A 138,358-nucleotide genomic window follows, 5' to 3' on the forward strand; every position below is an offset into this window, starting at 1 on the left:
AATTAAAGAGAAATAAATCTTCAGATCTAGCAATAGAAATTTCTAAGACCTATTTGGAAGGTGTGTTTAGAATATCAGATAATGGAGAGATGTTAGAGAAAGAAAGTGAACTGTAAAGAGTTCCTGTGTCACAGTCCTCACATGATCTTCATCCCAGGAGCTCTGGGGAAATCACTGGATTAGAGCATCGTCCTGATACGCACGGTTGCAGGTTTGACCCCAGGTCAGGGCATATGCAAAGATTAGCCAATGAGGGCATGAATAAATAGAATAACAAGTTAATATTTCTCTCTCTTCCTCCCTTTCTCTCCAAAATCAATCAATAGACAAAAAATGTTTTAAGCTAAAGACTCTAATATCCACACACCTCTACCTGAATTTGTTGGTGTGGACACTGAAATGGCTTTTTGTTTGTTTCTTTTGTTTTTAGCGAAAGAGCCAGAGACAGAGAGAGGGACAGATAGGAACAGACAGACAGGAAGGGAGAAAGATGAGAAGCATCAATTCTTCGTGAGGCACCTTAGTTGTTCATTGATTGCTTTCTCATATGTGCCTTGGTTGGGGGGGGGGGGCTACAGCAGACCAAGCGACCCCTTCCTCAAGCCAACGACCTTGGGCTCAAGCTGGTGAGCCTTGCTTAAACCAGATGAGCCTGCACTCAAGCTGGTGACCTCAGGGTTTTGAACCTGGGTCCTCTGTATCCCAGTCCAATGCTCTATCCACTGTGCCACCACCTGGTCAGGCTGAAATGGCTTTTAATGACCATGCCTATGAGGTTGCAGAAGAAATGGCTGACACCTTCAAAGAACTTCAAAGAAAGGTTTCAAATTGAAATTCAGACGAACCAGTCTCACATGAGCCATTCAAATTTTTGGAGCCACCTTCAACTAGAGTATTGGCTGTGCTCAGGGAGGCTGGGACTGAAATGGGACATGAAGAGTGAGCCAAGTAAAAAACTGTTAGGTCGCTGGGTAAAGGAAAAGGTGTGATACAGTTTTCTATTTTCTTGATAAATGATAGTTTTCTCTATGCTTGATAAATAGTCATTGGCTGGCAGACCTTTCTATGCTATGCCTGACCCAAGAAATTCTAAACAGTCCAACTCTTATGACATGCTCGTGAGGGGAGAAGGGATTCTGTCAGGTCCTCAGCTGCCGAGAGAGGACGTCGCCCCGTGGGATTGGTCTGAAGAGCTGAGGCACACATCGACTCCTTCTGTGTGGAGCGAGTGACTGTGCTGTTTTGGGGTTGCACAGTATTCGGCAGACCTCAGCGTTCCCCGTGATCCCAAACGACTCACTCCTCAAAGAAGGCCATGCTTTCCATTTTTTTCCAGTTCTCTGCTATTATTCAGGCACTTAGGGACTTAAAATATGCAGCAGGATAAATGTCTTCTCTAAAGTGCCACAGTTTCTTTCGGGTTAATTCAGGATAGGCTACTTTGAAAGAAAAGATGTTTATAACTTTGGACATGCTGCAGTAGGGAATGGTTGAACACTTGCATGAAAAATTCATGTGATGACGTTAAAAATTCATACTGCGTGGCTACAACAAATGTTAACAATTTTAAAGAGTTAAGATTGTGAACTTTTTTCTTCTCTATAGCATAATGGCTACAATGTTAATGTACAAAAATATTTGAGCTTATTTTTGTTCATTCTGACATTGAGATAAGAACAGTTTTAGGGAAGTGTCTAAGATTTTAATGATTGTATAATTGGCATATTATAAAAATTAGGCAGGAAGTATTAATTCTTAAGAGCCGTGCCTAGAAATCATGTAAAGTGAGTGACAGTATTCATCAGAAAATATGCAATGTAATATTGGATTAAATTGTTAAACTCTAAAACTGAATTCCAATAAAATTTTTAAGCTAAAACAATTTAAAAAATAAAATAAAATGAGGTCCACAAGCGCCACCTGGTGGCAGCACGGTCTCATTAACGCGGTCGCACTCACCCGTAGTTCCTGCTCTGACCTGGTGTGTTCCTCACCTTCCTTCTAATTTAATCTACTTAAACAACTGGGTGTCCTCACACCCCCCACACAGCATGCACCCCATCCTGCTGGGAGTTGCCCCGCCAGGTGATCAGCAGACAGCCTCCAGGGAGCACCCGGCTTTCTGCTTGGGGAATCCTCAGCCCAGCCTGCACTAGCCCGCCCATCACACCCTGAGTGGGGGGCATCTCTCCATGCTGGGTTTAAATGGCGACAGGGGCTCAGTGGCAAGTGGGGTTTCCTTCTGCAGGGATTTCTTCCCCCTGGAGAGACAAGCGCAATTCAGGGAATTTGCCTTTTGAATGTGTCACGGCTGGTCTACACGGCCCTGCCATGGATGTTCCGACTCTGCCTCTCTCTGCAAGAGGACCAAATAGTGGAGCCAAGGTCGCCCAGCACTCTCCAACCCGGTCTTAGGGAACCACAGCCCGCTCAGGACCTCAGCTGCTACCGCCTGGGGGAGAAGAGAGGTTGCCTGCCTGGTCTTTGGGGACAGACCAGACCAGTAATAGACACAAGGCTTTGTCTTACACTGGGCTGCTGCAGTGGCCCAGCAGGATGATGACATGAGCCACCCCAATTCTCCAGGTCTCTGGGGCAAAGAGGACAGTCGCCCCAGGCACAGAGACATTGTCCCCTGGGCCAGGGGGCTTTACCCTGGTACTATGGTAAGGTTAGGGTACACTTTCACCCAGAGACCCCACTGTGCTCACCAGGGAACCCCACCATGACATCAGGACTGACCAAAAGGAAACAGCAGCAGAGACCCTGCCCCTGGCCCCATGGTCTCTTCCCACACCCAGCAGCCTCCTCCACCCTGGCAATGACAGGCCTTGGTTCACAACTTCTCGCAGAGGCTCTGTGGACGGGCTCCACCTTGGTCAGTGATGCAGGCCCCCCTCCCCCAGAGCCCCAGGTTTGGCGGTGGGGCCCAGGAAATGAAACATCAACGCCTGCAGGGAGGGGCTGGCTAGGAAACACAGCTCCCCGCCGGCCCCCCAGAAGCAGGGGTCCTGGGCCCGAGGGTAGCTGCCAATTCTGGGCCAGGGTCTGAGGGTGGAGCTCAGGGGTTGACGCAAGTTCTCCTTCTTGTAGTCAGAGGAGACACCCACTCCCTGCTCTTCCCTGGGATCATTCTCACGTCCCAGCAGCTAGGGAGAAGGAAGGAACTGCGGACCCCCTTCCACTGTCTCTCCCAGCTGACCCAGACCCTGCCCTAGGGCAGGGGTGGGGCCTAAGGGGTTCAGCTTACAGGGGAGGGACAGGAGGAAGCACTTCTGTGTGCTCTGATAGGTATCAGGCTCACAGCCTGGCTGGCCCCCATGACCCCTGTGGACTTGGCAAAGGCACTGCCATTCACTGGGCCTCAGTTTTTTCACCTTCCTCACTAGGCCAGCTGTGCGCCCACCAGCAGCCTCTGCCCAAACCCACCTTTCACTGCCTCTGAGTCTCTGGATGGGCACAGGGCTCCCTTGGGGCAGGGGTGTCCTTGAGTCGTGGCCAAACACCCCCCTCTGTTGTAACTTCAAGGTACCCCACAAACAACAGTCTAATCATGCCTAGCATACACAGCTTAATTTTTTTAAAATCTACTTTAGAAAGGCAATGTTCCCGTTTATAAAAATGAAAACAGGCCCTGGCTGCTTGGCTCAGTGGTAGAGCATTGGCCCAGCGTATAGAAGTCCCGGGTTCGATTCTCAGCCAGGTCACACAGGAGAAGTGCCCATCTGCTTCTCCACCCCTCCCCCTCTCCTTCCTCTCTATCTCCCTCTTCCCCTCCCGCAACCTAAGGCTCCATTGGAGCAAAGTTGGCCCAGGTGCTGGGGACGGCTCCATGGCCTCTGCCTCAGGCACTAGAATGGTTCCAGTTACAACAGAGCAACACCCCAAATGGGCAGAGCATCACCCCCTGGTGGGCAAGCCGGGTGGATCCCAGTCGGGCGCATGCGGACTCTGTCTGACTGCCTTCCCGCTTCTAAGTTCGGAAAAAATACAAAAAAAAAAAAAGAAAACATAGGGAACAGCAATCTAGATCGAGACTCAGACCTCTTACCCTTCACAAAGTAAACTCAAAACGTGTCCCACACCTAAATGTCAGATGTAAAAATGGGAAAGTCCTACAAGACAACATAGGAGAAACTCTAGACCTCGGGCTTTCGACACGGCACCAAAAGCACAATACGAAAGAAAAATGTGCGATTTGGACTTTGTTAGAACTTTAAATCTCTGCTCTGTAAAAAAAAAAAAAGAAAGAAAGTAAAAGAAAAAAGCTATTAAGAGAATAAAAAGACAAGCCACAGACTGGGAGAAAATATTTGCAAAACTCACAGTTGATATGAAGGACGTGTATCCAGATCACCCTCCGAAGGCCTCTGTGTCTGTCTCCCTCGGCTTTTCTTTCCCAGGGCTGCTGCGATGGCACCAAGGGCCCACCCGGATCATCCGGGATGACCTCACTTCAAGAACTTTAACTTAATCATATCTGCAAAGACCTTTTTCTCAGATCAGGTCCCATTCTCCAGTTGCAGGGTCAGGATCTGGACACAGCTTTGAGAGCCATTATCTGGTCACACGGTCAGCATGAGACAGGGTCAGCATCGAGGAGGACGTGACAGTGGCAGACACAGGGGAGGCCAGGAGGCGGCGGCCACCGCGGGCTGAGTTTGATTCGGTGACGTTTGGAAAGGCACTGTGCTGAGTGGCAGGGGAGACCCCAGGGAGACAGAGAGTCTGAGGGCGCCGCTGCCTGTGTGCTCACGAGCCTCGTGGTGCTTGCCGAGAGGCTGCAGCAAAGGTCGATGTTGTTTCTACTCCTTTTGGACGCCAGCCCCCTTCCTCCCATGTGTTTCCTCTACATGCGACGTGGTACCTGGGCAGAGGTCTTGAGGGCGAGGGTCCACTTAGAAAACCTTCACTGAAGAGCCACAAAAACTGAGGGGATGCGGGTGAGCTCCAGCCCCAAGGCTGGTCTGCAGGGAGCACTCGGACACGGGCCATGGGCAGGACCCGCTGGGATAGGGCTCCCTCCACCAGCAGAGAAGGCAGGAGCTGACGGGCTCATGGGCCAGAGCACAGAAGGCCCGATAGGTTGGACCCCAGCTGCTGACCCAGGGTGCCTGGGGAGGTGCAGCCAACCCTACATGTCTGTCCACCTGTGAGATTTCACGCCCTCCCTGGCCTGTCCCCACAGCGTCCTCCTGCTTCCCACGGCTCGGCCAGCAGAGGGCAAAAGGGTATTGAGGAAAGAGGCCAGGTCAGATCTGGACCACAGCCCCAGGCCGTGCGCCAGTCTCCACCGCCATGTCCACGGTGACAGTAAGGATGGGGGCTTCAACGGGACTCCCCTGCTCTGAGGCCTTAGTGATGAAGAGAGCTCATACTCTGATACAGGTCAGTATCCAGAGCATGGTCCCTCTCTCCTGATCTCATAGGCCCAGGGAGCCGGGAGAGCTGCAGTTTCCACCACAGAGGACAAAACAGACCCAGACAGGCTGGAGCAGCAGAGCAGGGTGTGAAAACTGTGACCTGGCCTGGCCCCCCGGGGGGGGGGACAGGCTGACTGACACTGGCAAGGGTTCTGGGCTGAGCACACGGTGACCAGCTCCCGAAACAGAGGTCACAGGGACACATGTCCACCCAGTTGCACCCCTATTTCAGAGGAGTCCCCAGGAGCCTCTGCAGCCATGTCCACAGCCCAAGGGCATGACTGCACGCTGGGGCCCATTCTAGAGCTCAGACTGGGACCAGTCCCATGAGCTCGGTCATCAGTCCCGGGTCACAGGCAGGAAAGTCACATTCTTCCCTTCCGTGTTTCCAGTGGATTCTGGAACTCCGAATGTGTGAACTCATCACTCTGAGACCCAGCAGTGGGCCCTGAAATGTGCCACTCACGTAGTGGGCGTTCTGCCTTGTGACGGTGTCCCTGCACAGACTGTCACCCCAGGCAGAAAGCAGGGGCTCACTGGAAAGGTTTCCCAGGAGAAGGCAGAGAGCTGAGCTGACACAAGCCAAAGACGAAGGCCCGGCTTCCCAGGCTGGCGCGGGTGGGGTGCGTGGGGCCCTCCCCTGGGGTGCCTCAAAGTCATCAGATCAATCCAGCTGACACCTCTCCCAGGAGATGAGAAGACTCACATTGTCCAGGAAACTTTGAAGTACAAAGACCCTTTTTAAATATACAGAATTCCTCAGTTACTGGGACAAATGGAGGAAGATTTGACATTTATCACGCATAATTTAAATTCAAATCGGCTCCCAATAAAGGGAAATTACAAGAAAGTCTGAACTGCATGCCTTTGACTCTGATCCTTTTGCTGACATCGGGGTTCAAACTGCTTTACATCTGCCTTGATTTTTATAATTCAGAGGACAAGCCATATTGTACCGTGAAGCTAATATTGTATCTTTTGAAAAAAAAAAGTTACCCACATCCGGGCATTATTCATTAAAAAAAAAAAAAAAAAAAAAAACGTAAAATGAGCAAGTGTTTTTCTCACTTTTAAGTTACTGATTTAAAAGAAACATTGAATCACTGGCGGTGTTCCAAAACAGAGAAGTGCACAGGTGTGGGTGAAGATGGCATTTAGAGAAGAGTTCCTCTAGACCCCGGCTATTCACGGACACAGGTGGGGGCCTGGTCATCTGCAAGTCCACAACCTCGCTCTGCGGCTCCCAACATGCCCAGGGCAGAGAAGCCCACAGCATTTCTGTGCAGGACCACAGAGGGGAGCCTGAGACTGAGGGGCACCTGGCACTCTTCAGAGGAAACCTGATATGTTCTGAAGATTTTCTAAATCACACTGGGGGGGGGGGGACTGAGAGCCTCCCATGGAGAGTTCTAGCAGGATGATGGCCACTGGCCAAAGGACCATGGCTGCTCTTATACCTGTGTGGGCAATCACTGCCTTGCAAACTGGGTCAGGGGCTCACAGCTCCACACACAACCCCTCCTGCCCCTCCACACCCAGCTGCCTGCACTGAGCTGTGCCCGGAGCTAAAATGAAAGCCCTTCCCCCCACCCCACAACACAGTGCAGGAGTGGATACAGAAGGGAGGGAGAAAGGATCCTGGGAAGGGGTGTAGCTGGTTCAGTTTATGGGCCACGGCATAAGGGTGTATTTCTGGCAAGGCGGGTATAGTTTGGGCAGAACAAGCACTGGGTTCTACCCACAGCTTACCCAAACCGTCGGGTGACGGGGGTTGGTCTGGGGTGTCCTCTTCCCTTGTTTCGTGTGTTATAACACCTGGGTCACAGCCTTGAGGTTACACCTGAACTTAAATGGGCTTTGGGTTTTTGTTTGTATGTTTTTGTGGCAGAGACAAGAGTCAGAGAGAGAGGCAGATAGGGACAGAGAGACAGAAGGGAGAAAGATGAGAAACATCAATTCTTTGTTACGGCTCCTTAGTTGTTCATTAATTGATTTCTCATATGTGCCTTGATGGGGGGGGGGGGGCTACAGCAGACCAAGTGACCTGCTTGCTCAAGCCAGCAACCTTGGGCTCAAGCTGGTGAGCCTTGTTCAAACCAGATGAGCCTGTGCTCAAGTTGGCGACCTCGGGGTCTCGAACCTGGGTCCTCCACATCCCAATCTGAGGCTCTATCCACTGTGCCACCGCCTGGTCAGGCAAATGAGCTTTGTTTCTGAGTGACTGTGAAGACTTGGGCCAGTTACTTAGTATCTCTAAGCCCGTTTCCTCATCTGAACAGGTATAAATGGTTGGGTTTCCATGGAAAGCACTTGGGGCTGTTCCAGACTCTCAGAGAACATTCGTCCATGGTGCCGCTGAGAGTAGACTGACCCTCATGCTTGGACCTGCAAGCCATCAGGAGGTGCCCTCTGCTGTTAGATGCGTACTCAACGTGGTTACCGCATTGGTGCGTCAACAGACATAAATGACTGAACCCACTGGCTGGATGCAGACAGCACAGACTGCACGAGGGACAGACAAGTCTGTTTATCTGCACTACACACTTGACTCATCTCCTCCTGCTGTCCGCAGAGTCCCCACAACATAATGGCTTCAGACCACACCCAGCCACTATAGCTCACAGTTCCAGGGATCGAACTGGCTCAGGATGGCTCAGCTGGCCTGATCCAGGCTGAAATCACACTACTCCTCAGCAGGGCTCTATGGCTTTCTGGAGACTCTGGGAACAAGTCTACGGCAAGCTCTTGGCCGAATTCAGTTCCAGGTGGTTTGCTGTTGGACTGCGGTCCCATTTCTGGCTGGCCTCCACTCTGAGAGGCTATGGGCATCCCTTCCCATGCCGACCCTCCAGCAACAGCAGGTCACGTTCCTCACACACTGGCCATGAGTAGAGCTGGAGAAAACCAGTGTTTTTTAAATGCTTGTGTGATTAGACTGGCGCACACAGATAATCCTGGATAATCTCCCTGTGTCTGTCATCTTAATTTATCTGCGAAGTCCCTCTGGCCACATCGCGTACCGCCCTTCTGTTTTTTACCTTCCTTCCTCCTGTGGATGAAAAAGGGGCCACACACTAAACCTGACATGCTCTGGAGAGGCTTCCACGGAGTCCTGACAAACTACTCAGAGACCTGAACCACACAGGATGGTCTGAAATGAAAAGTTTCTAACTAAAGGTTCTTGGCAGGTAGTCATGTCCTAGGGCTGTACTTTTCCCTAACAAAGGTCAATGTTGACCTTAACTGCGCCTCCTTTCGCATCTATAACAAATACCTGATAACTGGACCTTTGAAATGTGAGAGGAATCTTTTCCAGGCCCCTGAGGGCACATCCACTCGTTTAGAGCCGAGACCACAAACCCCCTCATTAGTTATCCTGCTCATTGTTGACTGTCAACAATCCTATGCTTGCTTCCCTTAAAGAAGCATGTGTCTATCTGGTTTTTTTATCCAATCCAGAGGCTTCCCCACTTTGCTTTCTCCCACCTCCTTAATCAATCACCAATGGATTCCATCTAACCCCCTTACTCCTTCCGCTTTGATTCTGATGTATCAAGTAAGTGGTCAAACTGCTCTTTTCCAGAGCATTTTCTCAATCTCTTGAGATTTTGCTTCCCCAGCAATTGTGGTCAGCTTGGCTCTAATAAACTCATAAAATTCTTACAGGTTCAAACGTTTCTAACGTTGACAGTCCCCCTTTCTTCATCACTTGGAGAATTAATTCAGAAACCCAGTCCTTTCTTTCAGGAGTAAAGAGAAAAGACAGGATTGAAGTTGAACTCCAGCAGTGAGGACACAGCAGGTTATACCAAGAGTCAGGGATGTTTAGAGTGATGAATACATGAATCTACCAAAACTCCCAAACTGCCCTTTTGCTGTTCTGCTTGGCTATCTGACCCCACCCTTACTGGACTATCGCCCCTGAAACAGAAAAGTTCTAAGAAGTTGGTCAGCCACCCCGAGGAGAAGCGTTCCAAGAAGCCGATATCGTAGGACTGCAGAAGGAAGCATACCAGAACTGCTGATGCAACACACACTTGCTCAAAGCTCTCCCTTAACCCTATACAAAATTTGCCTCAAAATCTGGGTGCACTTCTCCTGGAGGAGTGCCCCAGCAGGTCTTTCTCCTCTAATAAAGCCTGCACACCTGGTGTTCGAGTGCCGTCTCATTCTTACATGGAGCAGCTTTATTCAGTCACTAAAACCGGAAAGTAATCACAGCTCTTCAGTAGGTGACTGGACAGCTCCACAGTGGTTCATCCAAATGCTGGGGAGGAAAAATCATCCTCCAGGCTTCTCGGTTCTTCCAGCTGGACTGATAACCAGAATAACACGAGACAGGTTAGCAGGAGAAAAAGAAATTAAAGGTTAATAACAGGTATACCCCCTGGTACACGTGGGAGAGACCCAGAACACCGAGTTACTTGCCGAAATGGCAAGAGCCATCACCTTCAGTACCTCTTGCAGTTAATGACAAACACATTAGGGTGCAGAGTCGTGGGCGACAGGAGGGTACCAGCGAGAGCCCAGGAAACAAGGTGCTATGCCGATGAACCCACGTACCCCTCGTGTTCCATTACCGGAAAGGTAGTGATAGTGGGCATTATTTGTATCTCACTGCTCAAGGTCACTGCGGAGGTCTGCTTTCCCACACCCGTCTGCCTCCTGAGGGTCCATGTTATCACAGGGGTGCACAGACTTAGTCCCTGCTGCAGATACCGGCATGACGACGGGAGCTAGTCAAAAAAAAGTGATGCGAGTTTTCGGAAAATTTCCAAAGAACTGAATTTCGAAAATTTCAACCTCCGGCATAAATAGGTTAAGACGGAGCCCTCCCTTCCAAAGGGTAGCCCCCCCCCCCTCTAGTAGGTATTCAGAGCTTCTCCCAGGTCGGCCACTTCTTTTTTTTTTTTTTATTTCAGAGACAGAGCGAGAGTCAGAGAGAGGGATAGACAGGGACAGACAGACAGGAACGGAAAGATGAGAAGCATCAATCATCAGTTTTTCGTTGCAACGCCTTAGTTGATTGCTTTCTCATATGTGCCTTGACCGTGGGCCTTCAGCAGACCGAGTAACCCCTTGCTCGAGTCAGCGACCCTGGGTCCAAGCTGGCGAGCTTTTTGCTCAAGCCAGTTGAGCCCGCGCTCAAGCCGGCGACCTCGGGGTCTCGAACCTGGGTCCTTCCGCGTCCCAGCCCGACAGGTCAGCCACCTCTTAAAATTAACCAGACTAACATGATCAAGGTCCCAACGCGGCCTCCTTGGCGGTGGCAAACTCTGGTCTCCCTTCACAGACTATGGAATTATTTTTTTTTAATCAAGCCATGACAAGGTACGGAGGAACCTTCGGTGCGTATTACCAAGCGAAGGCAGCAAACCACGAGACACGCAGGAAAAGGTGAACCACAGAGAGACAAGGAAAGAGTTGGGTGGTGGGCTGGGCCAGGCCCAGGGGCGTGGTCGGGACGGAGTAGGCGGGGCCGGGTCGGGAAAGGGCGGGGAGAGGCGGCGGCGGCGGGCGGAGCGCGGGTTCCAGGCAGTGAGAACGCACATGTCCCGTCCGACACATAAGATCAGACAGGTGCGCACCCTGTCTCCGGACGTGGGGTCCGCGCGACGACTCAGACCTAGCTGCCCTGTCGCACCTGAAAGACTAGGCACATGGGGCATTTTAAATGTAGATAAGCCAAAGAGGTCTTTCCCTTGTTGAGATCTAGAGGGAGGCAGGGCACTATTCTCGTGAATAAAGTACTTCTGTTCGCCCGAGTCCACACGCACGCGCCCACGGCCGCGGGTCAGCGGGACCGCAGCCGTCCGCTCACACCGCGCCCGCCACAGCCGCCGCCCCCGCGCGACCTCCCAGCCCGGGCTCTGTCCGCGGCCCTGGCCCCTCTGCCCTCCCCCGGGGCTCACCGGCCCGCTCCAGGCCGCCCACTACGGTGACCACGCTCCCGTGGTCACCCCTCGTCACAGCAGTGGTCGCGGCGCCGGCTCAGGTGTGGCGCCCTGGCCCGGACGCTCCGCCCATCCCCTCGGAGCGCGCTTCCATTGGCTGCTCCGTCGAAGGACCGTACTCCCATTGGCCAGGGAGTTGGCTGGGGCGGGGCCACCGGCAGCCCTCCCGGCACGGCGAGAGTCGGTCCGGTGGCTGGTCTTCAGGAAAGTGCGGGACCCGGTGCTCACACCCCGTCGGCCGTGTGGTCCCCAGGCCGCCCTGAAGCGTACACTTTGGGGTCACGGGAGCCGCAAGAGGGCAGTCGCGCAAGCGTAGTCGGCGCAGCTCGGTTGACCCCGCGGCCGCAGGCCCCGCCCCGCTCACGGAAGCTCCCGGCGGCACCGCCCCTGCCCGCGGCCGCGGAGGAGGCGGAGGGGATGACGTCATTGAGCAGGGCGACTGGCATTGGGCGCCATTTTGAAAAGGGAGAAAAAAAATCCCTCCCCGGCTGTGACGGCGGCGGCCGCGGTGGCGGCCTGGCTGAGGTGCTGGGGCGGGAGCTGCGCGGCGGCCGCTTTCTTCGTCCGCCGCCGCCTCAGCGCCCGCCCGCCGGCCCGCGCGCGCCCGCCGGCCGGCCGGCTATGGCAGGTGAGGACCCGCGCGGGCGGGGACCGGGGCGCGGGGCGTGTGCGGGGCCGGGCGGGGCCTGACGCGCCTCTGTGTCCGCAGGAGCCGGAGGCGGCGGCTGCCCTGCGGGCGGCAACGACGTGCAGTGGTGCTTCTCGCAGGTCAAGGGGGCCATCGACGAGGACGTGGCGGAAGGTAAGGCCGCGCCCTCCGCGCCCCTCCCCGCGCGAGACCCCCGGGACCCGACGCAGCGGCCGCCCCGGAGCGTGTGCGCTGCTCGCGGGCGGCGCGGAGGCCAAGGTCAGGCGGCCACCGGCTGCTTCGGCGGGCTTGGATTCAGCGCAGAGACCGGGCCGGGCGGGCGGGGCGGACGGAGGTCGGGACGCACGCGGTCTCATCCCCGCGGGTCGGGGCCGGCTCGGAACTACGGTGTCAGCCGCTCTCCGGCGACGTCTTGCAAAGCTCCTAACCCGGAGCTGGTCGGTCCTCCCCGTGACCCCACCCCTGACTGAGCCGGGGGCGAGGTTGCCGGGCCGCCACGCGGCGGGCTGCCCGTCGGACGCGCGCGAGCCAGAGCAGGCGCACGTGGTGGCCGCCGGGCGCGCACGGGAGACCGCCGTGCTCCTGCCCAGGGGCCAGCAGGTGGGCGCCCGGCCTCGCGCCCTGCGCACCCGGATCCACGCGCCCTGCCCGCCCGCCTGGCGGGGCCGCAGCTGTCGGCTCCTCCTTGGGAGGCTCGTGGTGCGGTTGCTGGCCTGCGATGGGAACTGGGCGACTCTGTAACCGCAGTGGTTTCCTGGTCTCTTTCTCTTTTTTTAGGATGCGCTCCTTTTTTTCATTTTGCCTGTGCCAAGCGGGTGACAATCCGGCCCACGCGAAATTCCTGCCAGCGGCAAAGCAAAGCGTGTGTGTTTAGGGGCAGGGGGTGGAGGGGCTTGCTGCCTCTCCCTTTCTGTAGAGAAGTTGTTTTTCCCAAGCTGTTTGGGTTGAAATGATGTCTTTTAAAGCACAATGTGACAGTTTGACAGGACGCTGTCCTTTGCAAAATCTTGACAGAACATTTTGTTCTCAGAGTTAAACTGATAGGATAGCTTTGCATGTTTAAGTGAAATTTTGGACATCTCTAAAAGGGTTGGTCTTTTGGGTTTTCTGTCTTTGTGATAGCAAGGTCTGTGGTGATCACCAGCGTGTTATTTGATTGTGGGATGTGTTCAAGCTTTCTGTCTGAGTCCGCACTTGCTGTGGCCTTAGAGGTGGCAGTTATGACCCTTCACTGTTTGTCTTACAGTTGTGACAGTTTCGTATGGTTGTGTTACTACGGTAGAAGTCGTCAAGAGGGAGGAGGGTGCAGCCACTGAGGGTCAAGAGGACCGTGGAGGAGCCGGTGGTGCCACCGGGCAGCCTCGAGGAAGAAGTGCCCAAGTGTGGCGCACACGGACCACTTACGGGAGGTGCTGGGCCCTGGTGCCTTGAGTAGTGAGTGTGTTCCTGAAGGCTGTGTTCTGGTCTGAGCTCTGTCTGAAGAGCCACTGCTGCCCTTGGGCTGCCGCTTCTCAAGTGTGGCTGACCGGGAGGCTGGTCCTCTCTGCACTGGGGTAGGGAGGCACCAGTGTGCGTGAAGCGGTGCAGCCTGACTTTGTAGGTAAGGTGTGTGTGCCAGGGAGACCGGCTTTTTATTCCCTTTTATGTTTAAAACTAATCATTTTGGGAGGCTTGACTCGTAACTCCTGAAGGAAGTGTTGTGTGGCATAAAATTTGAAGCCTTTTAAGAGTGGGGTCTTGCTTACTGATCAGGTCAGCCATAGCACCACCAAGGCTGTCCTGTCTGCCCACACCGAGGAGTAGGGCCGGCTCAGGAGGAAGTTAGTGACCATCCTCCTGGTGGCTGGATGCAGGAGTCATGGTCACTGGTGAGTTGCCTCTCCCCCTACAACAAGCTAGCTGTAGTTGTAGTCATCACCCCCAAAAGGGCAGTAGGTGAGCCTTTATGCCTAGATGAGCAATAGTCAAAAATCTTAAAACCAGGAGGAGGCTTCCAGAAGGAACTGAGAGGTTGTTAGCTTGTACCTCCAAATAGTTAAGTTCCAAATGGTGATCACTTTTTGGAAATTGTTCAATGTGTGGATTTTTCATGTTGACGCTTACTCTCCATCACCCAGCCCCTCCTCCCTTTCCTTGGACAACCGTTCCCTTTCGCTGGGTCAGCATTTATGCAGATGTCACATGGTATTATGATCCTTCTCTTTCAGCAGAGTGTGAGTTTCTCAAGCTTGAAGGCTGGGTGGCCCAAACTACCACCCAGCTCCTTGTAAAGGACCCAGCTAGGAGGTAATGACAGCTCACAGTTGTTGAGCGTGACCTTCCAGAGACTGCTCCCAGTTACCTGTGTTCATTGATTCCATCCTTACACAACTCAAGGAGGGAGGAGCTATTTATTGTTGTTCGGAGTTTTAGATGCAGAAGCCATGGCACAGAGGCCAGATGCTCTGGTCAACAGGCTGACTGGCTCCAGGGCCCATGCATGCTGTGCTGCTTCAGTGGCCATTTGTGGCCACTACTGCTAAAATTCCCACCATGGGATGTGGCCACTGAGGGGGGGGGGGGGTCGAGGTTGCTCTGTCCTTCTGAAGCTCAGGAGCTCACCACAGGGAATTGTGGGGAATTCCCTGGAAGGGGAGTCTCTGTCCAGATTCTGTGAGGCCAGTAGCAGGGGTTCAAGAATGGCCAGGCTAGAGTGTTTGAAGAAGGGCTACCATGCAGGCAGAAGTCGCTGAAACACTTGAGTGCCAGGCAAATGACGCAGGAACTCTGCTGCCAGGTGACTTTGTTGTGACGTCGCTGCCTTCTTGTAGGGAGCTTGGGGTCCACTGCCTTTGCACATGGGGCCCTTTCTGGATAAACAGTGGTGGGGGAGCTGGAGGGGACTCTGTAATGAATTGTTACCTGATTTCATGTGGCTTTTTGTAGAGTTTAATAGTGGCTGGTTCCTTTCGTCTCAGAATTTGTAGTTTTAAATCTCTTGGTGTTATTGTATTTGATGATTTTGTTTTAATCAGTATCTTAATCCATGATCTGATCTATTGCATTGAATTAGACAATCTTTTTCTGGAAAAATAATACTAAAGAAAACTAAGCGTTTATCTGCTTAACTCAAGCTTAAATCTGGGATGTTATATAAATAATCCGGGTATCTGAGTAATCCAGTAGGGCCCGCCTTTCTAAAGCGAAAGGGTAGCAAAACCTAAGGGCACTTGGGCGTCAGCACTAAGAAATTACTGTGTTTCATTGAATATACAATTCATCTGATTTCACAGAGGTTAAAATGTGGGAAAATGTGCCCCTTAGAAGCAATGAAATATGGTAGTTGTGAAAACTTTTCAGATATAGTCATCATTTTTAGAGTAGAGTGATTGATTTTTTTTTTTCTGTATATAATGACATTTAGTATTAGTGGCTTTTTTTTTTTTTTTTTTTAAATCACTATGGGACAACGTGTCTGGTTATTTGAATTATTTCCAATCTGATGTCTACATTTCATTATAGAATTCCCATTTACTTAACATTTATAATTTATGCCATTGAAAAGGCCTTCAGGAAAGCATGTTCTATGGAAAATGATCTGGTAACATTCTTGCAGTTGAATTTAGGAGTTTTGTGAGGAGAGTCTGACTTTGGAATTATCAAGTATATTGATTAATGCATTGAACATATTGATTAATGTTATTGAACACAGGTTCATTGTAATGTCTCTGAAATCAAGCTATGTGTTCAGGAAACTGGACTGAACTTAGTTATATAGTCAGATATAAGCTTACAAGATTATGGTAGTATTAAATCCTATTCGTTGATTTTTTTTTATTACTTATCAAAGTCTGTTGTTTTACTGGGAAGTTCTGGGTTTGATGTGTGTCTGCCATTTATCAGGTCTGAAGGCCCTTTTCTAACTTCAGCATCAGGTTTTTGTTAATATTAAACAATGTGCAGTGCCTCTGTAACCCGGAAATTGTTGCAGCTATACTTAAATGTAAAAAGAACAGTTTCTTGTTTTGTCCTGACCCCTTTCCAGTCTCTCCGCTCACCCCGAACCTTTCACATGGCACATGATTTCTGGTTTCTTCCATTATTTTTCAGTGATCCTTCCCATCTCCTGAATGCTGCTCGTACTTCTTTGCCAACTGAGAATATTCTTTGCCTTCTGTCTATCCTACTTTCTGAATCCATCTCAGATTCCACTGTCTTTGTGAATCACGGCTTAGCCGCTCTTGATCCTGTATTGTGTGTTACAGCCTGACCTTCCCTTGCACTCAGCATACCAGGTGTTGAGCTGTTGGCTCTGCCCTGCTTGCTGGTCCTCACTTCTGTCCTGAGGGTTAGGCCTATCTCTTCAACTTGATTGATAATCGGATGTGTAAAGGCGTTTGGTACAAAGCCTATTTCAGGCCTCTTACTAGCTTTCTGTTAACTTGCCTGGTTACTTACCTTCTCTTTCCTCGTCTGTAAAACAGATGCTGTTCCCTGTGACTGTTACAGGGTTGTTAGGGATTGCAAGGGAACGCCCTGCCAGATGGGCAGCACAGTACCTGGTAACTGTTAAAAGCTGGTGTTTGGGATGAGCTTACGGCTGAGTTCATCATAAAAGGTCTGTGGTGCAGAGGACTGTGGGTGTAGATTGTTAGAACAGAGAAACCCAGCTCCTGACTCAGGAAGACCTCTGCTTAGACTGCCTGACGAGCACAGGGGTCAATGCAACTTTCTGAGAGGCGGGCGTGTGGAGAGAGCGTGATAGAGGTGCCCAGCAGAGACTTGCGTGAAAAGTGGGGCTGTGTGTAGGAGGAGGGGGAAGGAAAGGGGAGAAAAATGTTCCGTGGAGGGTCCTGGAGGAAAGATTGGGGAGAGTGTGGTGCATTCTGGGAAACCAGAGTACCTGGCAGGGGCAGGTTGGCGGGTCCAGAGGGCGATGAAGGAAAACCTTGAATACCGTGCTGAGGACTTGAATTGAGCTCTAGCATGATTGTGATAATAAGCCTTTAAGATGTTAAGCAGAGAAGTGACATTGACTTGACATTTTTTAGGAAGGTCACTCTGGCCTTTGAAGAATGGATAGCAATGGAGTAAGAACAGAGGCGGAAATGCCAGCCTACTCTAAATCTGAGGTTTGCCAGCTTGTTTGTAAAGGGCAAATAGTACCTATTGTATAGATTTTGTAGACCAGGCTGTCTCTGTTGCAACGATTAATCCCAACTCTGCCTTTGCAGCAGGAAAGCAGCCCAAGACCCCACTTGGAACGGTGTGGTGGAGGACCAGCACCACTGTTAACAGTACAGCGGGGTCAGGCCTGTCCTGTGCTAAACCAGGGGTTCTCAGAGCCGTGGCTGCAGGAGGCCCGAGAGCTGATGTTCTCATGGGTCATATCTATCAATGAATCGATACCAAAACTTGGCTAGTTACAGAATTATAAGTTGAAAATTATTTTTACCAGAATTTTGAGGGTGGTGAGTATTCCTACCATTTTCCTGCATCTCATGTGATGCCAGCTGATTCCTTCCTTCAGTGACATGGTTGTCTTTTCTGGAGAATTTGGGTTTTTTTAATTGTGAGACAGAGAGACAGACTCCCACATGCGCCCCGACCAGGATCCATCTGGCAAGCCCCCTACAGGGTGATACTCTGCCCATCTGGGGCCGCTGTTCCATTGCTCAGCAACTGAGCTATTTTAGCACCTGAGGTGAAGCTATGGAGCCATCCTCAGTGCCCAGGCCAACTATCTCAAACCATTTGAGCTATGACTGCAGAAGGGGAAGAGAGAGAGAGAAAAGGGGGAGGGGTGGAGAAGCAGATGGTCACTACTGTGTGCCCTGACTGAGAATCAAACCCAGGACTTCCATACACCGGGCTGATACTCTGCAGCTGAGCCAACCAGCCTGGGCCTCTGGAGAATCCTTGGTGTTCTGGATTTCAGAGTGCTGCACTCGACTGGGTCTGGTCTTCAGCCAGACGTGGCTTAGAACTCATGTGCTGCCAACTGGGAACTCCTGTCTCACTCCTTTGATGGTTTTCTCCTTTCATTGTTGTGTCCCTGGAGCTTGGTGACTGGTGATGGGCCCCTCACCCAACCCTCTGATTAGCTCTTACTCCCTGTTGTTCACCTCTTTTGTCTTTTTGCTTACTCTTAGAAAGAAATCTGTGGAAGTTCTTTTTTTGTTTGTTTGTTTTGTGTCAGGAAGGGAGAGAGACAAGAAGCATCAATTCTTCCTTGCGGCTCCTTTGTCTCTTTAGTTGTTCAGTGATTGCTCTCTCATATGTGCCTTGACCAGGGAGCTACAGCAGACCAAGTGACCCCTTGCTCAAGCTGGCAACCTCAGAGTTTTGAACCCAGGTCCTCCGCATCCCAGTCTGATACTCGATCCACTGCGCTACCACCTGGTCAAGCTGGAGAGTTTTGTTTTGTTTATGTTTTGGGGTTTTTTTGTTTTCATTTTTGGGGTTTTGGGGGGGGTGTATTTTTCTGAAGTGAGAAGTGGGGAGACAGTCAGACAGACTCCCACATGCACCCGACCGGGATCCACCCAGCATGCCCACCAAGGGGCGTGTCCATATGGGCATTGCTCTGTTGCAACCAGAGCCATTCTAGCACCTGAGGCAGAGGCCATGGAGCCATCCTCAGCGCCTGGGCCAACTTTGCTCCAATTGAGCCTTGGCTGCGGGAGGGGAAGAGAGAGACAGAGAGGAAGGAGAGGGGGAGGGGTGGAGAAGCAGATGGGTGCTTCTCCTGTGTGCCCTGGCCGAGAATCGAACCCAGGACTTCCACACACCAGGCCCACACTCTACCACTGTGCCAACTGGCCAGGGCTAGGCTGGAGTTTTTTATGATTATTATTTTACATTTGAATTTCAAAGAGCACTTCTTTGTTGTTTTTCCTTTCTCATAGCTCGCTGCTGGTTTTAGGGACCCCACTGGGTATAGTGCACCATCTCTGGTCCTCTCTGCCAGGCAGCTGGCTTCACAGGCTGTGGTGAGACCCCCTGGTTAATACTGGGTGTGCTTGGCCCTGGCTGGTTGGCTCAGCGGTAGAGCGTCGGCCTGGTGTGCGGGGGACCCGGGTTCGATTCCCGGCTGGGGCACATAGGAGAGGCGCCCATTTGCTTCTTCACCCCCTCCCCCTCCTTCCTCTCTGTCTCTCTCTTCCCCTCCCACAGCCGAGGCTCCATTGGAGCAAGGATGGCCTGGGCGCTGGGGATGGCTCCTTGGCCTCTGCCCCAGGCGCTGGAGTGGCTCTGGTCGCGGAGGAGGGCCGCCCCAGATGGGCAGAGCGTTGCCCCCTGGTGGGCGTGCCGGGTGGATCCCGGTCGGGCGCATGCGGGAGTCTTGTCTGACTGTCGCTCCCCGTTTCCAGCTTCGGAAAAATACAAAAAAAAAAAAATACTGGGTGTGCTTTGCTGGCAGTGTGACCAGTGTTACTAGGGGTTAGCTCCCTAGGGGCGTGAATTATCATTTGTTTGACATTTTACTGACACTGTCCTCTTTCCTCCAAGTTCCTCCTTTGTTTTGGGTCTCTTACACCTGTGCGACTCTGAGCTGAGGCTCCTGTTTCAGTGGAGCCGTTGGGCCCGCAGCACTTTTGTGTGCAGGTGGGCTTTTCAGCTGGAGGCTCTGACGCCCTCTCCCAGGCTTGATCGTTTTGGAGAGGAATCTTGGGGGTGGAGGGAACAGTTCACTCCTGGAGGACAGCATCTGGGACACGGGCATGCGTGGGAGAAGCTGTCGGATGGACGGGCTGGGAGCCCAGCAGCTCTGCTCAGACATGCAGTCCTGTCCGTGTTGAGACTTGGGTCAGTCCCCACTCCACCTCCTTGATGTGGATGGGAGGGAGAAGAGAGGAGCATCTGAGCAGCCACCACACCGGCTCAGGTCTGAGGTGGGTGCTTAGGGGCTGCTGAGCATGCTCCGTGAACGTAGTACGTCCTCACAGCAGAGTGCCTCCGCGCAGCTGCCTGCCCATCGCCCGGGAGCCTCACTCTGGCCCTGCGACCAGGCTCTGACGCTCAGACAGGAAGCGGCAGAAGCGAGTCCTCGTGGGTGCGCGGGAGTGTCCGAGCGCCCAGCATGTGCCCTCATCAGGGTCGGCCCATGCTGTCAGCGCCGGTCTGGTTTGTAAGGGAGCATTCGTCAGGTTACATCCATGCTGGTAATTCTAATTTCATTGACTTTGTAATTTTGTTAGTATTTAGTTTACGTATTTATTTTGACATTAGAGCAATTCTAAATTCAAAGTGTATTTTTTTTAAACTTTATTTATTTATTTATATTTTACAGAGACAGTGAGTCAGAGAGGGATAGACAGGGACAGACAGACAGGAACAGAGAGAGATGAGAAGCATCAATCATTCGTTTTTTGTTGTGTGTTGCAACATCTTAGTTGTTCATTGATTGCTTTCTCATATGTGCCTGGACCGCGGGCCTTCAGCAGACCGAGTAACCTCTTGCTGGAGCCAGTGACCTTGGGTTCAAGCTGGTGGGCTTTTGCTCAAACCAGATGAGCCTGCGCTCAAGCTGGCGACCTCGGGGTCTCAAACCTGGGTCCTCTGCATCCCAGTCCAACGCTCTGTCCACTGCGCCACCGCCTGGTCAGGCTCAAAGTGTATTTCTAATTTTAGGTTTATACCTATTTACGTACCTTAATGAGAATAATTTCTCACCACTGATAGTGATGAGAAACTCATGGGAGTTCTTTTTTAAAAATTCAGTCCATTTTAATTAAGTTTAAAAATCACTGGCAACTAGAATACCATTAATTATATAATATGGTATACCCCCTGGGTGTAAGTAATATAGATTTAGTATCTTTTAGTCCAATACAGAATTTGTTTCATTTAAGCAAACTGTGTTGAGTAATTTAGTTTAAAAACTGACACTTCTTTCTAACAAGAAGAAGCTTAAATCTTTTCCCAAGTTTAACTGAAGATTTATTTTTAAAATAATAAAGAAATCCCAGGCAGTAAAATTCAGTATCTTTTTATAAGTCGGTTAGCAATGCCAATGCGATAAGAAATCATAATTTTTTTAATTGATTTTGAGAGGTGAGGGAAGCAGGAAGCATCAACTCATAGTATAGCCTGGACCAGGTAAGCCCAGGGTTTCGAACCGGCGACCCAGCATTCCAGGCCAACACTTTATCCACTGCACCATCACAGGTCAGGCGAAATCATAGTTCTTTTTTTTTTCTTTACAGAAACAGAGTCAGAGAAAGGGATAGACAGGGACAGACAGACAGGAACGGAGAGATGAGAAGCATCAATCATTTAGTTTTTTATTGCGCATTGCAACACCTTAGTTGTTCATTGATTGCTTTCTCACATGTGTCTTGACTGCAGGCCCTCAGCAGACCGAGTAACCCCCTGCTCGAGCCAGCGACCTTGGGTCCAAGCTGGTGAGCTTTTGCTCAAACCAGATGAGCCCGCGCTCGAGCTGGCGACCTCGGGGTCTCGAACCCCGGTCCTCCGCATCCCAGTCCGACGCTCTATCCACTGCGCCATTGCCTGGTCAGGCTCATAATTCTTTAATGAGAATGTTTGTGAATACTTTTTGAAGTTATATATTGTGGCTACTTTGAGGGGTTCTTCAAGTAGTTTCAACGTTGGGGTCTGTTTCCAATTAGTGAAGACGTTTATGACAGCGAGTTCAGTTATTTCTCTAAGTACCCCAACGTCAGTGGCCCTCTGACCCGGCCGGTTACTCTCATTTGCTGGTGGACATGCCCTTCGTGCTGATGCTCCAGTAGTGGGCACGCTTTGAAGTGAACCAGCCCTTCCTCGGAGCAGAGAGATGGGTTTTCTGGGGCAGTTGACAAAGGTTGATTCTGGTGGTGGCCATAGAACCAGCAAATGCAGGCCCTTGGGAGACCACACCCACAGGTAGTCATTGTTCAGTCAGCACTCAGGCCAGAATTCCAGAGAAAACTTCTCTCCAGAGCCCGAGGGGGCACATTTCTTGGTGCAGTGTCCCTCACAAATTCAGATTCATTCCCTCTAACTAAAATGTTAGCCTTGGGACAGCTAAGGACTTTTCCAGCACTTGACTTTATCCTCTGTACCTGTGGGCCTCACCCCTCAGGAGTGATGTCCAGGATCTTTGTGTTGATAGTGTCAGAAGTCTCAGGCACCTGACCAGCAGTGTCTTGCTAAGTAATGATGCCATCACTCTCCGTGGCATGACTTTATCCATTATCTAGACAGTGGACAGAACTTGTACTGTCTATCCCATAACAATCAGATTTATTTTAAAAGTTAGAATTAGGCATGCATTACAAATCAGGCAATAGTCTCCTAGGACCAGCATTTTTATTTTCAATTTTAATTTTCTAAATTTCTTCCCTAAATCCTTGTATTAAGACAACCCAATCTAGATGAATTCTGGTGCACAAGGGACCAGGCACTACATCACCTAAGCAAACCCGTAAATCAATATGTGCTCATTGGCTCCGGGCTTCAGAACCAATAAGTGGCTGCTTGATAATAACAAGTTTCCCATGAATATTTGACTTTATGCAGGGAGAAAGTTTTATACGTGTTTATCTTTCTTTTGACTCTTTTTATTGATTTTTGGTATTCATTGTAGCTTCTCTCATAATCATAACCTGGAAATTGCTTCTGTATTTTATTGACAGCTGACATCATCTCAACTGTTGAATTTAATTACTCTGGAGACCTTCTTGCAACAGGAGACAAGGGCGGCAGAGTTGTTATTTTTCAGCGGGAGCAAGAGGTCAGTAATTTACAGTCCACGAACCCGATGAATCAGTCAGCCCCTCTCCTGCCATGTAGAGGAGAGGGGCACAGCTGTTTTCTCAGTCTGCAGTAGTGCCTGCAGAATCTTTCCAGAATAATCTCCAGGCGGTCTGATCATCCAGCCCTGACCAGTCCCCACGTCCTCATCTTTAGGGGAGGAGGACAGTCCTTGCAGTCCTTGCCTGCCCACAGGTTGTCACGGTGCCACGAGGACGAAATGAAGGAGGCAGGTGGTGGGTTTCTGTGTTTGCTTGTTCTCGTCCTGTCACTCATTAGAGGGGCTGTCCGTGAAATCACTCCACAAGCCCCAGCCTGTGGCCCTGCCATGCGGGTGCTGCTGGGGGACTGGGCAGGGTGAGGGGGGTGTCTCTCTGTCTCCCAGTCCTTGAGGCTTTGCTGTTGGTGCAGGAAGGGAAGGTGTCCTCAAAAGAGGGGCGGGAGGGGGCACAGGTGAGTCTCACTCCTGAGCGCAGGTTGTAGGTAATGTCCCTTCCTGGGGGAGAGAAACCCTTGTTTTAGGTTGTGCATAAAAGGGGTGGGAATGAGCTGGGCCTTGACCCCCACTTTACTTCTGGGGTCACAGAGTCCCCAAGAGCACCATGGAAGGAACAAGGTAGTGACCCCCATGCAGGTCCTGGTGGGCCTGGGTCTCTTTGGCAGAGCATCTTATTTCTGGGCAGATCAGTGGGCAGTGACTTCTTCATCTCCAAATTCTAGTCTCTAAAATTTTGTGGTAAAACTTTGGTAAACAGGCTAGCAAGCCCTGTTCTCTTCCATGGAGGTCTGCGTGACAATGCATGCCACCAGAGAGGGGCACCAAGGTGCGTCTGGGGGATGGCCCTGGCTTCCTGTGGAAGTGGACAGTTGCTGGGGTAATGGGGAGAGATGTACAGAGTGCCAACATCATAAAATACATCTCTTGTCGCTGTGGTTTTTTCTGTGGCCTTGTACAGCTAAAATTTTCTTTAAATCCCAATTGTTTGATTTAGGATGGTGAGAATTCTCTTGTGAATATATGATGCTTCATCTTTCTGAAGCTTCACAGACAATTTGATAAGTGTACAGTTTTGCATTCTAATCCCAGAGGGGGACTGTCAACGCAGTGCTGCAGAAAAGGCACGGACGTGGACAGGGAGGTGCAGTTTGGTGTCATTTCCCCGGTGGCGAGTCAGCTCTTACATTTCAGAGCTCACCCGTAGCTCCTTAACACTTGCCATTTTAATGATGTCCTCATAGAAATTGATTTTTTCTTGTTTTTTAGGTCATTGGTAAACCTGAAAAATAACTAGCTTTGAATATGAAGAGATGGCAATAAAACTCCAGCATCTTATTAATAGATGTGTTGGGTGTTATGGTTTTGGGACCTATCACCTTGTGTTAAGATGTATCAAATCATTGCTAGATCAACCTGACCAATTGCAATTTGATAAACCCTGGGCAGCTGGTTCCCCACCTCCTTTGTATTCTGGTTAACATACGAAGAGTTTCCATATTCCATCTGCTTTTACCCCGTTTTAGTGGTTGCTGCGTGTCTTCCTTGCTGTGGACCTGACTTTTTCACTGAGGAGTGAAGTGTAAACCTAGTCCGTTCTTACCCACAGTCAGACACAGTTGAGACTGTGGTGCCTGCAGAATGAAGCTGCCCCCAGCAAACTGCAGACCCCGGGACAGGCCGGCGGGGGAAGGCCCAGCTGCCCTGGAGCACTGGGACTCCGCAGAGCATAGAGGGCACAGAGCATAGAGGGTGGCTGCTAAGTCCCGGAAGGGCCAGGTGCAGGGGACAGGTACTGTGACACAGTCGTGTGGCTTTGAGCTCTTCCCCTTTGCAGCAGCAGAGCCCTCTGTCCAGCGAACCCCACCTCACATGTCAACTCTGCCGTTTGCAGAGCTCCTGGTCACGGCTCTTCAGCCCCTGCTCTCTGGGAGCCCTTTGTGTGGGTGCCTCCGAGGTCCGTGAGCCCGCGGCAAGGAGCTGCCCGCCTGGTAGTCCCTCCTCTGCAGACCTCGGGCTCTGCTCACGCCTGCTGGGAACCGGGCCCCACTGAGCCCCTTCCTGTCACTTTGGGGCCTGTGTGGGGCGGGGTGGCCAGGCAGGACAGGCAGCACTCACACACTTGTGTTCTGCTCTTTCTCCTGGTGGGTTGGTGTCTCCAGTCTCAGGACTGCATGAGTTTGTAGATTTTTCTTTTTAATACTTCGGTTTCTCTTGTCTCGTTTGCAAGACCTCTGGAGGCTGCGTTTCTGTTGGAGAGGGTGGGGTGGTGCGGGGGCGCACGGCACGGCCCCCAGCTCAGCAGGTGCTCAGGGCACTGGCCCCCCAGCTTCACGGGTGCTCAGGGCTGTGCGACTGGCCTCCCAGGTCCACTGGTGCTGAGGGCAGTGCGACAGGCCTCCCAGGTCCACCGCTGAACCGGACGATTTTGAGGCACACACAACACACAGCAGCAGTCAGCGCACCAGCCACACTGGGCAGCTTTGGGAGACGTTTTCTAAGGATATGTGACCTTAATTCAGAAATGCAAAGTATCTCGATACATAAAGGCTCATCTAATTTTCCAATCACAGTTAGCATGCAATGTTATATCGGTTTCAGGTGTACAACATAGTGATTCGATATTTAGATACCTGAAAACATAAGATTTTAGGTACTCATTAAAGAACAAGAACTAACAAAATACTGGTGTTGATTTTTAATTATAAAATATTTAGTATTTTATAGAAAATGTCATTTGGATACACGTGAACCCACCACCAGGTTTTGTTTGTTGACAACAGGAGAGGACGGCCCTGGGCGGGCAGAGGGAGCCCACAGTGCCCGCCCATCTCCCTCCTGGTTTCCACGGAAGACTTATCCCACCCCCGCAGCGCTGGCCCTGGTCATGACGACGGCATGCATCTCCCCAAGTGTGGCTCTCTGCTCCTACTGCAGCACACAGAACTGATTTTGTGTTAAAGATTTCGCACGCGAGTCTCACCATGGTCTCGAGTACACGTAGGGATTTCCGCTCCGCTCCTCTGGTAGCTGCTGGGTGGGGCTCCTGCGCCCGGCCGTGAACAGCCTGTGCGGGCTGCTGCCCAGGTAGCGGCAGACTCCACAGGACCAGGGTGCAAGCGTGTTGCTTCTGTGGGTCCTGCTCTCGGGTGCTTCCCTCCGTTCCGGGGGGTGGGTGGGACAGCCAGGCCAGGACAAGGACACGCAAAGGGGCCTGCTGTGCTGGAACCCGGAGCCCAGGCCGGAGGGAGGAGAGGCTGCTCTTCTTTCTGACTGGATCACTAAGGAGGCTGGTTTTCATGTCATCTGTTGGACATTTTTTTTGACCCAGGATTTTTTTTTTTTAACTTTTAAAAATGTGTGTGGTCATTTGATGTTCACATTGGTAGGACGAACATTTCCCTGCACTGTGCTTGTTCATTAAAACAGATTCCTGTTTCCTTGCAGAATAAAAGCCGCCCTCATTCTAGGGGAGAATATAATGTTTACAGTACCTTTCAAAGTCATGAACCAGAGTTTGACTATTTGAAAAGTCTAGAAATTGAGGAGAAAATTAATAAAATTAGGTGGTTACCACAACAGAATGCTGCTCATTTTCTACTCTCTACAAATGGTAAGAGCTTTGTTTCTAATAGTTGTTTGATTTAGGTTTTTATTTTAATTTTCTGTGTGTTGGTTCTTTTTTATTTTAACCCATTTGAGAAGTTATTTCAGCTTTAAACTTTGGGGGAGGGTAATTATTAGCTAGGAAGCAAGTAATTAGTTGAAAACTGAAAGAGTGCAAACACATACTTCCTCTCCCCCCTCTCCTTTCTTCCCCCTTCTTCTCTCTCCCTCTCCCTCCCTCCCCCTCCCTCCCCTCATCTCCCTCCTTCCCCCACCCTCACCTCACCCCATCCCCTTCCCTCACCTCCCTCCCCTCCCTCCCCCACCCTCACCTCCCCCTTTACCTCACCCCATCCCCCTCCCTCATCTCCCTCACCTCACCTCCCTCCTTCCCCCACCCTCACCTCACCGCGTCCCCCTCCCTCACCTCCCTCACCTCCCTCCCTCACCTCACCCCACCCTCACCTCCCCCTTCACCTCACCCTGCCCCCCCCTTCCCCAGCACCACATACTTATAAAAGGAAAAGATGTGCCCATTGTTCCCTCCCCGTTTCCTGTTCTGACAGCTGTGCTTATGTAGGGAACGAGTGTTCATCCACAACTGGAAGTAACAGTTTTCTAGTAAAATGCCCCAATAATAGTGGTGCCTGATACAATTTTCCTTTTAACGTGGAGAATGGGGTTTTTATTTTCAGATAAAACTATTAAATTATGGAAAATAAGTGAACGGGATAAAAGAGCAGAAGGCTATAACCTGAAAGATGAAGACGGACGGCTTCGCGACCCCTTTAGGGTCACAGCGCTGCGGGTACACCCCTTCCCTCTCCTGTGTCAGTGCTGCCTGTAGACGGGAGTGATGCCGCTTGCTTGAGCTGCTGTCTGCCTTCTTGGTTCAGAAGTCCCATGTAATGACACACTCGTTGTTGTCCTTATACGTGTTAGAGACTGGTATGATACGTGTTAGATTCTTTCTGTTTGCATAAGAGCAAAGGTCACACGTTATCTTCGACACACCGAAGGAAAGACTCTGATTTAATTCCACAGCAGAAATTTTTCTAAATGTATCCGCCACCTTTCACTGCACAGGTTCAGCAGCCTGTGTGGAGGGCTGGCGGCCAGGAGGAATTCAGAGTCCCCTGCGGTGACAGGCACAGGTTGCGAGCTGAAAGAGGAGCTGCCGCTAGCAGGGCGCATTGCCGGCTGGCCGGCCGTTTCTGTTGGATTCCTCAGAGTGGACGGAGGCCGGTCTTGGGTGTCCCATGCTCGCCTGACAGCCCACGAGCACTGGTGCTATTTTCAGTTGTTGATTTTCCCTCCCTCTTTGGGCTCCTAGATACAGTGTGAAGTGGCTGCATTTCATCACTTCTAATACCTCAGTTTTTTCACGTTTTTAACACTTGTGAAGTAGAGTAAAACTTAAAATCTTAGTGTCTTGTAATTGGCCTGGGGACATACTCCCCGAATAGTGTCTTCAGCCTGACAAGATGTGATAGAGATGAAACACGGGTGTCGAGCCAGGCACACCTCGTGCGACACCAGGTGGCCACAGGAAACTCGCAGCCAGTGGTGAAGAGGGTCCCCGACAAAACTGCCTCCTGTGTTTGACAGCGTGTTCAGTTGTTGGTCGGGTGCAGGCTGGCCAGGGCACACATGCAGACTGGTAGCTAAGGCACTACAGAGAGGGACCCTGTCACGGACTCTCCCCACAAGCCCCAGTGGCCGTGACACTGGGCAATGTGTCTGCAATGCCATTCCTCAGCTCCCCACACGGGGTGCACACGGGCGCACAGGACGGAGTCCCAGCCGCCAGCAAGCGGTGCCCCAGCAGTTAGGAAAATGGGGGTGTGCGCAGGGGAGCGTGGCCGAGGATATGTGGGGGGGGGGGGGACGACAGTCATAAGACCTCTTAGGTCGGTAGTGTCACTGTCTCAGGGTGGGGGAAGAAGGCTGTGTGATGTGCTCAGGTCAAGTTTGTAGGACCCTAATTTGAACCAGGATGATTTGCAGTGCCCATGCTGCTGCACCTGTGCCATGGCTCCCCGATACTGCACAGTCCCCACTAGTGATGGTAACACGGGTCACAGTTACCCGTAGAAGCCACTTACACTCATGTGAGGGGAGTGGGGTGGCCCTGCCACTGCACTCTCCTCCCAACCTGTCCCCAGCCCTGCTGTCACCTGAGCACACTCCCTCTCTCAGAACCCAAGTTCCTCCTGACCACGGCCACTCGCCACACGTGACTCCCACAGGCCTGTTCTTGGGAAAACTTATTAGGTCCAATCTTCATTTTTTTCAAAGCTGCTTTTATGAATGTGGCCTGGATAAAACTGGCAGAATTGACGGCTGGTGATGTGGGTGAGAAAAGAGCAGTTTCTGCCTAAGCTGCTCTTATGAGGGGTCACAGGCCGGGTAACAGTGTGACTTACCCGTGAGCTCGGGTCTGGGTTTGAGTTCCTAATTACCTCTAAAGGTTCAGTGAGAGACAGTGACAGACTCCTAGGTTGTCTAAACTTCACTGGGTAAGAGTGAAAACGGTTGCTCTTGAATTTTCTTCTCCTCTAAATTATTTTAGTGTCAGAAAAGGGGTTAAATTAGAGGAAGGCGTCTTCTCCTGTAAGTATTCAGTTGTCTTGTGTTCTGATTATTAGAGACATGTGTTGGAGGGTGTGCCAGGCTGTCCCCAACCACATAGGACTGACACTTCCTGCTTTGAGAAAGCAGGTGTGGGCCCTGGCCAGTTGGCTCAGTGGTAGAGCGTTGGCCTGGCATGCAGAAGTCCCGGGTTTGATTCCCGGCCAGGGCACACAGGAGAAGCACCCATCTGCTTCTCTACACCTCCCCATCTCCTTCCTCTCTGTCTCTTTCTTCCCCAGACGCTGGGGATGGCTCCTTGGCCTCTGCCCCAGGCGCTGGAGTGGCTCTGGTCGCAACAGAGCGACGCCCCCTGGTGGGCGTGCCGGGTGGATTCCTGTCGGGCACATGCGGGAGTCTGTCTGACTGTCTCTCCCCGTTTCCAGCTTCAGAAAAATACATAAAAAAAAAAAACAGGTGTATGGTCAGCACTTACTGAAATGAGGGACGTCCTTCTGTGCATATTTTCCCCAAGAATTTTAGCCAAAGAAGACTAAATTAAGAGGTTTCCTTTTTATCTTTTTAGTCTTTCCTTTTGGTTTTGAATTACAAAAATATACTATAAAGATATACCATCATTTTTGGTTCCCCCCCCCCTTTTTTTTAGTAAGAGGAGGGGAGATAGTGAGACAAGACTCCCAAATGGGCCCCGACCGGGATCCTCCTGGCAGCCTCCATCTGGAGCTGATACTTGAATCAACAGAGCCATCCTCAGTGCCTGGGAATGACGCTGGAACCAGTCAAGCCACTGGCTGAGAGGGAAGAGAGAGAAAAGGGGGAGAGGGAGGGGAAGAGAAGCGGATGGTCACTTCTCATATGTGCCCTGACCAGGGACCGAACCCAGGATGTCTGAACACTGAGCCGACACTATCCACTGAACCAACTGGCCAGGGCCCTTTTTGTTTCAATTTTAAAGCTCGCTTCCTGCTAGAGATGTCAGTGATGTTGGGCCTTTTTTCTGTTGTCACGTGTGGACACTGTCACCCACAGTTGTGCCCTTCCTCTTGTCCTTCACTTGGTGTGCTCCACTCTGCTGTTTCCACTTTGGTATGGCTGGCCTGTTCCCAGGAAAGCCTTCCCTGACCTCGATGCTCATCACAGAGATGGGGTTTCTGAGCCCCCTTCTAAAACCTTCTACTAAAGTGTAACACCCACAACAGACATCCCTTCCCTGTAAGTGAGCAGCCCCATGACCACACAGTGCAGCCAGGGCCACGCTGAGAAAGGCACCTCCTCACACCACGGGCCCTGCCGGGCGCTCCTCCAGCCCTGTGCCTCCACGGCTCTTGTGTGTGTGTGTGTGTGGTGAGCAGCAGGCCACTGGTGGGGGGAGAAGGCCCTGCCAGGACAGTGGGCAGGGAGGAAATTTCCCCCTGCGGGAAATTTCAACACCGTGCAGTCAGGCAGCTCGTGGCCACAGGGACAGACAGGACAGTGAAGCCACAGCATTAGGCATCAGAACCTTGGAAGCAGTAGATTTAGGTGCCAGTTCAATCTTTTCTTCCACAAGAAAGTGCCATCCTTGGCAGTGGCAGCCAGGGGGAGCCGTTTGAGCCAGACAACCTCTGTAGCCTGCTTCCTGGCTCTGTCGCTGGTGTGGGCTTTACCTGCACTAAACTGTCACTTAGCTGTGAATGGAGATGTGTCCCTTTTGTCATCTGCTGTGTGCTCTGATTATATGCTGCTGTGACCTTGTGTTGAATCCCTGTTTCCTTCCACTTTTAGGTCCCAATATTGAAGCCCATGGACCTCATGGTAGAAGCAAGCCCACGAAGAATTTATGCAAATGCCCACACATACCACATAAATTCTATTTCTGTAAACAGCGATCATGAAACGTATCTTTCTGCAGATGACCTGAGAATTAATCTGTGGCACTTAGAGATCACAGATAGAAGCTTTAGTATCCTTCACGGGCGGGGCTCACACTCTCCTCGGCTTGGTCTTCAACGGGGTCTCAGTGCTCCCCCCCCCCCCACACACACACACACAGCCTGGGAGCCTGGGACGGAAGTTCTCTGTGGTTTCAAGTGTTCCTAAAAACACAACTGCCTTCCACCTTTGGGGGAAATTTCCTCTTTGATGAGCATGAACTCACGTCCATTGCCTTCCTGGCTGATTTGGGGCAGTTTTAAGTAGTAGTTATTTGAAAGTTCAACATAAGAATTCTCTTTTAGAAGATGAGCTATTTAAGGAATCATAGTAAAAAATTCATCTTTTAAGTGATATATGCTACTGTTACTTTTAGGGTGAAAATCTGAATATTACTGGCTATTCACATTTTAAAAGTTACTGATTTTTGCAAAAGATGAGAGCCCTATGAGTTGCACACATCAAGTGGCTTTGGTTGGATCTCTACACATTTTGGAGTGCTGTCCAGCTGGCCAGAGTCGTCTCGAGGACGCCTCTGCTGAGGCTTAGCGCTGCCCGGCCGTGACTCACACAGCTCCCGTGAAATGAAGTGTGCATGACTTTATAAGTGCTAGCCTCTCACACTTTTCATTAGTTGTCCTTTACTTGGTCTGCTTATTCACGTGGTTACCTAGTGTATGCGACTGTCTGATGCTCAGTGCTGAGGTCTCTGTGGAGCCGCTGTTGGCCGAGGCTGGGCTCAGCGCCCCCTGCCCGCCTGCCCGCCCAGGGCAGGACAGACGGCGTGTCTGACTCCCCATGTTCTCTCTCCAGGTTGGTAAAGCTCCACTGTGTATTTATGCCCATGCTCCTCTTTCTCTGTGTTCTCCTTAGGTCCTTAGGTTTTTAATAATTCTTCTGAGTAGAACTGAAATAACACAGAGGAGGAAGGTTCTGCCCTAGTCCGCCCTCCATTGGTGCTCATTGTAAGTAGTTTGACGTCCACCTTCCAAGCTTCTCACGCTTCTGTGAGCAAGTTTGTGTTTTTTTAAACACCAAGCTCATCCTCTACACGGTGAGAGTGAAGTTCCAGCATCAGGAGGGTCAGGAGGCATTCAGCTCGGTCTCTCTGAGCCTCCTCTTCCTCTGAAATTGAGACGCTAGAATGTGCCTCTTGGGGTTCCTGTGAGAACAGAGACTGGGTGCAGAGCCTCAGGACAGTGCCTGGTGGGCGCAGTGCCGCTGCCATTACCTCGTTCTCTCTTCATGTGTGGCCATCTTTCCGTGCCAGCAGGAGCACGGATTTACCTCGGGACTCGTACACACATTCCTGTTTTATGTATCGCTCTGGAGCCGTTGATCTCTATTAATACTCATGTTTGAGAGTATTTTTTCACTGTCCTTTGTCATTATTTTTCTCCTGTTAGAAGCTTACATTCTTCTTTAATGATCTGTGAGAACTGATAACATCAAGAGTTTGTTAAGCAGTCATAGCTTTCATTGTCCCCCTCCCAGTGACATTATGAAACAAATACTTTCTCAGACCTGCTTGTATCTACGAACACTTTAAAAATACCTTGGTTTGCTCCCATGATGGAGACGGGCTGATGCTGCTGCTCCCATGCTCAGTCCCCGGGGCCTGTGGCTCTGCGTCTTCTGCGCTCTGACAGCCACCCTGGGCTCTTCAGTGCCCACTGTCCCCTCAGTGTGCTCTGGCTTCCTGTTCCTGCTGAGCTGTCACGTGTGGGACACTGCTCTCTGCTCTCAGCACTGGCTCCTTCTCCGGCCTGACCACTGCCGCCCTGGGCCTGCACTCTGCACTGCACGCCCTGCATGGGGGCCCACTGCTGCAGCCCACGGGGTCGCTGCCTCAGTCTGTCCACGCCTTGAGCTGTGGTGTCACCTTGGTTTCAGCTTTTTTGTCTCTGAAGCTCCATCGTGACCCAGAGCCAGTTTCTTCTCTTGTTTCTACACTCGGCAGCCGACAGAGACCCCGGGGGGAGGCAGTGTCAGGCGCTGGGGAAGTAGAGTCTGCTGGAGTTTGGGAACACCCCCGTGTGTGGTACAGGTCAAGCAGGGGTTTGTGCAGGTGGGTGCTTGCTCGCTGTCCTTGTTCGTGTCACTTAGCCGGTGTGGTCTGTGTGAAGGCTACAGGCCACATCCCCAGCAAGGGGGAGGGCAAGTGTGTGTCCAGCCTGGGAGACCGTTCCCCTAGTTGGGTGATTGCATCCGGGTCGGAGTGTCCGGGATACATGTATGTCATCGCCTCACTCACGGCTAATCCTGTAACTTCCCTGCGGGTACTTGTGCTTCCTTACTTGGCTGTGGACTGACTGAACCCACCCACACTCAGCCTTAACCGCGCTTCCAGACATCGTGGACATCAAGCCCGCGAACATGGAGGAGCTGACGGAGGTGATCACCGCGGCTGAGTTCCACCCGCACCAGTGCAACGTGCTCGTGCACAGCAGCAGCAAAGGGACCGTGCGGCTCTGTGACATGCGCTCCTCCGCCCTGTGTGACCAGCACGCCAAGTGTAAGTGCCCCCTCAGCGGTGGCTCACTTGTATCCCATGTCCAGGGGCCCAGGGCTTGCTTCTCGTGCCTGCATACCCAACATGTGCCACCTTGGTCCTGGGCCACTGCCAGGAGTGATGCACCGTTAAGGTCCCTCTTCCTGTAGATATTCGTGGTGGGGCCCCTACAAGGTCGCTCTGCCGGGGTCTTGGTGTGTCATCACAGGGCTCCGGGCTGTGCAGCCAAGAGCTATCTGGGCTGGGCCACCAGAACATACTGGCCCAGGACCTTTCCTGGCTGTCAAGGAGCTGGACTGGACTGGCAGCCAGTCCCTCGGAAAAGTCTAGCACTTTAATACCAAATCTTCATGTTGCTGCTAGGTGAGTAAAATTGTGGTTTCATTTTATTTTTGCCCATAAAGAATAGCCTGACGTTATAGAAAGTCAGTGTGCGTGCCATGGGGGTGACGCGTGTTGTGGTGAGGACACTTGCTGGCAAGTCCGAAGTGCACCCCAGTGAAACGTCCTGTCAAAGGTAGTGCCTTGATGTCCACCTCCTGACCCTGTCCTTCAGTGCGGCCCGTCCCCGTCCATCTGGAGTGTCTCCCGCATGGAGCACCCGCACCATCAGTGCCCACGTCAGTATTCCATTCAGTCACGTTTCTGTCTCATCCTCTTTTTTGAGGCTAACGTGTGTTTTAGAATTCTGTGCTCCATGTAGAATTCTTGCAGTGAAGAGGTAGTCTTAGAATACCTGCCCTCTTATCTGCCAGGTAACACTCTTGAATGGTTTTAGATTCCAAGAGTTGTTTTATTTGTCAGCAAAGGAATTTGAATAAATTGCTACCATCTTGCTTAAAGTTAACTTTAGATGCAGAGCCAGCAAGCCCACAGGTTCCTATATTTAAAAAAGAAAAGAAAAACTAAAGCAGCTTAAAAATGAAAGGCCGTGCAGACCTCCTTGCCCCAAACTGACTGAGCTGAAGGCAGGGCGGTGCAGCCCCAGACGCACAGGTGGAGGGCGGGGACCGGCCCCTGGGAGCAGAGCGGGAGGCAGAGCGGTCTGCCCCGGAAGATGAGGCTCTTCCTGAAAGCAGTGGTCCCCTGCGTCACAGTTCATGGTGACCAGTGAGTAGTGGAGACAAGCCTTGCCGAAAGTGGGCCGTGTTCATTGTGGAAACCTGGACCACGGCGTGCCCAGGTGGAGGCCATGGTCACTCCGCGGACCTGGGAGCACTTGCTCAGTAGCCCCGAAGCCAGGGCTGTGTTCTCATGGGATGATAGGGGCGGGGCAAGGCTGGACATGTGTGCCCAGGCCTGCTGCCACGAAGACACACAGACATCTGCGCAGTGACAGCCTCCAGTCAGCGCAGGGTCCTTGTCCAGGACACAGATCAGCATGTCCTGGGGAGCTTGTTCAGGTAGCAGTTCAGGCCTCACCCAGAGATGCTGGTCGTGAGTCCGGGTGTGGTCAGGGCTGTTCTGCTGCTTCCCTTGCCACTCGGCATTGGAGTGTCCTGTCTAAATGTCTGAGCACAGAGGGCAAAGACGAGTCGGGGTCTGGGGACCGGAAGTGTGCCCCCTGGAGTGTCAGGGAGGGCCGGTCCTGCTGGGGCTGCAGTACGACATGTGCAATTTCTAAACAGAAGCTAAAACGTTGTTTTTCAGTTTTTGAAGAACCTGAAGATCCCAGCAGTAGATCCTTTTTCTCAGAAATCATTTCCTCCATCTCTGACGTGAAGTTCAGTCATAGTGGTCGGTACATGATGACCCGAGACTACCTGTCAGTGAAGGTCTGGGATCTCAACATGGAGAGCCGGCCCGTGGAGACCCACCAGGTGAGGCCACTGCGAGGGGACTCCCCACACCTCGCACCTGGCGCTTTCTAATCGTCCTGTGATCTCATTAAGGTCCACGAGTACCTTCGAAGCAAGCTGTGTTCTCTGTACGAAAACGACTGCATCTTCGACAAGTTTGAGTGCTGCTGGAATGGTCCAGACAGGTAAGCCTGCGTCGAGACTGACCGCCACACAGGCCGGTCTCCCTCGGGTCACCTTGGGTTTGATATGTGGCGTCCAGAAGTAGAAGGGCCAGGGTGAGCTGTGTGGAGGACACTGGCAGACCTGGCTCTGTGGGCTGTGTGTGGTGACAGTCTCATGGGGAGAAGGTTTGTGTGAGCCCACTGCTCCCCGTGGTCCTCATCCCTTCTTTATTTACGCGGTAAGCACAGTGCTGTGGGCTGTGTGTGTGGTGACAGTCTCACGGGGAGAAGGTCTGTGTGAGCCCACTGCTCCCCGTGGTCCTCATCCCTTATTTACGCAGTAAGCACAGTACAGGTTCGTGTTGTTCCTTCAGTGCTTATTTTTTATTTCAAGATGAGTGAAGAGGAAGGCAGTAAGAGGCCCCTTACTAGTAGGTGTGAGGATGGCCAGCTCAGTTTTCCTTTTCTTTTGTTTAGAAGCCCAGGGGAGACCTGTAGAGCTGCTGGCTGTCACTATGGGAGGAGACGGGGGGGGGGGGGGAGCCTGGGTGAAACCCTGACTGGACTGGGGACACGAGTCCGACGCCTCGGTAGTGTGTGTTCTGCGCGTCCTGCTGAGTGCGTCTTTACTATTAGAAACGTCTGTCCTGGCGGTGGCAGCACGTGATCTTGCATCATCTTTATTAGAACTTCATGTCACTAGTGCTCCTATTGTAAGGGACCTGCGGACACTCTGAAAACCCTCGGCACAAACAGCAGGAATGCGGCTGTGGCCATGCACGTCTCCTCATGTACACAGTGGAACTCACGAGGAAGGGGTCTTACAGGGGCCAGAAGTGGAGAGGGAGCCAGGCCCCGCTGCCTCAGCTCCTGTAGACCGGAGTGGACAGGCACGTGGGCCCACGTGGGCAGGGCGCGGAAACTAGGGCCTCCTAGCTTACGGGAAGAGCATCTGCTGGTTTCCAGAGGAGTTTGAGGCCTGGGAGTGGGGTGGGTGAGATGCTGACATCTGTGGCCAGCCTGTCCTCTGTCCGCAGTATGGTCGGGACAGAGTGAGACAGTCTGGGTGTCTGCAGGAGCTGACCGGCTACAGGTCTGGTTTCCTCTTAGTGGCCGTGGGTGCTGGCTGAGGACATGAGACACCAAGGTCAAGACAGGGCTGTTCCTCACGGCACAGCAACAAGCATGAGCTTTGTGGTGGCCTCGGTTCCCCAGTCCCACGGGCGTGACCCGAGGGCCAGGCAGGTGTCATGCAGGCAGTGGGCCTGCACTTGGTCCACTGCAGACACCAGCCTGAGGAGCGGGCCACGAGGAGAGCCCTCATGAATCATTCTTGGGCTCGGGGTTTCCCAGGCTGCAGTTGGTGCACGGGAGCTCACAGGTGGAAACACCAGGCTGCCGCAGTAAGTCAGTGGATGACAGAACTGTGCTCCACGCATGCAGATACTCAAAATCAGACGTTACAGAATACAAACTAACCAGAGTATTCACAGATTAAAGGAACCAAACTTGAACAAGGTACCACAGACTAAAACAATCTAGGAGATATGGACAGGGATCCAATAGAGCTCCTAGAAATGACCAGTGCAGTCGTTGAGGCTCGGACAGTGCTGAGCACGGACAGCAGACTGCACAAGTACACGGTGGGAGACCCTGACGTTTAGACATGGAGAACAGTGAGCGTCTAAGAACACATGATTTCAGAATGCTGTATACACACACACAAGGTAGTGCACGCCGATTCTAGTGCTTGTACACAGGACACAGTGGGGTTCAAATGTCAGCAGTGGTTTGTGGGAACATGGCTATTCTTTATGCTTTTTGGTATATCTGAATTAATGCAAAATCCATTTAAATCACCTGTCCCCTGAACACCCCCTGCCCGTTTGCCTGGCAGCCTCTGTGGAGGGCAGAGGAAGTGGGGAAGCCCTGTCCCTGGGCCCCTCGGCCCTCAGCCGTCTAGAGGGTGACAGCCGCTGCCAGGAGTCCACTGACGCCATGTCTGGCGGTGTTCCCACAGCAAAGCAAGCACAGCCGCTGGGAGTGATTTTTCTCCTGAGTCTTTTTTTCTGGTGTGAAGCTTTAGACAAGGTTAATCAGACACTCAACCATTTGCCCATGGCTGGGAACAGCCTTGAGCTGTGGAAAAGAAACACCAGGCTTCCATCTCCTGGTGCCATGAAGACAGCCGCTCCCATGCCGTGACGAGACAGGAGGCCGCGGTGTCGGAGGAGGGAGCCCGGGCGACGTGGCCGAGGTCCTGGCCTTGTCCTTCCCACCAGGAGAAACCAGACCAGTGTCATCTGAGCAGATCTCCGGAGCTGGACTCATTCTGAAGCCAGGGTCGTCATTTGGCCCTTTTTCTCACTTTTCTAGAAAAGACCAGAAGGCTTTACCAGTGTGATAGAAATGTGTCATGATGACAGATACTGAAAGCCGTTAGAATTCATCCTGAGGGAAGAGCATTGCGACATCTGGAATTGGTTGTGAAATGAGGTTCTGTCTTTCCCACACTTCTCCCCAGGGCTTCCTCTTTATTTGTTGCTTTTTTTTTAATCAATGAATTAAAAATTCATTCTTTGACCTACTGAGGGAGGCCACAGTGACGAGTGAGACTGATGTCTGGTGACTGAGCTTGATGTCAGCTCCGAGTCCTGGCACAGCACAGAAGCTGAGGCTGAAAAAGTCCCAGTGCTGCCCAGGACCAGGGCAGGTGTGTGGAGAGGGTGTTTGCCTCTTGTAAGTGCCTTACTGTAGCTAAGAGTCTGAATCCACTGCTTTTTTATTCTGTAACATCTGATTTTCTGTACATGATTATAAGTACATGAAGTTCAGTAAGAAATTCTCATTGCATTTCTCTCCTGACCGTGATTACTGTGCATGTCTTAGTGCTAAGACTGGTTACGAGAGCACAGGGTACCAGAAAGGGGCCCGCGCCAGGCCGGCCGCCGAGTGCCTGCTCACTTACACTGCTTCTCTCTCTGTCTGAGCAGTGCAATCATGACGGGGTCCTACAACAACTTCTTCAGAATGTTTGACAGAAACACGCGGAGGGATGTGACCCTGGAAGCTTCCAGAGAGAACAGCAAGCCTCGAGCCACCCTGAAGCCTCGGAGAGTTTGTCCAGGCGGGAAGAGGAAGAAGGACGAGATCAGTGTGGACAGTCTGGACTTCAATAAGAAGATCCTGCACACGGCCTGGCACCCCAACGACAACATTATTGCCGTGGCTGCCACCAACAACCTGTACATTTTCCAGGACAAAACCAACTAGCGAGCACATGTGGACAGCGTCTCCCGCGTAGCGCAGCGGCGTTTCAGTCAGGGAAGGGGTGCACTCTGTTCCCCTCCAAGGCTGGAGCCCATGCACACACAGCCAGGGGTCATGGGGGTCTCTACGCAATTGAAGAGCCTGTTCAGGGCAGGCTGATGAACAGCTCAATATGGCCGTTATTCATAATAAATGTATTTATTTAAATCTGAGCCGTCCTTTCCAGTTTATAGACCACAAAGTGAACACTCAGCAGAACATCTGTCCTGTACCTCGTCCCTCTGCTGTCTGACTGGGACTCTCGTGTGGTTGTGCCGACCACCAGGGCCACCAGCAAAGCGGACTCAGGCTTCTTGACCCCCACACACCTGTACCTCCCATCACACCTGCTGGTGTGGCCCCCCAATAAAAGCAACACACTATACAAAGTGTTTTCAATTCAAACCTAAGCATCAGCTTTTCTTTGATCGCCTATAATGAAGTACAGACTTGTGTTTCAGGACAGCTTGAGACCTTGTCCGTCGTGTATGCCAAGTCTCGTGCCGTACTTCCAGCCAGCACAACTTAACAATTTCAATTACAAGGTGAAGCCACCCGCATTCCTAAGACATAAGCCATAGAGGTGGGAGCACACGGGGCACTGGGACCATGCTCCTCAGGACTCGCTGAGCCTACGTCTGTGTACAGGACGGGAGCCAGGCTCACATGTGCTCTGTGAACAGGTGGGTTTGGATTACTAATGATGGCAACACACAGACGTTGATCACTCAGGACCCTGAATTAATGACAATCCAGTTCACGTTGTTAGAAATTGAGATGGTAAAAGCTCCCTTATTTAAAAAGAACGCTTACCCTTTATATTGGTTGTGACATGGCTCACGAATCCAAGATGTGAAAGTTTTTAAGTACTAGTCAATCCTTGTCCTTAAGAAAGCAGTTTTTAGTAAAATAGGTTTGTCTATATTTCCACTATTTTGACCAAAAAGTTTTAACAATTCAGTGTTTAACTGGATTTGCACAGTGTATTTGGGTAACTTTTTCCATCTTTCCTTTAAATCGTGTTTCCCACCAAGTAGAAAGCCAGCCTTCAGCACCTTGGAGGAGCTGAGCAGCAGGTAAGGGCCACAGGTGGCTGTTGCACATCTAGGTGGCTTCCTGGAGGTGGTGTCAGCTGCTCGGGCTCCCCGTTCCTGTGGGGCTTGGGGAGCTGCTCAGGGGTGCTTGAGCAGGCACTCACGAGTTAACTCGTGTTTGCACCTGCGTTCACTATTTCAGTTTTTGAAACCCAGGGTAACAGGATTATTGTATTTGTGACTCTACCCTGAGGATCGAAGTCCACCGTTCTGTGTTCTCATGCAGACTCCCTTTTCTTCCCACTCCTCCAGGCGTGAGACCGCCACATCAAAGGTACGGTAAACAGAAACAATCAGTGTCTAGCTGTCTAAACTTGGACTTTCTTCTAACCGCTCGCAGTTTGAACATGTTATCAAGGGTATAGTAAAATCTTTCTTCATCATGTTCAGTGCAACTAGAACATGTAAAGTGTGTGTTTCAAAGGAAAGCTCAGCGAAACCAGATATATTTGCAAACCATGTTGCTGTATCATTACACGTATACCACACCAAAAAAAACTAAAATATATAATATATATAAAATATATGGACCAGCTATATACAAAGTTTCATTTAAACCCATTATTTATAAATAAAGTATACTCAAGTTTAGATTGTTTCACTTTCATACTCAGTTATGAAAAAATAGCCGGTAACATGAGAGAACTTCTGCATAAAATTGCCGGTCAATGTGTTAAAAAGGCCCCTAGTAATTTCTTTGGTCTTTCCCAGTAGGGTGGTTTCCAGTTAAGCCTTTTCTCTTCCCACCAGGTAAAAATCTTGTGGCTCTGACTTGGATTCAGTCCTTGTTTGTATTCTTGCTTTATGAAATGCCATTATTTTAGAACTTTCCCCTTTGCTGCTATTGAAAATGAGAGACATCGTGCCTGTTTCTGAACGTTGTCTGTGGACTGTGTTGCTGAGGACGCTGCACTCCCGTTTAGTGTCTCAGAAGTTCTAGGCTGGTGACCTGGTCGTGGTAAACACGTTTGACTTCTGTGTGTGCCCAGCACGCATGTTTTTACCTGAGCCTCTATAAACCAGTACAAGACCAGACTGTCTGATTTTAAAGTGCCCACAAGTCACCAATGACTGCCCTGCCCACTCTTCCTGCGTAAGGCCACGCAGCCGAGGTCATGACCCAGGTCTCGGGTCCTGCCTGCCTTCCCAGCCTTCAGTGTGGTCTGACTCAGTGTGAGTTGGTGCTGCCCGTGTCAACCTGCCTGGTAGCATGTGAAGCTGTGGTTATCACATACATGCCTGCCTTCTTCTCCCACTCCACCCTGTCCCCAACCTCCCCTCTCCACAGCTAGCTCCATTTCTGGCATACTCACACCTGTTTCTCTTTGCACAAAAGAGATGGGTACATCTTTAGGGACTTTTTACATAACAGTGTACCAAATTTTCTGAAACTACTTTGTTCACCAGTCTGCACTTGGGACTCAGTGGGTTCATCTTGGTGGCAACTGGGGCAGGTCACCTGATGCCAGAGGTCCCTGTCAAAGATGGACTGCTCCCAGGGCTAGGTAGTCCCCCCGGCCGTGACACTGAACAAGGAGCAGAGGACCAAGCCATTTCCCAGGAAGACACACGTGCTGCCTCAGGACCTCAGACTAGAGAGGACCTGACAGGGCAGGGCAGCTGCTGTCCGGCCAGCTGTCCCCCAGTGAGAAGGCTGTATCATTGACCACTCCCAAGGTAATTGTTGCAATATCAACAAAGATTTTAAAAGATGGAAATGTTATTTTAACACAACTGCACTTGGTGTGGAAAAGGAAAAACACAATAGAAACAGTACTCCAGAAAGGCAGCCCCTCAACAGCACACCGTAGAGAAAAAAGGACTCAGACAGGGGAATACGCCAGGTTTAATCAAAAAGCTTTTACGATGTTTAAACCACATAAATACAGTCATCTCTGCAGGGTTTGGCAAAAATTAATTTTTTCCATTTCCAGTCTTTTTAAAGTAGACACAACAGATTTGCTCAGAATGAAGGTGAGTCTCAGCACGCAAAAACACACGGTGATGAGCCTATCTATACTCCGCGATCTAGAAGGGAGTGAGGAAGGTACTTCTGCATCACCTGTTTGGTTCCGTCGGCCACCAGGCTGCCACAGGACACAGGCCAGCATCTGCGCCGCACGGGCCGCGGTGTGCCCCGGACTCACACCCCCGACTCGGAACTAGCCATGAGGCGTCCCATACAGGATTCCTACAGTGTGTGAATGTAAGGCCACATGTTTACTTGTGGTAAATCCTCTACGGAGTCATTTTAATAATGTTCATTCTTTTGACATAGGGAGAATTTTAATTAAAGTTACAGACAGTTCAAATACTACATACATCATGACTAGCGTGGTAAAATTATTTATACTCAGCTATTTATAGTATCAAAGAAAACTGACCACCACGTTATTCCAATAGGTATTAGTGACATGCTCACGATTGACCCCACAGGTACGGCTGGTTCTAGGTTGGCGTGGCTTCAGTGTCCACTCTGTCCACTCATCTCACTAAATCAGGCACGCAGCATTTACAGAACAGCTCAAGAGAGCGGACAGCCACCGAGGACCAGGACAGCCTCAGCGAGCCCGCTGCGAGTTCCACACGAAGCCCACTCCTCTGTGAAAAGCGATCGAGTCCACGTCAGAAGGTGGTGGTGGAGGTGGTCAGACGCCGCCCGATATAGATCCTGAGCAGAAAAGCAGTGGGCGGCGCATGAGTGTGAGCCCAGGACTCCACGGCGAGGGCAGGCGCAAACTCTGCATCCCTGGTGCCAGCTCAGACCGGCTGTGACAGACCATCTGCATGAGGATCTCGTGTTCTCTCCCCACCAGTGTGCGCTCTGCGGTCACCTCCCCTGGAAAGTCCCTATGTTGTGCCCACAGTGCGGCGCCCTCAAGACCCGCACAGAGGACTCAGCAACCTACTTGTCTGCTACAGCCAAGGGCTGCAAGAGCCCTTTCTGTTTTTAAGCTGACCCAGCAAGGGCCTGCTGGGGAAAGTCACTGCACAGGGTCAGACCCCTGCCTCACAGACGCGACGGTGGAGGAGGGTAGGACTCCTGGAAGAGGGGACAGAATGCAGGACCCAGGCAGGCCATGGCCAATGGCAAGGAGGGGCCTGGGTACATCGCCACCCTGACAGTGTCAGGGAGCCACATGGAGTCTGGGTTTGAGCCGGCAGGAAGGATGCAGGGCAGCCACCAGGCGGAGTGAGCTGCAGGCACTCGCCCTGGAGTGAAGGCCCTGCCCCTCCAATTCCGGAGCACTAGTTCTGGAGAAAGGCCCAGAAATCACTCCAGACACCCTGGGGAAGTCTGACCCTGGAAAGCACTGGGCACAGTCAATCTGGACAGTGACGTTGAGGAGCCTGTCCCATAGGCAGAACTGTGGCCTGGGTCAGAGGTCAGGGAAAGTGACCCCACTCTGACCTCACACAGGATTTCTGGGTTCTTGGAAATGGCTCTGAACTCCCATCCCCCTCACCTCAGACACAAGCCCTCCTCCCTGAGGCACCAGCCCCAGTCAGAGCCGTCTTGCTGACTAGTCTGCAGTAAGCTGCAGCCACAGGCCACCGTCAGCCCCTGGACAGAGGCTGGGCTGAGCCAGAGGAGTGCAGCCCAGCTTCCCCAGATCCCTGCCAGGGCACCTCAGCACTGTCTGGGCCGAAGGGCCTTGGGACCCGTGGCTGAATCATGTTTTCAGTATCATCAGTACAAGAAGCCAGAGAATGGGTCCCTGCTGAGGGGACTGCCAGAGGCCAGGTGCCAGCACCTCTGCAGTACTAGGGTGGGCACAGTGGGCACTGAGCAGGGACCAGTTGTCTGCACCTGAACACAGCACAGGTCAAGTGGCCAGCACAAGCCCCACCATGTGCCCTGGCCAGGGCTGCGGGGTCACGGTCGCATCTGTCTCCTGACCTGGACAGCGATCACATGGCCATGTTTGCTTACACAGTTACATAAGCTCTGACTTATGACCCACTCTCTCAGTAAAACACTCAAAGCGAGCCGCTGAGACCTAGACCCATGTGAGCAGGTCGTGCGGACACTTACCCCAACCCAATGGCCAGCAGGTGCGAGAGCAACAGAGACGGAAGGAAGACTTTGAGGAACTCGGCCGAAAAGACACCCCCCTTCTTCATGACACTCGTGTTCCTCATGCTGAGGGTGGCCGCACGCTTGGGGTGCCTGAACAGGAACTCCCTGCAGAGGGAAGAGCTGTGAGCTCGCTGGTGCGCGCCATGTCAAACATTTCATGACGTTCAAAACAGACTCACTTGGGGGGGATGTTTTCTGGCCGGCTTGACCAGTCCCATATCCAGTCTGAATTTTTCTTTAGGATGCTTTCGACTTCTTTCCTTCTCTCCATGTAATCTTCCTCAGACTAGGAGAGAGTGGGTGTGAGCGCAGGTGAACCACGGCCCCCCACCCGGCCTCAGACAGGAGGCCACACCAATCCTGAGGGCAGGCCCCAGCAGAAGGCGGGCCATGGGCCACATCTTGCAGCTTCCTTTATGGAGCGACCAACCACCGTGGTGGAACCCCTGGGAGGCTCTGGTGGCACTGCCAGCTGCAAACACTGTGACGTGAGGACACACCGACAGCAGTGCTGGTCACAACCGAGGACAGAACTCGGGCCCAAGCAGGGCTCAGGAGTGGCCAGTGCAGGGCAGACCGTGAGAGAAAGCCAAACTCAGACCCAGACCTGTGAGTCCAGTTCATTTTAAAAATTAAACAACAATATGCTAATTAAAAGGGACTTTTAATAAGATAGGTGTTTTACATTTTAAAAATTCTGTACCTGAGCATAAAGTTCCTTTTCAACATCCCCCCCCCCCAAATGTTAACATTTTAGAAATACTCAGAATGCAGTACCAAGGCCAACCAAACACCTGGGTGTACCACAGCTGGGTGGGGGCCTATGTCTGGGGCCAACCGCCTGGCCAGCCCTGCAAGCCTTTGGTGTCGGGCAAAGCCTGGGGCACAAAGGCTCCCATCCTGGGGGAGACCAGGCTAGGAGGAAGAGGACCCAGTGCTGCAGGAAGAGCCCCCAAGAGGACAGTGCCTGTGTGTGGCCCTGACCCCAGGTGTTGGACGGTGTGAGGGGAGTGCTGGCTCCTCCAGGCAGATCTGCTCTACGAGGACCGCCCTGCATCAGCCCTCACCACAAAGCAGGGACCTCGGCCGAAATGCCCAGCCTGGGAGCTCCTGCCTCCACCCCACCCGCACCAGTCAGTGTGGCCTAAAGCCAGTTTCTGGAAGCAACTGGGCTTCCAGTGAGGAAGGCCTGCCCAGCATTTCAACCACAATGACCGAGGGGCCGGAGCAGCCTGTATAATACAAGCTCTCTGGTCAATATTAAAATCCACTCGTGGCCCAAACTACAGCCAAGATGACAGCCACCATCCAGTAATGGCCCCCAGGTACCTGCCCACTGACCACTCCCACACTTGCCCGGCCACAGGCACATGAGGCCCAGCCCGGTGCCTGCCCTGTGTCCTCAAGCCTGTACCTCCTCCAATCTGCTCAGCGTGAGCCCAGGTGTTGGGAGATCTCTCATCCCGCCCACATTCCCAAAAAGGCACCAGACACCCTCAAAGCCAGACATCTCTCCGCAGCACCACCCAGACGGACCGCAGGAACAGGTCACGCTGCGCACCCACCCCGGCCCACCTGAGAGCTGTTCTTCTCTCCTGTGCTGTGGCTGTCCGACTCGGATGCCCGGTTCGGATCCTGCGGGGTCTGCGAGCGAGGCGGGCTGGGAAACGGGAGAGTCGGGAAGACAGACCCTGTGAACATTCCCTCAGGCCACACGAGGCCCCGCGGGCAGGGCCAGACCCGTCTACACCTTCTCAGCTGAGCTCAAGCGTCTCCTGTCGTCCTGGGGGCACTCAGGGTGGCCAGAGGGGGTAGGCTCTGCCACCCACTGGCTTTGAGGGCCTGAACAACGCCTGACCTTTTGTCTCAGGCTCAGCTACGCTGCCTTGATTCACTGGCTGTGCCGAGGACAGTGGCTCGTGACAGCTACTCAAAGGGACGGTGTCCACCCCTCCCTGCATCATGCTGCCTCCTCCAACAAGAAGGCAAGGGGCCACCGAGGGAACGGGCACCACTATGGAGCCTGCTGGCACGGCAGCACCAGGACAATCCCACGCCCGCACCTACCTGTCGCAGTGAGAACTCTTGGAGCTGCTCCGTCCGGACTCGTGCTGAGCATCCAGCAGGATCTTCTCCATGTCACCATTGTACATAGACACTGAGGCCGGCACGCTGCCCCCGTGCCCGTTACTGCTGAAGTGCAGTTCTACCCAGGAGCCTGCGGGCACAGAACAAGGGCCATGCTGGAACCCGTCCCATCCGGCGTCAGGTCCTGACCCACGCCTCCACTCCGGGAGCCTAGGACGGACCAACCAGGGCCTGCGGCACAGCCGCCTCCCCACCCCCACCCCCACCCCCACCCCCAGGAACCCAGGCCCGCCCCCAGGGAGTCCACATGTCCTGAGGGGCTTTACACCCAACCTAGAAGACAATGGGTATCAACACATGCTTAAGGTTATAAAAATTGTCAAGTTTTAAACTCTTCAATTATTCCCACAGCAGCCGCTGTGGAATATTGACCCTAAGGCACGTACTGACCCTAAGGTCCCACAAACGTCTCTTATGCGTGCCGCTTTGTGCTTGACTTACATCAGGACTCAACAAAGGTGACTTCTAAGTTATTTTTAATTTGATTGACTTTTAGAGAGACAAAAACATCCATCTGTTCCTGTATGTGCCCTGGCCAGGGTCAAACCCTCAACCTCTACTTATCAGGACTACCCTCCAACTGATCTACCCGGCCAGGGCGCAACCACACTTGATCCCTCAAGTCATTGAGCCGTGTCCTCAGAGGGTGATTCCAGACAGACGGGTTTTATAGGCTTTATAGAGAAGTGTATGTTAGCACTGGGCCATCTGCTATCAAAATGCAACACAAGAGCAGGTCCCGCCCCCCCCCCCCCCCCAGATCCCTCAAGTGAAACAGTTACTTAAACTGAGGCTTTGTGACTTAAGGCCAGTGTTTGGAGTTAACTGGATGAATCCACTCCAGTGCAATAGCTGAGCCAGTACACTGGTGCAGGAACGGCACGCAGGGCTGTGCCCCCGGGGGAGACTGGGCAGAAGCGGCCTCAGGACACGGGGACATGATAGGCGAGCCAGCAAGCTGAGGAGGGGCTGCTGGTTTAGCCCGTGTATGTCAGGAGTTTGACAGGTGGGAGAGCGCTGACAGGTGGACACAATTCCGGCGTGTCCCACAAAAGGATAAGAGCCCCGGACAAAGCTGACCTGCAAGGTCTGCCAGGTGGTCCCACTCAGCTCAGCCTAGACATCCAGTGTGAGGGCAGAGGCTGGGAGGGCCACCAAGTACGCCCCAGGGAGTCCCAAGTGGGCTCATCCGTGCGGCTGCTGCCCCCAGAACCCTGCAGGATGGCCGTCATGTACCCACGGTGACACGTGTAGCCTGCACCCAGTGTGGGCAGCTCTAACACTTCCGTAAACTTTCTCTACACTTCATGGTGTCCATGTGCTCGTCTCCACTGGAGACACTCATGTGGGAGTTACTGGGCTGAAAGGTGGTGGCTGCCAGGCTCCCCGGGCAGAGCACTGCTGCGCCTTCCCGGCCCGGTCAGCTCTGTCTTTCCACTCAGCCCTGGAGAGCTTGGGGGGGCATCCTGTATGGGTTACTTTGCATTTCTGACTTTTAACAAGGTTGAACATGTTTCCATGGCTACTTACCATTTGGATAGCATCTTTTAATTGTATTTTTATTGACTGATTTGAGAGAGAGAGAAACATCGATTTGTTCCACTCATTCATGCATTCATTGGTTGATTTTTCCTAAATATTTTATTTATTGATTTTTAGAGAGAGAGGAGTGAGAGAGAGAGAGAGAAGAGGGAGGAGCAAGAAGCATCAACTCCCATATGTGCCTTGACCAGGCAAGGCCAAGGTTTCAAACCGGCGACCTCAGTGTTCCAGGTCGTCGCTTTATCCCACTGCACCACCACAGGTCAGGCTCATTGGTTGATTCTTGTATGTGCCCTGACTGGGGATCAAACCCACAACCCTGGCACATCAGGATGATGCTCCAACTAATTGAGATACCTAAACAGGGTCTGCATAGCATCTTTTTTAACTAGCCGTTCAAAACTGACTCTTTTCTATCAAGTTGTCCGTCTTTTTCTAGAGTAGTTCAGTCTTCAAGACATCAGCCTTTCTGCATCTGAACATGTCACACCGGGTAGTCTTTTCCCTCAATGTCTGTTGATGAACATGAACTTGATTTTAATTTGATCTCTTTCTAACCTGAGGTGAAGATAGCCTGCAGTATCCTTCTCAAGAGGCTGCACTGACACGCATTCAGAGCTGGGTTCAGTGACTCTGTATGCAATCTGCGTGTGGGATCTGACCCCGGTTATTAGGGTTTCCACTCCCTGACCGGCGGCCTCGGCTTCTGCTCGGTGCTGCTTCCCGTCGGCATCAGGCTGGCACGCACAGCAGGTCTCTGGGCCCCGGACAGCTCCATTTTCAGCCCTAATTCTGTGCGTCTGCAGCACGTCTGTTTGTGGAGAGCGCTGTGGCGGCACACGACCGGGCACAGAAGGCCAGAGGGAAGGGGGACCACAGGAGACAGAGGTTCACAATCTAGGAGACCTGGTTCTATTCCAGATACCCTCTCTCGGAGGTGAGGAGACAGAGCAGCCTGCCCAGACCAGGGCAGCCACACTGGGCACAGTGAGGGGAGGAGCCCCGAGGCCCTCCCACCCTGCAGGGCATCTCCTCTCAGAGCTCTAACCCTCAGGGCCTCTACCCTGAGAAAAAAGCAAATCAGAACCCAGGAATAAATGAGGACCTGCAGTTGTACGTAAGCCTCCCAGTTCAGTAACAAAATGATCGCTTGCGTTTTCATCCTTGCTCGCCTCTCAACTGCACCGTGGGCACACGGCACGCCAGACACAGGCAGCAGCCAGCGTGTCCTGCAGCCCACGCCACTTGGCCTCCGTGTGCGAGGAGAGGCCACAGAGACACCCCACAACACTCCCGAAAGGCACATCTGACTGCACCTTCGCCAAGGCTGCTGGCTGACATCCACCAAGTACTTTGATGTCCACTCCAAGCAGCACTATAAAAACTCTAGCCTCGGAGTCCTTCCTTCACCAGCCCTCCTCACCTCCCCAGGACTCAAGGTGGACACTCTGCCAACTAGCAAGCCAGCGCTGGCCCCGTGGCTTGAAACAGTATGCAGGCCGCACACTGGGCTCAGCTCCATTTCTCTAGGTTTAATCGGTCATTTGGATTCGGGGCCTGGCTCAGCTTACTGGACCAAGCTGAAGTGCGGCCAGGACCACTTACAGCATCTGACGTGAACAGAGCCTCTGACACGTGTAGTGGTTTCCACACCAATAACCATTTCTCCAACTCCAACCAGCTGTCCAACAGCTCACATCCATGTCACCACACCTCCAGCTGCTGTCAGCTCCCACAAGTTCACGGGCTTGCTTCCACAGGACTGCCCCCACATCAGGCGCCAGCCACATGTCTGCTAGGCAGACCACAAATCAAGGGTTCCTAGAAGACCCCTCTCACTCACCGAGCAACTTACGGAACAGGAGAACACTTGACTGTGTCCACTCACTTATCAGAAAGGATACAACTCAGGAACAGCCGACTGGAAGGGCCGCACAGGGCCCTCTACCTCCCCTCCAGTTCAAAGGTTTTCTAACTCAAGCTTCCACCCCCGCCCTCCCTGGAGGAGGTGGGAGCTTGGTATCTCCCCTCTGATCACATAATCGTATACCTGCATCCTGAGGCTGTCCAGGGCCTCAGTGAGTCATCTCAGGAGCAGACCCATGTTCCACAGGAGCTCCCTAGAGAATGGGCTCTTTATCAACAGCAAATTTATAAAGAAATCCAAGGGCTTCAGAGCTCTGTGCCAGCAACCAGAGGCAACACTAACAATTTTAAAAGTGAAATATAACTGACATGTAACAGATTAGTTTCAGGCCTGTGTGTTTGTTGTCTCCAGAGCCAACTCAAGGCTCTGTGGAGACAAGCACAGACTTTTTAGAATCATTTCAACAGAAGTCCTAAAAATCCTTGAGAAGAATAAAAGAAAACCCATTTTGGGCTGTGTGCAGCAAAAGCTTTGGGTCCGAAAGCTGTATTCCAAGGAATACTTTAGCGCAGGGCAGGAGTTTCAGTATTAACCTGCAACAACTGCACTAGAACACTTCCTGGGAAATAACAAGAACGTGCTATGAATGTACTTACATCTCGCAAGGAAAATAGGATTACAGTTGCTGCAGAACCTTAGAAAACTTCCTCAGTCACAAGCTACTAAATAACTGAGAACTCTGGAAAAAAACAGGTGTCATGGCTGATCAAGGGAAGCCCTCATTCCTAGCTGCACGGGTCCTCACCTGCTTGTAATTCAGGCTAGCTAGTAAGGCACAGGTGGTCAATCTCTGAACCAGGTGAATGAGATGATATGCCTAACAGCTCCAACCTCTACTGGGACAGACCCCAGGGAATGGAGCCCCGTGCCCTCTACATGTCCCGGGTGCCCCTAAGGCCACACCACAGCCCACCACACCCTGCAAATTCTGCTTTTTGGAGTGCGTGCCTCCTCTCCCCATCCTGTGCAAACACCAATACAAAATGTCACCTCCCTCCTGCAGTTCAGCCCTTGTACCTACGGAGAAAAAGGCAAGCAAAGTATCTTGGCAGTCCACGCTCACTAGAGTGGGTGGGGGGTGGGGGTGGGTGCAGGGTGGTGAAAGGGGAACATCTGGTCCCAGCACTGCAAGCAGAGAGGGAAGCACGGCTGCCCAGTGCGGGTTTGGCTCCTCGGGCCCCGTCAGAGGTAAACAAACAAGAGGGAACCAAATCAGAGCTGAGCACAGGCAAGAGCGCAGGGTTCACATTTCCAGCGCAGCTGCCCCCGCCATGGCTCCTCCCACGGGCTGGAGTGGCGAGTGCCCCGCTGCACGTACACGGAGAGAAGGGCCCAAAGCCTCCTCACCGAGAGTTTCCACTCACTGGGTAACCACCTTTTTATAGAATACACAAAACAGAAAAACTAATCTTTTCATTCGTGACCTGGCGATTTCGCATTGCCGGTGACTCAGCACAATGACCCGGAGGGAGCCCTGAGCCCCTGCGGGGGTACTCGGAACCTTCCAGACCAGATCGGAACCAGTAAGTGACACTATTACCAATTAAGTGGTACGATCATTAGATCAAGGGACGGTTTTAAGACAAAGTTTATAGAACACCCTCCCACCCCGATCCGTTGTGAGGAAAGACAAGATTCATCCCTCAACCTAGTTGAAAAAATATAGGCAACTTCAAGTTTTAAAATGACACCCTTTTTAAAACGCGGCTGTAGTTTTCAAGAACGTTATACATTGCACGGCACTAATTAAGCTCATTAACATCACCAGAATATAAGGCTTTTACATTTGACTCTCGAAGGTTCGAACAGTCCTCTGCAAGCTTATATCGTGGTAGTTTCGCTTAGTGAACCCCCTGCTGCAGAGAGCACGAAGGCCGACGGCCCCCCAGCCCCTCCTCCCGCTCCCGGGACGGACCTCCCGGTGCCACCCCTCGGCTGCGTGAGTTAGCCCCGTGGGCCCCGAGCCCGGGGGACAGGGCTGCAAACCGGAGCTGCCGGCGCCGCCGCTCCGGCTCCTGTTTCTGAGCCCACGCGTCACTTCGAAGCTCTGTCCCCGAACGCCCCCCCCCAGGACCCCCGGCGCGGACGGGACGTGAACCGAGGACAGCTTGCTTGCCGACCGGCGCCACGTTCCAACCGCGGAGCAGAGCTGCCAACGGACCCGCCTCCCCTCCCCTCTCCTCCTCGAGCGCGTCCTCCCTGCACCTCAGGCGGCACCGGCGGGTCCCACCCGGAGCCCGTGCGACGCGGCGGCCCGAACCACGAACCCGCGGATGGAGCGCGCGCGGCCTCGGGGGAGCCCACCCGTGTCCTGACCCGCTCCGGGTAGCCGCCCCCGGCGCCGCGCAGAACCCCCACCGCGGCCCCCGGCTCACCCTGCAGGCTCTCCTCCTGCAGTCCGGGGCTCCCGCTCTGCGACATGGCGCCAGGGGCGGGCGGGCAGGCGGGCGCGGCGGGTCCGGGCTGGGGTCGGGGTCGCGGCCGAGCCGGCTGGGTGTCGGGCGCCCGGAAGTGGACGAGAGCGGTACGACGAGAGCGGGATCCGCAGCGGCGTCAGCCCAGGGCCCCGACTGACGGACGCGCACGGGGGACGCGCCGCAGATAAACGCCCAGCGAGCGGCGGCGTCGCCCATTGGCCACGGGGAGGCCTGCGCGTGCGCGGGGGCGTGGGGAGCGCGGGGCGCGTGCGGCGCGTGCAGCGCGTGCGCGGGGTGGGGTCAGAGGCGCCGGTGAGGCTCGGAGTGCGAGTGCGCGGTTAGAATGCGAAAAGCGGGCTGCGCGAGCGTGGGGCGGGGTCTGACGAGCAGGATTCGCGTACGTAGGCGCGCGGCGGGGGCGGGTGGAGACCGTGGAGGGGCGGGGCTAACCGCGGTGGACGTGGCCAGGACCCCGCTGCTCTAACCTGGCTCAGCCTGGCCCCCGGTGTGTCCTGCAGGCGGAGCGAGCGGAGCTGTGCGTCCTCCTGGGGGTCGTGCGCCAAGTGCAAGTGTGCAGGGCCGTCTGTCCTGTTGCCCCAGGGACTGCTGTCCTTCCCTCAAACACAATGGGCAGCGAAGGAGAGAATAATCGGGATCCCCCTGGGGCTTGCTGGTGGCCGGCCTGTCGACCAGACTGGGTCATCTGTGAAGACAGAGCTGCGACACACCCGGAGCCACCAGCCCAGGAGGCCAGCCCCTCACCTGCAGGAACCAGCGAGGAGGCAGACTGTTCCCGAAAGGGGACGCGGTCTTTAGCCGGTAGTGGGTGGGTTCTTGGCTCCCTGCAGGAAAGGTTTCACTACAGAGCCCGGCTGATTTTTTTTTTTTTTAAACTTACTCGTCACTTTTATTTATTCATTTTTTTAGGGAGGACAGGGAGAGACAGAGAGAGAAGGGGGATTGGAGCTGGAAGCATCAACTCCCATATGTGCCTTGACCAGGCAAGCCCAGGGTTCAAACCGGCGACCTCAGCATTTTCAGGTCGACGCTTTATCCACTGTGCCACCACAGGTCAGGTGAGCCCCGCTGATTTTGAGGGCTCGTTTGTGACAGCTGCGGACAGTGAGAGGAGGAAGGCCTAGAACAGAAGAAGCCACAGGAGAGTCTAAGGCAGACTCCCTGGAGGCTCCCTGGGCTCCTTAGAAACATAATGGGGAGGAAATGAACCCACACTGGGAAGTCTGAGAAGAGGGGGCCTTGGAGACACGTGCAGGGGGTCAGCCCCTGATGAGCTGCCACTGCCCACTGCTCCCCTGATTGCAGGTCTGGTGGGGACCCTTCTAGTTTAGGAGATGCAGGCCTGTCGGGGCTGGGGAGAGGGAGAGGGAAGGGGAAGGGGAGGGCCTGCCCCTGGGAGGGAACAGCACATGCTGCCTCCTCCGTTTTGAGGGTTTTTCAAAACTGGGAGATTAGGGGAGGATTTCAACTGAAGATTCATCAGCTTTTTCTGAGCGTGCCCTTCCGTGGTCGTGGTCTCTACTGATTAGTTGGTGCCGGGTCATTAGTCGCTGTAGGTCCTGGCCTGGCCGCCCACCTGGTTTTGCCGCTTTTCTGAGCCTGGAGCTAAAATGCAACTGAGGCCTAGACGTCATCTCTAGGGAGGTGACCCTCTGTGTCTGGCTGTAAACAGCTCAGCTAGGTTGTTCAGCTGTCTGCCTCAGTGTCCCCGTTCTACCTGCCAAGGAATTTTCCCAGCTTCTTACTATCCTGTCTCAACACCAGTGTCTGTAGCAGCTGGAAGCCCCACAACAACCCCTGTGACAATCAGCCCCAAATGCCCAGGACTTGATCTGTAACTGACAGCTTCCCTAGTTTGTCCCTGCTTCCAGCTTAAGACCCACCAGAGAAGCCAGAACACTTCCTGGCCCATCTCAAGGTTCCTTACCCAGGCTCCACGGGACCCTAGCCTCCGTCATAAGGAGGTAAAAAATCTCAGAAATGAGTGGACCCTGAGGGGTCAGGCTCAGGCCGTGTTGTGGGTGAGTTCTGCCAAACCCTCAAGGCAAGGACTTTCCGGTTCTTTCCAGGCTGAGGTCAAATGGTGCAGTCCTACCAGTTCATTCTGTGAGGTTGGTACACCCCCGATACTAACATCAGACCATGGTACCACGTAGTAAGAAATAGAACATTGGACTAAAAATCATTTAATATGCATTTATGGCATAAACACACCAAAAATAAACACAGTGGGCTGGGAAAAGGGGGGTAGGGAGGGTTCTATGTTTATAAATCAGTACATAGGGGACGTTCATTAATTTTTTTCCTGCTCAGCACCTGCAGCCCTGCTCCCTGCCTGCCTTTCTGACTTTGTCTATAGAAACGTAAATACCAGATGGAGCTCCTACCCTCCCTCCCAGCCTTGGACTGGGAGCAGCACTCAGACCCAGGGAGCGCTGCTGCAGCAGTGGGCTCCAGCAGGGTTTCTGTTTCATGCAGTGGTCCAGACCCCCGGCCTATGTGCATCTAGTTCCCACTGTCCTGGCTCTGAAGCCACCCCTTGTTCCTGCCTCTATCCCACGGCGAGAACTGGACACCACCCTTCCTTTCTCACAGCAATTCTGCAAGCCCTCCAGTAACCTTCAATAAATTTCTTTTCTGCTTGCATCAGCCCAGCCGGTTTCTGTGACACTGACGGCTAAGGCACCCCCTGGTCGAGAGAACTCACTTGAAGCCCACCGTCAACACTGCATTCAGTGGTGAAACGCTAGTGATAGTCCCCTTCAGTCAGTAATGTGCTGAGTGCCTGACATCAGCACTGTCCTGGGGATCTCAGGCAATGTGGTAGAAATGAACATTTTAAAACACTGGGAAGGAAGAGGCCAGACGGCCGATCCTGGCCCCTCCACATCCCCACGGGGTTCTATGAAGGCAGGTCTGGCATTGGACAGGTGTGCAGTGGGTATCTGTTAATTAGATTGATGAACTGCCACAAGATTGTTTACTTAGACAATTAAAGATGATCAATGGAGAAAGTCTTCGAAGAAGTAGGAATTTAAGGTCAGCACCTACGAATGGGTAGCCTCCTTGAACGCCAGCGACCACCAGCCCTTGAAGGGATGCGTCTCATTCGTAGTGCCAACAACAACCATTATCTGAGCATAAACTTAATAAGAAATGTTTGAGAAACAAAGAAAAAATTTAAACTTGGCAGGAAGACAGAAAAGACATGACTAATGACAGTAAAAATAATAGCATATGGATTGTGAAAGAGAAGCCACAGGCCCAAAATGGCGTCACTCATGCTAAAAGCCCAGCAAACCTGGACCTTAAGACCCGATCTACTCGGAGCTTCAGGTCTCCCAGGAACCACCTAATCTTAATCAGCCAGTCTGGAATTTTCTCATCAAGCCCCAGGCAGGTTATCTGTCACGTGGGCCCTCTCCATTTACCCCCCCACACACACACACACACACCCCATAGGAAGAAGAGGCAATCTGCATAAAACCCCTCCTCCCTTTTCTTGTCCTCGAAAGGTGTCCTGTTCAAAATAAGCTCTCAAGACAAAGGCCCCCACCGGCTCTTCCTGTGGGAGCACTCACACACCTTCCCCTTCCCCTGGTTCTTCCCCAGCAGGTGCGCATCACTCAAAAGAAAGAAGGGGCCCTGGCTGGTTGGCTCAGCGGTAGAGTGTTGGCCTGGCGTGTAGAGGTCCCGAGTTCAATTCCCGGCCAGGGCACACAGGAGAAGCGCCCATCTGCTTCTCCACCCCTCCCCCTCTCCTTCCTCTCTGTCTCTCTCTTCCCCTCCCGCAGCGAGGCTTCATTGGAGCAAAGATGGCCCAGGTGCTGGGGATGGCTCCTTGGCCTCTGCCCCAGGCGCTGGAGTGGCTCTGGTTACAACAGAGTGATGCCCCGGAGGGGCAGAGCATCGCCCCCTGGTGGGCATGCTGGGTGGATCCCGGTCGGGCGCATGCGGGAGTCTGACTGTCTCTCCCCGATTCCAGCTTCAGAAAAATACAAAAAGGAAGGAAGGAAGGAAGGAAGGAAGGAGGGAGGGAGGGAGGGAGGGAGGGAGGGAGGGAGGGAGGGAGGGAAGGAAGGAAGGAAGGAAGGAAGGAGGGAAGAAAAGAAAGGAAAGAAAGGTCCCCAGGGGACTTGTGATCAGGAGAACAACAGGCAGAGACAGCTTTTCTGGGCTGACTCTCTGGACCTGTCTCCAAGCTCCTCTTTTCTTTTTTTTTTTCATTTTTCATTTTTCTGAAGCTGGAAACAGGGAGAGACAGTCAGACAGACTCCCCCGCATGCGCCCGACCGGGATCCACCCGGCACGCCCACCAGGGGCGATGCTCTGCCCACCAGGGGGCGATGCTCTGCCCATCCTGGGCGTCGCCATGTTGCGACCAGAGCCACTCTGGCGCCTGAGGCAGAGGCCACAGAGCCTTCCCCAGCGCCCGGGCCATCTTTGCTCCAATGGAGCCTCGGCTGCGGGAGGGGAAGAGAGAGACAGAGAAGAAAGCGCGGCGGAGGGGTGGAGAAGCAAATGGGCGCTTCTCCTGTGTGCCCTGGCCGGGAATCGAACCCGGGTCCTCCGCACGCTAGGCCGACACTCTATCGCTGAGCCAACCAGCCAGGGCTGCTCCTCTTTTCTCTGACTGCCCAGTGAGCCAATGGCAGACCCCCGCCTTGGCTCATTAATTTCCCCGTAACATTTCCAGAGAGCCTCACCTAGTCTCTCCTGTTGCTGCTTCTATCCTAGGCACCCTCCTTGTTTCACTGTCCCCAGCTTGAGTAAACGTATTCTCAAAATCACCTGGACTCATGTTGCATAATATTTCCTACACGAAGAATCCACACACTACCTCCTCAGGGCCCAGGTCCTTCCCAGCAACAAAAGAACAAAGGCCAAACTGAAATGGTAAACTTAACAGAAGGCGCTTGGCTGAGGGACAGGGAGCAGGGCAGGGGTTGTCTAGGGTCTGCTTGTAGTCACCTGGAAAGGCGAGCAGCAAGCAGTAGACAGGAGGTATTGATCTAAGTGGGCGTTGGCAGCCAGGCCACAGCCTGGGGACCACAGGTGACAGTGGCCCAGCATTGCCAGAGCCCCCAAGGCCCTGCAGAGGCAGCCCAAGGTGACAATCCTCCTAGATCACCTCCCATCCCCACAGTGCGTGCATGGGCAGCTAAGACCTACCCTGCAGGCACCCAGGAGGCCCAGGCTGGTCTGGGAAGGCGGGCGTGCAGGCACAGAAGCAGCCTTCCTGGGGGGTGTTGTAAAGTACTGTTCCACGGGCTTAGGTAGAGACACCAAGTCCAAATGAATTTTAAGGAGTTTTATTAAAAGGAGATTTAATAATATGCCAGCCACATATGACTAACACGGGGCATAGCTGACCCAAATCATGCACCTCGACTGCTATAGCCTTGAGGCAGGTTATATATCTTTGATCACACACAGGTTGGGGGAGGGGTGGAGGAGGGGGAGAGATGCAATTCATTAGCAAGCTTATAACATTCATCTATAGGATTTATAAAAATATTTCTACACATTAAAACTTACAAGGTAATATGATAGCGGAAAATGTTGTCTTACATATAAAAAGGTATTTCTAAATTTTCTAGTGTTCATTTGCCATCCCTTTGTCTAGAGGTCTATACATTGATTACACGTTTTCAGGAGGGGAGGAGGAGCCTGCATGGCACCAGGGAATAAGCATCCACGAAGGGCCCATTAAAGAAGAAGAAGAGGAGAGGAAAAGATTCACTTAATCTCTCCCTCCCCTCCCCACACCTGGCTAGGTGTTTACCCTGTTTCCCACAGAGGTGGGAGAGGAGGAATCTATATCTCCCTAGCATAAAATCTCTTCACAGTACAACGCTGTTGTCTATCCTGAGGTGGTGCAAATCACACATCACACACAAGTATAAAAATCATATTCACAAAATCTCTCTGTATGTTTAGCTCAAATTATAAAACACCTTTTAAGCTTCCTAGGAAAAAGTCTACACAGTATGCCTCTGCAAGCCAGAAAAAAACCCCTTTCCTCTCCTAAAATATTAATATTAATTTTTCCATTCTTTGGTATCTTACCACAGGGGCAGCCCCAAGCTGGAGGAGGGTTTGATGGTCACACTGACCAGGTCACAAGAACTACGGCCCAGAGAACTGAACACAACATCTTCATCTTCGCTGATCTAGAAGTGATGAGGAAAGTCTCCTGTGTGGGCCCCCCCCCAACCAGGCACCTCCACCCCCCCCTTATCCCCCCCCCCCCAACCCTGGGGCAGGAACAGTTTCCTTGGGGACAGGAATAACCTCAGCCATTTGTTTCCTGGTGATGCAAGGCTGTGTGAATGAGTGGGTGGAGACATTATTCAAATGAACAGGACTCCTGGCTATTGTCCCACCTCCGCCTGAGGGTGGGTGGGATGAACAGACCCGCAGTGACTGTTTTCCACCTTCCCAGAGACTTAGTCCCGGCCAGACTCCATCCTGGGGAGCCCTGCTGGCCGATCATGCTGTCCTGTCTCCCTTTCTTTTCCAGGAAAACAGGAACTTTTCTGCGAGTTCCCAGTGATAGCTGTACTCTGCCTGGGCTATTTTTAGGAGCCGGTGTGGTGAAATATTTAGAATGGTCAACAAACTGCTCCCAACTGCGTCTCCTGTTTGTTCCATTTTGTTCCGGTTCGTGTCCCCGCTGGTGAAGGAACAGGACACCCCCCTCCCCCCAACGAAAGGGTGTCTGTTAAGAGCCAGGTCTGCACGTGCCCGGGATGTTCAAAACAGGAAGCAGCTCCCGCACAGGGGCTGTGCCAGAGCCTGGACAGCCGTTCCCACTGCTGCCCCCGTGCACGGAGGCCGGAGCTTGTTTGTCCTTCTATGTGAAGCAGTAGCTCAGAACAGCCTGTGTGTACTCACCAGCACCATGGCACGGGACCACACGCGGAGCAAACACTGTCATGCGACTGGTCACATGGTAGCTGTGGGGAATAGGGAAGCAGGTCTGGAGCCAGCAGGCAGCTCGGTGGCTCTGGGCAGCAGCTTAAGGTCCCAGAGCTCACCTGCCTTGCTGGAGTCACTATGGGGGGCGGGGGTGGGGGGCTTGCTTGGGGAAGAGAGAGGCTGGAGAGGCCCTGGGAGGGGCTGAGCTGGTTCTGAAACACCCAGAGCGCAGGCCTGATGAGCTCCCAGCCCCTGGCCTCCTGCCCAACTCTGCAGCTGCCCGGGGAGCAGCCAGGCAGGGTCCTGCTGTCACCTGAACGGGCCATGCATCCTCCTGTCCCGAAGGGAGGGAGCTGCAGGTAGCAAGTGGACGGACTGAGGCTCCTGATCCTGGAAGGAGGAAACTGAAGCCCAGAGGGGGCCAGTGATCAGTTGTGATAGCTGGTCTCCCCTCCTGTCCTTTCACTAAAAGGAGAGGGGAAATAAATAAGTAAATAAATAAATAGGAGGGGCAGTGATGAGCTTGGAGTCCAGGGACGCTGGTTCAGCTCTGGTGATCGGGACAGTGCCAGTCTGAACAGCCTGGGGTTGGGGGGCCACTGGCTGGGGAAGTTGAGGCTGCAGCTGTCGTCAGATCAGGATCCAAAGGGCCAGAGCTGGTCTGGTCCCAGAGAGGCCAATGCCCACCCATTGCACTATGATGTGCTCCTTCATGGAAGTCCCTGACCACACTCAGGATGGCAAAACTCGGACTCAAAGCGCTGAGACACCACCGCCCCAGAGCCCCCATTCTGCGTGGCCAGCCCCGCCTCCTGTCCCGCCCCAGAGCCCCCACCCTGCTTAGCCAGCCCCGCCTCCTGTCCCGGGAGAATGACGGGCCTCTGGGAGGCACTGGTGGGAAGGGTGGGGGCAGGTCAGTCTTTGCAGGAATGCCTCCATGAAGTTACTGAACAGGAGAGGAGGGAATGTGGATGGGCTGTCCCAGGTGACGAGGGGTGGTCACACTCCATGCTCCTGGTTAGGTGAGCGGTCGCGTGGAACGCACACCCACGTGCAGGCTGGACTGACTTTTAGGCACCCCGGGACGGGGCAGGCTGTGGGGGGTGGGGGGGTTTGCCCAGTGGATGCATGAGGGACAGTGGTTGTGTGGACCAGAGCCCGGGACAGGGAAGGCTGCTAATGATCTGAGCCCTGGGTCCCAGGGTGGAGTGACACACACAGGCAGCACAAGGCGGTGTCAGGGTCCCCCATGTGCCTCCAAAGCAAGGGCCAGGAGTCCTACAAGGACCACATCCTTTCTGTTTTTCCCCAAGGCCCACGCTCTTTAGCTCCAGGCAGGGCTCAGATCCACGTTTACAGTCCCCTGAGAGGGTGAAAATCGGCACTAGTTTGCACCTTGGTCTGGGTCCATTCTCAGGACCGAGGTGGGGCAGCTGGTCAGGAAAGAACTTTTCTGCCCAGTAGACAGTGCTGAGGGCTGGGCAGGCCAGGACCAGGGAGGGAGCCTTTCCTTCCGGCCACTAACAGGAGCTGGGCTTGGGTGAGGGCAGGGCTCGCCCCACTGCGGCTCCTCCTTTTCCAGTTCAGTCCTGGCCTCGCCTTTAACAAACAGGCCCGCTGGGATCCACCATCTGTCCTCCCTCCCTCACGCTCTCTGGCCCAACACCCCTGATGGAGGGCGGGACAGACTTATGTCTGTCTGCACAGCTCTCTCCTCCATCCCTCCTTCCTTCCCATGTCTGCTTCCACCTCCCCAACTAAGATCTTAATTTATTCATCTTCCGTTTTCCCTTTGCCCGACCTTCCAGAAACACTGCCAGAGGCAGCTGCAGGCTCCGTCCTCTCCCAGCATCTCTGCCCCTGACTTTGGCCTGTGCACTCACTGGGCCACCACGTCCATGGATGTCTGTGTCCCAGCCTAACGGTGCGCCCTGCTAACCGCTCCTGCACAGGGTGCCCTGCTGGGTGCTTCACCCAGCTTCTAGACCATTTCACTCCTCAGCATTAATGCCTCATGAGGAAGGAAGGACAGCAGCTGCCCGGAGGGCTCCCACCCCCTTAGCACCAGCTTCTGGGGAGAAAGGTGACCCTGCTGTGCTTGCTCTAGTCTTCCCTGGGGAGGGAGCTCCCGCCCCCACGCAGGTGACCCTTCTGGTCCCCTGGAATCTGCTGCGGAGACTCTCAGGGATTGGAGTCCCCTTCACCCGCTGGCCTGGCCCGACTCTGGGAGAAGCTGGCGTGTCCCTGGGCCAGGACGCACTCTGCTGAAGCCTTCGGGTCTCTCCCAGCCCAAGGCCTTTGGAAGGAGCTGTGGGGGAGACTGCAGGTGAATCCTCCCAGCTACACCCCTGAATGGGGCAAGGCAGCGGGCTGGACACCTGCCTGAACGGAACAAAGGACAAGGAGATGCAGAGACGGGGAGACGGAGAGAGACAGTTCTGTTACAGGGGGAGCGGCGAGGGGGGTCTGTAGAAAAATGGCCAAGTCTGACCTGTGGTGGCACAGTGGATAAAGCGTCGACCTGGAAATGCTGAGGTCGCTGGTTCGAAACCCTAGGCTTGCCTGGTCAAGGCACATATGGGAGTTGATGCTTCTAGCTCCTCCCCCCTTCTCTCTCTCTGTCTCTCCTCTCTCTCTCTGTCTCTCCCTCTCCTCTCTAAAATGAATAAATTAAAAAAATTTTTTTTTTAAAAAAAAGAAAAATGGCCAAGAGATTAAACTGCAGCCTCCAGACGAGTCTTTGGTGTGGACTTTGGAACACCAAGTTCTGCGGGGGCAGAACACTGCCCAGCAAGCACTACGATTGTTTATAGGAAGCAGCTGATCCCTGTAGCCATTTTCCTACATGCCTGGGGGTCACTGGGTGGCCATCTTTCTCTGTACCTGCATCCACTGTAGACTAATTTGACCCAGGCTCTGCTAATTTGCTTGATGAACAAGACACGAATAAATACGATGAGGCCGCAGAGATCTGGGCTCTCAGTCCTAGAGGCTGGGAGTCCCCTGGACCCATCTTTTCCGTATGTTGTGTCTTGTGTGTGTTTTTTCTTAAGTCCGGCAGCGCCTTCCTCTCATGCATGTCCCCGGCTGAGCTGGTCTTGGCAGGGCCCATCCTGATCAGTCTCTGTGGAAATGAGACCCCTCACGCCCCCAGCACACCTCGCCCACTCCTGAGGGGACTTAAAGGCCATCTAGTCTCTCGGGACCTTCACTGACCCCCACTTCCACCAGCAGTTTCCAAACCCAGCTGCACAACAGCATCACCCGTGAGCTCAGTCAAGTGACAGATCCCAGGTCCCACTCCAGACCTGCGGACTCTCAGGGACGGGAACGAGAACACAGCATTGGAAACACGGTGCCCAGTGATTCAGGAAACTGCACCATGATTATGCATCATAATCAGTCTTTCTGAGTCTCACTCCTTCAGCCTAACGCTGCTTTCCTTGATGGGAAAAAAAAAAGAAAAGCCTCCCAAAGTCTCCTAGCATGTGACACGTCACTCAGGAGTGACAGGGGCACACCCAGGACACAAGCCTGCGGTGAAATCTGGTGTGAGAAATGCAGAGGTCACAGAGCACAGAGCAGCAGTGTTGGTGGGTCAGATGATGATGACTCCCTGAGGACTTCCATCGGGAACAGTGCCCGTGCCGGGGTCTGAGTGTGACAACATCCCGGTGACGTGGGCAGATGTCCACTTCAGTCTGCTGGCAGCGTGGGGGAGGCCTGAGATGGGGAGGGCCCTGGACCATCTCTTCTGCGCCTCTTCCCATGGCCAGGCCTGTGCAGTCTCCGGGCTGAGAAACCGGACCCATGTCAAGCATACAGTATGATGATGTGCTCATCGCCCTGCTGACCCATTTATTCCTCTGTGGTTCAAGGACTGTCCTCAGATCTGTTACTGTGGTGGTCAGGACTGGCGGCACAGGGACACTGCCTCCCTTGGATGTGCAGGTTCCAGCCACCGGCTCAATGCTGCCCCCCGCTGTCCAAGACGCAGAAACCAGAAAGTGCCCCGCAACAGGACGCTATGTGTGCAAGAATGTGGATGGCCATTTTATTCATAATAGAGCCAAACTGGAGAGAGCTTATGTGGCCCTCCATGGAAGAATGGAGAAACGAACTGGAAAGCTCATATAACACAATCATATCTGCAGTAAATCAGAGTAAACTACTGATACACGTAATAGTGTGGAAGGCTTACCCCACAGAGCACGCTGTTTGAGTCTATTAAATGAATTCCCAGGCTGAACAAATCTATGGTGAGAAATACCAGGAGAAATGGTTGGCGTGGGAGTGCGAGGCTCGACTGACTGGGAGGGGACGACCAGGCACTCCGGGGAGGTGGTTGTCTTCCATGTCCTGATGGGGGTTTGGCTTACACAGACAAGCCCCAGTCAGTGAACGGCAGGGCTTGCTGACTGGTACACTAAGATCTGAGCCTTTCTCGGACTCCTAACTTTATCTCCCACCACACCCCCACCCCCAGGAAAGAAGCTAGAAAATTATGGAGCTCCAGGGAGTGATAAGCATATTGCAGTGCTGGGGGTGGGGGTGGGGGGGAGTGTGTCTTCTCTGCAACTGACTTTGAAACACATCAAAAGTAAAATGGATTGAGGGGTGGACGGAGGGATACAGAGACAGTCCAGAAAGTGGACATGTGTGTGTACACGTACAACTCTTTCAACTTTCTTACATGTTTGGAAATTCTCATAATAAAATGGGTAAAAGGAGGGAAAGAAAACTCAGTTTCTTTTAAGTATTGAACCTTGGTTTAGAAGGAGAGAAGGGAAGGTTATCTCCTCTGCACATGTGCTGGTAAGATGTTGTGAGTGGCTGCACTGTAAGAGTGCAAGCCAGCCTGGGCTTTCCTGGGGACACAGAAGTAGGGGTGGGGCTTGCACAGTCCAAGCAGAAGTGTGAGGGGGAGTCTGCCACATGGATGGTGCTTGGGGAGCCAATGGCTTTTCCCAGACAAGGCTTGTCTTTTGCTGGAGACACTGACTTGTTTGCTCGTTGGTTTGCTCGGGACTTCATCTGTTTCAGTCCCTTCTCAGTACACATTTTTGGGCATCCACGATTTACTAGGCACCCGGCGAACTGAGGTCCAGTTTTGGCAAAGGGTAGGATTCTAATGTGAATGAAACATAGACCCTGGAGAAACTGTGGTCTAGTAGGAGTAGGTCATGTGAGACTGCAATGCCGGTAGGTAGAGTTATGCAGTGTTAACATACCACATATAAAGTGCATACACATTGTTACAGCGTTTACATGTGTAAAGTACAAACTTTGTTACTATGTATATACAGTGTATTACGTGCATACATGTTGCTACAGTGCTTATATACAATGTATAAAGTACATACTTTGTTGCTGTTGTTTAGATACTGTGTATAAAGTGCACACACTTTGTTACAGTGATACAGTGAGGCAAAGTGCCCTGGGAACCAGCATGGAGAACTGAGCTATTGGATACAAGTGGATTGGGAGGCACAGGCTGGGCAGTCCTCCAGGCAGACGTAGGCATATACGTAGGTAGGCGCAGTGCGTAGTCTGCGCTTTATGGATGTTTTCAGTGACTTGAGTGAAAGGCACATATGTGTGTAGAACACGGGAAGACAGTTGTCTTGCTTAGCTCAGATGGGTATAACAAACGGTCATAGACTGGGCGCTTAAACAACACTATTTCCATCAAATCTGGAGGCTGAAAGTCCAGTTGGGTCCAAGTGGGGGCCCTCTAGAGATGATTTGGATTAGAGAGAGGAGGCGTGCAGGTCACATACAAACACTACCGCTCCATAGAAGGAGCTGAGTGTCTGAGAGTTCGCTCTCCTGGGGGGTCCAGGAGCCAGCCCCCTGTGGGTGCTAAGGAATGTTGTGCCTTAAATGACGACAGTTTTACACTTACTAAGATTCCCCAAATGCATATTAATACTCTACTGCATTTGCTTTCTCCCTCTTTCTCTGCATGTACATTGGTGCATGTGTGTATATACTGTATACATTTTTTTCTGGACCCCTCCAGAGTAACTTGTAAGCATGAAGTCTTTTTTTTTTTTTTTAAATACTTTAGTGTATATCTCCTCAAAGCAAAATCATGCTCTTACATAACCTCACGATGACCATCACCATCAGGAAATAAACACCAAAATAAGGTGATGGGCCAGCAAACCTTCCCCACTGTCCTCCTAACGGGTTTTTTCGTGTGTGTGTGTGTGTGTGTGTGTGTGTGTGTTTTCCAAGTTAGAAGGTGGGAGGCAGAGAGACAGACTCCCACATTTGCCTGACCAGGATCCACCCAGCATGCCCACCAGGGGGCGATGCTCTGCCCAGCTGGGCCGTTGCTCCATTACAACCGGAGCCATTCTAGCGCCTGAGGCGGAGGCCATGGAGCCTGTGTGCCCTGGCCGGGAATCGAACCTGGGACCTCCACACGCCGGGCCGACACTCTACCGCTGAGCCAACTGGCCAGGGCCTCATAACGGTTTTGATGGGGAAAGGAAACCCGAGACTGCACGCTGCTTCGCTGTCTCTCACCCCCTTTAATCTAAGGAGGCTCCTCAAACTTGGCTTCTCATGACCTGGATGTTTTCGTTCATACAGCACAGCGGTGATTTTGTAGAAATGTCCCTGAATGTGGGTTCGTCAGATGTTTGCTCATGATTACATGCAGGTACAAATTTGGGCGGGGATACTACAGAAACTGTTTTTCTCCGGTGTCATACTTTGAGGTCTGCGGTGCTGATCTGCCCCAGCAACTTCCACTGCGGGGGTAACGGCTGCCTGCCGGGTTTCCCCCCTGTAAACACACCACTTCCATTTGTTATTCATAAGTATCTTGGGAGGAGATGCGGCGAGACTCCTCATATAGCCTACACATGCCGTGTGTCCTCAAACACACTCACTAACTCTTCCTTCAGCTGTTGGCTAAGTCGGCCTTCAGCACCTCAGCCCACGCTCCATCCCTGCACCTGTGTGTTTGGTTCTACGGGGTGTTTCCTGAAACCAGTGACTGACCAATGGGAAGGTTCGACTGCTCTGTTGGTATTGGCTGGAAAAGGATGGATAGCATCCCAGGTGGCCTGCTCAAACTGGCTGGATGGACAGTGGGGAAGGGAGGTCCCCCCAGTGGCCACATGGGAGCAGTAGTGTGTGTCCACTCACTCAGAAGGAGGATGGACTGAGACCTTGGTCAAAACAAATGATCAGAAACTTCAAAGGCATGGGTTTGCAGGGTTGGGGATCAGAGGTCAGGGTGGTGGGGGGGAGTATGGGGATGGACAGACCTTTGGGAATGGGCCCAGTTGTGAAAACGTTGTTTTCCTGTGTGCACACTCACAACATGCTCCGGCTGACAGGAGGCCTCGATCGTCCAGGGTTGTAGGTGCCGAGGCTGCAGGGGTCGCCAGCCGCCTTCTTTAGCCATCCTGGCCTTGGCACAAAAACCTTACAGCAGTGGTATGTGGCCGCGTGGGTGCACGTTACCTGTGGGTTTAACAGCACGGACCTCCCTGACCAAGGCTCACCTGGCTACTGCTGCTGCTGAGTCTATCAACAGCTGAGACCAACCCGGGCCACCGTGTGGCACCACAGCCTGGGGACCGGCCAGTCACCTGAGAGCACACTGAGCCCACTGGACATCACTGGAGTGGACGCTCATCCTAGACCTAAAGCGTCCCTGTCCACCAGGCCACCCCAAGGAGCCCCTCAGAGCCTCACTGAGCACCAGCTCCGTCAGGTCACACTCACCCACCCTCTGCGACCTCCAGCAGGGAAACCCAAGGAGGAGGCTGACAGCCTGGGACTTGCATGTCTGTCCTGCGTCCACCCCTGAAGGGCAGGGAAGGCGAGGATGGCCTGTGTAAAGGGTAAAGGTTCCCCAGGGTGCAAAGTGGGGAGAACAGCCCTGCAAGGCTGTTCCTGTGCCATCACACACCATCTTACCCAGCAGTCACAGGTGTTCCTGTGGCCCGAAGGCACGAGCGGGCACACGGGGTGACAGTGGTGGAGGCGCCCCTCACTCTCACGCGGAAGGATACACTTGTGGGACTCTTTGCTCTCTGTGCCTGGAACGTAGGGACCTGCTGGTCGGGAAGTCTTGGTGTCCAGGGAAGGAATGCATCCCACGCGGGAACATTTCCCCCTGTGTACAGGTTTTCATAAGACCACATTCACCCTGCCTTTGTGCCGCGGGTTATTAACTTGCTTATCTAACTTCCCCTACGACACTCAGCAGTGGGCGTGGGCTGCTCCCCACTTCACGGGTGAAGGCCCAGACCTGCAGGGCCCGGACCCAGCCGGAGGCCGCGGCTCGCAGGCGGGGTCGAGCCTCTGATTGGGGACCGGCCCGTGATGAGTGACTTGCTCCACCGGAGTTTGCGGAATTGCTTCCCTCTCACCGGGGCGGTGGACGGCGGCACTCGGAGATGGGAGGTCAAGAGTTAATGGTGGAAACACACACGTGCCACTCCGCCGGGCTGCTCGCTTCACGGATGCTGACACCCGGCGAAAAGCCGTGGGCGCGCGCCTCTCGCCTCCCGGGAACAGGAAGGCACCCCGGCCCTGCGTGCGGGTCAGTGCGGGGACCGCGCGGCGCCTTCCTCTGCCCCGCCCTCCGCACACTGCGCAGCGGCCGGGGTGCTCGCCAGCAGCCGCGCTCTCGGGTTCTCGCCGACTGCGAACCCGCTCCAGGGAACGAACACGGTGAGCAGAAGAGGAAGAGGTGGGGCTGGGGTGTCGCGGAGCGCGCAGCCGGGCGGCCGGGAGTGGCGGGGGAGGGCCTGGGTTTGGGGCGCCCACCCGCCGTCACGCGCGCCCCCCGCCCGCCACTGCAATGGCCGAGCGGACCGTCGGACGCCGCCCCCCGCCCGCCCGCGGGGAGCCTCGGTGAGCAGCCGCCGGCCGCCCGGGTCTCCGGTCCCCCGTCCCCGGCCCCCGGTCCCCGCGCGCCGCCGCAGTCAGGCCGGGCCTCCGCGTATCCCACGCCTGGCACCGTGCGCGCCGAGGCTCCGGGGCTCTGCGTAGCGGGATGGCCTGGAGGTGCCCCAGGGGTGGTCTGAGGTGGCCCCGGGGTATCCCGGAGGCGGCGGGGTGACCTCCTGCCTACCGGGGCGGCCGGGGTGGGGGTCAGTCTGACTCTCCAGGCCCCCACGGCCCCCTCTGGCTCGCGCTCCTCTCCCGGGAACGCCTGCGGGGACGCGGGCGCACCGGCCTGGCCCGGGGACGCGGCCCCAGTGGCGCAGGTGCTCGTGCTCGGGAGGCCACGGACTCCGGTGTTTCCGTGTCGCCGGCTCAGCCGCCCTGAAAGGAGCGGCCTCTGCGAGGATTTTATTTTTATATGTTAGTATCCAGTTTTGTAATCTCACGTGCTCGGGTTTCCGGGGCGGCAGAGTTGCTGTCGGACGCCGCCCCCCTTTGGGAGCCGCCGAAGTCGGGTTTGGTCGGGGTCAGGAGTCAGAGAAGGGCGCCGGCCACACAGCTTCCCAAGCGCTGGCAGGAAACACCCGCCGCCAGAGCCTTTGACCTCGCCGGGGGGGCGGGGGGGGGGGGCAGTGGGGATTTTAGCAATTCCTCCCCGCCCAGCTTGTGGATTCTGGCCCCACGTCCCTTTCCTGCAGTGCTGGGGCCTGGCAGGGTCTTGCTGCCTCTGCTTGTTGTCTGCATGTCTAAGAACAGGGTGGGGCCAGGCGCATCCAGGTTCTGTCCTGAGGGCAGTAGGACCTCGGAAATGCCCCTTTGCCTAAGCTCAGCCCTTTGAGGACCCGCTGGGGGGCCTTGGGGAAGGTGGCTCAGAGGGAACAGGCCCTGTGTCTGTGGGGGCTTAGGATGAAACTCACAGGACACCCCTCCACCCCCACCCCCACCCCCCTGGCGTTTTTTCTGAGTGCTGAGCTGTGCTCATGAATTAAAGCCACACTTTGGCAAGGACCTGGGATGTTTTCTCCCCACAGGGATGGCGAGTACGCAGAGCCCGGAGAACCTGCCTGTGAGGTTCACTCGAGAGGCAGAACTTCCCTCTTAGAAGTGTCCAGGGTTTGTCAACAGAACACATGAGGCGGGTGATAGTGGCTCTCAGCAGGAAGCACGTGGCCCAGAACAGGTCATCTTTGGCTTATGTGCCCGGGGACCCAGCACCCATGGGGCTGCCTGGGGTGGGGGCTGCTCTGTCTGTAAGGGGACCCAGCACCCATGGGTGGGGGCTGCTCTGTCTGTAAGGGGACCCAGCACCCATGGGTGGGGGCTGCTCTGTCTGTAAGGAGACCCAGCACCCATGGGGCTGCCTGGGGTGGGGGCTGCTCTGTCTGTAAGGAGACCCAGCACCCATGGGGCTGCCTGGATTGGAGGCTGCTCTGTCTGTAAGGAGACCCAGCACCCATGGGTGGGGGCTGCTCTGTCTGTAAGGGGACCCAGCACCCATGGGTGGGGGCTGCTCTGTCTGTAAGGAGCCTTAGCAGCAACTGACTTGGAGTTCTGGCCACTAACTGGGAAGAGGGAGTAAACAGCCCACCTCTCGCTCCTGACCTGTACACCTCCACTTTTTCCCAAAAAGAATATGGTTGGAAAAAAATAATTTTTGTGCAAGGGCGTTTCAGTGGGGGGGGGGGGGGCTGGTGAAGATAAAATTTTAATTCCAAGTGGGATTTCCAGGCAAATGCTGCATCCTGTGCACATCTATTGTTTCAGGACTTTGTGCTGAGACATGACTGGCATTCATCATCCCTACGGATGCCACCTGCTGAGAACCAGGTTCAGGAAGGGAGACAGGCAGCAGATGGGTGGCCGTGGTTGGTGTAGTTCAGACGCCCAGCGCCACAGGCTGAACCCTACGGCTGTCCTCTCACAGGCTTGACGGGCGCCCCAGACACCATGTGCAGCATCTGCCTTTCCTGGTGGCAGTTGGTGGCATCATGGTCAGCAAGTTCCAGGGTCCCATTCACTACAAGTTGGCTTTCATGATATTGGAAAAGTCTAGGAGATGGTGAGCCATGCAAAACAATAAAGTTATTATTTAAAAAGAGAAAAGAGAGAAAGAGGGAAGAGTGATGATAAAAAGAAAAAAAGTCACCAGTTTCACGGCACCTGCTCTGTGCTATTTTAACACCTGTGTTAAGGTATGTGGGTATCGCCGAGAGGGGAGGACAGGAGACCCCAGCGAGACCTGGGGATGCCCGCAAGGAGCCTTGAGCTCGGGTGGAGACGATGCCACCTCTGGGAACCAGGCTCAGGCCACATCCTCAAAGAGCCCGACAGGGAGGAAATGACACCATCAGAGAGAGAACTGTCTTGCAGTGAGGAGCCTGAGACAAGGGGGAAGAGCCTTGTTCAAGTCAAAAAGTCACAGGACTCCTCTCAGTGGTCATTCAAGGACTCAGTGGGCCTCCCCTGGGCCTGGATCTCACATTGGGCCTGCGTCTGCAGCTCTGTCCTGTCCCTCAGCTCCAAACACCGTCCTCCCAGAGGAGTGGCCCAGGCCACCCCTCCACACTCCCAGCTTCCTGGAGAAGGCCTCTTAGGTCAGCATCACCTCTGTGCACTCCGGGGAGGTGACCCCTACTCCCTCCCTGGTGCTGGGCTGCATCCAGCAAAGGTGACCAGCCGGTTGAGCACTGAGTCTGTCTTCTCGTCTCTGGTTTGATGGTTCCTCACGTCGGCCATCATGATATTAGAAGTGATTCACCCAAAGGGTCCCTCACATCAGCGTCACAGGGCTGGTCCTGCAAACGGGCCTTCCTCGCTGCAAGCTTTATGATTGTTTCTTTTCTTTCTCTTTTAATGTTTATTGACTTGAGAGAGAAAGAGAGGGAGAAAGAGGCAGGAACATCGATCTGCTCCTGACTGTGCCCCGACCGGGGATAAAACTGGCCATCTCTGAGCTTCAGGATGATGCTCTAACCAACTGAGCAATCCAGCCTGGGCTCTTTTTATTATTTTATTTTATTTGATTGATTGATTTTTAAAGAAGCGGGAGGAGCGAGAAGTATCAACTCATAGTTGCTTCACTTTCATTGTTCATTGGTTGCTTGTCATATGTGCCTTGACCAGCAAGCCCAGGGTTTTGAACCGGTGACCTCAGCATTTCCAGGTCAATGCTCCATCCACTGCGCCACCACAGGCCAGGCTAGGATGGTTTATTTCTTAGTTTACTCCATACCGTGGCTGCTCGTTTGGTCCTGCTGCTGTTCAAGGTGCGTAGGCTTTTGGTTTCTGTCTCCCTCATCTGCGTTTTGTAACACAAAGCCTTTGTGCAGCACCTTTGTATCCCTGTAAACAGGGATTCTGCTGGCTTGCAGTTTCAAACCCGGGCTTTTCTAGGTTGGGGTCCCTGGTGCAAAATCACAGACAGCCCAGATCACTGTGGTAGCATGGGGCCCGATGTGGCTGCCCCCAAAGCACGTCTTCCCGGGAGAAGCCACAGCCACAAGGTCTTGATGAGGTCTGGGGCTCTCGTGCTGACTGTGAGGAGGAAGCGTGTCAGTCACTGTCCTTGAACGTGGACATGGTTTTTTCCTCTGAGACCTTGGGTTCCTGTGCCCTGCACCAGGGAGGGGTGCATTTCCTTCTGTCTGTCAGCTGGGGCACCCGGTTGGGACCCACTTTAAACCCAGCTCCCCGCGGTTTTTTGTCCACTCCCCACAGGGGTGCAGACTGATGTCGGAGGTCCTGCCAGAGGTTAGGGGCTCGTTAGCAGATATGGGAGCAGATGAGGTGTCTGCAGGTGGGCTCTGCATACGTCTAGACCGGAGCCACCACTGGACAGCCCAACAAATGGACCGATCACTGCAGGGCTGACGCTGAAAGCTAGATCACGAGTCAGAAAGAGCAGGGTTGGCCCGTGATGGAGATTCAGGTGGGGTCACCACCTGGTTGCACTGGGAGGCATGGTCGGTCAGTGAGCTGAAGTCCGGAATAGAATTGGGAGGGGCAGCACCACGGACAGCTCCCAGAGGCTGCTCTGCGGGCCGGGGTGGTGCGGGAGGACAGTAGCTGGCCTCTCTGGGTGCACCCGGAGGCGCTGACCTCTCTGGAGGCTCATTAGGGGCAGATTTCTGAGGAGTTCTGAGCCTATTGTGTTCATTTCATTTCTCCAGGAGCCCGATTCCGAGAGCCGGACTCTTAACTAGGAGGTTGACAGAAATTTCTCTCTTTCATGAGAGTGGCTCATTAGTGGCAAAAATGGACCCCACAGCGTCATGCTGAGTGACACTGTGTTCCGCTTGGGCCGCTGATGTAGCTTGTGGGAGATTGTTTTGAGAACAACCCTCAGAGCAAATGGTTTCAGACACGACAGGAATCAGTTAAAGTTCAATGTCTTTCTTTCTGTCAATGTTTGGGAGGAAATTAAAGCAAAGCCGGCTTTGCCCAAAAGCCTGGAAGGGACAGTGAAATCAGATTAGGAGGGAGGGCATGGCTGCCCACAGGCTGACCCACTGCGGGCTGGGGCAGGTGTCCATCAGCCCACCCCGGCACCATGGGAAATGCCAGGAGCCACAGTTTTAATTAATACCTGATCTCACATCACTTTTTTTTTTAAATCTTTAAGTTCAATGTGAACTTGGTCAGTGAGAGTCTTGCTGAGCCCTCGTCCCCTGTCCCGGCAGGGTCTGCAGCCCACTGTGGTCCCACTGAGTCATCTGACCGCTGGGGAAGGGACCCCATCATTGGCCTTCTCCCCTTGGCTCTCCCCCGCCTCCCCTCAAGTCTTGTTCAAATATCTGCTGGTAGAGCTGTCACCGCCTCTGTCCCATTCACTGTCCACTGTGCACGCACATAATCCAAACCTGAGTTTGCAGGTATGTGCCGTCCACGCCGGTGCACTGGGGACCAGCAGTGCCCATGGCTCTCGGTCCTTGGCCAGCATTGCTGGGTGTGGTCAGCTAGTGCCTGTCTTCCCAAAGGTCTGGCTGGAGAGTTGAGAAGTCCGAGTACTGTGTGGTCTTGTCCTGCTGGGTGGTGGGGTCAGGGCTTCTCACCTCCCCTCTGAACCCAGGTCCCTCCTGTGAAGAATGGGGCCGCTGCCTGACTGGGCGGTGGCGCAGTGGATAGAGCGTCGGACTGGGATGCGGAAGACCCAGGTTCGAGACCCTGAGGTCGCCAGCTTGAGCGCGGGCTCATCTGGTTTGAGCAAGGCTCACCAGCTTGGACCCAAGGTCGCTGGCTAGAGCAAGGGGTTACTTGGTCTGCTGAAGGCCCAGGGTCAAGGCACATATGAGAAAGCAATCAATGAACAATTAAAGTGTTGCAACGCACAATGAAAAACTAATGATTGATGCTTCTCATCTCTCCGTTCCTGTCTGTCTATCCCTCTCTCTGACTCTATTAAAAAAAAAAAAAAAAACGGGGCCGCTGTGAGCTTCCCAGCTGGGGCTGTGAGGCAGGGCCCACCTGCAGGTGGTGACCGAGCAGGTGACCTCCAATACCCCTGCCCTCGCCGTGGCCACCTGTGACTCGTTTAATCCTGGCTGTGAACACTGCCTCCTCCCCTGCTGTGTGTGTAGAGAAACACAATGTCTGCTCCCCTGACCTTCGCCAGGCGGGTCCCCGAAAAGTAAACTCTCACAATCTGAAAGGGGCTGACCCAGGGGGTCGATGGCACTTTGGGAGCATCTGGGGACACTCAGTCCTCCCAACCTGGAGCCATGCACAGGGCTCACGTAGATCCTAGCGCACCTCCCAGGCTCTCCTCCGGGCACATGCGGGGACCCGGCCGGGCTGTGGCTGCCGGCACTCTGTCTCCGTGCTGATGGACGGCCGGTGGGATGTTGAAAGCACAGACGCTGTTCCTTAAAAGCAGAGATGAAACCCCAAATGAGATTCTGCTGGCTGCCATCCCCCGTGACCTGTCTGGACTCAGCGTGCCTCTCTCTGAGGGCATGGATCTCGGAGGGCTCAACGGCGGCTGAGACTCGGCTGACGTGAGAGCCGGTGCCATGCCGCCGAGGCCGGTCATGCCGATGCCAACTCAGGAGCAGATGTTTGGATGATGGCCCTGCACCAGAGTTCTCTGGTGACTGAAAACTCCCTGACTTGGGGAAAACCCCTCTGTGCTGAGTGACGCCTCACGTGTCTGACCTGGGCCTCGCCCCAGCAGCTGGTGGCCTCACCGGGCAGGCGGGCTCCACAGCCCCTGTGCGGTCAGAGGCTGCACTGTGTGTCGGGGGGGCAGACCCCGGGGGCCCAGGGTGTCACAGTGCAGGTGGGTGCAGGCTTGGGGCTCCTGGAGGCTCCTCCGTGGGAAGAGACCTTGGTGAGTCGTCAGGGATGTGGCAGGAGGGGCCACGGGACTGCTGGACGGAAGGCCCCCAGGCAGGTCCGCTGTCCAGTGACCTATTCTGCATCTATGAGGGGATTGTCTCTGTGTAACTCAGACTGTGTTGGTCGATCAGAGGTCTCCTCAGGGTCTCGATGTCAGGCTGGCGTGTGGCTGTCCCTCCGTGGCAGAGGGTCCTCTTGGATTTGGGACCTAACACTATGCGTTTGTAGCAAGAAGCTGAAGTCTTTAGGGGAATCGTCTGCTGGTGCCTCGTGCTGGCCAGTCTGCACCGCCTGGCACAGGTGTTTGTGGCGGGGGGTGGCCAGAGCATTGGCCACAGGCCCACCAGCATTGCCTTCAAGCGCGTGGGCAGCGGTGGGTCTGCGGCTGCGGCCGGCACTGGGGCAGAGAGCGGGAGGGTCCACGCAGTCTGGGGACCTCAGCCGTGTCTCCACCCCTGGGGAAAAGCAAACCCCGTCCTGCTCCTGGCTGTCAGGGCGATGGGAGCGCAGGGCTGTCTCAGTGGTGACGCACCAGGGGCCCCGGGTTCGCAGGAAGAGGCCGTACCCAGCTCAGCAGGGCCAGTGCGCTCGGTGAAGGTGACAGTGCACAGGACCCTGCTCGGTGACCTGGCTGGCCTTTCCTGGGGGTGAACTGGGGGGGGGGGCGGGGGCAGGCCCACTGCCCTGTCCTCTGAGGGTCTGATGGTGTGTCCACTCCTGTCGTGACTGATGCCTCGCTGCATGTGTCAGGCCCGAGTGAGACCAGGCGCAGCGAAGTGGTGCCTGACCCCTGACAACCGCTGTGCACCCTGTCCTGCTTTTTGTCCCCTCACAGGCACTTGTCTTGCCCTCTCCCCACGCAGCAGGCGGGTGGGGACACTGGACGGGGACAAGGGTCACTGTGTCCTGTGTTTTTAACCCCCATGAAAGGGACGTTATCTCCCTCGCAGCCTGGGACAACCACCCACCTCGCTCTGCGCGGATGAATGCGGCGTATTCTCTGCTGTGGCCTTGGGTTAAATGTGCTCATCAGCACCGGGCACAATGGCACTGTGTTCTTTCTCCCTGCACACTGGGGTGCAGGATGCAGGGGGCTCGAGGAACATCTCCCGGACTGGAGAACCACCCGGCCAGGTGGGCGTCCTGCTGAACGCTGAGCTCACGCACCTGCACGTCCAAGCCCAGCTGCCCCACGCTGTTCTCTCGTGGCCAACCGCAGGCCTAACTCAGGTGTCTCCGGGCAGCTGTCCCTGAGTGTGCTTTGTCTTCTGCAGACGCTGTGCTCTGACCATGTAAGGGCAGCGCAGGAGAGGGTGTGTCCAGTGGGCGGGGCCCTATGGCTGCGTGGGCTGCGGGTGGGGAAGGACTTGGGAAGGATGCTGGGTGCAAGGCTAAGCATTTGTTCATGCCTGCGGGTGGAAATGCAAAACGGGGCGGAGGAGTTGGCTTCTGAGGTTGATGTTAACAGGGGCTCTAGAACGCGCCCAGGTGGGAGCACAAGTGTGCTGGGTCCCAGGTGCGCGACGTGAGGGACCTCGAGAGGGAGAGGGGCAGTGAGGCAGGTGTCAGCCGAAGGCTCTGCGTCCCCGAGGGGCTCCCTGCATGCTCGGGCGGCAGGCAGGCGCACAGAGGCGGGCAGGGACGCTGCTTCCTCCCCTCCCATGTGTTCCTGTGTCACCGGGGCTTTAATATGGATGTGTGTACGCAAAGCCCAGTGACATCGGTTACACAAGGCGGCGGGCAGGGGACACGGTGTTGCTGGGAAATCGTCTAATCTTGATGGGAGGGGCTGTTGACCCTAAAGGCCGCTCATGGCCTCGGTGTGTCCACAGAGGAGCGCCTGGTAGTGGGGGTGGGGGGTGGGCTCTGCTGCTCTGAAGTCACAGGCTGGCGTCTCTGATGTCCTGGGACTCATCCACCGTCCCCAGACTTTAACTCACTCGTGGAAGAGAGATGTCACATGGTGACATCCAAGCTTCTGGGCGGCAACAGTTCTCTCTCGTCTGATCCTGAGCAGGTGTTCGCGCACAGGCGAGAGGGTTTCTGTGCTGTGAGCATTCCAGCTGCAGGGCCCGCGGTTCTACAGTCCTCTTTGCTCTGCTCACCTCTTGTGCAGGCGAATGGAGACTCCGTTCCCCTGCAGGTCCCCAGTGCTGCCGGAACCCCGTGGGAGAGCATGGACAGGCCTCCTGTCCTCACGGCGAAGTGTTGTGGGTGGTATCCACTCTGCCCACCAGGAGACGTTGTCCTCAAGTGGAGGCGTGCGCATTTGAAGTCTTCGCTATGAGCGGAGATTTGATAAATGGCAACAACTGTTCACAACCTTTTTTTTTTTTGCATTTTTCTGAAGCTGGAAACAGGGAGAGACAGTCAAACAGACTCCCGCATGCGCCCTACCGGGATCCACCCGGCACGCCCACCAGGGGCGACGCTCTGCCCACCAGGGGGCGATGCTCTGCCCATCCTGGGCGTCGCCATGTTGCGACCCTCCTGGGTGTCGCCATGTTGCGACCAGAGCCACTCTAGCGCCTGGGGCAGAGGCCACAGAGCCATCCCCAGCGCCCGGGCCATCTTTGCTCCAATGGAGCCTTGGCTGCGGGAGGGGAAGAGAGAGACAGAGAGGAAGGCGTGGCGGAGGGGTGGAGAAGCAAATGGGCGCTTCTCCCATGTGCCCTGGCCGGGAATCAAACCCGGGTCCTCCGCACGCTAGGCCGACGCTCTACCGCTGAGCCAACCGGCCAGGGCACTGTTCACAACCTTTAAAAAAAAAAAATATCGACCTGGAAATGCTGAGGTCGCCGGTTCAAAACCCTGGGCTTGCCTGGTCAAGGCACATATGGGAGTTGATGCTTCCTGCTCCTCCCCACTTCTCTCTCTCTGTCTCTACTCTCTCTCTCTCTTCCTCTGTCTCTCCCTCTCCTCTCTAAAAAATGAATGAATAAATAAATAAATAAAATAGTGCGCTTTGCTGATTTGGAATATGGATGAATGGATGCTTTAACCCGGTCAGGGGAATCTATGAAGATTCTGCAGCAAACGTGATGCCTGAGGGCAGACTCACTGGAAACATTTCTCCTTAAGAAATAAACCAGAGAAAGATGCTAATTATCAGTGCTTCTGCTCAGCAGGGTCCCGGAGGCCCCACCTGGCATAGGAACTAGAACGGAGGGAACAAAGCTGTCCTTTTCCAGAAGGTCCACAGAAATGCTAGACTCCAGCAAGTGGCTGGCACCGGGCAGTCCAGAGGAATCAACAGTTTTCTTAGGTACCAGCACTTCCTGGTGATGGTTGGGAATAGGAAACAGTTACAAACACAAAACGGCCGCTCCTGATCGGAGCACACTTACAAGGCACCTGAGCGTCTCCATCAAAAGTTGTGCAAAAGCTTTTGGAGGAAACAGTGCAGCTCCACAGAGGGACAGAAAGACGTCCGGAACAAGTGAAAGGCTAGACTCTTCACGCACCAGACAGCCCAACACTCTCCTGGTTAATCTGGGACAGTGCCTGTCAGAGTCCAGACGGGGACAAGCTGACAGAGAGGAATAAACGGTCAAATAAAGCCAACCTGGGGGAACGAGGAGGAGGAGATACACAGACTTCCAAGGACGCACAGCAAACTGGGATGTGGAGGTAGGGGTTAACGAGAGGCCAGCACTGTGGACGGACGGCTTTGAGAGTGGACAGATGGCTTTGTGTTCTCCTAGAAGCAGGAGGACAGCCAAGCCGTGTTGTCAGACCTGCGGAGTGCTGGCTCCTCGCTGGGGAGGGCACACACGGGTTCTGCACATGAGAATCTCCCCCCCCCCCCCAGTTGTTCTGACTCAAATGCAGCCTGGTTTCCGTGCTGGGCAAGGCCCTCTGGCTCCTGCTCTTGTTTCCCTTATCAAGTCAGACCAGCTGGATGCTCCGGGCCCTCCAGTGGGAACCCCTGCAGGACCTGCGTCATCCCAGATGCTGAGAAGGTTGAGCTGTGCACGCTGGGGTTCATCATGGAATTTGACTGGGCGTCCGCGGGGCAGGCACCAGGGCTCCCCAATCACACAAGAGGCTCTGGTCTTGCTTGTCTGATGCGTTTGTACGTTTTCATTCTTTGGGGTTTAGTGGACTGCAGCTTGTCTATAACCTCACTATTTAAAATGCAGCAGAAGTCTGTTCCTACTGTTGACCTTATCGCTACAGAAAACCCAGGGAATTCTCTAAGGAGGGGAGGACACACTTGAGGGGTCTCCTGGAACCCTCGGGCACCAGGCGAGTGCATGGGTAAGGGTGTCCAGTGCTGCATGGTCCTCACTTGTCCTTTCCCCTGGGCATGTGGCCAGATCGGCCTGAGTCGGGCTTCCTCCTTCTGGGCATACAGAGGGGGCCGATTTCAGGACTCCCATCCAGGGCACCGCCTTTCCCCATGAGCAGAGCGGATGGCTTCCCTCCCTACCCAGCAGCCCCCCAGTGGACAGGAGCTGGGCGTTCCTGAGACGCCCGTCTGGGTGCAGCATTTCTGTGCACGGGGGAGCTGGTGATCCTGCCCTGGGCATCTGCTCAGAGATGCTGCTGGCCCTCCCCTGGACGCAGTCACAGCGTGGAGAGTTCCGTCTGAAAAGTGAAGGCTCGGGTTGCTGAGTCATAGATCCCTCGCCGCTGCCGCCAGCACAGCTGCACGGAGTCCTGGGGGAGCTGCGGTCCACCCAGTCACCAGGAGAACCGGGGAGGGGCGCACAGACCAGCAGGGCTGGAGGACACAAACATTTCTTTTGTGAGTGCGCAGAGACTCTGCTGTTTCCGGGTGGGCTGAGGTCGTTTTTTTCTGCACAGGATTATTCCAGCTGAATTGGCTTCTATATTTAGGAAGCATTCCTATCAGGCCAGGGGAGTTGACAACAGAGGACTGTGTCATCTCAGAGTGCAGACGCTCACGCAGGCGGACGCAGGGGCCATCTGTGCCCGGGCGCCTGCCTTTGGGAGGGGCTTCTCTCAGAGCCGCGGTTCTCGTCCTCAACGCAGTGTTTCTTTGAGGGCGTGCACCGTGCTGGAGCTGGTTCTGGCAGCCGCGGGGGTAGGGTGGGTGCTGGGCCACGATGGCACTTAGCGCTGGGCATGGCGGGCACCTGGACCACGGTGCAGCAGGAGGCCCCACTGGCCCCCGGCCCCTGGTGGGTGGGGAGATGGGTGGGACAGCCAGGGCCTTGCTTCCTCTTCAGAACCAGACCTGTTTGCGCTCAAGTCTTCGTCACCCACCTGCCCTGTGGGTGTGGCGCTGTCCTCTGTCCTCTATTTCAAACTTCCTCAAGAATCACAGTTGGTCCATCGACATCACTCTTTTCTCAACAACACTCCTGTGTTTTTTAGGGAAATTGCATCTTATTAACTGATTTCCAACAGTTTTTTTTTTTTTAAAGAGGCTGTGGTTATTGCACCGTGCCTCGGTTTCCCCTGTTGTACAGAGAAAACGAGGCTGGCAGGGAGGTGGTGAGGGCACCGTGAGCAAGACGGCAATGAAGGAGCAGCCTGGCTCTGACCGGGTGGTGAGCGGGAGTCGCTGGAACACGAGCTGGGGGGTATATGCCCAACCTGGCCTTTGACTCGGCCGCTGGTTCACACGTGCGGGACACCCAGAACCAGTGCCGGCGAACGTTTTCTTTCCTTTGACACCCTGGCCAGAGTCGGAGATGGGAGGGTACTCCCCACCGGTCTAAGGCTTTGGACAGTCCAGCGCTGAAATGCTGCCTTTGTTCCCGGGGATGCTGTGGGACAAAGTTAACCTGCCAGGGGTGGGGGGTGGAAGTTGATGCCTAGAGGCCTGGGCTGCTTTTCCTCTGAAGGGACACTCCTCCGCCAAGAACACTCCCCTGGTCCCCAATGTCCACTGTTTACTGCCAAGCTGAGACCCAGTCTTCTGCGGCGATGGGGGAGGGAAGGGACTCAGAACGAGACGGACCCGGGGCTCCCTCCGCTCTGCACTCAGGCCCCCCAAACAAGTGATCAAAGGGCTTGTGAGTTTGGGTGGAATGACCTCTCATTGAGAAGAGCTGACATCTGGGCAGGTTCGCGAGGGTTTCACATGCTGGAGCTCCTGCCTGTGTGGAGCACGGACCACAGGTTTGCGGTCAGCGGACTTAACCTTTCAGAGTTTTATTCAAAAGCAAAACTGGCTGGTGCTGTGTGTGCCCCGGGCTTGGGGTGGGAGGAAGATGAGACCTGAGGAACTTCCAGCGGCGATTAACAGAGAGAGTTCGAGGTGGTGATGCTGGGACAGCAAGGTCGCAGCTCTGAGGGCTTCACTGGGCCCCCCACTGACATTCAGCCATTCAGCAGCTGACCACTGAGCACCCACGCTGGCCCCTGTGGGGGTGCAAGGAGTGACCACCCCAGCTGTGTAGAGGCTGACCCACCGGAGGGCTCCGCATCTGCCCAGAGCCCCAGAGAATGGCCTGGGGGCTGGCAAGTGGTGTTCATCCTGTCCCAGTGGGACCCAGAATCTGTGGACGCCCCTTTAAGAGGGCTTCTTAATTTCTCTACCACCTTTTAAATCTTCCCAATCTCAAATTAGCACCTACAGTCTTTGCTCCAGGAAGCAGGTCTGGCTTCCTCCTGGATGTCTGTCACTTCCTTCCCAGCAGCCTTGCGCGAGGGCCCAGTTCTCCCACACTTGTGCCGGCACTTAGCGTAGTCAGCCTATCGCTCTAGCCATCCATCCTGGCTGGCCGGTGGGCCGTGGTGTCCCCTGTGGTTCACCTTCGTTTCCCTGGTGACTGGTGATGTAGACACTTTCGCTCATGTGCTGTTTATTTCCTGCATACTTGCTTGGTGACGGGTCCTTCAAATGTTTTGCTAATTTTTAAAATTGGGTTGTTTGTCTTTTTTTTTTTTTTCATTTTTCCGAAGCTGGAAATGGGGAGGCAGTCAGACTCCTGCATGCACCCGACCGGGATCCACCCGGCATGCCCACCAGGGGGCGATGCTCTGCCCATCTGGGGCGTCACTCTGTTGCAACCAGAGCCACTCTAGCGCCCGAGGCAGAGGCCACAGAGCCATCCTCAGTGTCCGGGCCATCTTTGCTCCAATGGAGCCTCGGCTGCGGGAGGGGATGAGAGAGACAGAGAGGAAGGAGAAGGGGAGGGGTGGAGAAGCAGATGGGCACTTCTCCTGTGTGCCCTGGCTGGGAATCAAACCCGGGACCCCTGCATGCCAGGCTGACGCTCTACCACTGAGCCAACTGGCCAGGGCCTGTTTGTCTTTTTATTATTGAATTTTGAGAGTTTTAAGACATATATCTATGGATTCTGGTGACCGATCCTTTAGCGGTCACTTTACACCCGCGGAAGCATCATTTCCCAAGCAGCTGGTCTTCCTGGGGTGACCACTAACCCCTTGTGTCTGAATTACAAGGCTGAGGCTGGTTCTCGGGAGTGAGTTCCTAGGGTCCGTAGCGGTCGTGTGAGCTTCGTTGTTCCAAAACTGCCCGCAGGAGAGAGTGTGGCATCCTGAACTGGGTGGTCTCATATGCAATCCTGAGTACGTGTCCTGGTTTCCTGAAGAGCCGAGTTAGGAGTAAAAGCCTCTGAATTTCGGGCACAGCTGTGCTCTCTCCGCGTGCTCTGACCCAGCCAGTCCCCTCTGTGCTGCACTTGGGACCACCTCGTCCCATCACTGACGCCCCCCCCCAACCAGCCTCTTTCACCCATAAACCCAATCGGACCAGGCACTGTCCACAGCACAGTTCATAACAGAGGCAGACAACCTCCCTGCAGTGTCTGACAGAGACCGTGCATCACTAACCCTGACAGCGTCCCCTGAGTTTCACTCATGAGCCGTTGTCCTGAGAGGTTGTCCCGGGCACCCACCGTTGCCACCGGGCCCGCCACACTCCCGTCAATGAATGAAACGCACACCTTAAATTTGGGTCCCAGTCTCTCGTTCCAAGGGGGCGAAGAGTAACTGCTCTTGTGTGTGGGGTCCCTGCCAGGGGGCACTCCTGCCCTCTAGGGGGTGGCCTGCAGTCAGGCCAGCATCCTCAGGGCAGGTGAGAGGCGAGTCTGGCCCCCACCGGTCCCCGCTCACCCCTGAGCTCAGGCCCCGGGCAGCTGCTCACCCAGATGTGGTTTCCCTCCAGGTGAGTGAGAACATGTAGCAGACAGCAGGGAGGTGACCCCAGCCCCACCTCGGCGTGGACAGCCCAGCCCAGACAGGCGGCCCCGCCTCAGCGCCCCGTGAGCCACCCTCACCATGTCCAAGAAGGGCACGGGCAGCCGGAGCAAGGGGGACAGGGCCGAGGTCCTCGCCGCACTGCAGGCCGCTAATGAGGAGCTGCGGGCCAAACTCACCGACATCCAGATTGAGCTGCAGCAGGAGAAGAGCAAGGTGGGTCCTAGGCTGCCGACCCGCGGGTGTAAGTCCCCATAGGTCCCTGTCCCTGTCCCTCCCGTCCTACCCTGGCCCCTGTCCTTCCCACTGCTTACCTTCCTGGTCCCCCCGGGTCAGCCCAGAGTGGGGTGTAGCCAGGTCTCGGTGGAAGTGTCCACCTAGTCAGTCCTGGGTCCCTAGGGCCTCTCCAGGCAGCTGGAAGGACAGGCAGACCTGGGGCGGGAGCAGCGGGCAGGCACCGTGAGCACTCCCACCCAGAGGTGCACATGGAGACACAGGCCCAGGCCCCATGGGAACAGCCCAGCTGTCAGCACAAGTGACAACATCAGCAAGTGGAACAACGTCCTTCAAACGATGCCCTTACCCCCTGGGGGGTTTGGAGTGGCATTGCACCCAAATACACCGGGTCCAGCATGGCCCCGCGGCTGGTTGAAGGCAACAGCCAGCCCTGGGCATAGAGCTGACAGGCGTGAGGAAGGCTGGGCTTGTGCTGACCGGGGACCCAGGTGAGGGGCTGGTCAGAGGGGCAGGCTCCGCTCAACACCGTCCCATTGGCTCCTACGGCCCTCCTCGCTCCATGACTTCTGTCCCTCCTCTCCCATGGCCCCTGCAGAGAGGAGAGGGTTGGGGAGGGGTGAGGCCCAGGGGAAGGTCCCAGGCTGCGGACTGGTGCTTGTCAGTCTCCCGGATGTCTCTCCCAGGAGGCCTGGCCGTGGAGGGGAACCAGATTATCTGGGACCACGTGCTTTTCTGAGTCGCCTGACCTCCTGGTTGAGCCCCAGGAAGAGTGACGTTTGGTGACACGTGAAGCTTACGCAGAATTCAGAGTTCAATGTCTGCAAACAAAGTCGTCAGGCACAGAGCTGAGCCGGGACCCCCGGGGCCACCGAGCCCGAAGCAGGAGACCCTATCGCCTCAGGTCTCCTGCTCTGTGCAAGGGGATAGTTAGACACCTGCTGGCGTCAGTGCCTGGGAGGGTGCTCTCTCAGGGCCCAGAGATAGGGCAGGGACCAGAAGGTGGCTCTCAGGGTGGCCGAACGCTGCTCAGGGAGTTGGGGAAGTCATGTCAGCACCTCTCTGTGCCAGGAGGTCACAGAGCCACCAGGAGGCCCAGACATGCTGCCTGGCCGGGGCACGGGGAGGAGGCACAGACCGCAGGTGGCCTGGGGTGCCAAGCTGTCCACACGTGTCTTAGGGGCTCATGGGCGTTGGCGTCTTTTGTCCCGACCAGGCGGTCACCGCTGAGGCCCGCCTATGACATCAGTCCAGATTCTAGATGAAAATAAAACATTCAGTAAACACCTGAGTGTTTCCAAAAGTCTAGATATCGACGTCATCTAGAAAGATGGCGTGGCTGCTCGGCGTGATGTCCCCGGTTGCTGAGAATGCCGTAGAAGGTAAGCGTGACACTGGTTGTTGGGGCAAAGGGCAGGAGGAACCCCTGCTCCCCAGAGGCTGGGTCCGGGGACGTCCTGCCCGCCCTCCTCACAGGTTCCTTGGAGAGGTGACGGAACCTGTGGCCGGCTGGTCCCTGCAGAGCAGTGGAGCAGACCGCGGGGCCCCAGGGGGTCTAGATCTGACCTTCCAGCCCGGTTCTCTCTCCTGCGGCCCCTCTGTGGGCGCGGAGACACGCCCCCTCCCCACCTGCCGGGAGGCTCCACCCCCGTGTTGTTTGCCAGCCGCGCTGGGTCGGTCGAGTCCGAGTCCGTGCTGAGGCCCGCGCGGCATCCCCGGTGTCTTGCAGGTGAGCCGGGTGGAGCGGGAGAAGAACCAGGAGCTGCGGCAGGTGCGGGAGCACGAGCAGCACCGGAACGCCGTCCTGCTGACCGAGCTCAAGAGCAAGCTGCACGAGGAGAAGATGAAGGAGCTGCAGGCCGTGCGCGAGGCGCTGCTGCGGCAGCACGAGGCCGAGCTGCTGCGCGTCGTCAAGATCAAGGACAACGAGAACCAGCGGCTGCAGGCGCTGCTGCACGCTGTGCGCGACAGCGGCCCCGACAAGGTCCGCACTGTGCTGCTGTCCGAGGCCAAGGAGGAGGCCAAGAAGGGGTTCGAGGTGGAGAAGGTGAAGATGCAGCAGGAGATCTCGGAGCTCAAGGGGGCCAAGCGGCAGGTGGAGGAGGCGCTGACCGTGGTCATGCAGGCCGACAAGATCAAGGCGGCCGAGATCCGCAGTGTCTACCACCTGCATCAGGAGGAGATCTCCCGCATCAAGAAGGAGTGTGAGCGGGACATCCGCCGGCTGGTACGTGGGCTGCGGGTGGGGGCCGGGCGGTGTGCGGCCTCATCTCCTTAACCGAACGGAGGCTGATACGGAGCCAGTGGCTCCCCGTGGTCCCCTCCCCATTGGTGTGGACTCCCCAACCCCAGAGGCAGCTACGGGGAAACTCTTGCAGCTGATTCTTCTGGTATTTGTTCTAAATTCTCAAAAACATGCTTCAACTTCCAGTTCCTGAGTCCTCAGTCTCAACCTCTCCTCTGCCCCTACTCTCCCTAAGTTACACTGACCAGGTCTCCACAGGGACACATGAGCACCCAGAATGGGGAACAGAGAGGACTTCTTTTTTTTTTTTTTTTTGTATTTTTCTGAAGCTGGAAACGGGGAGAGACAGTTAGACAGACTCCCGCATGCGCCCGACCGGGATCCACCTGGCACGCCCACCAGGGGCGATGCTCTGCCCACCATGGGGCGATGCTCTGCCCCTTCGGGGCGTCGCTCTGCCGCGACCAGAGCCACTCTAGCGCCTAGGGCAGAGGCCAAGGAGCCATCCCCAGCGCCCGGGCCATCTATGCTCCAATGGAGCCTTGGCTGCGGGAGGGGAAGAGAGAGACAGAGAGGAAGGAGGGGTGGGGGTGGAGAAGCAAATGGGCGCTTCTCCTATGTGCCCTGGTCGGGAATCGAACCTGGGTCCGCTGCATGCCAGGCCGATGCTCTACCGCTGAGCCAACCGGCCAGGGCCGAGAGGACTTCTATGAGGGGCCGTTTACAAAGGGTATGGCAGAGTCTCTGGGGGACCCACTGGGGCTGTGACAGCTGGGGCAGCAGGTCACCATGGCCAGGGCCCTGGGGTAGGAGGCTAGCACAGGGGGGCTCAGCCCAGCCACAGAGCACAGGAAAAAATGCCCCCCCCGAGGCTGGGGGCAGACAGGGGCCCAGGGAGGGCATGGGAAGGGCTCACAGGGTGGTGCAGCTCATCCTGGGTTAAATGTATATTTCCTATGGGCATTCTTATCGCTATGGAAACATTATTCACCCAAGTCCCAAGACCCACAGTGCCCCAAGCTTATATGACCTTCCTTGTACATTTCATTTGCTCAGTTTGCTAAGTGCCTCTCACCAATTCACCCTTGAATTTCCAACAGAAGGGTCAACCTCTCACTGGCCGGAAACGTAGATTCTGTCCGGGAACCTTGTCTAGAGACGCCCCCTTTCTGGAGCCCTGTCTCTCCAGGCACTGCTGGAAAAGCAGACAGAAACCTGCTTCCTTTCCTGCCTGTCTAGCCCCTCCCCCCAGTTTCCCTTATAGAACCTACCACCTACCATCATTTGGGGGACTCTAGTTGTCATTTTGACGCTCTTTCCCCCCACCATCCCTCGAAACCACCCTGGAGAAGCCAGGTGGTGCCCAGGGCTGTTTCTGGCCAAATTTTCACTCGAAGTGGAAGGGAAGGAGTGAATTCGTTCCTCTGCCTGCCTGGCCCGGTGTCCTCTGTCAGCTCAGCCCGGTCCCTGTCCCCAGCCGCGTCTCACTGGTGACGGCTCTGAGGATGAGGCTGTGCAGGCATGGAAGGGGTGTCACCCTAGACCCAGAGGCAGGGGGCACACCTGTGCCGTGTCATCATCGAATCTCAGGGCGATGTTTGTCTTGTGTACCCAGTGGCTGCACATTTAGTGTGTTTCCTGAGATCATGCCCAGACGGTCGCTAAAATTCTATAAAATCTGGGAAGTGCAGGCAAAACCAATTTCCGCTTTCTCATAAAAGCCTGTGATGTGTATGTAGTAGTACTCCCTCCTTACCCCGTTGCCCAGGCGACAACTAGTCAAAGTGGAATATTAGCCACCAGCAGTCACATCAGAAGGTTGCTGCTGGCAGGTATGGCTGGCCCGCCTGTCAAGTCCTTGTTTTCAAGGGAGACTGGCTGCAGGTGAGCGTTGGGCGGTGGGTGTGCATCCTCCGTCCAGTGGAGCCTTGCCCAGTCTGCGTGGCGGTTGTCTGCAGAAACGGCCTCAGCACAGGAGGGGGCGGTGGTGCCCATGGCTCCTGGGCACGCCTGCCGTTTCTCCTCAAAATCTCTGGTGGCCACTCCCAGCCTCCGCCAGACCCTTTCCTGCTTATCTGCTGGAGCAGGTGTGTATCTACCTGCACCTGGAGGCACTCGGTGGTGATGCTGCCCATGTTGGGGGGGGTCTCGGCACTGTGGGGCAGTGGTCCCTTGTATGTATGTGCTTTGTGACCAGGGGTGCTTGTACATGCAGGTTCCCAGGCTTCGCCCGGAAGCTCTGGTCTGTGCCTCTGAGCTGAGCGTACTCTGTGCCGGGGGGAGTTCCGGTGTGTGTGCGGGCACCTTCTCCCTTCAGTCAGGACCATCCTGCTGGCCCAGTGTCCTCCGCACACCCTCTCTAAGGACCCATCATCCCAAAGACTTCCTTCCGCTTCAAGCCACCTTCTGCAGCTGGGGGTAGGAGACACAGGAGAGACTCGTGGTGATGAGGAGGGGGTGCAGGGTGAGGGCCTGGAAACAAAATTGAAGTGGCTGAGGACAAGGAGGTGGACCGTCCATGCGGTCCTTGCTCAGCAGTCCAGCAAGCCCCGATCCCACAGAGCTGAGAGCACAGGGGACAGAGCAAGGGGGTGGGAGCTGTCAGAGGCTCTGCTTCACGGAGGCAACCAGATCAACGGACGCACAAGAAGGGCCTGTGTCAGCCATGGAGAGACTTCTGGTGACCTAGCCCTCAGGTCACACAGATGCGTGTGTCCCTTTGAGCACCACTCCAACTGTGTCCCGCCCTGGCCAGGGAGCTCGGCTTGGTTACTGCTGAGTGCCCCTGGGCGTCCTCTTGTGCTGGGTGACCTCCACCCAACATCAAAGAGGTTCTTCTTCCTCCAAACACCTCTGTGATCCAACCAGTGGGTGAAGGGGCTCTGGCAGCTTTTAAGGGCTACGACTCGAGAAGGACCCTGGCCCAGGCTGCGGCTGCCCCCGAGGAGGATGCCAAGACAACACCGATGTGATTCTGGAAGGACCACAAGACCCGTGACTGTGCCAGGAACCTTGACTGAGCTTGGGGGGATGTCACCAATGAGCGTGTGAACGGCCCCGGGAAGAAGCCGTCCAAGAGGCTCCTCCGTGCCATAGAGGATGTGCCAGGGCCAAGCGGGTGCAGAGCTGGCGAGCTGCGGTGGACAAGGCGACACAGGAGCTCCCCTGGGCGGTTTCCGAGGAGCCCACGGTTGAGGAGTTGTTGGAGTGGAGAGAGAGGGAAACCACAGGAGAAGAAAGAGCGGAAGCCTCCCCAAGAAAACCCACAGTGAAGGGCTTAGCCGAAGCTTCTGCTGACCTCAGTCAGCTCCTTAAAAAGTTTGGAAGCTTGGCCCTGGCCGGTTGGCTCAGTGGTAGAGCATCAGCCTGGTGTGCAGGAGTCCCGGGTTTGATTCCCGGCCAGGGCACACAGGAGAGGCGCCCATCTGCTTCTCCACCCCCACCCCTCCTTCTTCTCTGTCTCTCTCTTCCCCTCCCGCAGCCGAGGCTCCATTGGAGCAAAAAGATGGCCTGGGCGCTGGGGATGGCTCCTTGGCCTCTGCCTCAGGCGCTAGAGTGGCTCTGGTTGCAACAGAGCGACACCCCGGATGGGCAGAGCATCGCCCCCTGGTGGGCGTGCCGGGTGGATCCCAGTCGGGCGCATGCGGGAGTCTGTCTGACTGCCTCCCTGTTTCCAGCTTTAGAAAAGTACAAAAAAGAAAAAAAAGTTTGGAAGCTTAGGACCCCAACCCTGAAAGGCAGGGATGTTCATGGCACGCCATCTGCCTACAAGCAGTTCTACGATGAGAAGAGAAACAAGCCTAGCGAAGCCACTACTGACGTGTTTCTGTGAAGAGTGGGTCCTTCAGCAGACGTTGCAGGAGGAGGCCTTGTTGTCACAGGAGATGGCGGCAGCTCCGTGGGTGGTATGGCCCCTGGGGACTTCCCAGTGGGACTGGACGTGGAGGTGGACGTTGGTGATCCGAATCTTGCCTCAAGTAGGGCCTCAGCTAGTGTGTGTGTTTGCATCTCAGTTTTTAACAAAAAAAAATTTTTTAATTAAAATTTTAAAATAGGAAAATTATAGGCAGCTCACAAAAATGAAGGGATATTCTAAAATGAAGGTGAAGTGATTTAAAAAAACTGAAGCATTTGATTTGTTTTAAATTAAACAAGATCATTAGAAAAGCGAACAAGTCAAAAAAAGTTGTTTGATTATGTAAATGAGATACAAAACCAACTTTTATTTCTTTTTTTTTTTAAATTTAATTTTGTCATATTTATTTTGTTTACCATAAAAGCATGCTTGGACTTTATATTTTTTTCTTTAATATTTGACTTAATTATTATAACATATTTCTCAGAAATTTATATATAGTGCACCTACAATTATTTGTAGGATTTTTAAATGCTCCCCGACTTCAAAAAGTTTGAGAACCACTGCCCTAAGGTAACCCAGAATGCTAGTGAAATAAAGTAGAGATAAAACCCATCACTCTTGCCCTGGCTGGGTAGTTGGTTAGAGCCTTGTTCCCATATGCCAAGATCACAGGTTCTATCCCTGGTCAGAGCACATACAGGAATCAGCCAATGGATACATCGGGTAGTCAATGCTTTTATACCTACCGCCCACTTTTGTATCTCTGTTAGTAGTAAAATTTTCTAACCGTCCACCAGTTCCACAGTAATGGTGATTTATAAAGTAGGGAAGTAATTTTTACTTTATAAAATTTATAAAGCAGAGTTACAGCACCAACTTTTATTTCATTGGTGAAAATGCACTGTACCAAAAGCTGATGGGCCCTAGCTGGTTGGCTCAGTGGTAGAGCATTGGCCCGGCATATGGAAGTCCCGGGTTCGATTCCCGGCCAGGGCACACAGGAGAAGCGCCCATCTGCTTCTCCACCCCTCCCCCTCTCCTTCCTCTCTGTCTCTCTCTTCCCCTCCCTCAGCCAAGGCTCCATTGGAGCAAAGTTGGCCCGGGTGCTGAGGATGGCTCCATGGCCTCTGCCTCAGGTGCTAGAATGGCTCTGGTTGCAACAGAGCAATGCCCCAGATGGGCAGAGCATCACCCCCTGGTGGGTGTGCTGGGTGGATCCCGGTCGGACCCATGTGGGAGTCTGTCTCTCTGCCTCCTCACTTCTAACTGCAGAAAAATACAAAAAAAAAAAAAGTTTGAAAGCACTGGAGTATCTGCATGTTCCCTGATCCCCTCATTTTTTGTGAGCAGTGTGGAATAATACTGTAAAGAAGGAAAACATTTTTTACAGCCTCACAGTGTGTTTTAAGTGAAGCATTGTTACAAAGAGGTTGGAAAGTAAACTAAAAAGTTTATAAAGTAAAAAAGTTATAAGCTCAGTTGATTTATCATCAAAGGAAGAACGATACTTTTCATGAATTGAGTGTAGACTCAGTGTCCACGGCTGTGCAGTCTGCCGTCCAGCACAGCCATGTCCTGCCCTTCACCTCACTCGCTGCTCCTGACCATGCCGAGCAGTGCCCTGTCCCGCCACGGCGTGCTCCCGGCAGGCTCCCCGCACAGAGGCTCTGTCTATGTCTTTCACACCGTTGCTTACTGCACCTTTTCTGCGTGTCGACACGTTCAGCTACACAGACCCTCGCGTGTGCTACAGCGGCCTGCAGCGTTCAGTGTGCTCACATGCTGTGCGCACGTGTGTGGCCTCGGGGCAGCAGCCTGCGTGTACCATGTGACCCCGGTGTGCAGTAGGCGGTGCTGTCTGGGTGTGTGGAAGTGCCTCCCGATGTTCACATGAAGACACGGTCACCTCACGAGGCATTTCTCAGAATGTGTCCCTGGCCTGGCTGGGCAGCTCGGTGGGTTAGGGCATCAGCCCAAAGTGCAGAGGTTGCCGGTTCGATCCCCGCACAGGGCATATGTGGGAGCAGCTTGATGTTCCTGTCTCTCTCTCTCTCTCTCTCTTGCTTGCTCTCCCTCTTCCTCTCTCACTAAAATCAATCAAAAAATAATAATAAGGCCCTGGCCGGTTGGCTCAGCGGTAGAGCATCGGCCTGGCGTGTGAGGGACCAGGGTTCGATTCCCGGCCAGGGCACATTGGAGAAGCGCCCATTTGCTTCTCCACCACCCCCTGCTTCCTCTCTGTCTCTCTCTTCCCCTCCCGCAGCTAAGGCTCCATTGGAGCAAAGATGGCCTGGGCGCTGGGGATGGCTCCTTGGCCTCTGCCCCAGGCACTAGAGTGGCTCTGGTCGCGACAGAGCGATGCCCCGGAGGGGCAGAGCATCGCCTCTGCCCCTGGTGGGCGTGCCGGGTGGATCCTGGTCGGGCGCATGCGGGAGTCTGTCTGACTGTCTCTCCCCGTTTCCAGCTTCAGAAAAATACAAAAAATAATAATAATAATAATAATAAGATAATGTTAAAAAAAAAAAAACGGAACGTGTCCCGGGGGTGAGCAGCAAGTGAAGATGTGGGGACATGCCCGTGGCTGAGAACTCTCGGTGGGGACGCTGCACCCTGGAGACCTGAGTGGGGCTGCAGGATGACCCCTGGGAGACACTGTCCCTGGGGCTGCAGGATGACCCCTGGGAGACACTGTCCCTGGGGCTGCAGGACGACCCTGGGAGAACTGTCACTGGGGCTGCAGGACGACCCTGGGAGACCTGTCACTGGGGCTGCATGCAGGACGACCCCTGGGAGACACTGTCCCTGGAGCTGCAGGACGACCCTGGGAGACCTGTCACTGGGGCTGCAGGACGACCCTGGGAGACACGTCACTGGGGCTGCAGGATGACCCCTGGGAGACACTGTCCCTAGGGCTGCAGACGACCCCTGGGAGACACTGTCCCTGGGGCTGCAGACGACCCCTGGGAGACACTGTCCCTGGGGCTGCAGGACGACCCTGGGAGACCTGTCACTGGGGCTGCAGGACGACCCTGGGAGACCTGTCACTGGGGCTGCAGGACGACCCTGGGAGACACTGTCCCTGGGGCTGCAGGACGACCCTGGGAGACACGTCACTGGGGCTGCATGCAGGACGACCCCTGGGAGACATGTCACTGGGGCTGCAGGACGACCCCTGGGAGACACTGTCACTGGGGCTGCAGGACGACCCCTGGGAGACACTGTCCCTGGGGCTGCATGCAGGACGACCCCTGGGAGACACTGTCCCTGGGGCTGCAGGACGACCCCTGGGAGACATGTCACTGGGGCTGCAGGACGACCCCTGGGAGACACTGTCCCTGGGGCTGCAGGACGACCCCTGGGAGACATGTCACTGGGGCTGCAGGACGACCCCTGGGAGACCTGTCACTGGGGCTGCATGCAGGACGACCCCTGGGAGACATGTCACTGGGGCTGCAGGACGACCCCTGGGAGACATGTCACTGGGGCTGCATGCAGGACGACCCTTGGGAGACACTGTCCCTGGGGCTGCAGGACGACCCCTGGGAGACACTGTCCCTGGGGCTGCAGGACGACCCCTGGGAGACACTGTCCCTGGGGCTGCATGCAGGACGACCCCTGGGAGACCTGTCACTGGGGCTGCAGGACGACCCCTGGGAGACCTGTCACTGGGGCTGCATGCAGGACGACCCCTGGGAGACCTGTCACTGGGGCTGCATGCAGGATGACCCCTGGGAGACATGTTACTGGGGCTGCAGGACGACCTGGGAGACATGTCACTGGGGCTGCAGGACGACCCCTGGGAGACATGTCACTGGGGCTGCAGGACGACCCCTGGGAGACATGTCACTGGGGCTGCAGGACGACCCCTGGGAGACATGTCACTGGGGCTGCATGCAGGACGACCCCTGGGAGACATGTCACTGGGGCTGCATGCAGGACGACCCCTGGGAGACATGTCACTGGGGCTGCAGGACGACCCCTGGGAGACATGTCACTGGGGCTGCATGCAGGACGACCCCTGGGAGACATGTCACTGGGGCTGCAGGACGACCCCTGGGAGACATGTCACTGGGGCTGCAGGACGACCCCTGGGAGACATGTCACTGGTTTTTTAAAAAGGTTTTTCCATTGATTTGAGGGAGGGAGGGAGGGAGGGAGGGAGAGAGAGAGAGAGAGAGAGAGAGAGAAGCATCAACTCATTGTCTCGCTTATTTGTTGCATTTAGTTGTGCGCTTATCAGTCACTTCTCACATGTGCCCCGACTAGGGGGTCAAAGCCGCGACGTCTGTGCTCTGGGGTGACGCTTTTATCCACTGAGCCACCCGGCCAGGGGGGACACTGTCATTGACTTTAAAGTGAGCCCCCGTTATTAAGGAATCAAACCCTGCCCTTCCCTGTGTGGGCAGATCACAAAGCCCCAGCCCAGGTGATGGCCGGACTTGGCCGCCTTCTGCGACCCGTGCGGTTGACTCCCCAGGGAGGTCGGCTTCTTGTCCAAACCGTCCTCTTCGGTAGCTAACTGAGGTGGGATGTGTGAGCAGAGTCTGGTTTTCTGGTTTTCTGGCGCGAGAAAGGCGCCGTTTCCACAGCATGGGCGTGCAGGTAGAGACGCCCAGCCACAGGACATGGTGCGTTACCCGGTTTCCTTCTCCGGCGGCTTTGTTTCCCTCGGCGACTACGTTGCCACGGCATTTCTGTGCCTTCCAGTAAATGGGAATTCAGCAGTTAAGGGTTTCTAGTATTCTGTTCGGGTCAGCGCTTGCCCGCCCGTGTGAATTCTGTGATCTGGGCTCATTAGACGTCTCCTGGCTCCGCTTCCAAGCCGACTTCAGAAGATGGCTGATACATTAGCTCCTGGTAACCGTGACCAACCAGTACGCAGAGCAAGGCGATGTCCTGTCTGGCTCCGTTGCTTGGAAATGTGTTTTAAACGGTCTTCTTGCAAATCCAGCGCCGTTTGTCATGACGATGCCCACAGCACCCGCGTCTGTCTGAAGAGTGGGCAGTGGTGGGCTTGGCTCTGTCGCCCCTCAGAGGGGCGTCATTCTTTGGCTGCGGATGCACGTATGGCTGCCCGGAGGAGGGGCTGGGAGGCAGGTGGGGGGCGTTGAGAGCAGGATGGCTGCCATTCGGGGAGAGCGGGGAGGGCTGCCGCAGGGGGAGGGCTCCTTCTGGTGCTGCGCGCCCCGCCTGTTGCTATGGTAACAGATCTGCACCCTGCCTGCCTGTGTGATTGTGTTCTGTTCTCCTTGTAGATGGAGGAGATAAAATTTAAGGACAGAGCAGTCTTCGTGCTGGAGAGAGAGTTAGGGGTTCAAGCTGGGCATGCTCAGAGACTGCAGCTGCAGAAAGAGGCTCTAGATGAGCAGCTGTCCCAGATCAAAGAGGCTGACCGGCACCTGGGCAGCCCCAGACGGGAACTTCCTTATGCCAGCGGTGCAGGAGACGCCTCAGACCACTCGGGAAGCCCTGTAAGCACCTCCCCGCTCCGCCCGCCAGCCCAGAGAGCTGGGGAGACACGGCTGTGGCTGTGTGTCCCCGCGAGGCAGCCCCCCAGGGAGCCGGAGAGCTATAGCCCCCAGGGCGCTGCCATGTCTGCAGCCCCACCCACCAGCCAGGACCTCGGCCCCTCAGCTGGCCGGCCTGACTGAGGGGCAGCGAGACTTGGTCCTCTTTCCTCCCTTGCTGACTCGGTGCATAGCCCTGCCCTCATGCGGGCCCCTGCTGTGGACCCCCCAGGCTTTGGGCTTCCCAGTGGGGCCCACCTGAGCTGCGGGGCCCCCAGGTTGCTGAGGGTCCCTGGTGCTGGCTGGTTCTGGTTCCTGTCCAGGGCCAGTGAGGCATGGTGGCTTCCCCCTCCATACCATGGGCCTTGCCTTCTGCCAGGAGAGGCCAGCTCCCTGCCTCCCTCATCCGAGATTCGACCCTTGTGCAGTGATCTGCCCCTTGCGTCACCTGTCACCCACCCACCTGCTTTTCATGCGACCGTGATGGCTTTCTGCCACTCCCTGGCCTGGGCCAAGAGCTGCCCGGCTGTGACACCATCCATCTCCTCATCACTGCTCCCTCATTCAGAGCCCTCTGGAGTGGTCTTGGGATGTCAGGGGGTGGGGTCTAAATTCCATGGCCCCCCATGTGGGCCGCCTGGGTCGGCCTCAAGCCTCTCCTGCACCTGCTGAATGAGGAACCATCCCTCTGTCCTCCTGGACACGTCTTGGCTTTAGGACAGAACCGCGTGTGAGCCGAGCCAGCCCTAGGACAGTGGCATTTCCAGGGTAGAAAGTGACATTTGATAATCCCATGATGCACAGCTGAACTGAATCAGACGGCGCCTGCCCTGGGCATGACACCCTGTGGATGGTGCGCATCCCCGAGGGGCTCAGACTGGTTCAAAATGTTTTCACTGAGTTTTTTGCCTGAGGTGTCAGTAGCTCCAAAGTGACCTTCCAGAAACAGAATCTGGGGAAACCAGCTCCTGAGAGCCTCGGGTCACTCAGCACTATAGGAGGGAGGCGACTCCTTCCCGCAGCACGGGGCTGACCCTCCTGAGGTGCAGCAGCTGAGGAACACGTGGGCTGGTTCTGACGCTCTCTGGGCTCGCTGCATGTGCATGCCCCCACCCTCCACATCTGCATTTCCTGGACATTTCTGCTCCTGCCTTCCGTCCTGTCGCGCAGTTTGCCCGTGCCAGGCTGTGGTGCCCCAATCCCCCCAGGAGGGCATCACCTGCCCACGACCCACCTGGGGTCTCAGCCATGGCAAGGTAGAGGTCTCTGGTGTCCGTGGTGGGGTGGGACGTGCAGGGTCTGTACGTCTGGGTCTATGCACGGTTGTTTGCAGTTGGTTTGTGTTTCAGGAGCAGCAGTTGGATGAGAAGGATGCCCGGCGCTTCCAGCTTAAAATCGCAGAGCTTAGCGCCATCATCCGGAAGCTCGAGGACCGGAATGCCTTGCTATCGGAAGAGCGGAATGAGCTGGTGAGCATAGCAGAGCAGGGCTGGGGGCGGTGGGTTCTTCTGGATCTGCTCACTTAGGGCTGCAGCACGGGGCTGGGGGGGGCCAGGTGCCCACTTCCAAAACTCCTTGTGGGAAGGAGTGCTAGTAACTAGGGTAGGGCTTGTGTCGAAGCTTCTTGGCTATTTTCAATAAAACTTTATAAACAAAACCAGGTCGAGGGCCACATACAGCCTCAGAGGCTGGTTGGCTGATCCCGGCCCCGTATGATTGGATTGGTTCTTCACGTCATCTGAGACATGTGAGGACCTCACCCTTTGGTGCTGCCATCCCCATGGGTCCTTGCAGCCATGGAGGTTTCTGAGGGGCTTGTCCCCCCTCCACCCTGTGGGAGCTTCGCAAAGTGCCCAAGGGGTCCTAGTACCGCAGCTCCCACTGGACCCGACTATGACCCTCCACTGGTGCCAGAACTTGTTCTGCTCAGTTTGCTGGCTCCGGGTGGTGACCTGCTGGTTCCCTGCCACAAATAAAATAACCGCCCTGGTGACCAATTTTTGTCTTTCTTTTTTTTTTTTCCTTCTCCTTTTTCCTTTTGTATTTTTCTGAAGTTGGAAACAGGAGGCAGTCAGACAGACTCCTGTGCACCCAACTGGGATCCATCCAGCATGCCCACCAGGGGACGATGCTCTGCCCATCTGGGGCATTGCTCTGTTGCGACCAGAGCCATTCTAGCGCCTGAGGCAGAGGCCATAGAGCCATCCTCAGCGCCTGGGCCAACTTTGCTCCAGTGGAGCCTCAGCTGTGGGAGGGGAAGAGAGAGACAGAGAGGAAGGAGAGGGGGAGGGGTGGAGAAGCAGATGGGCACTTTTCCTGTGTGCCCTGGCCGGGAATCGAACCCGGGACTTCCGCACGCCAGGCCGATGCTCTACCACTGAGCCAACCAGCCAGGGCCCAATTTTTGTTTTTCAGCTAAAGCGGCTGCGAGAAGCCGAGAGCCAGTACAAACCTCTGCTGGACAAGACCAAGCGCCTTACCCGCAAGAACGAGAGCCTGTCCCACAACTTACGTCGCATGGAGAACAAGCTCAAGTTTGTGACCCAGGAGAACCTAGAAATGGTAAGGGCCTGACACGCCCCTCAGCCCGGCCCGGAGGTGCTATTGCCCGTGTAACCATGACAACCCCATCCTCGTCTCAGCACGGGGTTTGCTCCAGCCTCTGGTCTCCTGTGGGAACAGGAGCTGCCACAAGCCAGCTCGCTCTCCAGGGCCTTTGATACGGGTCTGGGGCTTGAGGGCAGAGTGTCACCCTCCTGGGGAGTGACAGGGAGTAAGCCAGCTGGACACAAAACAGTCACCCCCCCCCCCACTCTGAGCACCTCAGCAGAGGTGGTGGGAGCCCTAGACACTGGCTATGGGAGAGAAAAGAACGCACAGGCCAGGCACGGGGCGCAGACCAGGGGGCCACAGGGATTCCAGTCCCACTGCTGGCACTAAGCAGAGTGTGGGGTGATTTGCTGGGGTCTTGCCTGTTCCTCTGGCCCCGAGGGTCCCAGGGGCCACAGTGAGAGTTTAGCCAAAGGGTCACTCAGGGATGTGGGGCTTGGCAGGACTGCCCTACACACTGCCCTGCTGCAGAGCCTCCTTCCTTCGTCCACTGTCACTATGGGAATGGCAGAGGGGAGTGCACTGCCCTGATGGCTTACACCGTCTCTGCTGGGGAGCAAGGTTTCCCCACGGGCACTGAGCCAGGCAGCACGGCCCCGCCCCTGCTTCAGGGATCGACCTCAGTTTCCCCAGGGTGCTCCAAGGGCCTGAGCAGAGAACGGGAGGTCAGGGCGCCCACTCTGCCCTCGTGACGTGGTCCGGTTGGTTTTACAGAGACAAAGAGCCGGGGTCATCAGGAGACCCAGCTCCTTAAACGACCTGGATCAGAGAGACGAGAGAGAAGTTGACTTCTTGAGACTCCAAATTGTGGAGCAGCAGAACCTCATAGACGAGCTGTCCAAGGTGACCAGGCAACCGCCCGCCGGCTGGCCGCTCCTCACCCCCCCTGCTGCCCCACCCCGTTACATTACACCCCAACTCTGGGCCCCTGGGACTGCCCCAGCGGAGCCCCGCAGGAAATGGGGGTGGTTTGTCTTCCTGGCCCCTCCCTGGGCTCATCTGGGGCTGGGTCCCTGCACCGTGGTCAGGCTGGGGGTGAGCCTCTCTGAAACTCTGTTTCCTCTCCTCATCGCTTTGGACCAGAGGTTTCAGGAGCCACGACACCACCAGTGTCAGGTTCTGGGCCACCATGACCACAGCCAGGGGCTTGAAACAGTAGCAACGTATTGCCCTCATGGTTCTGGAGGCCAGAACCCAAAATCGAGATAGTGACAGGACCGCGCCCCCTCTGAAGCGTGAGCGAGGTTGCTGCTGCTGGCCCTTGGCCATGTCGCTTTGGTCTCTGCCTGTCTTCCTGGGGCCTTCCTTCTGTCTTCTCTTAAACACTCGCCCACCCTAATTCAGGATGGCCTCATCTCAGGATCCCTAACTTAATCCCCTCAGCAAAGACCCTATTTCCAAAGAAGGTCACAGTCCCAGATTCTGGGGACTAGCATGTGGACACATCTTTTTGGGGGGTCCCACCCAGCCCTCGGTACTGCCCTGTCCCTGAGGCCCTGAAGCCCCCAGCACAGCTTAGCAAATTGTCCTTCATCAAACTCTCCTCAACTATCCTGATTTGGGGCACATTCTGCCTCTTGTTGGGACCCCGAGTGATTCCATGGTCAGATTGTTTCAGAACGAGCTGCCTTGGTCGTTGTGTCCTCGGGCAGCAAGAGGAACAGCCAGGTGGCTGGGAGGGCGGGCCTGCCTGGTTTCGATGACTAACATCGAGGGGGACAGAGCAGTGCCCCCTATCCCCACAGGCCGTGGGGTGGGACCTCACCCACGCAGCCCTCCCTGACCGAGCCTGAGACCCGAGCTTGTACTGCCGGTGGCACAGTGACCGTCAATCCCCACAGTTATAAGAGCTTACGGGGGGGGGGGGGGGATTCAACACAAATGCACATTATTACAGTCCCAAAAGGCCCATTCACCCTGAACCGAGGGCTCTGGGTGCGTCTGCGGGTCACGGGGCCGCTGGGGGTTCCCAGCTGAGGGACAAGGGAAGGACCGTTAGGGCCGAGTAAGACCGTCCCTCCCAGGGCAGTGGGGAGCCCCACAATGCTGTGGTCAGGGAGAGGCAGAGGCTTGGGGTCCCCGGGGGCCGGTCTGCGCTCTGATTCTCCAGACTTCTCTTCCTAGACCCTGGAAACGGCCGGCTACGTGAAGAGTGTGTTAGTAAGTATCACTTAGCCAACGTCTGTCCTCACACGCCCGCTTGACCGCCTGGTCCCTGGAACCTCGCCTGTGCCTGTGGCTCCTCCCAGGCCACACAGAGGTGGCCGTGCCAGCACCTGGTGGAGTTTGTGGCCACAGTGCTGCTTGCCTCGGGGCTCTGCCGTGGGGACCGAGAACGCCCGTCCGTCAGGGCACTGCATGTGCCCTGCTGGTGGGTGTTGGCGCCTGGCCCTGCTCACCGCTGAGTTCCTTATCCAAGCAGAGGTCAGAAGGCTCCCCTCTCTGGGGTCCTCCCCCCACCATGGGTTCCCCACCTCAGCCAGTGTGGACCCGTGGTCTGGGCCCAGTTGGTTCAGTCATAGTCACAAAAACGCAACCTGGCTCCCTGGAGAGAAGCAGGTCACTGGTCTCCTCGCCTGTTCACGGGGTCCCTGTCCACCTGGGTGGGCTCCACTTCTGCGGACATCTGCTCAGAGCACGCAGGGGGTGGGTGTGCCCAGCCGTCCTCTCGAGTCCCATTTCTGCATGGGTCCTCTAGTCCCCTGCACCCCACATGGGCCCCACCCCTGGCCACAGCCGCGAAGGATGCTGGGGACACTGAGTGTGGGCAGTCAGTCACTCCTTCGGCCCGAGGAGTGGAGAAGAGCCATCCACACCTGCAGGCTCCCCGAGTGGGCCGTGGGGCTCAGTGTGTTTATTGACATGGCAGGCAGTACGCCCGTCGAAGTCGTCTACGTCAGTGTTTTTCAACCACCAGTCTGCGGACCCGTGCCGGTCCAGGAAAGATCACAGACCCAACGGATATAGACTCTGTGATCTCCGTACAGCATCAGGGAGGTTAACTCTCCCGCGGACCCGCATGAACTCTCTGGTGGACTGACCGGTGGTTGAAAAACACTGGACTACATCCATTTCCACGACAACATGGGAACTTCACCTGTGTGTTTGAAATGGATAGAGCTGTACAATTACTCAAAAAAAAAAATCTCTTCAACTGGTTTGTGTAGGAGCGCGACAAGCTTTTGAGGCTGCGGAAACAGAGGAAGAAGATGGCGAAGCTCCCCAAGGTGAGGAGAGGGGTCAGCGGGGGTGTGCATCACATGCGTGCGGCCCCAACCACCCGAGAGGGGCGGGTCTCTCCCTTTGGAAGTGGAAAGAAACGGGTTTTATTGTTTCTAAAACAGTTGCTATAAAATAACGGAAGCAGGGCCCAAATAAACACTCTGTTCATAATTTTAAAATTTTAAACCTAGCCTCATTTCTTTTAACTTTCCAAGAGGAGATAGGAAGTCATGACAATAATTAGGAGGGGGGGTGGTTAGCCGTGGGACTCCGGTCTGCCTGCCTGGGACCCGGGGCCCTGGGGACCGCCCCCTGTAGGCCACAGCTCCCGGGTCCACGGGGCCTCCCAGTGTTGTCCTTGGCAGAGTAAGCCCTTTGCCAGCCCTGCTTCTAGAGTGACTGCACCACGCCCCCCTTGCCCGAGGGTGGGCGGCTGAGACAGAGCCTGGAGTGGGATGGGTTGCGGCCGTGCAGCTGGCCCACTGCTGGGCAGTGGAGGAGCTGGCTGCAGTGGCCTGGAGGTCCACGGGCTGGTGGCTGGCTGAGTGTGGACTAACGTCATCCCTTTGTCCAAAGCCAGTGGTCGTGGAGACCTTCTTTGGATACGATGAAGAGGCTTCCCTGGAATCCGATGGCTCTTCCATATCCTACCAAACCGACAGGACGGACCAGACCCCGTGCACCCCAGACGATGACCTGGAGGAGGTAACGCGGCAGACAGGGGCCGGGTCGGGGAGCCCTTCCCCGCAGAGATGCCCAGGTGGCCCTCCCTGGCCATGCCCCCCACAGCCCACGGTTTCTGCACCGTGAAGCCACGTCCTGTTGTTGCTGCCCGGCTGCTGGCCGCCCCGTCCTTCGCGCACACCCCCTGTCTGTCCACGCTGTCTTGTGCCCCCTCTGCAGAGGTGCAGAGGGCAACCCCCTCAAGGGGTACACGTGTAGGGGAGGTCTGAACCCCAGCCCAGAGTTGGCACCATCACCACGGGCACACGCCGGGATGTGCATGGGGCAGCAGAGGCTTTGTCCCAGAGAGAAACATAACCAGGGTGTCCCATTGCCGGTCCCTTCGTCTGGAAGGATGCCACCCTCAGATCCAGGCAGCCTGTGCTGCTCGGTCCTGCCCCGGGGGCTAGGAGACAAGGAGTGGCCAGTGGCCCACAGCTGACAAGGCCTAGGGGGCCCTGAGGCCTTGGTGGGGTGGATTCCCCAGGCCATGGAGCTGCTCAGAGATCTCTGATAGGGCAGCACCACTGCCGTCAGCAAGCCTCGGGGATCAGGATTGGGGAGCCTCGGGGGCGGGGGGAGCTGGGCCCGGTTAGGTTTCCCAGGCCTGTCGCTCCCAGGCAGACCTCTGGCTTTTTTTTTTTTTTCCCCCTGAAGTTGGAAACGGAGAGGCAGAGAGACAGACTCCTGCATGCGCCCAACCGGGATCCACCCAGCACGCCAACCAGGGGGTGATGCTCTGCCCACCTGGGGCGTCGCTCTGTTGCAACTGGAGCCATTCTAGTGCCTGAGGCAGAGGCTACAGAGCCATCCTCAGCGCCCGGGCCATCTCTGCTCCAATGGAGCCTTGGCTGCGGGAGGGGAAGAGAGAGACAGAGAGGAAGGAGAGGGGGAGAGTGGAGAAGCAGATGGGCTCTTCTCCTGTGTGCCCTGACCAGGAATCGAACCCGGGATTTCCACATGCCAGGCTGATGCTCTATCACTGAGCCAACTGGCCAGGGCCTCTGGCTTGTTTTTTGAGCAGTGAACCCTTTGGGGTCCAGTGTGGCCTCAAAAGGTAGCAGCAGCCACCTGCCCCCTCCAGGGCAGCCAAAGGAGGCCTTGGGGGTCCTGGTGCAGGAAGGGGCCTGGAGGGTGAGGGAGACATGGCCAGGCACCTCCAGCCCCTCACAGGGCCGGGCTCTTCTCCCGGCTAGCCCGGACACGTTTGGGCAGAGCGCAGCCTCTGGAAAGCCTGCCTGCTCAGGAAGGGGGGCCCAGTCAGAGCTGGCCTGCGGGGGAAGCCCAGCTGGGCCCCGGCCTGCACCAGCCCCTCTGCCCTCCACCCCAGGCCTCGGGGTGGAGAGGCCCTGACACTGTCTGTGCGCCTCTCCAGGGCATGGCCAAGGAGGAGACGGAGCTGAGGTTTCGGCAGCTGACCATGGAGTACCAGGCCCTGCAGCGTGCATACGCCTTGCTGCAGGAGCAGGTCGGAGGGACGCTGGATGCAGAGCGAGAAGTTAAGGTCTAACTGACTTCCACTCCACTGGGCACCTGCCCGCTTGACCTCCGGCCACGCAGGGACCCAGGCAGGATGACCCCACTTTCCCGCCCGGGGCCCTTCTCTCCTGCAGTCAGTGTGGCCCCATGACGCTGGCCGAGGCAACTGAGAACTGGTGTTTGAGGAGCTGGTGAAAGCGGTCAGCTGTGCCGGGCTGTGGGGGGCTCCCAGAGCCATGCTGGGCACAGGTGGGCTGGGGAGCCTCTCGAGAGGTGAGAGAGGGCCGGCACTGACCTCAGATTTCGCAATTTGCTGAGACTCCTCCTTCATCCAACACACACACGAAGCTCAGCTGCTGCTTCCACTGCTTCCTATGCCCAGAGCAGAGGGGTGTCCCTGTCTGGCTCCTGCCCCCTGGTGCCCGGGGCTGGGAGTGCCCACGTCTGTAGCCCACCACCTGGGCCAGGTGGGAATTCAGGGCTGGTGGGAGCTCTCTGCTGGCTGCCAGGGGAGGAGTGGTCAAGGCCCCCACCACGCCCTACCTGAAGCCCACTCCCACCCCTCTGCCTCTCCCGGGGCTGCTGCAGAAGCTGTGGTGGTGAGGGGCAGGGTGACAGGCTGTGTCCCTGTGGAGGAAGGGCCTTCCTGAGCCTGTGGCTCCGGGCTCCGGGGTGGGAGCAGCTCTGCTTCCCCAGCCACACTGCCGGCGAGAGGCTGTCGGCCAATGATGTTGCGATTTAGGGTAGCCAGCTGGGCGGAGCGTGGAGCCCAGGGGACCACGGGGCAGTGTTGACAGAGCCCCCTCCGGAGCTGCCGCAGGAGCCACAGGCCTTCCTCCTTCACCCGTGACTCCCCCGTGACTCCTGGGGGAATCACTTAGCTAGCACGTAGCTAGCTCTCCTCCTCTGGCCTCTCTGGGCTTTGCAGTGAGGGCACCTGTAAACCCACAGAAGATGCTCACCTGCCCAGGGGGCGACGCCCCCTCCTCTGGCCTGAAATGTAGAGGTGGAAACAGAAAGGCCGTTTTCTGCCAAACCGGGAACTTGAAGTATTCCTTCCTAGACTGTTTTGGGCTGAACTGGCCAAGCATCTTCTTGGCAGTGGGAGTGGTGCAGCGGCTGTGACCACTTGGAAGTGGGAAGAGGAACCTTTTCTGTTTTTGATTGAGGGCCACAGAAAACAGACACCACCACCTAGAGGTCTTTGCTTAGGAAGTGAAAATGCCCAAGTTGTATTTTTTTTATTTTTTATTTTTCCAAAGTGAGAAACAGAGGGGAGGCAGACAGAAAGACTCCGCATGTGCCTGACCGGGATCCACCCGACAATGCCCACCAGGGGCGATGCTCTGCCCGTCTGGGGCGTTGCTCTGTTGCAACTGGAGCCATTCTAGTGCCTGAGGCAAAGGCCATGGAGCCATCCCCAGCACCCAGGCCAACTTTGCTCCAGTGGAGCCCTGGCTGCGGGAGGGGAAGAGAGAGATAGAGAGGAAGGAGAGGGGGAGGGGTGGAGAAGCAGATGGGCGCTTCTCCTGTGTGCCCTGACCGGGAATCGAACCCGGGACTTCCACATGCCGGGCTGACGCTCTACCGCTGAGCCAACCGGCCAGGGCCCCAGGTCGCATTTTTGAGAGTGACATTCCCGCACAGGCAGACTCTGTTAAAATAGGAAGGGTCGCCCCTCCCACATAAGTCCAGGAAACCAGGGCAGGGATGGGGGGTGCAGGGGGACAGCCCTCCCCACTTGTGGCCACCAGACTGTGGGCACTGACACCCACCTCAGCCTCCCCTCCCCCCATCTGAAAACACTGGGTGAGGACAAAGGAGATGTCTCCCTGGGATTCTCACCAGAGGTGTCAGGTTTATTCTCACTGCCCCTCAGGGAGAGGGGCGGCCCAGGCAGGGGCAGGAGTATCGTGTGGGGAGTGGGGAGTGAGACCCAAGGGCAGGGCGATATGGGCCTGCTCTCCCTGAGTGGAGGGACCCCTGGGCCCTGTGTCCAGCTGGTCCCAAATGTTCCCATCCATTTGTCCTGGATGCTGCTCCCAGGGGGGAATCATGAGTGCCCATTGGGATAAAGCGCCCTGTGGTTTCTGTCCCAGAAGGAAGGAATTCACTCACAGGAGGGTGGCTGGGACCCCTGGACACCCAGGTGACACTTACAGGGCTGGGTTTCTAAACAAGGGACAGTCAGTCACTGTCATCAGGGATGGGGACAGGCCGCAGTCAGCACTGGGCAGGCCCAAACGTCCTCCTTGGCTGTTCACCCTGCAGCAGAGGGTCCCCCCAACAATCCCTCCACACGAACCACAGATCATCCCCCCCCCCCGTAATCGAGGGAGGTCTCGCTTCAAGTCCCCAAAGCCCCTGCTTCCCTGTGGGGCCCCTTGCACGACCTTCCTCCGGGGCTCTGGCGTGCGGGCGTGTCCTGGTTCTTAGAGAAAATTTGATGTCTCCCTCCTCCCATCCGACAGACCCGTGAGCAGCTCCAAGCAGAAGCGCAGAGGGCTCAGGCGCAGATAGAGGACCTGGAGAAGGCCCTGGCCGAGCAGGGGCAGGTGAGCGCGGGCCTGGGTCAGTGTGTCCGCGTGGTGGAGGGCTGTCCCCTCCTGCTCTCTGTCCAGGACCCCCAGGAAAGCCGGTGGTAGCATGGTTGTAAGAGCCAGACGCGTGGCAGGGTACTCTGAGGTGGCTGCTTCGGAAGCTGGGAATTAGTTGCGTCCCTCTGTTCTGCTGAGTCACTTGCGGGGGTGGTGGGGTTACTGTTTCACCCCGCCCTCTGTTTATCTCTCATGTCCGTTCTGTCTCAAGGACATGAAGTGGATTGAGGAGAAGCAGGCCCTGTACCGGCGAAACCAGGAGCTCGTCGAAAAGGTGCGCCCCGCTGTCGGAGAGCCGGGTCGGCCCCTGGGAGATGGCAAATGCGAGGCTGCTCTGGGCTCAGGGAGGCGTGTGGCCCCTTCCGTGCCAGGCAGGAGTGTCCGATGCCCCACCGTGGGCGTTCTGCGCTTCTCACTCCTGTGGGTTGCCGCCCTGCCCCCGCCTCCTGGGCAGGCACTGGGCCGCGTGGGCACCTGGCCCAGGTGGGACCCAGAGCCTGTAGCAGCCCCTTGGTCCGTGTCTGGTTGTGCTGATGGGTTCTGTGGTTGGTGATGGTTAGAAGCCCTCGGAGTCAGTCAGGGCTGGTTAGTTCGAGGAGGGTCAGCGCAGCCTGGAGGCTGTTTGACAGGCTGGACCTGGTGGTTGGAGGCCATCCCAGTGGGGGAGGGCCTGGATCATGAGGAATGAGGTGGGAGCTGGGGTGGCTGCTGTGTACCCAGGGGCAGAAGAGCCACGGCCGCATGGTTCCTCTATAGCACCCTTCCCACCAGCAGCTGCCTTGCCCACGGGGTGGGCACAGCCATTCTAGAGAACGTCCAGGCTGGCCAAGATGGTGCCCCACACTGACCAGCGGCCTGCAAACCAAGCTGTGGGCCGATGGCCAGTCATGCCCCCCCACAGAGCCATCAGGCCCACACAGGGCCGTGCTCTGGGCACCTTACGTGTTGAGAGGTGAGATGTTCCATGGTGCTCAACTGCACGTGTGCTCACATGTAAACATGTATGTGTACATATGAGTGCTCTTGTGTGCACTTGAGCATGCATGTGCACACTTAAATGCAAACACGAGCACACTTAAATGCTCACCTGTGCACATAAGACTTACTTGCACACATAAAGGCTCGTGTGCACATGTAAATACATACACGCACACACAAATGCTCCCGTGCACTTGCAAACACTCACATGCACATTTAAAGCCTGTGCTTTTCTCTGGCTACAGTGGGCACAGGGTCACATTTGTGACCCATGAGCGCCCCCAGGGACCCAGCCATGCAGGTGACACACAGCACTGCAGAGAGTGTCAATGCAGTGCCCACTCGTAGGCGGTGCCCCTGGGCCCATTGGACATGTCCCCTGATCATCAGAACAGACTCCTCAGCCCCACAGGTTTAGTTTGGGGTGTAGGCCAAGCCACCTGCCACAGGGGACATCTCCTGGTTCCCGTCCTGCTCTCTTGTCCTCATAAAGTCACTGAGGACACACACCACAGGCCGCGTGGCGATCACCTGGTGGAAGGTGTGGGCCTCTTGCGTAAGGTTCGCTCGCTGAACCCGACGTGTAAACGGTGCTTAATTAGTCAGTTCTGGGAGGTGGCCAGGCAGCCGTCCATGATGTCCCTCCAGCTCTGGACCAACCTGAGATCTAACAGTGCTGCACTAGCCCTGAGAGGCAGGGCCTCCAGGGACACCTCATCTCCTCTGTCCGGGCTGACCCCTCTCTTTCCCAGCCCAATGCACCTGGCCCTGAGGCAACCCCCCCAAACTAGCCAAGGGGTAATATTGACCTAGGCCACTAGGGTGGACCCACGTGGTCTCAGGCTGGAGAGAAGGCTCTGAGGCAGGTAGCCAGGCCGGTCACCATCCCCCCAGACAACCAGGGGGTTGACCTCACATGACCCTTACGTGACCCCCAGTGTCCGGTCCATCTTTCATTTTACAGATTAAACAAATGGAGACACAAGAGGCTCGGTTAAAACATGAGGTCCAGGACGCCAAAGACCAGAATGAGCTGCTGGAGTTCCGGATCCTGGAGCTGGAGGTGCGCTGGGCGGGCGCGGGCGCGGGTGCTGGGCGTGAGCAGAGGGGCCTGAGCGCGGTCGCTGCAGAGCTGGTGCCCAGGGGCTGAGCCCGCCACTCGCTCACCTGCCAGACTCATGGCTCCAAACGGCCAGGTTGGAGAGGGTGCCTCTCTCTGCATGAGGGCGCCGTGCAGTGACCAGATGCCCCCTTCGTCTGGGCTCTGCTGTCCTGGCCGTCCCCATCCACTGTGACCTCAGCCTCCCTTGGGGGGGGAGGGAGGAGGGTCAAAGCTCCTTCGGGAAAAGTCTGGCTGTGGCTGGACGGCCCCCTGGCTGTACTCACTAGCCACTCCTCCCTGCCAGGGTGGCTGGGACATGCAGTCCACCTCTGAGGCTGCCGCCTACCCTACTGGCCACCCCCACACAGCTCCAGTTCCTCCCTCTGGGTCACCTTCAGAACACCTGGCAACATGGAGATCCTGAGCCTAGCTAGCGGGGTGACCATCCTCTTGTATGACACCGTGACCCGTCTTTGCCTGTGTCTCTGAGCCTGTGTTTCCACCCTCACGCTCCCTGGCATAACCCCCACCTGCTCACCGAAGAAGCAGGCTAAGTCCAGATGGAGCTGCCCCTCAGGGTCCCCCATCAGCCTCTGGGGTGGCAAGAAGGCTGTGTGGCTGCCCCCCTGTGTGTGACTGTCCCCTCAGCCTCCAAGGCTGTTGCATTTGCTCCTGGATGAGGATGTGGGGGCACCAGCCGCTGTCCTTGGGGCTTGCTGTGGTCAGGCCTGTGGGGGACACTGTTCCCCAAGTGTCCTCTGGGATCTGTGGTGGACGAGCAAGTCGTCCCAAGGGCCCGTCTGGGACAAGTCCAGGGAGGTTTCAGCCACAGCTACAGCGGGGGTGGCATTTACACAAGTGCCATGTCGACCACATTTGGTGGCCTCTGGGGCGTCACCATGTCCCCTGGGCTGCCCGCAGCCTCCATGGAGGGAGGAGCTGGGCGGGACCGGTGGCCCGTGCCCAGCTTTGTTCTCTGTCTAGGAAAGGGAGAGGAAGTCACCCGCCATCAACTTCCACCACATCCCCTTCGTGGACGGCAAGAGCCCCCTGCAGGCATACTGTGAGGCAGAAGGCGTGACGGTAACCCCCTGCCCTGACTGTGCCCCTGCTGTGCCCACACCACCCCTGCCCAGCTGGTGCTCACCTCCCGCCTGTCCCTCCTGTCTCTGCCCCCAGGACATCCAGGTCACGGAGCTGATGAAGACGCTGGACATCTTGGGGGACAACGCCGTAAGTGTATGTTGCCCTCCTGACTTGTGCATGCCTCCTCCTGTTGACCACCCTGAGGCCCCAGCCCTCCCGTGGCCCAGGGCCCCCAGGGGCCCGCCGTGGTCCTGCCAAAGGCCGCCCCGCCCAGCTGAACCCTTCTTTGGGAGAAACTCCGTTCCTTGCCCGTGCTGTTCCCGTGCCTGTGTAGGTGGCAACCAGAACCCAGAAGTGTGGGGGTCGGGGCCTCTGCTCTGCTCTTGGCTGGGGACCCCAGACCCAGCTCCTTAGCAGAGATACTTCTGGCTGTGTGTCTCAGTCCTGAAATCCTTCTGAGTCTGTAACTCTTCCAGACCCAGGCTGGGATGGGGCTGGGGCCCTGTGGAGTGCCTTAGAGCCCGAGACGAGGGATTCTCTCTTTCTGGGTTTTAGAGGGTGGGCAGAGCCTATAATTACCACCCAGTCTCATTAAGGGCAGATTTATAGTTTCCATAGCAAACTGTGGAGGGACACTCAATCACTGAGGGGACAGAATGTCTGTACCCTTCAATCCACCCTCCCTCCATCTATCCTTTAACCTCCTCTTCTGTCCATCTGTTCCCCTCCCTCCATTCTCTGTCCACCCACCTCCCATCCTTCCTCCATACAACCTCCATCCACCCTCCTGAACTGGTTGAGGCCGCTGCCCACCAGGTGGATCGATTGCTCTGGGTGGCGGCCCCACTGCCCTCCTCAGAACTCTCCCCTCAGGGTACACTCACAGACACATGGCCTACAGCTGTCCTACGGCTCCTGGGGCTCAAGAAAGAGTGAGGCACTCAGTCAAATTAGAACACTTCCCACAATGAGTGGAGAGAAAAAGAAACAAATGCAAGTAAATACACACACACACACACATACACCCCCCCCCCCCAAACCCAGGCGTTCATGAAGCCTGGCCAGTTTCCCTGGAGGCAGAAGGGGTCAGGGGCACCTGGCCCTAACCCCAGCACCTCGCCCATATCGGGGGTACCATGTGCCCCCATGAACAGAGCCTGCCTCTGTGCCTACAGCTGTTGGTCAGCAGCCCCCGCCCTGTGCTGACCACATGGATGTTGGGATGGCAGGAGGCCCCTGCCCTTGGGGAGCTCCATGCAGAGGGCATTCTGGACAGCCCAGCTCTGGCCCTGGGCACTGGTTGAGGCGGCAGCTGGGGTCTGAGCTGTGCCCACATCCCGTGCCCGCATCTTCTGAGGATGGCCAGTGGCCCCCTCCCCCAGAGGGCTGCCCAGCTCAGCTTCTTGGAACGAGATAGGAATGAAACTCGCAGGAAAAAGAGGCCCCTGAGCGGGGACTGTCTCACAGCCGCGAGTGTTTGCTCTCTGCTCCACACGTGTAAGTGGCATGTGGATGATTCAGGCTGCATGTGCAGAGCTGTCTGTGAGCAGACCGAGACGGAGACAGGGCAAAAGCGTCTTCACAGATGCCACCTGCATGGTATGCTGCCCCACCTGTCCCCTTCTGCCACTGTGGCTAACTCAGACCGTCCTTGTCACCAGCCATGAGAGGACGACAGAGCAAGAAAGAACAATGTGCCCAGAGTGAGCAAGGTCAAGAGGAGAGGGTCCCAAAGACTCCGAGGGGGGCACTATAGTAACAGGGTTCTTAGCTAAGACCCCCGTGCCCGACCCACATCTGTTCAATCAGCCCTACTACACCCCCCATTCGCTCAGCTGCCCCTGGTCCCTGGTGGCTCTGCCCCGACTACACCCCCCCCCCCCCATTCACTCAGCTGCCCCTGGTCCCTGGTGGCTCTGCCCCGACTACACCCCCTCCCCATTCACTCAGCTGCCCCTGGTCCCTGGTGGCTCTGCCCCGACTACACCCCCCCCCCTTCACTCAGCTGCCCCTGGTCCCTGGTGGCTCTGCCCCGACTACCCCCCCCCCCATTCACTCAGCTGCCCCTGGTCCCTGGTGGCTCTGCCACGACTACACCTCCCCCCCATTCACTCAGCTGCCCCTGGTGGCTCTGCCCCGACTATAGCCCCCCATTCACTCAGCTGCCCCTGGTGGCTCTGCCCCAACTATACGCCCCCATTCACTCAGCTGCCCCTGGTCCCTGGTGGCTCTGCCCCGACTACACCCCCCCCATTCGCTCAGCTGCCCCTGGTGGCTCTGCCCCGACTATAGCCCCCCATTCACTCAGCTGCCCCTGGTGGCTCTGCCCCAACTATACGCCCCCCATTCACTCAGCTGCCCCTGGTCCCTGGTGGCTCTGCCCCGACTATAGCCCCCCATTCACTCAGCTGCCCCTGGTGGCTCTGCCCCAACTATACGCCCCCATTCGCTCAGCTGCCCCTGGTCCCTGGTGGCTCTGCCCCGACTATACCCCCCCCATTCACTCAGCTGCCCCTGGTCCCTGGTGGCTCTGCCCCGACTACACCCCCCCCATTCACTCAGCTGCCCCTGGTCCCTGGTGGCTCTGCCCCGACTACACCCCCCCCATTCACTCAGCTGCCCCTGGTCCCTGGTGGCTCTGCCCCGACTACACCCCCCCCATTCGCTCAGCTGCCCCTGGTCCCTGGTGGCTCTGCCCCGACTATAGCCCCCCATTCACTCAGCTGCCCCTGGTCCCTGGTGGCTCTGCCCCGACTATACACCCCCATTCGCTCAGCTGCCCCTGGTCCCTGGTGGCTCTGCCCCGACTACACCCCCCCCATTCGCTCAGCTGCCCCTGGTCCCTGGTGGCTCTGCCCCGACTACACCCCCCCCATTCACTCAGCTGCCCCTGGTCCCTGGTGGCTCTGCCCCGACTACACCCCCCCCATTCACTCAGCTGCCCCTGGTCCCTGGTGGCTCTGCCCCGACTATACGCTTACTCTGGTTTTGGACGCAGAATCTGACCAATGAAGAGCAAGTGGTCGTCATACAAGCCAGGACAGTCCTGACCTTGGCTGAAAAGGTACCGTGACTGCGGGAGCTCCGGGAGGGCCCGGGCTCACAGCGGGTCTCCCCCTCCCCCCACGCTCAGCTCAGAGAGATGCTCTTCCCGGGAGCAGGGAGGTGGGGGTAGGGAGGTCGGCTCCTCATCCTGTTGACCTGGGGAGGTCTGGCATACACATGGGTCTAAAAGCACCCACCATTCTTGTTTGCAAGGGACAGATTCAGCCACATCTCGCCCCAATGCCAGTTCTACGTCAGTTTTCCCCCAAACGCCGGGAGATGTGATGGGCCCGTAAAACCATGAGCGTTCTGTTCGACCTGCCAAGACCTCCTTTGGGGACCGCCCAGCCCCCCTGGGCTCCCCACACCCCAGCTTCCCTGTTCCCAGGGCCACCAGTCTGCCCCTGCTCCCGTGCGCCCCAGGCTGGCTGCCAGCACACCCTTCTGTTGACCTCCAACAGGACGGGGAAGTGGTGTTCTATGAACCGGGGTTCAGGGCTGGGACTGGGGAGATCGGGCTCCTTCCTGCAGCTCCTGGCTGAGCACACAGGAGCATGAGCTCCCGCTGTCCTCAGCTAACGTCCTCTTGCCCCTGGAGACCAGGCAGGCGGAGGCCCAGACCCGCCAGCACGCTGGGCACTCAGAGATCATGGAGGTCACAGTGCCAGCCCACTGAGACTCCCAGCCAGGGCAGAGCACTCCCCTCCAGGAGGAAGAGTGGGGGGACACAGGGGCCGGGCCTGCCTCCCTCCACCCCAGCCATCTCGGGGGTCACAGTCACCGCTCTGTTTGTGCCCAGTGGCTCCAGCAGATTGAGGAGACAGAGTCGGCCCTGCAGCAGAAGATGGTCAACCTGGAGAGCGAGAAGGTGGGTAGTGGGCGTCCCGTCCCGCCGCGCGGCCATGTAGCACAGCATCGCCAGCCCGGGCGCCCGAGGCCGAGACACAGGTCCTCTTGTGTTTCAGGAGCTGTTCAGTAAGCAGAAGGGCTACCTGGATGAAGAGCTGGACTACAGGAAGCAGGCCTTGGACCAGGCCTACAAGGTGAGGGGAACACGGCTGCTGTCAGGGGAGTAAGAGACACGCCCCCCCAGGGGGCCCCTGGCTCAGGCTCCTGTCTGCAGGGAGCGTGACAAGCCCCCTCCCGGTTCACGGGAGGCCATCGTGGCGTCAGATCTGAGTCCCACACTCAACTGAGTCTTTTAGAAGTGGGAGCTTCTCTTACACGCATGGAGCTCTTGCTCTAAAGGGACAGTTGATGTGGAGTGTGAGTGGGCTGTGATACCTGGGGACAGTTTATTTTGTGGCTGTCAGGAACAATGAAATGTAAGTGAGGTCCAAAAGTGGGACCTCCCCCCCCCCATTTCTTAAAATGTCTATGAAGCCAGAAGGCGGTTTCGTGATCTTTTTTTTTTTTTTTTGCTTAAAGAAAAAGAAACGTTCACTTGTGAAGTTGTTACATTTTTTTTTTTTTGTATTTTTCCGAAGCTGGAAATGGGGAGGCAGTCAGACAGACTCCCACTGGGATCCACCCGGCATGCCCACCAGGGGGTGATGCTCTGCCCATCCTGGGGCGTCGCTCTGCCGCAATCAGAGCCATTCTAGCACCTGAGGCAGAGGCCACAGAGCCATCCCCAGTGCCCGGGCAACTTTGCTCCAATGGAGCCTTGGCTGCAGGAGGGGAAGAGAGAGACAGAGAGGAAGGAGAGGGGGAGGGGTGGAGAAGCAGATGGGCACTTCTCCTGTGTGCCCTGGCCGGGAATCGAACCCGGGACTCCTGCATGCCAGGCCGACGCTCTACCACTGAGCCAACCGGCCAGGACCAAGTTGTTACATTTTTAATGGGAAGATGGCTTTCTGTCTTTTGAGAGTTTGGTTTCTTCTAAGATTGTATGGAAATTTCCAGAGGAAACAGTTTGAAAAGCACTGGGGATCAGGTTGCTACATCCTTAGGAATCCGAGTGGGGGTGGGTGTTTTAACTGCTGAGTCACCGCAGGCTGACCTTATGTAGATCCGTGCTGGGTTCTCGGTCACAGCTGGATTTCTGGAAGGTGGCACACTCAGGTCTTTCCTTGCCACTGTGTAACTGCATCCTCCCCAGTTCACAGCTAAGTCCTTCCCCGGCTCTTGGCCTCATGCATCAACCTGGATCTTCTAGTCATTTCATCAAGGGGCGTCTGTGGGGCTCCAGCCCCTCCCCTGAGATCCGTGGTGACTATGGTGGCTCCTCATTGTCACCCTTTTTCCCTGGTCCATGGGGAAGCCATCCACCAGCTGAGGCCACTGCACAGAGCTGGCTGAGGACCCCAGAGTGTTGGCTGGTGCTGTTGCCGGCAGGGGGTGTTAGGGGCCCTGGGGGACCCTAGGGCCAAGTCCTGCCTCCTCAAGGATGCTGTGACCTCTTGGGAACGGGGTGTGCCCCATGTCTGCACCCCACCCAGGGTGTGGGGAGTGACCTGAACGAATCCGTTTGGAGACAAGATTCACCCACCACAGGTGGCATTGAGGATGACACGGATGACTGTCCTTGACTAGGGACAGACAAGAGGTCAAGGATTTGCCCCTCCTGTCCTTACTCACACAGCCCTGTGACCCTCCTTCCTCGGGACTCACACACCCAGGCCTGATGGAGGCTGTGAGCCTCCCTTCCTCAGGAATTCTGGCCCCATACCCGCCTGGGGCTGTCACCCCACTCTGACCTCGCTGACCGCCTTTTCCTGACATGACACGTCGTGCAGAGGGCCACGCTCCAGGGCCCACTGTCCACACTCTAGAGCGTTGTTACAGCCAGTCCCGGACACAAGAGTGCCCTCTGTGCAGTGGCTCCGAGACATCTCACCCGGGGAGGGACCAGTACCCTGCCCCCACCGGGTGGGCGAGGACTCACCTGTCCCCGCCCTCCCAGCGCATCCTGGAGCTGGAGGCCATGCTGTTCGACGCCCTGCAGCAGGAGGCGGGGGCCAAAGTGGCTGAGCTGCTGTCAGAGGAGGAGCGGGAGAAGCTGAGGGTGGCTGTGGAGCAGTGGAAGCGCCAGGTGCTGAGCGAGCTGCGGGAGCGCGATGCCCAGATCCTGCGGGAGCGCATGGAGCTGTTGCAGCTGGCGCAGCAGGTGGGCGGAGCCGGGGCGGAGCGCCCCTCTGATGGCCCCTCCCCAATGACCACGCCCACGCCCAGGGAAGATCCTCCTGCCAGCCTCCCGGGCCACACTGACCCCGTGACCTGGGTGCACGTTCCCTCTCTGGGACCCCTGACTGCCCGCTAAGGGCGCAATGCCAGCGCCACCCGGGGAGCAGCTCCTGTCTTCTCTGCCAGTCCATTTGTAACAGAGTGGGGGCCAGGGCCCCTGGCAGACTAGATAGCCTGGTGTGCAAGACATGCCTCCTCTCCCCCGTGGTCCCCCCGTGACCCGGAAGGAACACGGATATGTCCCCTGCTCAGAACACCCTAGACGCAAAGTCTCTACCTTGCAGAGTCAGATGAGCCAGTCTCCCAAGTGACAGTGACTGTCAGGGGCTAATGTCTGAGCAGAGGGGTAGCTAGCCACCAGGACCCTCACCCCGGATCTAGAGTGGTCAGTGTGAGGACCATCACCTGCAGCCTCTTGCTCAGCAGATGGGCTGTGGTCAGAGCGCCAATGCCTCGGGGGCCAGGACGGGCACCCAGGTCCTGTGTGCACAGGCAAATCTGCATCTAATTTCATTGAGTGTTGAAGGGCTCTGAATGGGGACGTCAGCCTTCACGCCACTGTGATGGCGTTTGGGAAGGACATGACTCGGTGCCGTGCCATTTCCTGGGTTTATGGTCTGAAGTTGCAGGAGAGGCATGTGACCAAGGGGAGTCCGTCCTCCCTCGTTCAGTGGACCCAGGAACTGAGACAGGCTGTGCCCTGGAGGGGTCAGGCCAGCAGACCTGCCCCTGTCCTAGACCTGCAGCGGGACAGGCTGAGGCCCCGGGCCCCTCCCAACGCAGACAAGATGTACAGACAGGGCCTCATTAGCGTGACCGCCAGGACCCATGTCCAGCATGGCAGCTGCTCTGGGACCGTTTGTGCCACAAGTCCCCAAGTGAAATCTTAAAAGCCTTTGGTTTACCAAATACCCTGTTGAAGACGGTCCTTTCTCCTTTGGGCATTGCAGAGAATTAAAGAGTTAGAAGAAAGAATAGAAGCTCAGAAGAGACAAATAAAGGAACTGGAGGAAAAGGTAAAATTAATAAACATTTTGGGGCTTGCTTTGCTCCAGGGCATCAGACAGAGCGAAGAGCCAGCAACCCGCCCGGGCGGGCGGCGTTGAGTGCTGGCTGGGTCTGGGGTTCGGGGCTGGGGTTCAGGGCTGGGGTTCAAGGCTGGGGTTCAGGGCTGAAGTGGCTCTGTACCAAGAACCAGGAACCAGGAGCCAGGAGCCATGGCCTCGCTGTGCTCTCACAGCCTCAATTTTCCCAGCTGTACAGAGTGTGCCAGACCAAAGACCCAGGCTCACTGACAGCCATGCTGAGCATGAGTTTTCCAAGTTCCTCAGGCATGTTGGTCAAAAAACTGATTTTCTGCAGGACGGGGTGTCTTCCTCAAAGACAAGCCGTCTGTCCAGTGCGGGTCTCTTATTCCTGGTCCTTAACGCAACTGCCTCCATCCAAGTTTGGGAAACTCAAGTACTGGTGTGTGATCAGTTTGGGGCTGTATGGCATGGAGCTGGGGCTGGACGGCCTGGCTCTTTTACTGAACCCCGGCCTGTAAGGCGCAGGTCACGGGCACTCTGTCCACTCATGGTAATAGTGCAACTTGGCGCTCCCCAGACGGAGCTGCATGGCACAGGCCCGGGTGGGCCTGACTCTTCCTGGGGGCAGGGGTTGCTTAGTTTAGGGTAGTACTATCCCCGTGATTTTGGGGTGTTTCAGTGATCTCTAGTGACCACAAGTGACCAGTTCTTGTGATTGGTCCTGCCTGGAGGGCAGATCTCATGGAGTGACCGGCTCCCCACCGAGTGTTGAGTGGAGTGGCCAGTCAGATCCAGCTCCCTGGCTTGTCCCTCCCAGTGGGAGCGGGAGGCTGGTGTGTGGACGGGACTTCCTTGTCCACGGGCGGCGTGTCCTCGTCCTTGAGTCATAACCAGCAGAACCTCTGTGCTCAATGAGAGAGGGTCCCCTCCCAACAGTGGCCCTCCTACAGCCTGCACCCCCCCACCCTGCCTGCCCGTCAGTCCGTCCGTCTGTGACAGAACCTCTTCCCTGAGTGCTTTTCTGCCATCTGCCAAGCAGTTGTCACGGTAACTGTGCAAACCCACAATGCCCAGTTCTAGCCCCCAGAGTGTCTGCGTGCAGCTTCTGCACCAGTGTCCTGCAAACGGGTGTGCCCTTCCTGAGGACGCAGGACCCCCAGGAGAGGTCACTCAGACTTGCAGAGGGCACAGTAGCTTTTGGCCTAAAATGAACACCTGTTCCGTCCTGCACTTACAGAGTGCTTGTTGGTAGTAACGACTAGAGTTCCTATTCTGTCAACCTAGCTAGTGTGGCTCTGGGTTTCCAAGCAAAGCGTCAAAGCCAGATTTTCTTGGGTATAAAGGGCTCTAGTCTCCATCCCCCCAACCCAAAATGAGGCTTTGAGTGTGAATCTCCTAGGATGTTGCTTGTATGTTATCACTTGTAATGGGGGCTGAGACCAGATATTGTCAGAAGGGCCATGTAGCCAGTTTCCACAAGACATCCTCAGTGTCATTAGTCCAGGAGCACTGTCACTGTCAGGTCTGGGGACAGGTCCATGTGGCTGGTCTCACCCCACAGAGGTGGAAACTGAACCCCTAAGAGGCAAGGTGAAGGGCAGAAGCTTGCTCACAGGACGTGCCAAACACTGGCCTCTTGACAGTTACCCGCAGCCCTGCCTCTGGCCAGTACAGGGTCCCCCAGAGCGTGTCTCTGTGGTGGCAGCCCCGCCACTCAGACCCAGGGTGTCCCCCTTCAGCCCTTTGCGGCACAAACCTTAAGCCACTGGACCCCAGCACGCCATGACTGCCCCTGGTCTGGCCGACCCTCTGCCTCGCTCTGTCTGTGACCATACGCGATTTCTTGCAGGAAGTGCTACAAACTCTCTTTTCTCTTTCTTTCCCTCCATTGTCTCCACCCTCCCCTTCCTTTTCAGTTCCTATTTTTGTTCTTATTTTTCTCCTTAGCTTTCATTCTGTGGTCATAGCTTGCCCAGGTGGCCTGATGTGGTGAGTATGTCCTCGGCTGGAGTTTTCGGGCAAGGGTCCCACTCTGTCCCCTGCCCGCCCAGGAGCTGCCCGGGTGGTCACTGAGCTGCCAGCAGCCCAGGACCTGCCCTTCCCCACGCTGCCCCCGGCCGGGTTCAGAGGGGCCTGCCATCGTCAGAGGGCTCGAGGGCACTTGCCCTTCTTGACAGGGAAGGAGGGCAGGGACCCCCTCCCCTGGGACCACCGCCATGGAGGGATGGGCGAGCCCCTAGTGCCTGGCAACTCCATGTCTTTCTGCGTCTGGGGTGGCACCATGGTTGTCCTTGCCCCTGGCGTCGGGCACGAGCATGGGCTGTGCTGGAGAGAGGCCTGCCTCCCCTGAGATGCTGGCTTATCCACAGCTAGTCACACGGAGCCATGGTGCTGTCCCCGTGGCCTCAGACCCCGGCCACACGTGGAAATGTGACCACTTCCTCCTCCTGAGATCAGATAAGAGGACCAGCTCTCTGCTCGAGGCCCCACCCCCCCAGGTCTCATCCCTGTCTCTGAGCCGCCTCCATGACGTGTCCATGTCTCTGTTCTTCCAGCCCCTAGAGGAGCCGGACCCCATTCCTCCAGCTGGACCAGAGAGCCACAGGTGCCTGGGCGGCAGCACTGGACGGCCCGTCTCATTCCTGAAGACCCAGGGGGACCTGGGCTGTGCGCACCCCTTCCTGCCGAGGACGAGGCAGGGTGGGGGGCTCGAGCTGCTCTGAGCCAGCGGCTGTTCACTTTGATGATCCGGAGGCAGAACTAGACTCCTGACTGGGCTCCCCTGGAAGAGGCCTGATCTTGGCTACTGGACCCCGGGTCCCTGCTGGGGACGCAGCCTCCCAGTCCCGGTTCCAGAGCCGGCATGCCCACCACCTGGTTCCCATAGCAGCCGGTCCCTGGTCTTGGAGGAAGCTTCTCAGAAAGACGCAGGCACCCCACAGAATGGCAGAATAGAGGCTGTGGCCACATGGTGACCTGCATGCGGGGAACCAGAACATGTCCCCAGACGTCCTGAGGACTTCTCCCTGGGCCACCGCAGGCCGGCTACGGTGATGCTGAGACACGGGCACCAGGGTCCCACGCCCTTACTGGCGGACACATCATGATGCCCTCCCTTGTTTGTGATGCTGTCACCCCCATGGGCGCAGATGGGAGTGTGACGGCCATGCCACATCCTCACCATGACCTGACCCCACCTGAGACATGAAGCCTGGGGTCCAGCTCTGAGCTGTAGCCAGGAGCCTGGTGGGACTGAGCGAGATGACCGGAGATGGGACGAGATGGGGACAGGACCATTGGAAAGGGCTTGACCTCCTCAGAGATCCCGGAGGCCACCTCCCACCGCACAACGCAGCCACCACGGGGGCTCCGGGCGCCCACCGCCACCCACCCAAGGTCCACGGGCTGCTGGGAGCTGAGTGCGGCTGGGGCTGTCCTGTTAGAACTCAGCCCTGTGCACTCAAGGGCCGATGGCCAGGGGAGGGGATGGCAGTGCACCTGGGAATGTGAGGAGCGAGCCGGACCCCCGGGTTGTGAGCAGGTAAGGCACTGCCCCACAGCCGTGAGGATAGCGCTTCTCTCCCACCCTTGTTGGGGCTCTGTGGGGCCCTGACCTCCCTCTGGCCTTTGGGATTCTATCCTGCGTGATTCTGCTCAAATGTGGGTCAGCTTGCTGGGACATCCCTCTATGTCCACATGAATGAATGAGGCTGAGAAGGGAGAGCTTGCTCCCTACCACCACCCCTGGACCAGCTCTGTTCCCTGAGGGCATCCATGTGGGTGCTCCTCACTGTCCCCTCCATGTGGTGACCCATGTGGGCCTCCTGAGCCCACACCCAGAGCACACCCCAGGCCAGGCAAGGCTTCCCCAGGACCCCTGTGAACATGCCAAGAACTGCCCCTGGGCTACAAGGGTGACCTCATCCCCGCTCTGCAGTGAAGAGCTTCCGAAAGACCCCCGCCATTTCTGCCCCAGCCCCCGCCCCACCCCAGTCTTGCTGCCCCAGAAACGTACAAGACAGGAACCTTCCTACGTTACTTTATGGGGCCACCCTCCCCTGTAACCCCGACTGCCAGCTTAGCCGGGCTTCCCCTGCATTCCCTGCTGAGCATGACACCCAGGAGGCCATGCAAAAGTGGGTCCCTGGGGGTTCGGGGAAATCAGGATGAGGGTGAGGCAGGGTGACCTGCGGCTCTGGCACAGGGTAAGCCAGTCCTGGTTTCCGAGTTTGTAGGGTGAGAACAGTGACCTAGCGAGAGCCTCCTGTGCCCCAAACAGCGGGCTGTAGGGAACCCAGGACATGCGCCATCCTGTCCTGGAGGACAGGGTGGGAGTGGGGCTGAGCAGACACAGAGGCAGCAGCCAGACCCTGGGAGGGGGCGGTCTTCCGCATCCCTGCTTGTTCGGGTGGGGACCGTGACGTTCTCTTCACGTTTCATGTGGCACGTCTGGGTGTGTGTGCTCTAAAGAGGCAGGTGGCGAGCGCTAGGGGCACCCCACGCACAGGCAGTGTTTGGTCCCCTGTGTCCCCAAGGGGTGTGCACAGTGCAGGTTCCTCAAGAAGCTTGTTCTGGAGCAGAGTGAGGCCTCCCTGTTCCCTCCTGCATCCTCACAGGCCCAGGGCCACACGAGGGAGCTAAAACCCAAGCACACTGAGCTCAGGGCACCTTTCAGGAGAACTCGCACCTTGTGGTCAGGAGAGTGCTGACCACCGGTGCCTGGCTAGGACCATCCGCAGTCACTGCTGGGCACATCCTCCCTGACCCTAGGGCTCCATGTCACCAGATGCAGAGAAGCTAGCTGGGCATGCTTCGTCACCACTGCATCAGGGGAGGGGCTGGGTCCCCAAGGGCCACGCTTGTCCCGCTTGAGGAGGGGATGCTGGAAGCTGGAGGTGTGGGGGGTTAGCTGACGGCAGACCCAGACTTGCCGCTCCGGGCGGAAAGGCCGTGAATGCCAGTGAGCAGCCTCCGCTGAGCCCGGGTGGCCCAGGGAGGAGGGCTGTGCTGTCATTTGAAATCAAAGGATGAGCTGCTGTCATGCAGGGCCCGTCCACCCACAGTCAGCGTCGGGGGTGCGGGGCCTGGGAGCTGCAGATACCGACACATTCCCCACGGTACCCCCAACAGAACCTCCTTCTTTTTTTTTTTTTTTTTTCATTTTTCTGAAGCTGGAAACAGGGAGAGACAGTCAGACAGACTCCCGCATGCGCCCGACCGGGATCCACCCAGCACGCCCACCAGGGGCGACGCTCTGCCCACCAGGGGGCGATGCTCTGCCCATCCTGGGCGTCGCCATGTTGCGACCAGAGCCACTCTAGCGCCTGGGGCAGAGGCCACAGAGCCATCCCCAGCGCCCGGGCCATCTTTGCTCCAATGGAGCCTTGGCTGCGGGAGGGGAAGAGAGAGAGAGGAAAGCGCAGCGGAGGGGTGGAGAAGCAAATGGGCGCTTCTCCTGTGTGCCCTGGCCGGGAATCGAACCCGGATCCTCCGCACGCTAGGCCGACGCTCTACCGCTGAGCCAACCGGCCAGGGCCCAGAACCTCCTTCTTAATTATGTATGTTGCTTTTAAAGAAAGGAGCGCAGGTGAGACGCTCATGTTTCCTTCAGGGGGTTCACCCAGGTGTGAACAGTCCCTCTCCGCGGCTGTTTGTCTTCACGGTCTGAGCGTGGGGGAGAGCTGTTCCATCTTGGGAACAGGGATGGCGGTGCCCGCCAAGGTGAGGGAGCCTCCAGGTGCCAGGCACTGACCGGACCTTGACGGGCACCCTGCGCAGCTCCCCCCCGGGCAGCCAGGCCTGTCAGCCTGGGCACCGGCCGTGTGGAAATGAGGCATTCGGAATGGAGGTCCGAGGCGTGCTTGTCTGATGGTGGGTGGCGGCCAAGCGATGTCCACTGCATGGGGCCACTTGGGAGACACACGTTTCCCTTTCAGAATTCGCTGGCTTGAGGGTCAGGGCCACTCCAGCCCCTTTGCTTCCCCCTCGCTGGTCCTCGGAGTGGACCCTGGTTGTTTGTTCTCTATCATGTCAGTGGACAGGGTGACTTCCAACTGCATGGCCCTGCCCTGTCGCCGGTCCTCCCCAGAGCGGTCACTGCCATTCCAGACCCAGGACGGCGCCCCATGTTGAGCTTTGTGTCAGGCATGTGTGTTTCTAGAAGGTACAGTTACTGTTGTTTCTGAAGTCCACAGGCAGAGAAGCAGGATGCTCGCCTGTCTTTTGGCCGTGCTCTCTGCACTTCCTGTCCCTGGGCCCAGATCCCTGTATTCTGTCTGCTCGTCAGTGTTCGTGAAGCTGTCTGGGGTGTTCCCCCACTCGGACGGACACGTAGGTTTGTTCCCGTGACTGGTTGCTTCCTAAACATACTTGTGAAGTCTGTGAGTGTGCCGGGGCAGGAGTCTCTCCTGGGCGTCTGTCCACCAGGGACTCGACAGCCGTGGTCACACGAACACCACGCACAGTTCTGCTCTTTGTTTAGAATCCCTTCGTTTTACCGCACGACAAGGGTTTTCCCTCTGATGTTGCTGGGAGATTCGCATCGCCGCAGATGGAAACAGGGGAACGGCTGGCGTGAAGCAGGCGGGGGCCCCTCCCCTTCTCGGCCCGTCGTCTGATCTGGGCTTTCCCACCAGCCGCTCACGTGTGTGGCAGCAGCGGGTGATCCCCACCGTCCCCACCTTGGTTAAAGTAACAGTGGGTCTTTTTGCTAGTGTGACAGTGAGGCTGGTGAGAGCAGTGCCGTGAACAGGGAAGTCAGTATCAGGAAAGACCGTGGGGCGTCCTGTGTGGGGCTCTGAGCACCACTGCCTGCAGCCAAGCAGGGTGCACGGCCGAGCCCCAGCGGAGAGCAGGAGGGCGTGCTTGCGCGGTATCTGTGTGTGTCTGTGTGGTCAGGCAGGGCCTGGGAGCCTGGGCGGTGGCTTCCGCGCCCACAGTGGCCGGGGCACCGTCCAGTACACATACGTGCACAGTACAGGGATGACATCAAGCCACTTTCTCTGCAGGAAGGGTATGGCTGAGCTGGCTTCTGAACAGTCTCCGGCTATTCCCTGGAGGGCGTGGCCCTGCCCTGCTACGTCCTGGGCTGATGTGGACATCGTGGGGGTCCTGCATAATCAGATGGTTGGAAGGTGGGGGACGCACTCAGTGCCACCTCAGCTGCTCCCTACACCATGAGCACCCGCCCTGCACCCACCTCTGGATAGGTCTCCCCTGCCCCATCCTGACCCCCAGGTGTGGCCCCTCACTGGAGTGACCCTCCTGGAAACCAGGGCCCCCCCAGGGCTTATACCGGACCATGGGGGTGGAGGACTGGCTTCCCTGATACCTGGCGAGGTGGGTGTGTGGGAAAGGGGCAGTCAAGGCAAAAGGATACCGCCACCCAGTGTCCCCAGGTCCAGGGAAGAGGTGGGCAGCACCAAGGGGTGTGCTGTGGTCCTGAAACCAGTGGCCATGGTGCAGGTCAAGTCCCGGGTCTCTGATTCCCAGGTGGCTGGGGGGAAAAAGCCAGTAAACAGGCTGTTACGCTCACATAGTCACTTTCTATAAAATGACTATTTTTAAAAATATGATCAAGTTTATTTAGAATGGCACACAGGCAGAAGAAATGGGATTCAGGAAGCAAGTCCAGACTATAGAAGGGAGCATAGAAAAAGGAGATAAATGGGGGGGGGGGGCAGGGGAAAGTCTTTGTGTTCCTGGAGGTGCGTCTGTGAGATGACTGTTGATGGAAGAAGAGTTTGGAGACCCAGGAAGACACGTGCATAGAAAGGCTCCCACACTAGGCCCTGGCCATTTGGCTCAGTGGTAGAGCGTCGGCCTGGCGTGTGGAAGTCCCGGGTTCGATTCCCAGCAGGGCACACAGGAGAGGCACCCATCTGCTTCTCCACCCCTCCCCCTCTCCTTCCTCTCTGTCTCTCTCTTCGCCTCCTGCAGCCAAGGCTCCATTGGAGCAAAGTTTGCCCGGGCGCTGGGGATGGCTCCATGGCCTCTGCCCAAGGCGCTAGAGTGGCTCTGGTCGCAACAGAGTGACGCCCAGGATGGGCAGAGCATCGCCCCCTGGTGGGCGTGCCAGGTGGATCCCGGTCGGGCGCATGCGGGAGTCTGTCTGACTGCCTCCCCGTTTCCAGCTTCAGAAAAATACAAAAAAAAAAAAAATTGGAAAAAAAAATTGGAAAGGCTCCCACACTGGAGTGAACCTGTGTCCCTTGGAGGGCATGTTAACGTGAGCTTGCAGCTCAGCTCAGGGCCCCTGGTTCTGCAGGACACATGGCCCAACCGGCACCAACTCTCCTGATGAGTCAGGAGGTGCCCAGGCCGTGGGCCCTTGCTCTGAGAGCTGTGGGTTTTCAGTGGGGAGGAGCCCCCGTGGGCACCTTTACCCCCCCCCCCCCCGGCTGGGGTCGTGAGGAGACCTCTCCATCTTGGCTAGAACATCACGTCACTTCTCTGCTTGAGTTTTCTTAAAGACCATTCTGCTATGCCTGGGGAATTCCACTCGCTCCACGCCCCTTTCCAACACGTCTGTAGCCTCTGCTAGGCGACCTGTTCATGTGCGTCTGTGTGAGACCCTCGTGCAGGGAACTTGGCAGTGGTGTGGTTGGAAGGAGTTCTGGAATCGGGCAGGCCTGGGTTTGGGTCCTGCTCTACCCACTGTTAGCCAGGTGGTTATAGCCGGTGACATGACCTATGTCCATCTCGGCCTCCTGCCCTAAAAATGGGTCACCTCCCCAAGGTGTGGGAGGCCAACCAGGGGGCGCATTTTATTAGTGAAGTTTCTCCAGAGAAGTAGACCCATAGTATGTATGTCTATGTCTCTATCTATCCGTCTATCTATCTATCTATTGAGATGATAGCTATGAGGAGTTGGCTCACACAAATCATGGAAGCTGAGAAGTCCAAACATCTGCAGTCAGCAAACCAGAGACCCAAGAGAGCCAGCGTGTGGTCTAGTCTGAGCCCAAAGGCCTGAGAACCAGGAGGCTGTTGGTGTAATTTCCTGTCGGAAAGCTGCAGGCCAGAGATGCAGGAAGAGCCCGTGTTTTTGTCCAAGTCTGAGAGCAGGAGATGACCAACACCCCAGCTCAGCAGCCAGGCAGGAGGTTGTCCCTCTCACTCTGCATTTTTGTTCTAGTCAGACCCTTGACTGATTGGGCGAGGCCCACCCACACTAGGGAGGGCAGTCCGCTTTACTCAGTCCGCTGGTTCCAATGCTCATCTCATCCAGGCATACCCTCAGAAACACACCCAGAAACATGTTTGGCAAATGTCTGGGCATCCCTGGCCCCGTCTGGTTCAGTCTGGTTGACACAGAAAACCCGCTAACAGCATACAAGGGCCCTGGGACAATGTCCTCACCTGCAACCTTCTCCCTAAAAACAGCTGCTGCTTTTATTACGTATTTACTAGGCAGCTGCAGTCAGACCAGGAGGAGGAGCCCTGGGTGGGGCACGGCACGCGTGTGGACACCCTGGAATGGAGGGGCCATCCTGGCGTGTGTGTAACCACGCAGGGCTCTCCTCCATGGGAGCTGGAGAGAGGAGATGTCACAGATGGTGCAGGCCAGGCCAGGAGCGATACCTGCCAATTGACAGAAGCTACTGGGTCTAGGTGAGGGTATTTATTTTTTTATACCCCCCCCCACAACAAATCAGAGTTTTTAGGGCAAAGGAGCCTGAGCTCACAGGTCTTGTTGTTCTCACATGTTCCTGTTTGGCTCCAGTGTCTCCGAACCACGGCACTGAGGTGGGAAAGTTGATGTAGCCCCTCTCTGTCGTCCAGGAAGCTGCTGATAAATGTTCGTGTGGGTTACTTTGGGAGTCTGGGACGCAGGAAGTAGGGGTGGTATTTGGGGGCAGAGAGCAAAGATCTGGGCCTCAAGTCTCACCCGGCCACGTGTCTGTAGAGTTGGGCTCTCGCCCAGCTGGACCTCAGCCGGCCTGCCCTGGGTGAGGACCTGGGCTTACTTGTCTTACGGGCGTCTCTGGAAGCCCCCGCCAGGCCTCGGCACCCGTCACCCACACCAGCTTCGCCCGGCTGCAACTCCGACCCCCGGGCGAGTACCTTGTGTTGCCTGACACCCAGACCTCAGTGGGCACTCCCAACGTGCACACACACAGATGGCAGCATCTTTCCTTGGACTCTGTTTTGACAGAAATCAGAATGTTGTCTCCCAATCCATATGCTGCCTGAGTCCATTTGCACGTGTTCCTGACGGGCCTTTTGCTCTCCTGTGGTGCTTAACGAGGTTCTGATGTCCTCATTCCTGCTGGGCTGGGGGCCCCTATGGAAACAGCCGGGCTGCCGGCTGCCCCTCACCCCTTTCTGTTCGTCCTGCTGCTTCGCCGTGAGCCAGTGCACGGCTCCAACTTCTCTCTGTACTTCCCCGCCGAGCACCTCAGTACGAGAGTGACATTGTGACCTCACTCTCCTCAACCTTGAAGAGCGAGGCTTTGGTGGTTGGTAGCCACCCTTACTAGGACATCGCCCCATCACGGGGCAGTTGTCTGCCCATGGAGCTCTGCTTGGGGGACTCTCCACTTACTGAGAAGTTAGGTGAAGACACCAAAACCGAAAACCCCACAAAACTCTCTACAGCTCCTCCTGGGTTAGAAACCTGTGATGTTTCTAATGTCTGTGACTCCAGGGGTTGACCTTTGACCTTTGACACCCCCACACACACACATACATACACACCTCTTCTCTTACTCCTGCAGCCCTGGGGTTAGAAACCTCCTTGTTAGAAGACCTTTCCTAACTTGGTCCGAACATTCTGAAGGTAAAAGGCAATAAGGAAGAGTTGCTATCTAACGGAGCCCCTTTCTAAGTAACGAGAAGAAGTGAGAAGTGGGTAGAAACACAAGCAGTTGCCCTGGGCACTGTGAGGAAGGTTGAGGCCACTTCTGCACACGGCTTTGTGCATGGGGCACACGGACTCACCTTTGTGGCCCCATGGCCTCCCAGGAAGGGTCATTTGCATGTCCTGGGCAGAGGCTCAAACATGGCCCTGTGGCCCCATGGTGCTTCTCCAAGCCTTCCTCACCATGTGTGTGGCCCCCACGGGAGCTCCGATGTCTCACGTTAAAATAGAGCTTTTTTGTCTTCGCTCTTTTCCAGAGGAAACTGCACGTGGGTGAAACCAGTTTCAGTGTGATTTCCCTTCCTTCTGAGGACGGCTCCTGGCCTTTGGACGCCACCCGACAGCCAGCACTTCTCCTGGGCACCTCCTGTCTAGATGGTCTAAAGTTGTTGCTCTTGGTGCTGAAAAAGCTGCAAGGGGTGTGTGTGTGCGCGTGCGTGTGCCCGTGTGCACGCCTCTACATGTTCAACCAGAAGACCATGCACAGGGATTTAGCTTTTTAGGGCACTTAGAAGTCAACAGGCTGGTCAGTGAGCCATGCAGCCGGGTGAGACTGTAACTCACAGCGTGTATAAGGGAAAACAGACCCCATCACTGGGCAGCCGTGTTGTCTGGAAGTGTTAGGCTCATTTTATATTTGTGTCAGAAAAGATGTTCCACTCCGGTGCAGATGACAGCGGCAGACGGATCGGGCTGCCTAGGTTGGGAGAAGTTTATAGGGCCAGACAGACATGCTTTTCCTGGGTGAGTGCAGGATTCTGCTGGACAACGTGGGATTCATTCCTGTGCAAGAAGGAGCCACCCACCCTTTGTGGTCATGAGGCCACACTCACTCAGCCACTTGGACAAGACTGGGCCAGTTCACCGCTTTGCTAGCTGAGCCTGGTGTTGGAGTTTGTGTCTCACAGCAGAAATCATGCTGGATCCTCCATGCGGTTTTGTCTGGTCCTAATGACTTCACCCTCTTGGCGCATTTGTTGTGCTCAGCTCCGAATGGCAACAGTAGTCTTGCATTAATAAAAGCCACCATGGAGCTACGGATGAGCAGATCACAGTGTGAGGGACTGCATGACCCAGGCATCCAGGGACACCCTGGATGTCCACGCATTCCTCTAGGAGGTCCCGTCCCCAGGCACACCTGCATGGGAGCAGCGGTCATGCGGGTGGCCGTTCAGGATCTGAAGAAACGCACTTGAAACCCAAAGTCACAGCCCTGTCTCCTTTGCATTGTCCTGGCTTTGCATGTTGGTCCGTGTATCTGGAGGACTTCATACGCCAACCCAGACACTCCTAATTGCAGCTTCTCACTTTAATAAGGGCACCGTGTATGGGAGGCAGACGCATGTACGTATGTACGTATGAACTAACGCTCGTGAAGTCGTTATTGTTCGTGTGTGCAGCGTGTGTGTGTAGGAAAGGAAAAACGGCTCAATGGATGTTTTAAGGGACATTCCATTTGCACTTGCATCTCTGTCGCCTTCCAGAAAGCACACGCCTAGTTGTAACGACCGTCTTCCTTGTTAGATGCCAGTGCTTTGAGGCACCTGTCAGGGGCACCTGTTTTCATCTGATCACAAAATCTAGCATTTCAGGACTGGGCTTTTGCCAACATCCAAGCATGCGTCACTGATTCCGGCTGGTCCAGTGAGCGTGTGGAGAACTCAAGTATTTTAAGGAAGGTGCACTTCCTAAATCCTACAGTATACCTGTTATTGAAGACCAGTGGGCTCTTCAAACAGGGGGAAGTCAGTGTGGAAATGCATCACTCTGGACTGGACCAAGCGGAGGGACCCTGAGATGGAGCCCGAAGCACTGAGTGTGTAACGAAGATGTCGATGTGAATGCAACGAGCATCACGGTGACCCCCCCCACACACACACACACGGCGTGCACGCCCCCAGAACCACGCACTGTTTCATTCGTCTGGACCGGGACCCGTGCGACTCGCAGCTTCCTCGCTGACACAGATGTGTGCATCTCGTTTCCATGGCCTGGGTGGACAGCCACGGAAAGGCGGTGGCACTTCCTGACAGGACTCTGCCCACGTGGAGCCCCGGTCCTCAAGACCCCATGTGCCTTACATGGTGAGCACCAACCCTGGAGGTCAGGGGGGAGGGGGAGCGGGAGCAGGTCTGAGGCACCATCCTATGAACCTGAACTTGCCGTCATCCCCATCATCGGAACCTTAAGGTGGGTTGTGTGTTTTAACACAGTGCTGGACTTATGTCTAGGCTCAGGAAATCAAGCTGTAAATCTATGTATCAAATCATATATTTGTTTACTGTATATTTTTTAAAAGCTTTATTGTACATTGATGCAAAATCAACGGCAAGATGCCAGCCAGTACTTGCGTCCCCTGAAAAACTCCTCAGTAACGCCTTCTGACCATGTGATCTGTCCAGTGCTAACCAGTATTTGCAGGCCTGGAAGTAGCTTTGTACGGTGATCCAACCACAAAATTTTACATATTTTTGTATTGTGATTCCTACACTATCTTATCAGAGAATTTTTACTCATTTGTAATTTATTGTACAGTTTTAATAAAACTTGTTATAAATCTTAGAGCATTGAAGTTCTCCTCACAGGGTGTTAAAGTTTGGCTACCTTAGCCGCCCCTGCATGCCGCGTGCATTCTGCACATCAGGGCCCCTTTCCACACCAAGAAGGGCACCTGGGTGTCTGGCCCATGGGGGAGGGACAGCCGGCATCTCACCTGCAGCCTCATCCTAAGTCAGGGGAAATCACCTGGAAGAAGGCTCAGGGCAGCACCTGCTGAGGACGGTCTGGGGAGGGGAGGGGTGGGGAGACCTTCTCTGTAGCTCTTTATCCAGTGAGAACCAGGAGAGAAAATTCAAATACTTTAGAGAAATGGAAGAATTTCTGGGGGTGAACGAGAACCTTTGGCAGCAGGTTTGCATAGTGGACTGGGCCCGTCTCACACAGGTGAGTGAAGGATGCTTCATTGCTCACTTTGGGGCGGGGACACCAGGCAGCGGGGAGGGATGCCAGAGTGCTGATTTAGCTCCTCAAGCTGCTGTGCTCTGCAGCGTTCTCAGCCCAGGACTCCGGTGACTCCCATTGTCCGAACTTAACACTTTGAAATGCTGTCTGTGCTAATGGAATGCAAAGACTGGACCATCTTTTTTTTAAAAACCAGTCTGCAGGGTTCCACAGAGTGACAGCATTGCCCTGTGACCCTGGGTGGGCTGAGAGTCCCCTGCCTCCTCTCTCTCCAACAGCCTGTACTCGGCTTTGAGAGCAACGCGAGCAGCTAGCACGCCAGCGAGCACATCCCTTGACTGACTTGGAAACATTTGGAGTCAGGGCCTCCCTGCCTGGCGTGGGATCCCCCCACGGGGCCCAGAAATGCGGCTGGGTTTCCGATAGACCGTAATTTCTCCTGTGCCTGCTCCTCGCTCGCCCTTCCAGTGGATCGAGCGGGAGGTGGGAATCCACATGCGCCTGGGGCAAGCAACCTCGCTTCGCTGGGACAGAAAGCGCGCCCGGGGGCCGGCCCAGCGCATTCAGCACTCGACGCGTGGACAGCGCCAAATCCTCACCAGCCTCGCGCGACTAGGGGAGGACTGGGGGGTGGGGGGTGGGGGCAGGGGCGGGGAGAGCACTAGACCCAGGTCTGCCCAGTCCACTCGCAGCGCCCAGACCCCGTACAGGAGGATCCGGGTCCCGCCGCCCCTTCCCTGCTCCCGCCATGGCTGCGCGCTGGCCGCAGGAGCCCCTGCGTCTGGGGACGCTGGGCGCCGGCAGCCCTCGGTCCCGGCCCAAGCTTGGCGGGCTCTTCCGCTGCGTGGACGACGCCTTTGAGAACAAGACGCTGCAGCTGGAATCGCTGGATGGCGGGGCCCGGGGCCCTCGGGTCGGAGAGCCCTACAGCAGGCCACGTGGTGACTCGGAGGGACCCAGAGAGCCAGGGAAAGATGGTCTGGAGGCCGCAGCAGGTGTGCGAGAGCAGCCCTCAGCTCCCCAAGCCGGCGGCCCACAGCAGGTAGTGGCTGCAGGGCAGAGGCCTCGGGCGGTGGGACTTGTGCCCAGGATGTTACACCCGGGCTTCCCCAAGACTACACACACCCACACCAGAAGGCGGCCCCTTCTCAACCCCTCCAACTCCTCTGGAGGACATGAGGACTCAAGGCCTCCTTCTACCTGAATAATCTGATCAGGGTCTGGGGTTTCTCGCTTTTGTGTTTTGCACCCCCCCCCCAAGCCTGGTGCAGGGTCTCGGCCTCTCGAGCCCTGGTTCTGGGTCTCTGTTCCGTCCTGGGCTCTGGATGGCTGTCTCTTTCTCTGTGTCTCTCTTGGCCTCGCTGTCTCTATCTTTCTGTGTGTGTCTCCAGCTTGTCTCCTTCCTCCTACCCCCAAACTTCGTGCCCCAGACGTGGAGCAGCCTCACTGGGTGGTGTCTCCACCGCCAATGTAGGGTAGTGAAGCCCAGCGCCCGGATCCCAGCCAGGGTTATCCTCGAAGGAGCTCGGCTTTGGCTGAAGATGTCTTCTTAGACGGAGCCCTGCTCCTGGGGTGCCTGGGCCTGAACTTGAGATTCGGTTCCATCCCCAAGGCCGTGGGTGGGTGTCTCAGGTTGCCAGGGAATTGGCGGCTGGCCCTAGGGCGGCCTGGCAGGATATCCACTGACTTCTCCCACCCTCCTTCCCCTACGCAGACTTCGCCCATGCACGAGCCAGCACCGACGGCAAACCTCTCCCCTTCCGCACCCGGCGAGTCCGTGGGTCCGCGTGGGTCGGGCCTGTGGCCAGGGCTGGGGCCTGGGGCAGGGGACTTGGGGGCAGGAGGGAGGGACCTGAGCTCGGCAGGGGCGGGGCTCGAAAGCAAAGAGCAGCCGCGGGCCGGGGGCGGGGCCTGGCCGGGGGCGGGGCCGGGAACGCGAGCCGCACGTCCCCGCGCGCTCTGACTTAGACACCCGCGCCCCGACGTCCACCACGGGCTCCGAGCGTCCCCCCGCCCTTCTCGCGCGGCCCCCTCCCGGCCCCCTCGAGCCAAACCCGCCCGCGGAGGAGAATGTCCTTCCAAGGCAAGAAGAGCATCCCCCGGATCACGGTGAGCCCCGCTCCCGGGCCCACTCCCTCCTGCGCCCTCTGCCCCCCGCCCGGGCGGGGCTTGCGCTCCGAGCCCCGCTGTGGACCTTCCCGCTCCGCGCCAGGGCTCCTGCGCTCCAGGCCCAGGCCCCGCGCAAGCCCCTGCCCGGGCTCCGGCCCTTTCTGCGCCGCCGGGGGCCTCCGCGACCCCGTGACGGAACGGAGAGCACAGGTCCCGGGCCTTGCCGGCTTCCCGGGGCTCCTGTGAGCCTGGGGAGGGCGAGGGGGCCGGGTCCTGCTCTCCAAGGCTTCTGCCCGCGGTGGCCGGGCGACGAGGCGGCAAAGCCGGTCTCGGACTGCGCCTCGGGGTCGGCGGGTGAGCGCGGCCCTTTGTTGGCACCGCCGGCCCGGCTTCGGGGCGCGGAGAGGCTGCTCCCTGAGCAGCCCGCCCTCCGGGCCGCGCCGCCGCGCCGGGCGCTCTTGCTCCCAGACAAAGCGATTCCGCTGGTCGCTCAGGCCGGAGCCCCTCGCGGGTCGAGCCTTTCCAGGGACCCGGGGTTCGGAGACCCCGGGGGAAGCGAGCTCGCTCTTTACCCAGAGGGCGCCCCTAACCCGCAGGGGAAAGAGACCCCCTAGCTGCCACAGGCACTGGCGCCGGAGGTCAGAACGTCCAGCCCTCGCTGCCCGGAGACAAAGCCGCCTCTCCCGGCACCTGGAGCCCGCGGAGGGAGGGAGGGAGGGAGGGAGGCGGGCGCGCGCCTCGGCGCCAGCGGGACAGTGGCGGGGGCCGCGGGGTTTCCGACCTGACTCTGGACTGGGCCTCGGTGGGAGGACCGTGGGATCTGCGGGGTCGCCGGCTCACTGACTGAGATATCGGAGGAGAAAGGGGTCCCTCTCGTCCGCGCAGGACGGGGTCCTCCTGCTGCAAGATGCCCGCCAGCAGCTGGCTGGGGAAGGCGGAGGAGGGTGGGGAGGGCTGAGGGCTGAGAAGATCCCTTCCCAGGGCTGAGTGAGGCACTAGTTTAGGGGAACTTCCATCCGCACCCCGAGCCTCGCTCCAGTCCCAGTGCATTTCCCTCTCTGTTGCAAACCCTGGAAGGTTCCCAGAGCCTGAGTCCACATTCCTGAAAACTGGGGGGGGGGGGGGGGGCAGAGGGGGGGCGAGCAAGGGGCCTGGAGCACAAGTCTCTTCCTATCACTCGTACAAGGCATGAAATACTTTTTGATGTTTTTCAGCCAATATAAAATGTGATCTTATTCTTAGCTCCAGGCTGCGTGGGGTGGGGGCGGCTTTGGCTGGGGTAGGTTGGCTGCCCTTCCGGAGAGGAGGGTGGTGGATTTACCATCACTCCGTGAGGTCCTGAGAATTCAGAGCAAGCACTTTGGTGTCAGCAAGAACAGAAAACAACACAATAAGGCTCATAAGTAATGAATTATTCACCATTTCCACGGACTCTAGAGTGCTTACTGACTGCACCGCGTGTTGGATCTCTTGGCATTGGGCTCATGGTGCACAAGGTGCCAGCCACCTTGACTGGAGCCCTGGCCTGGCCTGTGGGTGGGCACTGGTCAGAAGTCCCAGGAAGTGTGCCCCCCCCCACCGTGAGTCTTAGGGAGCCTTGAGGGAAGCTGCAGGCCTAGACCTCTCCTGCTCTGTCCATCATCCTTCCCGAGATCAAACCATCACCCCGATGCATCACACACACCCCACTTCCTCCCAACGTTTGTAGAGGTGCTCAGAAGGGTTGATAGCTGCCCAGCACTGGGTCAGCCACCACCCAGTGCCACAGCTCCGTGCTGTGGGTGAATCCCCAGAGAGCTGGCTGCTTGACGCTTTGTTCACCCTCTTGGGGTGCCTCTAGCCAGCACCAGCACCTGTGGTCAATTCATTGCCTTCCTGGCCCTTCACCCCCATAACCTTTCCATCTGGAGCCTCTCTGGGGTCCATCTCTCATCAGCCCCGTAATCCTGGGCAAGTCCCCTCCTCTCACCCAGACAACCTCAGAAAGCACCCAAGTGGTGGTCCTGTTTCCATCCTTAATCACCATGCTATACGTTCTGTGCAGAGCCAACGTGCTCTTTCAAAAACATGTCAGACTAGGCTTAAACCCTGCTGAAGTCCCCCCACTGGCAACCCAGGGGTCTCACCTGCTGGTTCCTGGGCCTCTCATCCTTCCCCTCAGGAGTCTCCAGCCCCCAGTTTTCTCTTGTGTTTTATATTATAACTCAAGCTCTGTCCTGCCTCAGGGCCTTTGCGCTGGCTGTGTGGCCTCTGGCACCAGCCCCTCAGGCAGGTCCTTCTCCTTCCCTGAAGCCACGGCTTCTCCCCCATCATCCATCATGTCACCCTCTTTGTCCTCTTGTGTTTGTCACACTCTGTTGAGCTTGTATGCGATTTCTCTGAGGAAGTAGTGTGGGTGAGGGGGAGGGCTGGGATGGGAAGAGGAGGGCAGACCTTCCAGGCCAGCGCCGACATGGTGGGACTTTGCTCACTTCTGCCTGCTCTGAGTGTGTTAAGTAAGATGTTGAACTTGAAGATGAAAACATAGCCTGTTTCCTCGCACACTCGCACCAATGTGGGCTTTTTCTTGGCAAAGTGAAAAGTCAGTTCCCCTGTTCATCCTTGTACCTTTGAGGGGAAGACAGACTGCTGACCAGTGGGGGGATGGGAAGGGGGAGGCTGGTCAGCAATGGGGGGCCTGTGGGGGGACCCTGTAGAGTAGGAGGTGGCAGGGATCACAGTGGGGGCTGCTTCTGTCCGCAGCTGCCTCTGTCCCACCCTCTCCGATGGGAAGTCTTAAACGTGTGCAGATTGTGTCCGAACGTGTTTCATTCGTAAATCCAGAGTGAGACGTTGTACCAAAGATGTTGTTGAGTAAGTCAGTTTGAAGAAAGCTTATCCGTATGTTTTGTTTGTTTGCAATAGAGTGACCGCCTTCTGATCAAAGGTGGGAAGGTCGTGAACGATGACCAGTCCTTCTACGCGGACCTGTACGTGGAAGACGGTTTGATCAAGTAAGTTCCTGCCAAAAGCAACCCCTCCCCCAGGTCGTAGTGTGCCACCCTGGCTGCACCTTGCTCGGATGCTCATCTTGTGAAAACCGTGTCCGTGCTTTCTCCTCTCGGAGAACTCATTCCCTGTGAGCAGCCCTAGCCCAGAACTTGAGCGACGGCATCTCGCCAGGTATCGTGAGCTCTCAGAAAACAGGACAGTGGCATCCACATTTCTCTGAACATCACAGCCTCAGTCTGATTTGGGCTCATAGCAGGTGCGGAATGAAAGCTTACTGACCACCGCTGACAGCTTCTCTGCTTGTCCATGTCCAGCATCTGCAGCCGCTGGTCAGTGAAGGGCCAGTGGACACCTCAGTGGGGCCCACAAGGGCCGTGCGCCAGGCTAGAGCCTCCACATCGGCCCTCTTGAGCCACTTCACAGGGTGTCTGGCTCCCTGACAGCCTCCTAGAGTCCAGTCAAGCGTTGGCCGTGTGGCCGTCTTCTTTGAGGACAGGAGCCCAAATGCACACCTCCCAGATGCACAGCCTTGCCGGGGAGTTTACTTTCTGACCTGGGCTCTTGCTGACCAGCGACATCTCTCTTTGTTGCTTTCAGACAAATTGGAGAGAGCCTCATCGTCCCTGGAGGTATCAGAACCATCGATGCCCATGGCCTGATGGTCCTTCCGGGAGGAGTTGACGTCCACACGAGGCTGCAGATGCCTGTCCTGGGCATGACCCCGGCCGACGACTTCTGCCAGGGCACCAAGGCTGCCCTCGCGGGCGGGACCACTATGATACGTGAGTGTCCTCAGGTCGGGCAGTGTCCGTCCCCCACCTCAGTGCTCTGGCCAGGCGTGTGTGCGGCAGGAAGCATTTTGCATGGTAGGGTTGTTCCTCATTCTCCCGTTTCCCTCGGGAAAGCCCTGGAGTGCCTTCCCTTGCCACGCCTGTTTCTCATGCGGAGCGTCCTGCCGCGGCCGGCTCTGGGATGCTCCTGGGATTCCGTGGGAGAAACTGGACGTGGGCCCAGTTAGCTATTACTTCCTGGGAAGCCAGCAGCTGGCCGGGGACCAGGTTCGGAAAACCCAGATGCTGTGGACAAGCGAGGGGTTGTGTCACCTGAAATGTCAGACGCATCTGCCCCTGAACCTCGCACCTTGGAAGGTTGGGTGGCAGCGAGTTCCTGCCCATGTCAGAAAGGGTTAACTCTGTGTTTTTAGAGAAAGGATGACAAAAACGTACTCTTGTCCTGTCAACAACCCGCAGAGTTACTGTTCTTTTAAGCTGGTTCTGGGCCAGGCGTGGGCACCGTCCTGACAGATTTCAGCCCACGTGCTGTCCTTGTAAAACCCTGAGTTTGGAGGAGAAGCCCTGTGTGACAGCTTGTGCAGTGAGCTGAGGAGCCGGGGCAGACACCAGGCCCAGCCCTCCTTGTGTGGCCTCGAATGCCAAGCACAGATCTCAGAACAGCAGCTTTTACAAGCCGTGCTCTCCTCACCAGGAGGAGGAAACAAGCTTGTGCATGGGGGTGCCTGGTGCCTGTACCTGGCTCGGGGACTACTCAGTGACTGCTGCCACCGAGCAAGACCGCGCTGAGGCCTGTGGGCTCCTTCGCAAGTGACAGACCTACAGCCATTGTCAAAATCATGGCTTGGTCTGATGTACTCAGCCATGAAGTGAAAAATCCCACAATGCTTTGACTCAGAAGACGTCATTTCAGGCCATTGCCCACGCCAGTCGCTGTGGCCCTAGACGGCCAGGACACCTTTGTGGGTGATGTCACCTGGTCATGCCAGTGCTGGGCATCAGACAAGCTGTGAGGTGTGGCCGTGAGGACAAGGAGACACTGCAGGCACGGGCTGGCTTCTGCCGTGCCATCTGCTTCCTCCACCTGCCAGCCCAGTCTGGAGCTGTGAGCGGCCTGCAGGAGGGCCAGGCACCCACAGCCACAGGGTCCACAGGGGCCCCGTGAGGGGAACACTGGAGGAGGCTCAGCAGCCCCCAGTACCCCTGGGGTGGGCGTGCTTCCTGTTGGCCACCCGCACTCCGAGCTCTTTCCCTCACCCAGGGGAGGCTGCGAGCAGGGTTTGGACCTTGGATGTGAGGTTGGCGTGGGGGGGGACGACAGTGCAGTGGCCACGTGCACACTCATGTTGCCCAGGGGATGGGTGGCACTGATTATGGTGTGTGCAGTCGGCAAGGCCCAGGGAAGCCAGCGGTTCTGGGCAGGCCTCCAGGTCTAGCACCACGGACAGCAGCACCCTCCTGCACGACCTGCAGGTGCACCTGGGTTGGAGGTTTAGGCCTGTGGCTGCCACTCACGCTCTTGGGCTGTGGTGTGTGCATCGGGGAGCCAGGTGGGCCAAACCCAGACTTTGCCTCTGACCAGGGCGGGGCCGATGCCTCTCTGGACAGAACCAATGGGCAGGTTTACAGCAGGGTCAGCCTCCCCTCTGTTGGTGGTCTCCTGGGAACATGACCTCCTCGGAAGCTGAGGTCATTCCCAGTGACCGGCCGGGGGCACGGCTGATGGCACTGCCCCCACAGTGGACCACGTGTTCCCCGACGTGGGTGTGAGCCTGCTGGCAGCCTACGAGCAGTGGCGGGAGCAGGCGGACTGCGGGGCCTGCTGCGACTACTCCCTGCATGTGGACGTCCCCCGCTGGCACGAGAGCATCAGGGAGGAGCTGGAGGCCCTGGTCAAGGACAAGGGTGAGCGGCCCTGGGAGGGCGGGGGGTGTCCCGGGGAGGGGGACAGCCAGGCCGGCCCCCCCTCCGGGCCCCGCCGTGCTGGACTGTCATCCATCTGACCCCAGGGAAGGGGGCCAGGGCTTGGGGAAAGTTGGACAAGTCCTCAAGGGTCTGTTCCACGTCCAGAGGACCCAGACCACGGGGTTGGTCCCCCGCTTCTCGTGTCAGCAGGACACATCCTATAACGGTCCTCGTTGTGGTGGTCACAGCTGACACCGCAGTTCCCTTGTCTCTTGGTCGTGAGTGGAGGGAAAATCAACATGCATTTTCCAGGCCCATGAAGATCCTTCTAGAAGGAGAAGGCATCAGCGCCCTCAGTGAGCTCTCGCCGCTGGTGCTGATGGGCCAGTCTGTTGTCCAGGGTTAAAGCTCTTTTATCGAAAGTCCTGAAGCTAAAACCACAGGAGGGTCTCACAGTGGATTGGACAAAAGTTAGATGAAGTTAGAGAGGGGTGGGGGGCCCAGAGGGGGATTTGTGAGGGGTCGCACCTGTGCTTGCAGCTGGGAAAACCATTGGTCCCTCATCCAAGGGTGTGAGGAGCAGGTAAGGTGGGTCTGGGCGGACTCCGTCCTCCACCACTGCTTGTCGGCGAGTGTATGTGGGATGGGTGCCCGATGGGGAGAGGGCCACCCCACGCTGACCCCTCTGGGGACGGGGGGGTCAGAGGCTCCCAGATATCACTCCGCCCCCAACAACCAAACAAATGACCCTCTCCTGCCTCTCCTCCAGGTGTGAACTCCTTCCTGGTCTTCATGACGTACAAGGACAGGTGTCAGTGCACTGACAGCCAGGTGAGGGCCGGTGTCCAGAGGAGGGGATGGTGCCCAGGGGAGGAGGCGGCAGGCGCCTCTCAGGCTGCTGTCGGGAGGGACGCAGCCCCACACCCACAGCCCCTGTGCCTCTCTTCCCAGATGTACGAGATCTTCAGCATCATCCGGGACCTGGGGGCCCTGGCCCAAGTGCACGCAGAGAACGGAGACATCGTGGAGGAGGTGCGGGCAGGGCTGCCTGGGCTGGGGGGAGGGGAAGGTTGACCCCCAGACACCAGGATGTGAGCACATCATCCCACAAACCCTGAGGGAGGGAATAGTGTGAGTAATTTGCCCAGAGTCGGTGGTCAATTAGCAGGGTGTTCGGTGAGCCCTGGGGGTGTTTGGCCATAACAGATTCTCCCATGGTCATCACACTTATCCAAAGTCCCCCACAGTGTTGCTCCGTGGGAGGGTGACTGAGACTGGGCTCCATCCCAGCCCCTGGGATGGAGGCCCCTCTGGGTGCTGGCTCCCTGTCCCTTCTGCCCAGCGAGCACATGTGTGGGGTCAATGCCTGCCCTTCAGCCACACCCCATGGGGGCGCCGAGCCCACCGTTTCCCGCTCAGACCCAGGGGCAGTGAGGTGGGCGCCCACCACCTCTGGGTCCCGCACTTGGCATTTTTCCCTCACGCCTTTGGGGTCCCCTCCACTTAAGTGCCCCCAGGTGCAGGTACTCAGAGCGCCTTAGAGGGTCAGCAGGCTCCTCCTGGGCGTGGGGGGAGGTCTGCAGAGCCCAATGCACGCCCAGGGTGGCAGGCAAGCCCGTGGGGTCAGCTCAGCCCATCGTCAGGACCTT

The 138,358-nt window shown here is 56.2% G+C and overlaps 4 protein-coding genes across 6 annotated transcripts in view; 3 read left to right on the forward strand and 1 right to left on the reverse strand.

Moving 5' to 3' along the window:
• The first annotated feature begins 11,779 nt into the window (after positions 1–11,779).
• Positions 11,780–38,822, forward strand: PPP2R2D (protein phosphatase 2 regulatory subunit Bdelta). 2 transcript variants are annotated; one of them, XM_066238314.1, is made up of 10 exons: positions 11,780–12,005; positions 12,087–12,179; positions 22,649–22,746; positions 26,209–26,374; positions 27,063–27,175; positions 30,724–30,901; positions 33,221–33,385; positions 35,033–35,202; positions 35,275–35,366; positions 38,339–38,822. In XM_066238314.1, the coding sequence occupies exons 1-10, from the start codon at positions 11,795–11,797 to the stop codon at positions 38,616–38,618; spliced, it is 1,566 nt and encodes a 521-aa protein (XP_066094411.1). In that variant the 5' UTR covers positions 11,780–11,794; the 3' UTR covers positions 38,619–38,822. The 2 variants fall into 2 exon arrangements, with proteins under 2 accessions (XP_066094411.1, XP_066094413.1); XM_066238316.1 differs by lacking the exons at positions 11,780–12,005; positions 12,087–12,179; positions 22,649–22,746; positions 26,209–26,374; positions 27,063–27,175 and adding an exon at positions 27,184–27,272.
• Positions 38,823–41,577: 2,755 nt separating this feature from the next.
• On the reverse strand, positions 41,578–58,061 carry BNIP3 (BCL2 interacting protein 3). 2 transcript variants are annotated; one of them, XM_066238766.1, is made up of 6 exons: positions 57,951–58,061; positions 45,897–46,047; positions 45,405–45,489; positions 44,009–44,115; positions 43,785–43,934; positions 41,578–42,419 (listed from the first exon to the last, which is right to left on the reverse strand). In XM_066238766.1, exons 2-6 carry the CDS (start codon positions 45,980–45,982, stop codon positions 42,374–42,376), a joined length of 474 nt encoding a protein of 157 aa, XP_066094863.1. In that variant the 5' UTR covers positions 45,983–46,047; positions 57,951–58,061; the 3' UTR covers positions 41,578–42,373. The 2 variants fall into 2 exon arrangements, with proteins under 2 accessions (XP_066094863.1, XP_066094862.1); XM_066238765.1 differs by lacking the exon at positions 57,951–58,061 and adding an exon at positions 51,822–52,031.
• Positions 58,062–67,343: 9,282 nt separating this feature from the next.
• JAKMIP3 (Janus kinase and microtubule interacting protein 3) lies at positions 67,344–117,879 on the forward strand. The gene is made up of 23 exons (XM_066239642.1): positions 67,344–67,521; positions 82,159–82,406; positions 84,154–84,651; positions 93,784–93,999; positions 95,385–95,504; positions 96,451–96,597; positions 97,360–97,488; positions 98,770–98,805; positions 99,813–99,872; positions 100,444–100,572; positions 101,966–102,094; positions 104,541–104,624; positions 104,878–104,940; positions 106,609–106,707; positions 107,731–107,829; positions 107,926–107,979; positions 110,831–110,896; positions 111,677–111,745; positions 111,843–111,920; positions 113,783–113,986; positions 115,014–115,079; positions 117,039–117,080; positions 117,647–117,879. Exons 2-23 carry the CDS (start codon positions 82,272–82,274, stop codon positions 117,812–117,814), a joined length of 2,691 nt encoding a protein of 896 aa, XP_066095739.1. The 5' UTR covers positions 67,344–67,521; positions 82,159–82,271; the 3' UTR covers positions 117,815–117,879.
• A 13,051-nt stretch (positions 117,880–130,930) lies between these two features.
• The window catches only part of DPYSL4 (dihydropyrimidinase like 4), a 13,632-nt gene continuing 6,204 nt past the window's right edge, over positions 130,931–138,358 (forward strand). The window contains exons 1-6 of the mRNA XM_066238678.1: positions 130,931–131,022; positions 133,927–134,015; positions 134,611–134,795; positions 136,545–136,709; positions 137,479–137,540; positions 137,661–137,741. Of these exons, the coding sequence (XP_066094775.1) occupies positions 130,984–131,022; positions 133,927–134,015; positions 134,611–134,795; positions 136,545–136,709; positions 137,479–137,540; positions 137,661–137,741 (621 nt within the window). The 5' untranslated portion in view covers positions 130,931–130,983. The remainder of the gene's footprint in view (positions 131,023–133,926; positions 134,016–134,610; positions 134,796–136,544; positions 136,710–137,478; positions 137,541–137,660; positions 137,742–138,358) is intronic.

Source organism: Saccopteryx bilineata, chromosome 7 (genome assembly GCF_036850765.1).
Source record: "Saccopteryx bilineata isolate mSacBil1 chromosome 7, mSacBil1_pri_phased_curated, whole genome shotgun sequence".
In the NCBI taxonomy this organism is placed as follows: domain Eukaryota; kingdom Metazoa; phylum Chordata; class Mammalia; order Chiroptera; family Emballonuridae; genus Saccopteryx; species Saccopteryx bilineata.

Bases quoted from the DNA above. Each gene is read 5' to 3' on its own strand.
- BNIP3 (XM_066238765.1), bottom strand. From the start codon at position 51,867: ATGTCGCAGAGCGGGAGCCCCGGACTGCAGGAGGAGAGCCTGCAGG. The intron at 46,048-51,821 runs GTGAGCCGGGGG...CTGTGCCCGCAG, and splicing joins GCAGGAGGAGAGCCTGCAGG to GCTCCTGGGTAGAACTGCAC. The intron at 43,935-44,008 runs GTGAGTCTGTTT...TTCCCTCTGCAG, and splicing joins CCAGAAAACATCCCCCCCAA to GGAGTTCCTGTTCAGGCACC.
- JAKMIP3 (XM_066239642.1), top strand. From the start codon at position 82,272: ATGTCCAAGAAGGGCACGGGCAGCCGGAGCAAGGGGGACAGGGCCGAG. The intron at 84,652-93,783 runs GTACGTGGGCTG...TTCTCCTTGTAG, and splicing joins AGCGGGACATCCGCCGGCTG to ATGGAGGAGATAAAATTTAA. The intron at 113,987-115,013 runs GTGGGCGGAGCC...TGGGCATTGCAG, and splicing joins TGTTGCAGCTGGCGCAGCAG to AGAATTAAAGAGTTAGAAGA.
- PPP2R2D (XM_066238314.1), top strand. From the start codon at position 11,795: ATGACGTCATTGAGCAGGGCGACTGGCATTGGGCGCCATTTTGAAAAG. The intron at 26,375-27,062 runs GTAAGAGCTTTG...TTTTATTTTCAG, and splicing joins TTTTCTACTCTCTACAAATG to ATAAAACTATTAAATTATGG. The intron at 30,902-33,220 runs GTATCCTTCACG...CCGCGCTTCCAG, and splicing joins GATCACAGATAGAAGCTTTA to ACATCGTGGACATCAAGCCC.